Raw genomic sequence first — 144179 nt, forward strand, 5'->3', positions numbered from 1 at the left:
AGGTTTCAAACCCCTCCTGAAGAAGTGTGTTTTTCAAACAGTTTTTCAATTTTATTTTTATTTTACCCAAATTTTGTAAATCTCCAACTAGCATTGTCTGAGAGCTATGTTGCCCATTTAGTCATGCCAGAGCATTTCAGAAATTTGTGACATGAAGTGGCATGTTGGAGTGGACCAAAGTTTGGTGTGAAAGAAATCCCTTAATTTTTTAAATGATAGAGTAAGGTTGTAGAAGAAAGAGAAATGCATGGGCCAATGTCCGAGTTGACAAAAGTAAGGGGTCTATGTTTATTAAGAATGAAAATCAACTGTGATTGTTGTGGCATGTAAACAAAATGACCATAAGCATAGAGGAAGGACATCTACACTGTTTCTATGCTATAAAGGCATTTTGCAAAAAGTGTCATTGAGTGAAATGGGTGGAATAGTGGTTAAAACCATGAGTTATGAATACTTTTGACAAGTGTTCGAACCTCTCCCCCATAAAAATGTTTTTTGTATTGTTTCTCAATTTCTTTTTCATTTTAACCAAATGACAGAGGTCCCTTTGTAAATCACCTCCTAGAAGTGTCTGGGAGTTTTGTGGTTCATCTAGTAATGCCAGTGCATGTCAGAAATTTGTGACATGCACTGGCATGTGGGAGGGGAGCAAGGTTTAGTGTGAATGAAATCCCTTAATTTGTGGAATGATAAACAGAGTAACATTGTGGAATAAAGAGAAATCATGGACCAGTACCAGGGTTGAAGAGAATAGGGCTCTTTGTTTATTAAGAATGAAAAGCAACTGGGATTTTTGTGTCATGTAAAAGAAAAATAATCATATAAACAGAGGAATGACTTCCATCCTGTTTCTATGCTACAAGGGCAGTTTGCAATAACTCTATTTGAGCTGAATGAATGACATAGTGGTTAAATCTTGAGCCCCCCCCCCTTGAAGTTGTTTTTTATATTGTTTCTCTTTTGTTTATTTTAGTTTACCCAAATGACAGAGGTCTCTATGTAAATTACCCCCTAGATTTGTGGCCCATTTAGTCATGTCTGTGCATGTCAGACATTTGTGACAGGCTGCAGCATGTGTGGAGGAGGGGATCAAAGTTTAGTGTGAAACAAATCCCTTAATTTGTAGAATGAGAGATAGAGTAAGACTGTGGAAGAAATAGAAATGCATGGGGCCAGCGCAAAAGTAAATGAGGGTAAGTGTTATTTGATTATGAGCATGAAAAGCTGTAAATTGGTGGCATGTGGAAGGAAATCACCCTGGAAATAGATGAAGTACTCCTACTCCTTTTCTATGATAAAAAATAATTTAGCCAACTAACACTATCCATAAAAAAGTTAGTATACAGGTTAATATTATGTTTGATGATCTTTTAAGACAAGAGTTTGAATCCCACCTGGAAAATACTTATTTTTGTATTGTTTTTCCTTTTTTCTCTTTATTTAGTTTAGCCAAGTGAAAGAAACCATTTGGAAATCACCCACCATCACTATCTGCAATTTATCATAACAGAGCATGTTAGAAATCTATGACATACTGTGGCACATGTCACATGAGTTGTGGCACATGCCACATGCCATAGTGACACGTGTCACATGGCAGACTATGACTCCAACCCCTTCTCTTCTTGGAGTCCGCACAATGGTCACACGCCACTCTATTGTTTGAGGAGCACTCTAGTCATGCACGTTTCTCGTCTGCAATGCACAGTAAAATTATCACAAGTAAGGCTTCAGAACACAAAGTGAAAAGCCAAAATGTTCAGGGGATGAAGCGACATGGGACCTGTGATCAGTGTTCTTGTAGAAGACGGACTAAAAAATGATACAAGCCCTTTGAGGCTGGCTAAGGCTGAACAGCACGGACATCTTACAAAGGCACTGTTACCAAATCAAATCAAATCAAATCATAAACATTTATAAAGCGCACTACTCACCCATGAGGGTCTCAAGGCGCTAGGGGGATGGGATTACTGCTGCTCGAAGAGCCAGGTCTTGAGTTGCCTCCAGAATGCGAGGTGGTCCTGGGTGGTCCTGAGTTTGGCGGGGAGGGAGTTCCATGTCTTGGCCGCCAGGTAGGAGAAGGATTTCCCACCTGCTGTGGTGCGGCGGATGCGAGGGACGGCGGCGAGAGCGAGGTTGGCGGAGCAAAGTTGACGGGTGGGTGTGTAGAAACTGAGGCGGCGGTTGAGGTATTCGGGACCCTTGTTGTGGAGGGCTTTGTGTGCGTGGGTGAGGAGTCGGAAGGTGATCCTTTTGTTGATGGGAAGCCAGTGCAGGTGTCTCAGGTGGGCGGAGATGTGGCTGTTGCGGGGTATGTCGAGGACGAGGTGGGCAGAGGCGTTTTGAATTCGCTGCAGATGTTTCTGGAGTTTAGCGGTGGTTCCTGCGTATAGGGTGTTGCCGTATTCCAGGCGGCTCGTGACGAGGGCGTGGGTCACGGTCTTTCTGGTGTCGGCGGGAATCCAAAGGAAGATCTTACGGAGCATGCGGAGGGTGAGGAAGCAGGAGGATGATACGGCGTTGACTTGTTTGGTCATGGGGAGAAGTGGGTCCAGGATGAATTCGAGGTTGCGTGCGTGGTCTGAGGGGGTTGGTGCGGTGCCAAGGGCCGTGGGCCACCAGGAGTCCTCCCAGGCGGACGGGGTGTTTCCGAGGATGAGGACTTCCGTTTTGTCTGAGTTCAGTTTCAGACGGCTGAGTTTCATCCATTCTGCGACGTCTTTCATTCCATCTTGCAGGTTGGTCTTGGCGCTGGTGGGGTCCTTGGTGAGGGAAAGTATCAGCTGAGTGTCGTCGGCGTAGGAGGTTATGTTGATGTTGTGTTTGCGTACGATGTCGGCGAGGGGGCTCATGTAGACGTTGAAGAGAGTCGGGCTGAGCGAGGAGCCTTGTGGGACTCTTTGGGAGCGGTTGGAGAGGAAGGAGGTGATCCAGTCCAGGGCCTGTCCTTGGATCCCGGTGGAGCGGAGGCGGGATATTAGGGTTCGGTGGCAGACGGTGTCGAAGGCAGCCGAGAGGTCGAGGAGGATGAGGGCGACTGTTTCTCCATTGTCCATCAGAGTTCTGATGTCGTCTGTGACTGAGATGAGGGCGGTTTCTGTGCTGTGATTGGCTCGGAATCCAGACTGAGAGGGGTCGAGTAGGTTGTTGTCTTCAAGGAAGTTGGTAAGTTGCTTGTTGACGGTCTTCTCTATGACTTTGGCAGGGAAGGGGAGGAGCGAGATAGGGCGGAAGTTCTTCAGGTCGCTGGGGTCCGCCGTAGGTTTCTTCAGTAAGGCCTTGGCCCCTGCGTGTTTCCAGCTCTCGGGAAAGGTGGCAGAAGCAAATGAGCTGTTGATGATGGTCTGGAGATGCGGGGCAATGATGTCATCGGCTTTGTTGAAGATGAAGTGAGGGCAGGGATCCGAGGGGGCACCGGAGTGGATGTAGTTCATGGTGGCTTTGGTCTCTTCTGTGTTGATGTGAGTCCAGGCGTTGAGGGTGATGGCTGGGGTTGTAGGTTCAGTGGTGGTTGGCTGGGTCTGGTGTCCGAAGCTTTCGTGTAGGTCGGTGATCTTACGATGGAAGAAGGTGGCGAGGGAGTTGCAGAGGTCTTGTGAGGGCGTGATGGCGTTGGCGTGGGCGTTAGGGTTGGAGAGCTCTTTGACAATGTTGAAGTGTTCTTTGCTGTTGTGAGTGTTCTTGTCCAGTCTGTCTGTGAAGGAATTTCTTTTGGTGGCGCGGATCAGTTGGTGGTGTTCGCGGGTAGCGTTCTTGAGGGCAGCCATGTTATCTGCGGTGTGGTCCTTGCGCCAGGCTTTCTCGAGGGTGCAGCAGTTTTTTTTAGATTCCTTAAGGGTGTCTGTGAACCAGAGAGGTTTTTCGGTGTTGGTCTGTCTTGGGAGGCGTCTGAGGGGAGCGAGGTTGTCTGCGCAGTTGGTGATCCAATGCGTGAGGCTGAGGGCTGCGTCGTTGGGGTCGGTGGAGAAGGTGGGTTGGTTGTCGCTGAGGGTGGAGAGAAGCTGTTCCGCGGGGATTTTGTTCCAGTGTCGGCGTGGGATGGATTGTGTGCGGAGGTGGCAAGTCTCGCGTCGGAAGGTGAAGTGGACACATCTGTGGTCGGTCCAGTGTATTACGGAGGAGTGGCTGAAGGATACGTGGTTGCTGGCGGAGAAGATGGGGTCGAGCATGTGTCCGGCAATGTGGTTGGGGGTGTTCACCAGTTGCTTGAGACCGAGGTTGGCGAGGTTGTCGAGCAGGGCGGTGGTGTTGGGGTCGTTGTTCTGTTCCAGGTGGAAGTTGAGGTCACCGAGGAGGATGTAGTCCGGCGAGGCAAGGGCGTGCGGGGAGATGAAGTCAGTGATAGAGTCGCTGAAGAGGGCGCGTGGTCCAGGGGGTCTGTAGATGAGAGTTCCTCTGAGGGTGGTCCTGGGGTCCGTGTGGATCTGGAAGTGCAGGTGTTCGGCGGCGAGGGGGGTGTCTTCGGTGTAGGTGGTGACGTTGATGGAGTCCTTGAAGACGATGGCGATTCCTCCACCTACTTGGTTGGTGCGGTCTCTCCTGGAGATCTTGTAGCCGTCGGGGATGGCTATGGCGATGTCGGGGGCCGAAGAGGCGTTCATCCAGGTCTCAGTGATGAAGGCGACGTCCGGTGGGGTGGAGTCCAGGAGGTCCCAAAGTTCATTGGCGTGCTTGTGGACGGAGCGTGCATTGATCAGGATGCATTTGAGGTGGTTGTTGGAGCGTGGGCTTGTGGCCGGGGTGGTTTCACGTGGAAGGTGACTTTGCAGGTGTGGCATGCGAAGGGTCCGTGGGTACGTTTCGGGTTGGCTTGGAAGCAGGTGCTGGAGCGCCCCGGGTTGAGGGTGTGGAGGGTGATGGGGTCGTAGCGGTGCTGCTGGGTTTGGGAGTGCTGGGGGCCAGGGGTCGTGGCGCTGGACGCGGTCCAGGCTCGGACAGGCTCAGACGGGTTTGCCTTTGGCGCGCCTTCACCGCGCCAGTGGCGCGGATGCACAGCAGCCGCCATAAGAGGGAGGAGGGGGGAGGAGGGGTCACCTGGGGGCGGGGGATGGGAGGGGGTGACGAATGGGAGCAGGGGGGGCGGGGCCGAGCAGGAGGTGGCGGCGGGAAAGCGGAGGGTGGGGGGGTCAGGTAGAGGGGAGGGGGGAAAAGATAGGGGAAGGGGGGGTTAAAGGTGGAGGGGAGTAAGGGAGAGAGATAGGGGAGGGGGGGTTAAAGAGGTGGAGGGGAGTAAGGAAGAACAGAGAGAAGAGTCAAAAACAGAAGAACAGAAGAGAGAAGAGTCAAGAACAGAAGAACAGAAGAGAGAAGAGTCAATAACAGAAGAACAGAAGAGCCAAGAAGAAGGGTAAAGAAGAAGAGGAGAGAAGAATAAAGAACAGAAGAGAGGAGAGCCAAGAAGAAGGGTAAAGAAGAAGAGGAGAGAAGAGTCAAGAACAGAAGAACAGAAGAGAAGAGAGCCAGGAAGAAGGGTAAAGAAGAAGAGGAGAGAAGAGTCGAGGAAGAGGAGTCAGGCAGAAGAGGAGAGACCTGAGAAGCAGAGGGGAAAGAAAGAACACAGATGAAGAACACAGATGAAGAAAGAAGAAAGGACACGCAGGTCGGGGTGCAGAGGAGAAAGAAGAACACAGATGAAGAACACAGATGAAGAAAGAAGAAAGGACACGCAGGTCGGGGTGCAGAGGAGAAAGAAGAACACAGCTGAAGAACACAGATGAAGAACACAGGAGAAAGACAAAGAAGAAGAGAGAACACGGAGGACGGGGTGCAGGGAAGAAAGAAGAACACAGATGAAGAACACAGAAGAAGAAAGAAGAGAGAACACGCAGGACGGGGTGCAGGGAAGAAAGAAGAACACAGATGAAGAACACAGAAGAAGACAAAAGATGAAGAAAGAAGTAGGAAGAGAACGTGGTGAGGAAGAGGAGCGGGGCTGAGGAAGAGCAGAACACGCAGCAAGAGGGCTGCAGAAGAGGAGCAGAGAGCGAAGGGAAGAAGGACAGCAGAGGTGCGGAGAGAGGTAGGAGGAGAGAGCGGAAGGCAGAAGACAGAGGTACAGAAGAAGAGAGGTGAGTAGCGCAGGTCTGGGTGAGGGGCTGGGTGGGGGGAGTACTTACTGTTTTGTAGCAGGACTTGCTGGGAGGTGTCAGGAGCCTGGGCTGGTGGAGCTGCAGCGGCAGGGGGAGCGACCTACCCTCGGGTCAAAGGCAGTGAACTAGAAAACAAACATGCCGTATAACATCTACTTAAATTCTCATGAATGCAGTCTTTTAAAACTAATCAACTTTGCTAAAAAGTATTTTAATCCTCACAATTTTTATCAGTGTAAATAGTTTAGTTTTATTTTGGAACAAAATGAAGAAATCAAAGATGGACTTCACAAACCTAGCTAGAATTGGACCGGATTAGTCAGTGACAGTCTTACATTGTTGATGCATTTATGCAATCAGAAATTCGACAAAATCATGCACTCGTATGAAGTGGCAGTTCATTATTGCTTGAAAACAAAGTAACTGGTGAGTGAGTAGTTAGTGGAAGGATAGTGAGTAGCAACCACTGTCAGTGACTGGAAGGAGTACTTTGTATAAGCTCCACTGATGGCAAAAACCTGGAAGAGCAGGAAGTGAATGCAGAGGACGTGCTGGCCAATGAGAAGCCAGCAAATTAAAGTGACAATGGAATGGACCAATGAAAAGTTCAGCCAAGTACTAGTTTTTTTATTAAACACAAAAGACTTTGCAAGCACAGTGCATGCACTGTGCAGGCGAAACCTAAAAAAGCAAAAGGGCCAATCAGAATTTAAACTCAAACAGTTCTCATGTATGGTATGGCAGTGTTCACAAAATTACTGTATGGCACTGCACAAACATAAGTCCAAATCATCACTGCAGATCACCACAGTGATAAATTGAGTTGTTGGTTGACTGAGATGTGAGCCCTGGTCAAGCAGCAACCACAATTCATGTCAGGGTGAGGCACAAGCCAACGTGAAATTAACCTGTACTCAACCAACCGGAAGCTTGGCACAGAGCAACCGGGCTTACCTTACAGGCAATGTGTAAAGTATTTCTGCAACATTTCAAATAGGAATAAAGTGAAAACACCACACAAAAAGGATCCCACATAAAATTTGAAATAATGAACTGCCTTTAATAAATAAAACAAGACAGAAACAACAAAGATCCAATCAGTAGAACTGGAGATATTGGAACTTAAAGATTTTAGAAAAATAGGACCATAAAGCACAAAGCACTAACTATGGATATCTGGTTGCACCAGACCAGGGCAAAGTCATAAGTTCAGGTTGTCCAGGAGGGAACACAGGCCAACTCCAGGTACCCAGTTAGGTCCGCTGAAGAGTATCTTAATCCTGGTTTGCTGAGCATTGTGAGGATCTGCTTTGAAGATGCGTCGTGCAGCCGAAATGATGCGTCAGTTCCAAGACCCAGCAAGGCTGTGATGCAATGCCAGTGTTGTCATTGAGGATCCCATTGATGGGGTTTGTGGTGCAAAGTCGGGTGTTGAATATGCAGCACACAGTCAGGGTGATGCATTGGTCCTGAGAAGCTGTAATGCAGATTCCGGCACCATCATTGGGGCTGTCATCAATGTGAGATGCGAGTACATGTGCTGAGGACGTGTCATGCGGTGGCACTTCTGAAGGCTATGTGGGCTCTGTCAGCTGTGGCGGCGATGTGGGCCTATACACACTTCCATTCCCAGCAGCAGTGTAGATGCATTGGTTCTACTTGGGGTGCGACACACAGCAGTGGAGATGAGTCAGTTCCACTGGATCTACAGAGGCTGGCAGAGCACCTTAAGTCCACTTCCAAGGGTCCAGGACTGGGGTGGCACCATTTGACAGGGTAGAGTCACAGATGACAGAGTCCAGGTGCAGATGCAAGGTTGTTGGAAGCCAGCAAGTAAACTCCAAAATTAGATTAGATATGGAAAAGCTGTAACTTGGCAAAGACAAGCTGATATTGGTCATTAATATATATGTATATTTTTTTAAACCACACTGATTTACAGTCACAGGTGCCCAGAAAATATTGTATGGGTTCTTTTCTACATTTAACGCACGGATTTCAACTTGCCATATGTATAGTTTTCAGTCTCTAGCAAATGCGGATACCATGTGTGACCTTTTCAAAGGCAAATACTTTCATTCATCGGAACAAAGGTTCAGTAATTAAACCATCTGAACTGATTTGAAGATTTATCTTTACCTTATTAACAGCAGGAATGTCACCAGACACAACACAAATAGGAACTAATATACGAAAGCACCTCTCAGCCCAACTCAGCAAGGTTTACACTTTTAAAGGGTGCATTAAGGACAGAGTGGTTCACCTTAACATTCAGCCCACAAATTAAAAGTCAAATCCGCCAAAATAAAGTTTACCAATTTAGCCAGTCCTCTGCTTGGAAAGAAAGCAAGTGGATCTTTCATTTACTCCCAGACTTTACAGTCTTAAGGAAATTAATAGATGAATGGTATACATATCTGAAATCATATGTATCTGTCAGTATCGGGTTGGAAAAGTCATTCTGAATCGAGGTATTGAGGCAAAGCAACAAGCACTGAGTAAAAAGAGGTAACTGAAATTCATAAACTAGAGCAGCACATCTGTGTCTCCTGCACAACTTACAATTACAGGAAGTCAGCTGTTGCTGTTATTCAGACAATTCCCAATGGTATGCTAATGAGACACAGTTTTTAGGTGAATACCTTCGAATATTAGACTAACAAAGAAAAGGGAATTAATTTTCCTTGTTCTAGAAGTTCAACATTTCCAAAGGATGATCCAAATCAAAGCTGAAGAAAGAAATCTTCTTCTAAATTATCAGTAGATGGGAGCCGTACTTCAGCATCAAAATTCAACTATATTGGTAGCAAAATCCAGCCCTGGAAATGTGTTTCATTCTGTAAAGATCTCATCGGGGCTGAAATTAAAACACATACAAAAAGTATTTTTTTAAACAATACAATACCACCAAGTCAAATAATAACCCCAAGATAATATACACATGATACACAATGACGTCCTAAACAAAGAAAGAGAAAAAGAGAAACCTCATTCCTTAATCTCAAAGTGTCAGATAAAAGCAAGCCCAATTTCTTACACACAAATCATCAGAACATACTTTGTTCCAATTATTTTGCACATCTTCCCATAAAGAATGCAAAAACTAGTTAAAGAATGAAACAGTATAATTCACAATCATATTCCTTCAACAAAAATTAATCTAAAAATGATAAGAATATTCTTTCACAAACTGAATACAAATTGTGTAACTATCCTATTTACTTATTGAAAAAAATATCTTATAGAGAAATCATACCAAAAATTGTATATCATAAACAGTAAAAAACTCACTTCTTCTATCCATGAGCATTTCATATATGTGCATCCCCTCGAGTCATCAGTCCTGAAAGATAATATCACTTCCCATCTGAGCACAAACATATAGAGGGACCATAAATTAATTCTATATATAGCATTCCATCATAAAATCAATCAGTATCATCCCTACAACAAGAACCAAACATTTCTGATACTCAATACTTCACTACTATATCCTGGGAAATAAAAATATTAATAACTAAGCTCAACATAAATACACACTCATGAGCCACATCTAGTCCTAATCAAAAGATACAACACAAAATATTTCTGACTCACCCTTAAAAGATAGAAGCCAACCAACGCCACAGCACCAGAATAGTGAAAAGCTTTGTGAACTGAAACATCCATCTCTTCTCCATTTACCCAGGAATCTAACCAATCATCACCATCTGTACATCATAGAGTGGTATTTGAGTATTGGATAGTAGTTGGGTTAATCACAAGTCTAGTTTGAAAAGGGACACAAATGCAGCGCTACTAAGTTAAGGACCAATGGAATTCACAAGCTCTACTATCAAAGGCACCAATCCATATTTGTTAGTACTTAAATCAATCACAAAAGTAGAGTGTAAAGGGGCCACTAATTCAGCACTGTCGATTTCAAGGCAACTAGATCAACAAGGTCATTTACTCAAATGTCCAAGGCAGCAGTCCGTATTGGATAATAAATAAACCAATTAAATGACTGGTTGGAAGGAGGGACACCAATCAAGAGCTACCAATTTTAGGCCCACTGGAGCAGCAAGGTCAAGTGCTTTTTTTTGCTCAGGTATCCAAGGAACCAATCTGTATTGGATAGGGCATAACTGTCAACACCAGGACAGTGGGCGCTCTACGGGCAACCAGAATGCAAAAACCCAACACTCTCAAGATAATGTAATTTATGCATTGTGATGATATGTTATTGTTTAACCCTTTAACCCTTTGCATTGCAAAATTCAATCCTGAAGAATCATTTTTAAGGTGCTTATAAATACTGTCCATTTGCAATGTATTGCTGCAAGCTTTCAGAGTGAGTCAGGGTGTGGTCCCTTTGCAGGGCTTCTAGAAGCTTTCCCTGCAGCATGCCTGGGTGTGGTTGTGGGCTGGGCCAAGACTGTATAAAAGGGAGCCAGCCCAGCTCCAAGTGCTCACTATTCAGAGGTCCCGGTGCAGAGCAGCTACCATTTCTTGGCAGTTACATGGTGGCACTCGAATTGGCAAGACGCGAAATTCTTTTCCTTGTGTTCTAATCCATGATATTCATTGTACGCTACCATTCCTTGACAGTTACATGGTGGTTTTCGAATCGGCAAGACGCGCAGTTCTTTCCTCATGCTTAATTCATGTTGTTCATCGTACGCTCCCATTTCTTGACAGTTACATGGTGGTTTTTGAATCGGCAAAACGCGTGATTTTTTCCTTGTGCTTAATTCATGTTATTCAATGTGCACTACCATTCCTTGACAGTTACATGGTGGTTTTCGAATCGCAAGACGTGCGATTCTTTTCTCGTGCATAATTCATGTTGTTCATTGTGTGATACCATTCTGAGGCATTTACTTGGAAGTATTCGAGTTGACAAGTCACATGATTTATTCCTTGAATCTATGTGGTGTTATTCGTGGCGCTCAATCGTTCCATGGGGGTCTAAATACCTATGTGGAAATCTACAATGTGCGCAATTCATGTTTCAACATTTGGAGAGAACAAAGAAGTCCAGAGCTCTAGATGAAATGTCAGGTGTTCCTAATATGTATTCTTAAAATAAGAATTATACGAAGGTTCAGAATTTACTCAGATAATTTTCCTGATATTCATGCTAAAGAAAGTACTTGAATCTGAAAGTTATATTTAACTCCTCTTGTTTTCTCCCACAGGTATTCAGTCATCAAAAAAAGTCTAGTCTTTATAGATTCATTCTTAAGGTTATCCATGTATTCAGAATGATGATGCTTAGAGTCATAGTATAGTACTGTTTTTCTTGAGAGATTATTTTGATACTTGTGTGTATTAACCTTTGCTTCCTACAGGTCTCCTTCCCAGCTGTTCCCTTCCTAATCCCTTTTTCCCCACTTGGACTCTCTTAGACTCTCTGACACATCTAATCAGAGTATTGGAGCTGTCTTGTGGTGGAAGTGTTGGGAGCGTGCACAGACCCCGAGGATCTGGTGACTCTGACAATAACCAATCACAGAACTGGTTTGGAGGAAGAACACCAATCAGCGTTACAGATTTCATCCCACTGGAGCAGGCAGGTCAAGTGTTCCTTTTTACTCAAGTATCCAAAGTACCAATTGATATAGATAGTACATAAACCAATCACAGGTTTGACGGAGGGGCACCAATCAATGGATACCATTGGACCCACTGGAACAGTAAGGTCAACAGTTCCTACGTGATTCATCATAGTATCAGTAAACTCTGACCAATCACAATCTTAGACTTGAATGCAACCCTCATATATCAGCAAGTCAAATATTGTAATTAGGCTAAAAGTTCTTACAAGGTCCGCAGTGCCAATGTAAAGAATAACTTAGAGCAATAGCCACCCGAGTGTCTCTACTGTGTCAACAGTCCAAGGCACCAATCTGTATTGGATAGTACTTAAACCAATCACAAGCGTAGAGTGCAAAGACGGCACTAATGCAGCACTGCCAATTTCAAGGCGACTAGAGCAACAAGGTCAATTACTCAGGTATCCAAGGCACCAATCCTTACTGGATAACTTGAACCAATCACTGAACTGGTTTAGAGAAGAGGCTTCAATCAAATGCTCCCGATTTCATGACCATTAATTCTAGAACTTCAAAACATGGGTCAGGCATATCGACCCTATATTTCTTCTCATGAGATAAGTGCAACCAATGAAAATGAAATAAATATCTACAACTTATTTAATCAAAAATAAATCATAAATATCAGTACATTAATTAAATAACTAGATCTAATTTTCACACCACAAAATAAGTCAAAATGAATAATAATTACTTCCAAAAAGTCATACGTGATTATGCACAAAAAACTATAGTGGGAGAAGTATACTAAAGAAAGTACCAGTACCTCATCTACCAAAACACTTCAGCAATGCCAAACCAGCCCAAAAAAACCTTAACACCCTACCACCAGCATGCACATCTGGTAATAACTGGCAGAGGACTGGAAACATGCTCATAAATAATAATGCAACTCAGTCTCTAAATTCCATTCTTTAGACACACTTCATAATCTATTAAACCATCTTACCTCTTCCTGACTAAGGCCCTCATTACAACTTTGACGGGCGGCGGAGGCCGCCCGCCAAAGTTGCGCCGCAGGAATATCGCACCGCGGTCTGAAGACTGCGGCCGGCATTCCAAGTTTTCCCCTGGGCTGGCGGGCGGCCGCCGAAAAGCCGCCCGCCAGCCCAGGGGAAAACGACCTTCCCACCATGAAGCCGGCTCGTAATCGAGCCGGCGGAGTGGGAAGGTGCGACGGGTGCTACTGCACCCGTCGCGTATTTCACTGTCTGCTATGCAGACAGTGAAATACAAGCGGGGCCCTCTTACGGGGGCCCCTGCAGTGCCCATGCCATTGGCATGGGCACTGCAGGGGCCCCCAGGGGCCCTGCGACTCCCCCTCCCGCCATCCGGTTCCCGGCGGGAGAACCGCCAGGAACTGGATGGCGGGAGGGGGAGTCGGAATCCCCAAGCCGGCGCAGCAAGCTGCGCCGGCTTGGAGGATTCCTTGGGGGCAGCGGGAAACCGGCGGGAGACTGCCGGTTTCCCTTCTCTGACCGCGGCTAAGCCGCCGCGGTCAGAATGCCCCACGGGGCACCGCCGGCCTGTCGGCGGTGCCACCGCGTCCCGCGGCCCTGGCGGTTACAAACCGCCAGGGTCGTAATGAGGGCCTAAGTCTGTGTTCCATGTCTCTCTCCCATGGATACTTTTCTATCCTCTGTATGCCATAGAACCTAATGAATGTCTTGTCAGGATGATAGTCTTTGATGTGTTGAGCCAGGGGAGATCCTACATCACAGCTCTGAGCTGCCCTTTGGTGTTCCTGTATTCTCAATTAAAGAAGCTTTTTTGTACTTCCAATGTATACCTTAGAGTAGTTATAAACAATGGCATAGACTTCAAACATACTGTTACAATTTATATACTGTTGCACAACATTTGTCCTCTGTGTGTTGAACCTGAACTCCTTAAGTTTATTTATACCAGATATTGAGATATTACATCCTTCACAGGTATAAAACCCATTAGGTGGAGTTTGTAACCAACTAGCTTCAGGACCCTTAATAGGTTCAAGATGATTTCTCATTATTTTGTCCCTTATCTTTCTACTCCTCTTGTACTTGATAGTGGGTTTGTTCGAGATTGTATTAATCAATCCCGGCACCCCCATCAACAGAGCCCAATTCTTCTGTGACCGATTATATGTCTTTTTATGATCTTGATTGTAGGTTGTCACTAAAGCTAGTCCCATTTTCTGTTCTTGGATTTTTAAACAAGAGTGGTAGATCTATCTATTTTCCATAACCTCCTTTCAAACTTACTAAGCATATTTTCAGTATACCCATATTCTATGCCAGTGTCCTCTCAGGCTATTCTTAAGATCACCAATGCACTGCACCTGGCTGCATTTTCTATGCAATTTAATAATTTCCCCATATGGTATTCCACTAATCACTGAAGACAGATGTGCACTTTCAGCCCTCAAGATAGAATTAGTGGCCGCCTTCTTCTGGTACAGTCTACTCTGTAGAGTCTCACCTGTGACAAAAAGTTGTACATCTAGAAAATGTATTAGATTGGGGTTTTGGCACATAGTGAAAGTGACATTATACATGTTCCCATTAATATATCTTACATACTTCTTTAGACTAGCTTGAGTATACATGTTCCATCCATATGCCGAAAAGGACCAGGCATGCTCCCTTTCAACCCAATCCACAAATAGATTGGCATAAGAGGGAGCAAACCTCGACCCCATCACTGTTGCCTGGATTTGGTGATAACATTCACCGTCCAAAAAAAAAAATCATTAGTCAAAATCAGTTCCGACATTTCACTTAACATCTTTGAGTGTTCCATCAAACTGGCACTTCTGCTTGAGAAAAAGTAGTCAAGAGCACAGAGGCCAAATTCATTCTGTATACAGGTGTTAAGCTCCACCATGTCCAAAGACACAAAGACCCTACTCAATTCCCATGTCACATCATTCACTTTGTTTACCACATCCATGGTATCCCTAATGTATGTTCGCAAATTAATCGCAAATGTCTTCACAAAAATGTCCACATATTCAGATAGATGTTCAGTCAAACTTCCTTTTCCTGAAATAATTTGCCTGCCCAAAGGCAATACTTAGGCTTATGTATTTTGGGTAAAAAATAAATAACAGGATATCTTGGGTGTACAACTCTGAGATATTTAAATTCACTCTCACCCAACAGGCCTATCTCTTTCCAAGAAAATAATTTGTCCAACTAGCCTCCACAACAGGATTTCTGGGTAATTTCCTGTAAAAAAGCACATTATTCAATTGCCTCCTATTCTCCAATATTAGCCTTTTTTCAAATTCTGTAGATCAAAAACGGAGGAGGATTGAGATCAACATATTCCAAGTGGACATGCCATTGTAATGTGGTCCGATTTCCCCAGGGCAGCATTGTATTCGATAAGAACTCTCAAATAAAAACTTTGAAGAAAAACAATAATATGTAAATACCATATTTATACTTTTTGTTATCTCCCGTTCTCTAAACAAGAGTGCCTTTATTATTTAGTAGCGCAATATTTTCAACTAGCTCCTGCCACCCTAGTTTCTGATGCTTAAGGGCTCTATAATAATGAAGACTCAGACGCATCGAATAGTCCCCTAGGTTCAGGATGGATCTCACCTCCACCCACATTTTCTCTTCATTTCAGTCTCCATCCTCAAACCTTAAGCTACCTTCCATCCATCGACAGAGTCAAGTAGATTTAAAGGTGCATAGTTTGAAACTTCACCACTTACTAAGTCAGATGTGGTTTACCCACAAATGAATAACTACTGCCTCTGGTCTCATGGAAGGAGGTACACGGGGGCCCTTTTGTGGAGAAACCAAGAATTACAGGTGAACATAATAACTCATTGCAATGCTTCAAATAGCAGTGCATAGAGCAGTGTTACCAAAGATGAACTGTTGGATGTAATAAGATAGCCTGCTAAAACTATCCAAGATTGTTTGCAGCCAGAAATGACCCAATAAGCAGAATCAAACAAGGACCAAGAACCCAATGTCAAGGGTAGCATGATCAGCTCACAACTATGGTGTAAAGAATGTGGTGAGAAAGGCAGTTAAAAGCAAAGTGCAAGGGCAGGACAGTAGATGAACTATAAAACAAAGATAGAGAATACCACAGTATAAAGTGTAAAGCAGACCTCCAGAAAAACACCTTGAAAAATACTCAAACAAATGCCAAAGCACAAGTGTGAACAGAAATAAACACAGTCTAAAAAGTTAGCAAGTATGGACAGACCACTTAGGGGGATATCTACAAGGAAGTGGCACAGTGCGACACGGCACCAAAATTGGCAGTGCCTCACTGCATCACTTCTGAAATGCAGGGTTGTGCTGTATTTACAAAAATATAGCACACCCCTGTGTTTCCCTTAGCGCTGGCACTAAATTCAGCTGCGCCAACGCAAGCACCCTTGCACAACAGTGCAAGGGTGCCTAAGTTGCAGATTATGACTGTTTATGTGTTTTAAGGCCGTAAAGGATGTTCTTTTTTTATTCCTCTTATTTCCTTTTTAACTTAATTTTTACTTATCTTTTATCTTTCTACCGGTGGTTGTTTTGCTTTTAGGGTTGAAAGTAACCAATAAAGCTATGTATGTACAAATATAACTGTGGGAGAAAACAATTTTGCGAGGGCTTTGATAGTGTGCCCCCGAAGTACACCACTGATCCCAATGTTTCTTGATTTGGGGCCAAACCAAGGAGCTGATTTAATTTCCCTAGGACCTCTATTATATTGGATAAGGATTTGGACCACCCTGAATTGGATTTATACAAAGCATCATTGCTTGACCTGCTAAAGAGACCAAATGCAGCTATTATTCCTTGGATTAAATATGTGTCCAATTGGTTTTGTATCTTGGGGTTCGGAGATTATTGGGAGAATCCCCAAAAATTAGTGAAATCCCATAAAACTGCTTTGAAATCAGCTTACTGGTCCAATGTATGGAACAATTATATTTGTTGTAAATCCCATGGTCGATTAACTAATCTTTTTATTGATTTTAAGTGGTTTCCGCAGTATGAATCCTATTTAGATATTATACTAGATTTACAGGGCAAAGGTTTATGTGCTAGATTCCGTTTTGGGTCCTTACCAATGTTGTCTTTAACTTGCAACTGGGGGCCAATCTCTACTTCAGATATATGTCCGGCTTGTGGCGGTGCCCCGGAAACAGTTGAACATTTTATGTTTTTTTGCCCAACATATTTTTTCCACAGTCAAAATGGATTCGAAAAACCTGTAGGGAAATGGGGCTGAAAAATTGCAGTATAGCAATAAGGGTTTTAAAAAAAGCCATAGATCAAATTAATTAATTTTAGCAGTCAGCAAGTTTTTAGTGGCAGCATGGCATATACGTGATCACCATTTTAATCAAGGACCCATGAAGCGTGCCCAGGCAGGATTTTAGATGAATACTTTGATATCACATGTATGTATTTATTTATGTGTTTTATTTATTTTTTTTATTTTATAAAATTATTTAATAATTGTACAGATTATAAAATGAGTTGAAATTTTTCCTTTAATGTATGTGATGCTTTGATGGTTAATTGACCGAATAAAGCTTGATTTGACTGTTTATGTGAAAGAAGGTGTTCCTGCCTGCACATAAACAATCATTAATGGTGGTTTGTTACTTCTATGTGTGCTGTAGTTGCAGCACATATAGAAATAGCATATTGTCTTTATTTGATTGTCTATGTGCAGGAAGGGACAACTTCCTGCACATAAGCAGTCATTCATGATGTTTTGCTCTTTCTATGTGTGCTGCAAAATGCAGCACACATAGAAAAAGCAAACACGAGGAGAAATAATTTTTCCTCGTTGCACCATGCTAGTTGTACGCCCACAGCAACACCCATTGCACGCCCCTCTGCCGTAGAAAACTACGTTGGAAGGACCATATTTACAAGGCAACATTAAACCACAAAAAGTGTTTTTTTGTTACCTGCAGTTGCATTGTAATCCTTCTAACATAGCACAGTGAGTATACTTTGAAACCCTCTCTGTCGTATGTAACATATCCTGTACATTGATTTACAAACTGTTTTAATGATTTATTGTCAAAGAAACATGTATGTGTTAAGTAAAGCACTCTGACAGCCTGCATGGGGATAAATATCACTATAAAAAAAATAAAAAGAGTTCTTTTTTAAATTGTTATGTTGTGCAAATACTGAGACAGAGCAATATATTTGACATTCTTACAATGCATGCATATTGTATATACAGGTCGTGAACAAAGTAAAAATCGTGCCTCTGTTAAGTACCTGTGAAATGCTAATAGGCTTAATAGGCTGTGTGATTTTCTTTCCCTACAAGTGCATTTACAACTAAGTGTTAAGCTACAGAGCGCTCCCAGCCAAGCTACTTGAACAAAACGAGACCAAATGTCCCCTTAAACTCAGCCTTTTTTATGGGCCCAGCTAGAGTCTGAAAAAAGAAAGACCGCTGCTGGTGTCCACCCTGTGAAAATAGTGGGTGGACACCTCCACCGTTGTGTACCCCAACTTGTGCCTTGAGGCTTTGCGAAGATAATTTTGAGCTACCAACCATCTCCCCCATGATGGAGAGATCAGAGATACAAGGAGGGAGAACCGTATGGAAATATAGTGAGACGTGTGTGAGCCACCAAACATTCAAAACAGGTTTTAATCTGACCTAGGCTCAGTGTACTCATCCTGTGAATACTGGCAAATCTGCCTGTGCAGAAAAAACAATTGTAACCTAGCCTTTTTGTTGTGAAGCACCCTTCCAAACTTTTTCCAGGTATATGCTATGTCAATCTGTCTGTCACCCACGCTCTGATCTCATCCTTCAAGAATTAAGGACAAAGCATTAACCTTTGATATTCACTGGAAAATCTGGGATATGTTCTAGCTTTCCTGATAGACCAAATTGTGAGATCCTAGGCAAATACTTTATTTCACCAAGCCACTTTTTTGTTCTTTAGCACAATTAGGCACACCTTCAAGTACAATCATTTAGGAAATGTGCAGTTAGACAGAGACTGTACATAAACAGGGTAGCATGCACCTCAAAGAAGACAAGAAGAAGAGGCTCTTGAAATTCTAAAACCTTTCTCCTATTTCATTGTTTAATGATACTATATCTAATTCTCCATGTAGAATACAGGGACTAAAGTACACTCTACTGTAGGTTATAAGGACATTGCAAGTCACCATGGAGGCAATGACTATAAATAGAATGGCGGCCAAAGTTTGAATGGTCATGGATCTCAGAGATGACTTGCAGTATCTTTCTCAAAGGCAACAGAGTCTTAGGGCCTTAGGGTACTTAGGGCCCTAGTTAGAGCCTGGTGGAATTGCCACCAAGCTGTGTCGGGGGCGGGCCCGAAAAGACCATGAAGTCGGCAGTCTACCACCCCCGTATTTAGATGTATTTTGGATAAGCTAAAGACCAACACAACGCAGTGTACAGCATTGCACCAGCTGCATCCCTCAGCCGACGAGGTGGACTCCAGTGGTGATGAGTAGGCCCTCCATCGCCATCTTGACGGCAGCATCCGGCTAAGCCTATTTAGATCACACAGTTGTGCTGGTGGTGTTGCAGCTTCAGGCTCATGATGCTGTGAGTCTGCCGCGGGACCCATGCAGTATAGCAACATGGTTGTGGCCATTGGTTGGATGCAAGTAGGCCGCAACCGTTGTATATTTGACAATTGAGAACACCTGCAAATCACTGTATAAAACACACACCATTCAAGACCATGATCCTTTGTCATTCCACTGCAGCAGACCATTCAGGCACCCAAAATTTCCAGCCAGGAGACAGGTTTTTGCTTTGTTTTGTTTTCCTTTCCCTCTGATTTTTGTACAATTTGACTTATTTCATTACACTTTTTTTGTGCACTATAAAATATTTTTTGCTTTTAAAAATCACAATGGCAGGGAGGAGGAATCCCTGTTTCACTTGGGGAGAGCTGACTGCCATGGTGGATGAAATAATTAGAGTAGAACCACAACAGTTTCGAGCACTAGTCCAACATAGAACCATTTTCCAGAAAAGGTAAATGTGGTCCTGATCAGTGGACAGACTGAGGCCCTCATTATGACATTGGCAATAAATCCCAATTACCACCGCACTGACTGTCGCCAAAATACTGCAGTTGCCGTGGATATCCGTTCGCCATATTATGACACACATACACCAATCCGTCACTATTCAGCCACATACACAAATCCGCCACACAAAAGGTCAGTGAAAAACTGGCGGTATCAAAACGCACACTGTTATGCCAACAGAACAACGCCCACCACATTATGACCCACGAATCACCACAGTGGACATTCAACAGCGGTAAATCATTGGCCGTATATACCGCTGCGCTCAACATACACACACACAAACAAAACAACACCACATTGGACAATTCAAACAACATACACCTGACACCCATACTCACATCACACCTACCCACTCACACCACTATAAAACACATACCCACATTACCCACAACCCTTTACCATTACAAACAATTGCCACCAGAGAGACACAGCAAGACCACAGACACAACCAGAGCCACACATTACTCACACCTATATACCACTCATGCACCCCACATCACACACCCCAACACATTACCCAACACACCCTCACCTACACACCTCACACAACACCCATGGCACCACAAAGACACTCGGATTCCCAGAGGAGGAGCTAAGGGTCATGGTGGAGGAAATCATCAGGGTAGAGCCTCAGCTACTTGAAGCACAGGTGAAGCAGATATCGAGAGCTAAGAAGATGGAGTTATGGCGGAGAATCATGGACAGGGTGAGCGTCGTGGGACAGCACCCAAGAACTAGGGATGACATCAGGAAGAGGTGGAACGACCTACGGGGGAAGGTATGTTCCATTGCAGTATGACACCAACTCGCTGTACAGAGGAGTGGCGGTGGACCCCCACCTCCTCCCCCAAAACTCAAAGCATGGGAGGAGCGAGTCTTGGCAATCCTGCATCCTTAGGGCCTGGCCAGAGTAGGAGGAGGACTGGACTCTTGTAAGTCAACTCTCCACTATTATCACCCCCCCACCTGCATGCCATGACATACCCCCACTCTCCCTCCCATCACTCCACCACTACCCACACACCCCACCATCACATCTCACTCATCCCTATGCCAAGCCCTGCATGCTTTACCAATGCATGGACACCGCTCACAGCCCTGCATGGACACTCAACACTAAAGCATGCACACTATAGAGAACTAATCATCCCACCATACACCAACGTACACAAGTGAAAGCTGCCAGGGCTAAAACAACAAAGAGTGTAAGTCGCGGATGTACAATATGTCAGACACAGAAACCATAACACATAATTTACATCCCCACAGGTACCGCCGCCAATGTCACCAGAGAGGAGGTGCCAGCTATATCAAGTCCCCCAAAAGAAGAGGCCCACTGTGATGACAGCAACTCTGGTACTCAGGATCTGGATGACAAACCTGGCCCATCAGGGACCTCTGGACAGTCGGTTACCCAGGCCTCAGTCACACACCACCACAGAGCCTCCCCATCAGGAAACACCACCACAGCATCCACCCAGCGTACCCATACCTCTGTCCCCAGGACACGTCAATCAGAAGTGTGTCCACCTCTACAGGGACCCCAGGGCACACCTCAAACCCATGACAATCAGAGACCTGGGGTCAGTGGCAGCGGGCATAAGGTTCAGGAGACAGAGGAGCAGGCCAAAAGGGACACTGGGAGGACTGCTGTGCGCCAGGGGGGACAGGCCCAGGGAACCAACTCTCCAGGAGGCACTTGCAGAGATCCTGGGAGCATATCAACATTACCAGGACATGAATGGCCAGATCCTGGACAATGTGCAGGAGAACAGGTGGCTGCAGGAGGGGCAGTACCAGGGGATCAGGGAGGACTTGCAGGCCATCAACAACACCCTGATCTCCATAGCAGGAGTGCTGGCAGACATGGCCAATATTATGAGGAGATAGTCACACAACAGTGGGCCCCTGCCACTAGCCAGACATCTGAACAGCCTTCCACCTCCACTGCCGCTAGTGGACAGGAGGCCCCGCCACAGGACTCACAGGCCACCAGCACCCCTTCTCCTGCAGGAAAAGAACCACTCCGCAAATGTTCCCTGCGCTCCAGACAGAAGCCCGGGACTATAGCCAAGACCCCCACGAGGAAATGAGACTCTCCTGATTGTCACCCTTGTGTCCCACTCTTTCACCCTGTCCACCTTGAACTGCCATTGCTCCCCTTCATATGTCATCTTGGACAATGCATCTGTGCTACAAATAGACTGGAACACTACCCTGGACTTTCCCCCATGATCAACCCACCCCATTGCACTTGCCCCTCAAAATGTTAGCACTTCAATAAACAACCTTGCAAAAAAAAAAGGTTTGGAGTATGTCAAATGTTTCAAGTATGTATTCATTTAAACAGGTGCAAACATTGCAATTCAACTGTACAGAAAATGTGCATAGAATAATGACCTGTAGCTGGCTGCAGTGATCACACCAGGAGCATATGTGAGGTCATCAACATCTGCAAAATGAATTACCAAAGGGTACAGTAAGTAGGCATAGAAGTGGGAAATAGCAGCATGCCAGTGCCACAGAAATGTCACCAAATTCAAAAGAAATGTGAAGTAACACTGTCTTACCTGTGTGTCATTGGAAATACTGTCTGATCACTGATGTTCTGTTGTTCTCATCCTCATCCTCACTGTCCACAGGGTCCACTGTTGCCACACGGACATCCCCAGCCTCCTCCTTCTGCAGAAAAGGCACATGGTGTCTCAGGGCAAGGTTCTGCAACATGCAGCATGCCACTACTATCTGGCAGACCTTCCTGGGTGAGTAGCACAGGGATTCACCTGTCAGATGCAGGCATCTGCACGTGCCCTTCAGTAGGCCAAAGGCCCTTTCTATTATCCTTCTGATTCGTCTATGAGCCTCATTATAACGTTCTTCTGCCCTTGTCCTGGCATTCTTCACAGGGGTCAGCAGCCATGATAGGTTGGGGTAACCAGAGACACCTGCAAATATTGAGGGACAACATTTAGCCACACACTATCCCATATGGCCAACACTATACCCACACACCAACATATACTTGGTGTTAACCAGGGCTCACCTTTTAGCCACACCCTGTGCCGCTGTTGCATTTGGGATGCTGCTATTCCTCAGGACAAAGGCATCATGCACAGACCCAGGATACTTAGCATTGGCGTCGGAAATGCACTGGTCCACCAAGCAAACCATCTGTACATGCATGGTGTGGAAACTGTTCCGATTTCTGAACAGCTGTTCATTCTGACAGGGGGGCAAATGCAATATGTGTTCCATCAATCGCCCCAATTATGTTGGGGATATGTCCCATTGCATAGATCTCAGCCTTCACTGGGGCCAAATCTTCAACCTGGGGAAATACAATGTAGCTGCACGTGTGTTTTATCAGAACAGACAACACTCTTGTTAGCACTATTGAGAACATTGACCGTGACATTCCTGCTGCCAAGCCCACTGTCACTTGGAAAGAACCAGTTGCCAGGAAGTGGAGCACTGACAGAACTTGCACAAGAGGGGGGATCCCAGTAAAGGGTAGCAGATATCAGGTCAGGCTCCAATTGAGCACACCTCTGTGATTGTGGCCCTGTCAAGTCTATAGGTGAGGATAATGTGCCTGTCCTCCATTGTTGCCAAGTCCACCAGGGGTCTTTGAACGGGGGTATGTCTCCATCTCCTATTCATCCGAAGCGGTAGCAAGCTGTGGGGCAAAAGAGTGAGGAGCAGGTCACAAAGTGAAGAATGGGGCTACAACAGAACTTTGCATGCTGTTAACTTGTAATGGGTAAGTGTGATTTGTACAGTATGCCCAAATCACCAGTGATGCAGCAAATATCCAGGGCCTGCCCTTCCCCCCTTAAATGGCGTCCGCCTGTCCTGTATGGAGGGACTGGTGGAAGTGAGGTAATTCCGCTGACATTGTACACTGTTGCAGGAGGCAGTCGGGAACTGCTGCGCAACTCCTCATTCGATAACATTGGGCCCTTTATTTACAGTGGTCAATGGTGGTCTACGCCGGTGGTGACGGTATGCACCGCCGCGAATGTGACCGCCATTTTCTATCTGATTCCTCACTTTTTACCTGATCTTCAACAAGAGAGGACCTACACTGCATTTGCTGCTGTGGCCTGTGTCTGAAACTTACCATGGCTCGTTTGACCGGGGAAAGGGCCCCAACCTTCACTTCGGCAGAGTTGGAGAGACTGGTGGATGGGGTCCTACCCCAGTAGGGACTGCTGTATGGGCCTCCAGATGGACCAACAGGTGAGTACACTATGGGCACGATGCATGTGACATGAATGCATGGAGTGGTGTGTGTGAACGCCTTGTGTAAGGGGGGTGGGTGGATGTCCTCTGGGCGGCATATTGGTTGTGTGCTGGGCCATGTTTGTGCAAATGGTGATGTGAAGGGGTATGGTGGGCCATAAGTGTAACAGGCTGGACTGTTTGAATAATTCTATTTTCCTGTGTGTATTTCCTCTGCAGGTCAGCGCCCATCAAAAGAAGGGTATATGGCGTGCCATCACCAAGGACATGCAGACCCTGGGGGTCTACGGCAGGCGGAGCACCCACTGTCGAAAATGGTGGGAGGACCTGAGGCGCTGGGTACGGAAGATGGTGGAGGCCCAGCTGGGGATGGCCTCCCGACAAGGAATGAGTGCCCATCGAACCCTGACCCCCGATAGCCTGCATACTGGCAAGGGCCTATCCTGAGCTGGATGGGTGCTTTAGGGCATAACAGCAGCCACACAGGAGTGAGTAGAGTGCCCATCAGTACAACTTGAGCATGGTAGGGTGGTATCCAGGTGAGGAATGTGTGTCAGTGGGTGCCCCTAGGCCAGGCCTGACATTGCAGAATAGGTCCCCTGGTGGCTAGGGTTCAGAAGGGAAAATCTTGCTACCTAGCTTGTAGGCATCCACTACTGGTCAGGGCTGGGTGGGTCCCAGCTGTGCTGCATTTGGTAGTGTGTGCCCCTCCCCATGACTTGGTTGCTGACTGTTCCTCTGGTAGTGCTATGGCATATTGCATGGGGCTGTTCCCTGTGTGTGAGGGTGCTGTGTACGCCAACGGTGGTGTAGGTGCAGCCATTGACTAAGTGTATCCTTTGTATCTTCCCTCCCCTTTTTGTTTTGTTACCCTGTCCTTATGTGCATTAGCATCATCTGGCAGAGGAGCAGAGGCACTGGCGACGGATGGAGCTGTATCCCACAGGACCCAGGAGGCTAGGTCCACCGATGCTGAGGGCACCAGTGGGACAGAGGGCGAGGGGAGCAGCACAGCAGTGACTGGAGGGAACAGTTCTGACACAGATACCTCCTCTGATGAAAGCTCCATGGTGGTGGTGGACACCTCTGTGACCACCCCAGCTACAGGTACAGCTGCCACCCCGTACCAGCACCTCCCTCCCAGCAGCCCCTCAGCGTGTTGCCCATGCCCGCTCACCCAGGAGGGTGGGCATCTCCTTCGCCCCAGGCACCTCAGGCCCTGCCCCAGTGATCCCTGCTGCCCTGGGTGAGGAGGCTATTGACCTCCTGAGATCCATCTCTGTACGACAGTCAACCATTGTGAATGCCATCCAGGGGCTGGTAGCTCAGATGCAACAGACTAATACATTTCTGGAGGGCATTCACACTGAATTGGCGAGGCAACAGAGATCTTTTCAGGCTCCGTCCTCTTCTCTGATGGCAGCCATTGTCCCTGTTTCTACTCTCCCCCTCCACCTTCCTCTTCCCAGTCTCATTCTCCTCAACCCCAACCTATCTCAAGCACACAGGCAGACGAGCATGCACACAGGACAACACACAAGAGTGGTACAGGCAAACACAAGCACCACACTTCATCCCACAGGCACTCACAAGAACACCATCCAGATGCCGACACACCAACATCCACTGTTTCCACCGTCTCCCCCTTCTCCTCCTCACCTCCCTCCCAGTTCCGTCTACACTCACACCTGCATGCACTACATCATCATCCACTGCCAGCATCATCACCACACCAAGCAGAACACACACCTCACTGCAGACACCTCCACAACAGCCATGCACACATCCCCTGTGACCTTTCCCACTGTGTCTGTCCCACCCCAAGGTACACAAACCCAAGCACTCAGACACTCAACAGCCATCCACCTCAGTACAGCATTAAGGCCATGCACCTGCATCCAAAATCAGCAGAAACCTCCAACAACCACTCCCTCTTCCTCCACTCCCATTCCTTCTTCCTCTTCCCGCCCCAATTTCCCTAAAAAACTATTCCTATCCACCATTGACCTCTTCCCTACCCCTCCCCTCTCCCGCCCTGCACGTATAGCTAGGGTTAGGAAGAACCCTCCAAGCACCACAGCCACCAAGTCCAAAGGCCCAGTCGTCACCACACCCACTCGTGGTGGAAAAGGATCCAGGCCACATGTCCTGAAGGTGAAAGAGCCTGCATCAGGCAGCCTCAAGGGAAAGGAGCTAGCCACAGCTGCCAGAAAGAGCAGGGAGCCTGCTCTAGCAGGTAAGAAGGTAAAGGAGCCTGCCCCACCTGCCAGAAAGAGCAAGGATCCTGCCCCAGCAGCTGCTAAGAAGGTAAAGGAGCCTGCCTCAGCTGCCAGGAAGAACAAGGAGCCTGCACCAGCAGGCAGGAAGAGCAAGGGGCATGGGGCAGGAACTGTGGCAGAGCCCCCGCCACCAACCATGGGTGTGCAGGAATCTCCCCTCACCAGCAGCATCACCACCTCAAGTGGGCAGCCGTCCGAGGCTGCAGGGGATGGGCAGGAGCCTCCCCTCACCAGCAATAGCATCACCACTGAGCAGCCGTCACCGCTGGCGGACGGTATGTAATCCTGCTTCCATAGGCTACTGTGTGGCCTGCCCCCTGTAAATCCAGTGGGTATGACATCCACCTGAGAGACTGTGACCTTGCACTCCCCAGGATCAAGAGCACTGGGCACGAGGCCCCCTCCAGAACCAGTGGGTAAGACACCCACATAGCCAAGACACCCCAGGATCAAGAGCACATGGCACGAGGCCCCCTCCAGAACCAGTCGCCAAGTCACCCACCCAAGAGACTGTGGCCTTGCACTCCCCAGGACCAAGCACAGGGCATGTTTCCCCCTCCAGAACCAGTGGTCTTGTTCCATCTCCCGGCTGAGGTGCCCCCCGTCCCCCTTCCCCCTGAGGTGCCTGCCTTTTTACCAACTGATGCCCCTGCAGTATTCTCTTCATGTTGATACAGGTGACACCTGTGGCCTTGGACTTTGGCATGTGGCCATTTGGTCTACGAACGTTGTGGACTGGGCTGTGTCCCTTTTTATGTACATATGTATATATATATTCTCTTGCCTAAATTATTTTTCTAGATGTGTTGCTCTCTCATCACATTAACTTTTTCAAAATCCTTTTCTCCTTGCATTATTCATTGGAGTTGCATGGTAAAACATTTTAGTAATACAGCTGATTGTGTGTATGGCGTTGGGGGGGTTTGTGTTGCATGTGTATGTCACTGTCATTTTCCTCCCCCATCCCTTGTGTGCTAGGCAGCTGTACTCACTGTTGTTGTCTTCCCCAGTGTTGATGTTCGTGGTGGAGCAGCACGTAGAAGATCATGGGGAAGACATGCAGCTCGGGCTCCATGGCGGCGTGGTTGTTCCCTGTGTCTCCAATGGTGAGTCCTTTCCCTTCTGAGCTCTGTTTCCACTACGCTTTTGATGTCATTGGTACCACCCCAGAAAAGGTGGCAGATTGATGTGTCTTAATATGGTGGGCGGAACATTGGCTTCCGCCTGGCTGTAGGTGGCTACCACCGTGGTGGCTGTTGTTTACGCCCTGGCGGGCAGTGTGGTAGATTGCCTGTCTATCGGAGATCTTTCTGCCATGGTCATAATTTGGTGGTAATCACCTCTGACCTGTTGGCGGTATACCGCCACTTTAACACCAACCCCAAGGGTTGTAATGAGGGCCTGAATGTTGGTGCTAACAATCTGCACACATAGGAGGAGATTAGAAAGGGGTGGATCAACCTGTGGGGGTAGTTTCAATCCCTGGCCTCCAAGCACCACTTGATGTTGGCTCTCCCAGCCCCCCTTTACAACTATTTCCCTCAGAGTAGAAGGTCTTGCAGATCCTAAATCTTGAAGGCTTAACTGGAATTGCTGGTGGAGTGGAGTCTAATAAGTTGCACTTAGAAATGCCTTCACAATCACAAATGTAGATCTCCCCCTAAGTAAGTAACACCTTTATCAAAACAGTTTAAACTAAACCAGACTCCATAAAATATTTTGTGTCATACCAATTACTAGCATCATGGTGTGCAACATGTTAAGTCAGACTGTGTGTTGTTCACAATGGATCATCCCTTGCATTTGCTTAGTCCCTTGCTTGCTATCAATTTATGTTGTAGTTCTCCCAAAAAATCAATCAATCAATCAAAGGCATTTGTATAGCGCACTGCTCACCCGGAGAGTCTCAAGGCGCTGGGGGGGGGGGGGAACGCTACTGCTCGAACAGCCAGGTCTTGAGTTGCTTCCTGAAGGCGAGATGGTCTTGCGTTGTCCGGAGGTGGATGGGGAGGGAGTTCCATGTCTTGGCTGCCAGGTAGGAGAAGGATCTTCCTCCGGCGGTGGCTCTGCGGATGCGGGGGACGGTGGCGAGAGCGAGGCTGGCGGAGCGGAGCTGGCGGGTGGGCTTGTGGAAGGTCAGGCGGCTGTTGAGGAACTAGGGGCCCAGGTCGTGGAGGGCCTTGTGTGCGTGGGTGAGGAGTCGGAACGTGATTCTTTTGTTGACGGGGAGCCAGTGCAGGTCTCTCAGGTGTTCAGAGATGTGGCTGTGTCGGGGGATGTCCAGGATGAGTCGTGCTGAGGCGTTCTGGATCCGTTGGAGTTTCTTCTGGAGTTTGGCCGCGGTGCCGGCGTAGAGGGCGTTCCCGTAGTCCAGCCGACTGGTGACGAGGGCCTGGGTGACCATCTTCCTGGTCTCGGTGGGGATCCACCGGAAGATCTTTCGAAGCATGCGCAGGGTGTTGAAGCATGAAGATGAGACGGCGTTGACTTGTCTGGTCATCGAGAGGGAGGAGTCCAGGATGAAGCCTAGGTTGCGAGCGTGGTCCGTTGGCTTGGGGGTGGCTCCCAGGGCGGGGAGCCACCAGGAGTCGTCCCAGGCGGATGGTGATGATCCCAGGATGAGGACCTCCGTCTTGTCTGAGTTCAGTTTCAGGCGGCTGTTCTTCATCCATTCGGCGACGTCTTTCATCCCTTCGTGTAGGCTGGCTCTGGCGGCGTCCGGGTCGCTGGTGAGGGAGAGGATCAGCTGGGTGTCGTCGGCGTAGGTGATGATCTTGAGGTTGTGTTGACGTGCGATGGTTGCGAGGGGGCTCATATAGACGTTGAAGAGGGTGGGGCTGAGCGATGACCCTTGTGGAACTCCACAGATGACTTCGGTGGCCGCTGACCGGAACGGGGGGAGGCGGACTCTCTGGGTTCTTCCGGCGAGGAATGAGGTGATCCACTCCAGGGCCTTCTCCTGGATGCCGGTGTTGTTCAGGCGCTGTACCAGGGTGCGGTGGCAGACAGTGTCGAACGCTGCGGAGAGGTCCAGGAGGATGAGGGCCGCAGTTTCCCCATTGTCCATTAGGGATCTGATGTCGTCTGTGGCTGCGATGAGGGCGGTCTCCGTGCTGTGGTTGGCTCGGAAGCCGGATTGCGAGTGGTCGAGGGATCCGTTGGTCTCGAGGAAGGCGGCTAGCTGTCTGTTGACGGTCTTCTCGATGACTTTGGCAGGAAACGGGAGGAGCGAGATGGGGCGATAGTTCTTGAGGTCGGAGGGGTCTGCAGTTGGTTTCTTCAGCAGGGCACTGATCTCGGCGTGTTTCCAGCACTCCGGGAAGGTGGCGGTGTTGAAGGAGGCGTTGACGATGTCACGGAGGTGGGGTGCGATGATGTGGTCGGCCGTGTTGAAGATGTGGTGTGGGCAGGGGTCCGTAAGGGATCCGGAGTGGATGGTGTTCATTGTGCGTGTTGTGTCTTCGGTGCTGACTGGGGTCCAGGTGCGGAGGGTGGAGGTGGGGGGCATCGGTTCGGTGGTGGGGTTTGTGGTTGGTGGGCCGAAGCTGTTGTGAATGTTGGCGATCTTGTCGTGGAAGAAGGCTGCGAGGGAGTCGCAGAGGTCTTGCGAGGGAGTGATGTCATTGTTTCCGGCGTCGGGGTTGGAGAGCTCTTTGACGATGCTGAAGAGTTCCTTGCTGTTGTGGGTGTTGTTGTCCAGTCGTTCCTTGAAGGCTGTCTTCTTTGTGGCGCGGATCAGTTGGTGGTGTTTGCGGGTGGCGTGTTTGAGGGCCGTCATGTTGTCTGTGGTCTGGTTGGTGCGCCAGGTGTTCTCCAGGGAGCGGCAGTTCTTCTTGGAGGTGATGAGCTCGTCGGTGAACCAGGAGGCTTTCTTGCTGCTGCGTCTGCTGGGGGGGTTCTTCTTCAGTGGTGCGAGGGCGTCTGCGCAGTTGGTGATCCACTGTGTGAGGTTGTTGGCGGCTTCGTTGGGGTCTGTTGAGCTGGTGGGGGGGGTTCTGGCTGAGGAAGGTGGTGAGCTGGTCGCCGGTGATCTTGTTCCAGCTCCTGCGGGGGGTTTGTTGAGGGTGGTGGTGGGTCGTCGTTTTACTGAAGCTGAAGTGGATGCAGCTGTGGTCAGTCCACTGGAGATTGGTGGAGTGGCTGAAGGTGACATATTTGCTGGATGAGAAGACTGGGTCAAGCGTGTGGCCGGCGTGGTGGGTAGGGGTGGTTACCAGTTGCTTGAGTCCGAGGTTGGCCAGGTTGGCCAGTAGAGCAGTGGTGTTGCGGTCCTTGTCGTCCTCCAGGTGGAAGTTGAGGTCCCCCAGGAGGATGTAGTCGGTGGAATTGATGGTGTGGGGGCTGACGAAGTCTGTGATGTCTTCGCTGAACTGTGTGCGTGGTCCCGGTGGTCTGTAGATGAGGGTGCCTCTGAGCGTGGTCTTGGGGTTGGTGTGTATCTGGAAGTGGAGGTGTTCGGCGGAGGTGAAGGTGTCATCGGAGTTGGTCGTGATGCGGATGGTGTTCTTGTGGATGATGGCGATGCCTCCTCCTGTCTGGTTGACGCGGTCCCTCCTGGTGATTTTGTAGCCTTCTGGGACAGCGATGGCGACGTCGGGTGCTGAGGAGGCGTTCATCCAGGTTTCCGTCAGGAAGGCGATGTCTGGTGCTGTCGAGTCGAGGAGGTTCCAGAGTTCGACGGCATGCCTGTGAACGGAGCGGGTGTTGAGCAGGATGCACATCAGGTGTTTGTTGCTGGGGCTCGGTTTAGTAGGTGCAGTGTTGGGTCGTAGGCTGGTGAAGCGGCAGGTCAGGCAGGTGAAGGGTCCGTGGGTGCGTCTCGGGGTGGCTCGGTAGCAGGCGGTGTTTCGGCCGGCGTTGAGTGCGTGGAGGGTTCTGGCATCGTAGCTGTGCAGGGTGTGCTGGCGAGGGCGAGGACCAGGGGGTCTGGCGCTGGGCGCGGTCCAGGCGCGGACGGGCGCAGACGGGCTTACCTTTGGCGCACCTTCGGCGCTCAGTCGGTGCTCCCGCTGCACGCGTCCGCTGCGCGGTCGCTCTGGGGGCGTCATAAGTAAGGAGCCAGGAGGGAGGAGCAGCTGGGTGGCGGGAGCGGTCCGGCGAATGGAATCACAGGGGGGCGGGGCCGCAGGGAGGCAGCGGCGGGAAATCCCAGGAGCAGCGAGCGAAGGAATCTGCAGGCAGGAGGCGGCAAAGGCAGGCAGGAGCGGCAGCAGTGAGTGGGGCGACCAAGCCCTGTGGAGGGTCCCAACCTCCATCCATCCATTCATCCTTTTGCACAGAAAGGTATAGTGTCTGTAACAGGTATTCTCATCTATTCTTGTTATACTCATATGTGTGTTTATGTTGTAAATGTGTGTTCATCTCTGCTATATGTGCAACTCTTTTCCAAACAACTATTGTCCATGGTGTGAACAGATGACTACAACTACCATGACACCCTGTTTTTGTATCTGAAAAACTATGGTGATGTGTAATGTTGCACCACCTTCCTTAACTTCCATTTGTGCACACATCTCAACAAATTGTGCAATTCACAGTCACCATGTCAAGCGATGGTTCAAACTGTCAGTTGTTGCTGATCTCAAGCATATTGACACCTTCTCATAGCTACATTGAATTGATGGAAATGCTCACATACGTCATAGTCCACTGCATCCAAAAGTTCCTACCTTGTGATGTAAAAGTAGTATTGTCACACAATTTACATTGCACTGTCCATATGATGACCATTGACAGTTACATTGTTTAGTTGACCACATTACTTTTAATGTCTTGTAGCCTGCTAGGCCTTGGAATGGTCCAGTACTATAATCTCCTCACCACTGTATTGTGTTGAAAGACTATTATATGTAATGTCCAATGCTGAAATAACACTGTTGCATTCCAGGACATCTCTACAACATCATCCCTGGAGTTGGAATCTGTGTTAATCAGCCTGCATGTATAAACCAATAGAAATCACACCAAGGCCTAGTGAGTCTATCAGTCAGATTTTACTTTTTTAGGTTGCCTCATATGTAGATAAAGACACACAAAATTAACTAACTAGATATTAAGTACAAATTCTTGCCATCGTTCTCAGAACTAACACCCCAGACCAGTGGAACAGCAACTGCCAAACAAGACACCTCCACTCCAGACCAGGAGCAAGTGAGGAGACACCACTCCTCCAAGTCCAGATGATCATGAGAAACCTGGTCCACCTGCTCAGTGTGGCCAGGCAAATCCAGTTGTCCACAAGTCGGTCCACGCCTAAACCTCCAACCCCGACTGTAACAACACCTTAGCCAATGGGTACCTCTAATTCCTGTGTCCAAATGAACATCATACCAATCTTGTGCACCCCAGTCTTAGCTGCTGTTGAGAACACACCAACACCACTACCAGTTCTGCTAGGATCTGGTGGGGTGGAGTGGGGTGGGGCACACTGCTTCTATGGCACAGGGTAGTGGGGGTAGGGGTTGTGGGAGGTAATTTGTGGTCAGCCAAACCACTATTGACTGATTCTAGGGAGCAGTCCAAGAGTCCTAAGACGTGATGGGCCAGGTAGTAACTGTGCTCAGGGAAATCAAAGAGGTGCAGAGGGAGCTCATTTTGGAAATACATCATCATAATGCAAATATGCAGCTTCCTGACTGGGTTGCTTTATGCCATATACCACCACATGAGCAGGGCTTTTCCTATTCCATCTGCCCCTGTCTATGTACCCTCTACATCTGGCACTGTTACACTACTGCCAGTCACAGACAGGGAGGCCCTTCCACATGAGGAGCCTGCTCCGCTCATCCCAGTCCCTGCACCTCTCCCCCCTCAAACCCTGAGGGGTCGGTCATCTGGACCACCAGGAGAGGATAGCAAGACCGCTACCACCACCTCCAAGAGAGGCACATCCTAATTTCCTCCAATGTGTGTCTGGCATTCTCTCTGTGGACTATTTCCGAGACAATCTTACTTTTTCTGAGGGCAGTTGTATTTTGTACATTGGACTCCAATTGTTTTTGGCTCTATTACAATGCATTCATCTGTCAGGAGAGACGTATTTGTTTAATTTCCACTTTTTAAATTGACATTGCTGTTTTTTGTTTTATGCCAATAAACGGTGTGGACACAGACTGCAAGATTATTGTTGTATTTTTGTGGCTTCTCATTTGTCATGTCTGTCTTCCACCATCATGTATTCATGTCTTCTGAAGATTTCTTTGCTAAAGATAATTTCTATTGACGAAGAGGTAAAGTGTTATTCAGTTTATCCAAAGGAAACAAACCCAAATCATTATGTATTTGCAATATACATATGTTGGCAACAAGTCCTTGAAGAAAATAAATCTGGGTTTTAATAACTAGGCCTAACCAAAATTGTCTGTGCCATTCAGGGTTATACGCTCCACAACCTTGACACCATGGAGGAAAGGGAATATTTGAGGGGATTAAATTAAATAGGTAAAATATCACTGTTGCATGACCTCACTTGGAGCCATACACCCTGCTCTCACAATAGGAATCCTAGATCGATAACAGGAACAGTCTACATCATGGCAGTAACAACGTTAGAGGCCACATGACCAGTACAGGAAACTGTGGCAGTATCTGGTGCAATGACACATTCAACATACAGTGGTATGCAAACAAAAAGTACTATCAACTAAGAAGAGACACATCAACAGCTACCTCTACTGTCCACAAATTACAAATGCAGCCAATGTAAAGAAAGAACAGCATGCTAGGAACGGCATACACATGCGGCATGAGCAAATGAAGAGGTGTCTATAGCCTTGATGGGACCATCACACAGAAAACAGGTCTGATACAGTCTTCTGCATACTATCAGAGTGCAAGTTGTCTCTCCATGAGATTTGTCCATCCCAAGTGAGTGTCAGTCCCAGGATCAACACATGTTTACTTTGTACTTTCTAACAACAACATATCACTGCAGAATAACAAGGTAAAATCTATGATTTAACATATTCAACCTGACTCTAATGACAAGTATGAGGACACACATACTTAGCAAAAGCGAAGTTCAGCCCTGTAAATGACCACAGTGCTCGGTGTATGGAAACTCTGATCCACTAACATCTATGCCTTGGACTTTCCTAGACAAACCATTCCTACCAAATTACCATTGTAGACTGATATGTTCCCTATGTCCCAACTTGTTTTGACATTGGAGGTTACAAATTGTAGAGGTAAACTTACAGTCAAGTGAAGAAGTGGTCAATCACCTCTTGATGTATGTCAACTCGTTCTTCATCACTGTCATTTTCATTGGACATTTCAAAATCCTCACTTGGGGGTTCATCACTGTCTCCCTCCTCTGCAATTACAGGGCTCTTCCTCTGCAGGGAGACGTTATGGAGAATGCAGCAGGTAACTGTGATTTGGCACACCTTATCGGGTGAGTAGAGGAAGGCGCCACTGGTCTTGTCCAGGCACCTAAACCAGGCCTTCAGGAGCCCAAAAACCCGCTCTACTGGCCTCCGTCTTTTTCCATGGGCTTTATTGAAGCATACTTTCTCTAGCGTGGTTTGATTCCTCAGTGGTGCCAATAACCACAGTTTCACCTGCTACATAAAAGCAACACATAAACAAATTACTTACATATCCAGCTATTATCTCTTGCTAAACTAGGATTCAGGCAAAAGATCCTCACGTCATATTATTCTTGCCAACAAGTCAGGTCCTCTGTGGTCCAAGTTGTGACATCTGCAATGGTATGGTGATGTTCCGCAGTACGAATGAATCATGTGTTAACCCAGGGAAGCGGGCACACAGACTTGAGATGTATAAATCTGGTAAGAGGACAACTTGCATATTGATGAGATGGAAGTTCTTCTGATTGCGGTAGACCTGTTCCCTTGTATGTGGTGGCACCAAGGCAATATGGATGCCATCTATTGCTCCAAAGACACGTGGTAGCCCACCTAAAGCACACAAATCTCCATTCACAATGGCCAAATCCTGTGGACGTGGGAATTGGATGTTGCTCTTGATGCATCTCATTAAGGAAGCAAGACTTCGTGTAGCATACCACTGAAAGTTGGTTAGAACATACCCCCAATACTGACACAGTGAATTGAAAAGTGCCAGTGGTCACAAAATGCAGTACTACCATGAGCTTCACTATTGGTGTTATGACTGTTAGATGTATATTATGAGGCAGGAAAGGAGGCTCCCACTGATGACACATATCCAGGATAGTTTGCCTATTTAGCTGAAATTTCTTGATGATATCCCTTTCCTCCATGGTGGCAAGGTGTAGAAAGGGCCACACTACCTGAGGCTGGTGCCTCCTACACATGGCTGGGTTCAGACGTCTGTATGTATGGGAAAGAAAAGATTAGCTGAAATGGTCACACCATGGTTTTCACATTAACACACATCTTAAGTCTAGGTGACATTAGGAATATAATTGGGTAAAACATGTACACACATTGTAATCCAATTTTAGGATGTTAAAAAAACATTTTACTTTTTACATATTATTTTGCATTATGTGCAAATAATATGTTCCAAATGTATTATTTGTGCATTATTTTTTTTATTTTTTTTCAATGGATCTATTAGTTCCCCAGTGGAACTATTGATGTCACATACAGTCACGGTTCACATTTTATTGTGTCATATCTTCTCCAGAACTGTGTAGTTCATATCAGACATTTAGACATGCACTAGCCTCAAGTATGAATGCTGGTAATACAGTTACAATTGAAAATGTCCAGTTTCATTATCTAAAATGGCAGATGCCTGACCTTGCCATCAGGACATTGGCTACCCAATGGACGTTGTCAGACGTTTATTGTGTTGTAGGTGGGAATCTCCACGATGGAACCTGCCATAGGCTAACGTGTGTGACAACTGTGCATGGAAACCAATGGCTGTTTCTGTCTCCATCACGGCTCGCATCTGCTGTGTACTTGTAGGTGCCGTACTGCAAAATAAATCTCTTGCCAACTCACACTACTGCCAACCAGACCGTCTCATGTTTTCCTGCTGTTTCTGACCTCTAGGAGGCTGGATGCCAGGCAAAGCAGGTGAAAGGGCCCCAGCTGTTAGCACGGAGGAACTGGAGCTCCATGCCCAGTAGGTCTTGTCTCTGAACAGCCAGTTCTATGGGAACCCAGAAGAACAGGTACATGTCTGATTGGGGTATGCCTGAGTGAGTAACTGTTTCATTTTTTAATCCATAGTCAGATTTGTCCTTTTTGGTTAATCGAGGAATTGTTGTAATTGGGGTTATCTGAATGATGTATCTTGGACATATTGTTGTTTGCCAGAGTCAGAAATGTCTGTGCAAGGTAATGTTAAATCTCCTGAAAGTAGAAGCTGTAATGTGTGTCCATGTAACACACAAATCATATTTCGTCACACAAACTGCAGGCCACTGACTACCAGTGGCCAGTAAACAGTGTGCCATAGTATGACTGACAACATACAGCTGATGTTGAAGCGATAGTGATATTTAGGGAAAATGTAGAGTCAGGAATGGTCTGATGATGTACTGTCAAGTGGGATTCTAAGCCATTTATGTGTATTAGGCTGTTCTGTATGGTTTCAACCAGCAATGGAGCCACATATAGGTGAAGGGACTTTATGTGCAACAAGTTCAGATGACAGTGGCTCACAATCGTCCATCCCAGTCTGTCCCATTTCAACACACACTTGTTCATACATCCAGCAAATCCCTGCTCCCACTAACACATAGCAGCCCTTCAATCTTGCCCTTTGTCACTGTATGTGATGCAGACCATGGGTTCTGACTCTTTAGAGTTTTGGCAGGAATCCAATGTATCTGTGTGTGGGATTATTTGCAAGGATTGTACAGTGATTTGCCCCTTAGTAACTCACAATGATTGTGAGTATTCAGAGGTGGCTCTCACAACAGGATAGGTTGCATAGCTCTTGCCAAGATGAAGATGTAGGTCTGATTAGGTAACATGAGGAGCTAGCAAGTTTTAATGGGGCTCATGACTGCTAATCAGTATTTCCTAGTTACCTTTGATTTTTTGGGGTAAAAAATGTAGTCACTGTTATGTGAATGTACGTGTGAATATATAAAGTGTAATGTCACAGCAGTCCTGCCAAACAGAAAGACTCAAATTTCTTTTCTTTTTGTATTCTGTTATACATACAGGTCAAAGCCCATCTGAAGCGGGAGATTTAGAAGGCCATCGCACAGAAGATGTGGACCCCTGGGGATCCACAAGTGGTGCAGCCTGCACTGTAGAAAGAGGTGTGAGGACATGTGTTATGCAACACAGATGTTTGCGAAGAGCCAAGTCGGGCAGTCCTTCCACTGATCCAGGTGTGTGCTCCACACCCTGACCCCCTAATGACCCACATTCTTGCAGTGACTTACCTGGAACTTGATGGACAGTTGAGGGCCGAACAGCAGCAACTAGGGGGTGAGTCATTGTCTGTAGATTTTGTTGTGTTTTAATCTCTTTACTTTCCAGGTATGTTGTATGCCATCAACATTGAGCTTGACACACATCCAAAGCCCATGAGGATTGCTGGACATATAAGTTGATCAGACAGTGTTGGATGCTGTGTGTGGTGCAATGCTTTGTGCTGAAGGTTGCCACTAGATTCCTCCTCACAATGCAAGTTCTGTTGTGGGCAGACACATGACTGCATGCAAACATAGGGGCTTTCAGCATTTTCTCATTGAAATGAGGGACAGTTTCAGAAAACATGCCTCATGTCATGATTGGGTCAGGTGGGATGGTATGTCACAAATGTTAGTAGTGAATCTAGGGCTCATTACTGGTAATTATGGCAAAGTGCATTCATAAATTAGCTGATATACTAGGCTTGACATTTGTAAGTTGGTGCTATGACAAAATGAGAATGTGCATCTGCACCAAATGTATTGGAATTATGTGTAGAGTGGCATCAATCCTTATCTGACACATGTTTGAAAGCGGTTTGTCCAGCAACATCTAGTAAGTTCATGTGGACAGTGCAGGTTGAGCTGAGTCTTTAGTCCTTCACAAATGTGCATGAAAGCCAGTCTGTGATTACCAACATGAAATTGTCAGCCAAAATGAATTGATTGTAACAGACAAGAATGGGTCCACATTGGTGAGAGAGTTGTACGTCCCACAGACAACATTTTGGTGTCCTTAGTTCTGCCCAGAGGAGAAATTGATGATGGAGAGCAATGCAATACTAAAAGGGACATTTGCATATGGAAGGTTACATCCCATAGATATTGTGGTGTCCCATCTTGAGTGGTCAGTTTTCATCCCAACACCTTGCCCTTTGGGAAAACTGAATCAATTGTTTCTCTGTACTGCAGTGGTTCAGAGGTGTCTCCAGACCTATGTGTTTACTCATGCTGCTGAAACCCTTTGTCATGGAGGGGACTACAAGTGTATAAGGGACACGGGCATACATGATATGGGAGCTGGGATGGAGAATTACTGTACTTAGTGCAAATGTTGGGTGATGTACATTGATGTCCAATTGTATTTCACAGATACCCTAAAACTGTTATATCTGTGTTTCCAGCATCAACTGGGAAAGGCAAAGCCATGTCAGTGGAGCTGAAGCTGGCACAGAGGGTGCGGGGAGTGGACAGGAGGCCACGAGTGATTCAACATCTTCCTCAGAGATCTCCAATGAAGATCAGTCCCTAGTGATTGCGGACGCTGGAGAGACTGACACCTGCATCATCATCCCCCACATTCAAATCTCGACCTTCCCTCTTGCTCCCCCCCAGTTGGCTGTAGCTGCAGCTCTAAAAGGGGCAGAGCCACCTTTGTTGCAGATTCTCTGACCCTGTCCCAGAGTATCAGGCTGTGCTCCATCAGTAGGCTGTAGACCTGTTACGGAAACACTTCTGAATGCCAACTAGGGGCTGGCAGAACACCCAGATACTGGCTTACCTAGATGGCATTCACGATGCCCTCTCTGGCCTACAGTGGTCACTCCAGGCTGTGGCTTCCTCATTGGGTGCAGCCTCCCATCCACCCCAACCTCGCGCCCACACTCCCACCCATTCCCCACCCCAAATCCCTCAATCCAGCTCTAACAAAAGCCCACATAAACCTATGCATGCACCACTACAACAGCCACAAACAGCACATCCTCAAACTGACACAGCAAAAATCACAAACACAGACACACACATGCAGGCACCACACACCACACCACCACTCCAGCATACACACAGAAACAACACCCACCACTGCTGCCACATCCCCACATACCACCAGCACACCCCAGTCTGTGCACCCACCACTACAGAAACACTCACAGACACCACCAGCATATCCACAATCAGTGCACCCACCACTACACAAAAACCCACACACACCACAGGCACACCCCCAGTCAGTGTACCCACCACCACACATGCATGCACCAGCACCCCCACAGACACCCCAGCAACAAACACCACAACACAATACACAGAAACACACACACACTGAATCCAAATGCCCACACGCACCTACCCAACAGACAATCAGAGACAGAAATCAAAACATACAGAACATACACCAGAACCTCAAGTACCCACAACTTCAAAACGCACATGCACAAGAGACACAGACACTCCCTCTACCTTCCAACCCAAACACTCTCCAGCCCATCCTGCCCTATTTCCTAAGGAGGATATGATGTTTGCCCTGTCCCTGATCCCTTCCATCTCCCTGACTACCCCTTCCAAACATCCAACCACCCCACCCCTAGGTCTTCATTCCTCTGCCAAATCCCAATCAACCCCTTCCACATCCTACACCACACCTTTCACATCCTAACCCACCCCTTCCACAACTCACACCACCCCTTCCGAATTCACAGCCACTCCTCCCAAACCCACCAATCCCAAACCTGAATCTACCACCCCAAAAACAAATCCAACCCTCTCAAACCCAAGGACCCCCCAGTGACATCACTGAGGTGCCTCTTTGCCACATAGACGTCCCTTCCAGGGGCGGTTCCATTTTGGCAGTGGTTTCAGGAGGAGTTGAAAGCCATTATGGAAACACATGAGCAATGTGAACTTTTTTACATACTTATCAATCAATGAACATTTATTGAGGTTATTTTTCTTTGAGAGAAGTATCTCATTTTTCTATAAAAAATACTTTCATTTTGAAAATACCTCTGCCCTGGCCTTCTTTATGATTGCTACTTATTGTTTGCTGATGTTATTTCTCCAAATGTGTGAGCCATGCACTTCCTCTCATTTGTGAGAGTGACAACCACATTTTATTTTTTACTTGATTTCTAAATGCATATATAAGTATTGAACATTAGTGATGGATGTCAAATTTGGTGCAAGCATTCATCACGTTGCTGGACACTTATAGCAAACTTATGTGTCTTTCTGATATTGTGGCTAGAGACTGCATGTGTGCTCATTTTGACATGCTGTGTCAATAATATACACATATGCATTACCCAGGTCACATGAAACTTAGGGGGTTCAATGTCATGCACAATTTGACATCAATTGCAGACACCAAGGGGACATGTGAGCTTCCAAGGGATCTGACACGTTTGCAGTTTAGAGGCAAAATTGTTTCTACATTCTGTGTACGCTCCCTTGTAGCTTTTTGTTCTGCAATTGCTACAGTGCCATGGTGTAGAGTAATTCCTATAGATGATACTATTTATATTTTGGTCTATTTTTTGGGGAGATTATTGCACACACCTGTATGGTCACAATTCTCTTTGGGATTGCTGTGCCTTATGGTATAAGTGTCCAATGCCATAAAGGCAATTAGATTGGTCGGTAGTACAGACATCTTGAGGTGTGTTTTCAAAAATGTTGATAAGTGCGACACTGCAGGCATATATGTTGCACATCATTATGCTGTTGTCTGGGGTCCTTGGGGGAAGTCAAGTCCTGAGCTGTTGTACTGTTCCAAGTCCAGGGATGACAGATGATACAGTAATTCACCTCCCCTTCCATTGACGATGGTGTCAGTTTTTATCTTGGTCCAGCCGCAGGGGTATCATCACCACAATTGGGTTCATATCGGCAGGAAAGAGGAGAAATGTAAAAAAGGTGGGTTTGGTCATTTTATTGCTCCCACTCCGCCAACTCAGGTGTAGCGGTTTAGCCACCACAGTTGCATCGGTGGGACTTCACATTGTGATTGACTCGGCGGTAAAAGTGTCTGGACTCCTGCCGCCAGCCTCTATTGTCTATGGTGCTGTTGACGCGGGCGGTAAATATTGACAGTGGGGATGGGCCATCGGCAGTCTTTCACCTATAAATCCGCTGACCTCTAAATAGGGCAGGCAGACAGTCATGGAGGCAGGTGGGTTTACAGTTTGAAAACTGACAGCAAGACCTTTACTACCAACATCTAAATCAGGCCCTGAATTATTTACAGTACATTGAAACAACATTATCCCCAAAGAGCTTAAATCCTTATCCTCTTGCTCATTCATGTGAATGAATATCGTTGCAAAAATGTGAAATAAATATAGTGAGTAATTAAAACACCAATATACAGCTAGCATGTGCTGCAAATACCCATAAGCAGTTTAATAATGTGTTACTTTAAAAAAAACAACTACTGCGGATATTGTATGATAACACACAACATGCAGAAAGATTCCTGCTCTTCTGTAAAAAAATGTAACTGGCCAATAATTAAGAATGTTGCCATGAATGGCTCATTTATCCTAATGGCTGTTAATTTATGAAAAAGAGGTCAGCGGAGCTGAAAAGGTGTTTCTCACGTTAACTATTTCAAGCCCATCTTTACGCTGTTCCTTGACCTTTTCTTCTTACAGTTTGCTGGCTCTGACAGCAGGCATTGTGACTTCACAACTCAACTGTAATAACAAATTCTAGTCGAGCAGCTGCATTATTTTCTCACTATAGGCGACTGGTCACAACTATACTATATCAAGCATTGGCAAAGCTAATAGATTTTGCCTATGTTAGATCTGTTAGCTTTGTCAATGTTTTTTTTTTTAACATATTACATAGCAGCACATACCATAAAGTGTAAAAACAAACCCTGCTAAAACACAGTCAATGTTGGCCACGTTATAGAGCTTTTTTCCCTTTAACTTATGTTGTCTGTAACATTGCAAAACAAAAAAATCTTATTGTATGTCTGGGGTGCTTGTGTATACGCACACATGTGATTTGAGAGCATGCAAGTGGGTCTGGTGTGATTATGCTTTATGTCCACATGTGAGATTTGAGTGTGTTAAGAATATGTGTATATCTGGGGTGCTTGTGTTTGTATGCGCACATGTGTGGTTTCACAGTGTGTGCATCTGGGGTTCTGTGTTTGTATGTCCGCACGTGTGATTTAACAGTGTGTATGTATATCTGTGGTGCTTCTGTTTATATGTGCACACATTTGATTTTCATCTCCGGCCTGTCAGTGCAGAGGGAGGGCATGTTTCCATTTTTACAAAGTGTAAGATATTAATATCGGTAAGAAGTGTATTCTGTGGTAAAGTAAGACTTATGCTGCCGAGTGGCGTGCTCTGCAGGAGTGCAGGCCCTTTTCCACTTTCCCCAGCTCTGGGGTCTAAGCCAGGGGCATAATCATATGTATGCTGAGTGGAGCGTGTACACAGACTATCCTGTAGAGTGGATTGTCATGGTATACAGATATCAGTGGATGGCTGCAGATCCTTGTGCATTTGTGGACTGGCACATTTTCAGGGATTCTCGTAACATTGAACTGGCACCTGTATGCAGACCATCGTAGATATACACACCCATGCTGTGACTGGCCTTGGAAGGGAGCATAAAATCACACAAGGAAGAATTTATACATAATCTCGTGACAGCGGACTGCGGATTGTATACCATCAATAGTGCATGCACATGCATCCTTGTAAGGGATATGGCAGGCTGCAGGGGAGGAAATCAATGAAGGGAAAGTAGTGATGGGTTCAGATACGTAGTATCTGTAGATGCAACAGCAGATGGTGCACATAGCCAGTCTGTATACATCCAGCCGTAGTGGAGGGGAGACTCTCCGTTTTTAGCAGGAGCATCTCCCCCTCCCTCCCCAGACACTTGGGCACAGGCTGCCCAGTTCCGTCTCAGCACTGTAAATCAATAGATGGGGTGCGTAAAGAAGAACAAGGGAGCCAGAGGAGGAAAGGTTGAGGACAAATTACGATGTTGCAGATGCACAGACGGCTGGAAAGAAAGTTTTAAAAAAAGTACCTAAGAAATGCACGGCCCGTGGAAGGTCAAAGGCCGCCAGCCACTGATCGCCAACCGGAAAGAGTACTTCGTCCAAGCTACAGAGAACAACCCAAGAGGAAGGAAAAGACAAGAAAAACAACCTGATGACATGAGCACAAGTGATGTGATGTGCAGGCGAAACCTAAAAAAAATAGAGCCTAAGGGCTTCACCTGGACGAGCAAGATGGCGGGTGTACTTGTGTGATCTCCCACTGGCTGCCACTGCGATACTGCTGTCCTGGGTGCTGGTCGGTGGGAGCCATTGTGGTTCCCCGATGTGAAGTGGGAGTGGCGGGATGCATCCCGAAGTCACAGCGGTCCACCAGACGTGGCCAATACTGTGACCTCTGCTGAGCTGCACTACCTCCCAAAATGGCGACCAATAAATGTGGGCCGCTCTCTGGCCCACCTAAAGTGCGGCAGCAGCAGGGCCTTGCGCCATGAAGGGGCAGTGGTGGGATTCATCCTGAAGTCATAACGGGCTGCCAGATGCAGCCAAGACAGTAGTTTCTGCCGAGCCACACTACCTTCTTGAATGGCAGGCAGAGGTGAGGATCATTCCCTGGCCCACCTGAAGTGCTGCAACCGTGGTCTTCAAGCCTGTAACAACAGATTGACCCAGAAGGACAGACAGGACTCAACATGCCACACACACACCTATGGCCCAGAGGAAGTGCAGTGTGGCCACGACTTGAAACAACTCCCCTTCCCTCCTCCCCCCCAGGGGGCCCCTTGCTTCAAGTGCCCTGGAATGCAGCTTGGGCTGTGACTGCATGGAGGACCGCACTGGTGATTGCGAGGCAGCTTGAGCCTGTGGGTCCGTAATGTCGTGATGAGGGGCAGGCTGGGGCATTGCTCCCTGGTAGACTATGTTGGAGGGCCAGGAAGGGCCTTTGTAGACTTGATGGGGGGTCCAGAGGGGCAAAGGGAGCTGGGCCCCAGGATTTGGAGGCATTGTCAACACAGTGTTTGTTTCCCCTAGCATTGACTGCTCCCCTCAGTGGCTAACTTGACAGCGAGCTGGCTGGGTTGCTGGGCTTCCACGCTGGAGCCTGTGGCCCCGGAAAACTTAGAGGCCACATGAAGGAATGTCCACTGCTGGATTCCCCCATGACCAGGATTTGGGTCCAACTGCTTGTGCTGCCCAGATAAATATCTCTGGTGCAAGCGGGTTGGCATCCCCCTAGAGCAGTGGTTCCCAAACATTTTCGACCCACGGCTCCCTTGATCTATTGGCCACTGGCTGCGGCTCCCCATTATGTTACTTTTTGTTGGCGGGTGGGGGATGTAAGCCTGGCCTAGGGAGTACATCCATTTTTCTCCCTGAAAAGAATTGGGATGACGCCAATGAAGGTATTGTAATTCTATATATAACTGTAAAAAATAAAAATGTAACAGTTGTTTAATTACAGCATGCATAGGGTTTTTTAGTAAGGGGAAAATATTGGTTGACGGTAACCCTAGTAAAATGGGCAGGTCTCATTTTTATGTAGTTATAACATAACTGTTTAAATATTGTGAAATGTTGAATCCCTTTAGTTGTGTTTAACCACCAGAGGGCGCTCAAGGACAAAATTAAAAAAGAGCTGCTACAACTGAGTAGTTTTATTTTGTACGAACTGGCCCAAGGGCTATAAATAGCTCAGTGGTTCCCAAACTGTGTGAGGCGCCCCTGGCTAGTTTTGATGGCGCACCAGCGAGCCGCGGCGCACAGATTGGGAACCACTGCCCTAGAGTAAGATTCCACATTTGCCACCTGACTGCATTGTTCCCTCAGAGGCACCTGCTTGGTGATTTTACCTCCCCTCTACGTCTCATAATCACAAGACTTGGCTGGTGGTGGCATTATGGGTCGCAACAACGCCCCATTAGGTCAGGCTAAGATGGACAAATTTACAGCACCACTGTCCAGAGCCAAGAGGACCCTGAGGGAGGAAATGGGGCTGGGGCACCAATGAATGAAGACAGTACCGCTGTCATTCTAAAAGCTGTCTCAGACTCCAAGCCAGCACTGGAGACAAAAATAGGGGAGGTCGTGGGTCTGCTGTGCCAAGACCTCCACCAAACAGTGGACAGGGTGACAGAGGCAGAGGGCAGGGTATCAGAATTGAAAGACACCATTCAGAACTTCTCCTCGGCGGGGACCCTCCCTTCACAAGACCTCAAGGCTGTCCATGATCGCACAGAAGATGCTGAAAACTGGGCCTGTTTAATTAACCTCAGCTTCATTGGTTTCCTGGGGAGGGCTAAACGCCTGACCCCGGACACTTTTCTTGAGCAATGGATCCGGTCATGGCTGGATCCAATTTGCCTGTCCCCCAGTCTGTCCTAGAACTTACTCACTGCTCCCTCACCCAGAAGCCCCCACCTGGGGCCCCGCCCAGGACCCGATAGCACGCTGTTAGCACACTTCTTAAACTACGAAGATCGAGATGCAGTTCTGAGGGGTGCGCGACTGAAAGGAGACTTGATGTTTCAATCTGGGCTCATAATGATTTGTCCTGACTACTCCCGCCTAGTCCAAACACAGCACAAATCCTTTGACCAGATAAAGTTAAAGTTACGAGCAATGCAGATACCCTATGTGCTTTTTTACCCTACCAAACTGCAAGTTAATTATGACTCCAAGACTGTATTTTGTAAATCTCCAAAGTTAGCCTACACATGCCTCACTGAAAATCGTCCACTTGTCACTAACCCGTCACCTCCCTGGCACACTACTGCCCCATCATAGATATGAGCTGTGGACTCAAAAAGGTGAAAGGCATGCATCAGAGGAAGAGATCACCAAGGAGGCACAACGGGCGCCCCAGAGGCAGAGGCTTCCACAGATTCAGATGGAGAGAGGAGGCACCAATCAGGGGAAGCTGATACTGCATCTCAATCATGTCCCGTCCAGATACAGACTCGAACTTTAGATGAATCCCCATTGCTACATGAAAGATCCTATAAACACACCAGCACCCCTGTCTCCTAAGATGGTATTATTGTAAGAAATGGGATCTTTGGTTGGCAGTCAGGTTACCCCCTGTCCAAGCAAGGACCCTCACTCTAGTCAGGGTAAAGGAGAATCACCCTCAGCTAACCCGCTCACCCCCTTGGTAGCTTGGCACAAAGCAATGTGTAAAGTACCAAAACAAACAGTAACTCAGTGAAAACACTACAAAATGACAACACAGGTTTAGAAAAATAGGTAATATTTATCTAAACAAAACAAGACCAAAATGACAAACATCCAACATCCAAAGGTCTTAAATCCTTTAGAAAACAGTGAGAATACTGTTAGCAGACAAAAGGACCTGGGTAGAGTCAAAATAACACCACACGGGCGAGTGTGTTGGAAAAGGCCAGTGATGCATAGATTTCTCACTCGCAAGCAAGAACATGCAATGTTCCTTCTCCGGTCGGGTTGGCGTGAGTTGTTTCTTCTCTCCCACAAGAGAGCAATGCATTGATCTGGACGGGCACCTTGGGTCCAGACAGGCTTTGCGTTGATTTTCCACGCCCAGCGATGTTGCGTCGAAATCCGGTCGCACGTTGTAGGAAAACCACGCTGTGTTGGGTTTGTGTTGATATCAGCCTCCGGTAGCGGGTGTTGCGAGTTGTTTTCCAGCTTCATTGCGTCGATCTTCCAGCTACGATGCAAGTGGAGTGGCGATTTCAGCCGCGAAGCCGGCGAAGCTTCATTTATCAGCCGCAACACGGAAGGTACATCCAAAATGTCCCTGCATGGTGGTCTATGTGTGGATTTTCAGTCCTTGTCTGCCAGCGTCACCTTTCAAGGGCCCAGGAACTGGCTAGAGTACCACTTGGAAGGGCAGAAGTCTCAGCAAAGAGTCCAGGTGCTGGCAGGGGAAGTCTTTGATGGCCCTGAGACTTCAACAACAGGAGGCAAGCTCAGTTCAAGCCCTTGGAGATTCTTCTTCAAGAAGGAATGCACAGCAGAGTCCAGTCTTTACCCCCTTTCACAGACAGAAGACGCAACTGCAGGATAGCCTAACAAAGCACAGTCACAGGCAGGGGCAGCACTTCTCCTCAGCTCTTCGGCTCTTCTCCTTGGCAGAGGTACCTCTTGAATCCAGAAGTGATAAAATGTTCAGGGGGTTTGGGGGCTCTTCTTATACCCCGTTCTGCCTTTGAAGTAGTCAAACTTCAAAGAAAAGTCTCTCTTGTTTGTCAGATCCTGCCTTCCCCAGGTCAGGCCCCAGACACACACCAGGGGGTTGGAGGCTGCACTGTGTGAGGGCAGGCATAGCCCTTTGAGGTCTAATTCACCACTCCTTCCCTCCCTCCCAGCACAGATGGCTCATAAGGATATGCAGGCTATACTCCAGCTCCCTTTGTGTCACTGTCTAGAGAAAGGTGCAAACAGCCCAACTGTCGAACTGACCCAAAAGGGAATCCACAAACAAGCAGAGTCACAGAATGGTTTAAGCAAGAAAATGCCTACTTTCTTAAAGTGGCTTTTTCAAACACACAATCTAAAAACCAACTCCACTAAAAGATGTATTTTTAAATTGTGAGTTCAGAGACCCCAAACTCCACATGTCGACCTGCTCCCAAAGGTAATCTGTGCTTTAATAACATTTAAAGGCAGCCACCATGTTAACCTGTGAGAGAGATAGGCCTTGCAACAATGAAAACCGAATTTGGCAGTATTTCACTATCAGGACATGTAAAGCACATTTAACATACAATGCACCCTGCCCATAGGTCTACCAAGGGCCTATCTTAGGGGTGCCTTACATATAAGAAAAGGAAGGTTTAGGCCTGGCAAGTGGGTACACTTGCCAAGTCGAATTGGCAGTGCAAGACTGCACACACAGACACCGCGGTGGCAGGTCTGAGACATGGTTACAGGGCTACTAATGTGGGTGGCACACCCAGTGCTGCAGGCCCACTAGTGGCATTTGATTTACAGGCCCTGGGCACCTCCAGTGCACAGTAATAGGGATTTACTAGTAAATCAAATATGCCAATCATGGAAAGCCAACTACACATACATTTTACATAGGAGCACTTGCACTTCAGCACTGGATAGCAGTGGTAAAGTGCCCAGAGTAACAAAAACAGCAAAAACAGAGTCTAGCACACATCAACAACCTGGGAATCTGTCACGGTTTTCACAGGGCTTACCGTTGAAGTTGATGAGAGTTGGGGAACGACCCCGGTTCCGGCAGGTTCTGCTCTGGCCGAGGTAGGGGCGACCCCTTCCGGTAGCCACGGTGCTGTTTGACAATAGCAAGCCACTACAGTCCGTGCCCTCCAGAAGGAGTCCCAGAGGAAAAACCCCAATAGGGTAAAAAACCTCCAACAGGAACTCCCTGAAACAGAAGGAGGGCACAAGGGCGTTAGAACTGAGGATCAGAGAGTACAGGAAGACTGGAGACGAAGACAGGTCAGGAAATACTGGATTCACAAGAAGAAACTAGCCGGAGCGTGACTACCACCAAAGGAGTATTGCAATGCAATTAACAAGCAGCTGAATTCCCCTTATATACCCCTAGACCGGAAGTAGGAAACAGGAAGTAGAAACACCACCATCTTGGATTGACAAAAAGAGTATAACATTGAATAAAGAACATGCGTCCAACAAAAAGAAACAATGCATGCTGGGAAGAGAGGAAGTGGGTAGCATGCTGGGAAAGGGAAAAGGCCTGCATAAAAGCACCATCATGTGCAGGTATCTGGCTTTTGCCTGTGCATACTGGTAAGTGCAGAAGTACATAATGTCCAAATGTAAAGCGCACTAAATGCACTATGCGCGGCAGGATCTAGACCCAACTCGGGTCTTATCTCCTGCCGCGTTTGTCTTTACTGTAAAGACAAAAGAAGGGGGCGCGGCGAGTGCCGCAACCCCTGGCCGGACTCGCGGTTTCCCCCGCGGCCTGCACGCAAGCCATGGCTTCCCCTGCGGCCTGCATGCAAGCCGCAGCTTCCCCCGCGGTCCGCATGCAGGCCACGGCTTTCCCCGCGGCCCGCACGCAGGTCGCGGTAAAATGCAGCGCCATGGTTGCCTGAGCCTGCGGCTATGGCCGCCGCGCCCTCAGCGGCGCGACAGTAGGTCCCCCCCTGAGGCCCCAGGTTTGTGAGGGAAGAGTCGGAAAAAGCGACGGACCAAAAGAGGGGCATGGACTGAAGGGGCGTCCTCCCAGGAACACTGACTCATAGGGTAACCTTTCCAATGAATAAGATATTGGAGATGCCCATGGAAAAACCGAGAGTCACAGAATTCCTGGACCTCGTACTCGGGCACATTATCAACCAACAGAGGGGGAGGACAGGAGAATTGTCTGTGAAAAGGATCAGGAAGGTAAGGTTTAAGTTGAGAGACATGGAATACAAGGTGTATCTTTCACGTCCGGGGCAGGCGAAGAAGCACAGACACTGGGTTAATCTTTTGGAGAATCAGGCAGGGACCATAAAAAACGGGGTCTGAATTTGTTCTGAGTGAGTCGGAGAGGTAGGAATCTAGAGGAGAGCCAAACTGTATCATGGACCTGATAGTGAGGAGCCTCACAACGTCTCTTATCAGCTATCCTCTTCATGCAAGACTTAGTGGCCACAAGGTTGGAATGGAGAACACGTTGGACACCCCGTAGTTGTCGGACATAGGAGGAGATGGCAGGAAGATTGGAAGTATCTTTCAGGGGAGTCGGAAAGGCCTTTGGATGGAAACCATAGGAGCCATAGAAAGGGGAGACCTTCGAGGCGCTGTGTATGGAGTTGTTGTAGGAGAATTCTGCAAGCGGTAAATAGGTAGGCCAATTACTCTGTGTAGCATTGTAGAAGCTACGTAAATATTGCTTGAGGCCTTGATTGAGTCATTCCGTCTGTCCATTAGTTTGAGGATGGAACCCTGATGATAAGGCCACTTCGATTCCTAAGGTCTTACAGAATTGTTTCCAGAATCGGGAGATAAATTGAGGACCCCTATCTGATATAATGACCCGAGGTAATCCATGAAGTCGAAAGATTTCTTGTGTAAAGATTTGACCTAAGTCTTTTGCCGTTGGCAACTTTCTTAAGGCCGTGAAGTGAGCCATCTTAGTGAAGGAGTCCACAGTTACCATTATTACGTGATTTCCATTTGAAGAGGGTAATGAGCACATGAAAGCTGTGGACATGGTGTGCCATGGTCCTGGGGGAACTGGTAGTGGGTGAAGTAAACCTACTGGTTTAGTACGGGGTGTCTTGGATTGAGCACATATAGGACAGGATGATACATATTCTTCCGCATCTGTCTTGAGAGTTGGCCACCAGAAGGAGCGAAGCAGAAGTTCTTGAGTAGCTTTCATTCCTCGATAACCTGCGATGGGGGAATCATGGCACATACATAAGGCTTCGGTCTGTACTAGTTTAGTGGGTTAGAACATGGCCTTATCATGATAGTAATACCCTTGATCTCTATGAAGTTGCGGCCGCAACTTATTCAACTCTGTGTCTTCTAGACGGGCATATTCGGATCTGACTTGGTCTAAAAAAGTCTGTACTAAACCAATGATTTTGTTATTGTCAAATAGGTTCTGAACAGGAGAATCACTGCACTCAGGGTAACGTCAGGACAAGGCATCCGCCAGGATGTTCTGCGAACCAGGGATGTATGTGATATAAAAGTCATATTGGCTGAAAAAGAAAGCCCATCGAGCCTGCCGGCTATTCTGACACTGAAAGTTTATTAAGCACTGTAGATTTCTGTGGTCTGTCCGGGCTTCAAAGGGTTCTTTCGAGCCCATCAGAAAGTGTCTCCATTCTGTGCATGCGGTCTTTAAGGCGAGTAATTCACGTTCTAGCACGGAATAGTTCCATTCTGAGTCGGATAAGATATGGAAAAGGTAGAATACCGGGTGCTCTAGATCATCATCGTCTTGTCTTTGCAGTAAGGCAGCCCCGATGGCTCTTTCAAATGCGTCTGCGACCACAATGAATTGTTTGCTGGTGTCTGGGTGTCATAAAATGGGGGCTTGAATAAAGGCTTTCTTTAAGTCTTGAAAGGCTAACTCTGCGTCTTGTGTCCAACAAAAGCCCTTTTTTAGATGGTCTTTTTTAAGGGTTTGAGTAATATAGCTGGTTCTCTGTGCAAAGTCTGCTATAAATTGTCGATAGAAGTTGGCTAATCCCAAAAAACACTGAGGGGGTCATTCCAACCCTGGCGGTCGGTGTTAAAGCGGCGGTCAACCCGCCAACAGGCAGGCAGTTAAATAAATTGAATTCTGACCCTGGCGGGAACCGCCAACACAGCCCGCCACTTTAACACTCCGACCGCCACGCCGGGACAAACAAACAGCGCGGCGGTCACTGCCAACAGACAGGCGGCAGACAATGTACCACCCACACTATCACGACCCACCAATCCGCCACCTTTTCCGGGGCGGGAGCCCCGCCGATAAAAACACGGCGGAAACAGACTACGAATGGGAAAACGCTCACCTCTATACACTCCACGAGGAATCTGGACAGCATGGAACCCGAATTAAACATCCTACCAGCTATTGTCTACCTGCTCCTCTACCAGGAGCACGAACGCCGGCGCAGACGACAACGGTGAGTACTGCACCTACGACACAGGGGAGGGGGGAGGAGAAAAGGTTACAGGCACATACGCGACACACCCAACCCCCCCCCCCAAATCCCTACACACCAATGCAGAGCAACAAGTCAGAGTGACACCCCCCAGACCCCCTGGAATAATGCAAAGACAAAATAAATTGATCATTAAAATTGAAGTATATTATAGCATATTTGAAGTTAAGTCAAATATGAAATATCTAAATAAAAAATATTACCACATGAACAATATATACATAGGCCAAAAGTCCGGCACATATTGGCTTTCTTTCCATTGTCCGTGGGCCAATGTGCATAAACACATGGGCAAAGCCCACACACGAGACCCGATTCCATTGGAGAGAACACTGCTGGGGCATCAGATAATAAAACTACAGGCATCTCAGGGGGAAGGGAAGGGGGGGCACCTCAGCCACATGAGTCCACGACGCCAGATCCACGAGGGGCCTCCATGCCCACTGTACCATCCTGGGGAGTGCAAAGCCACAGTCTCTCAAGTCTCTACAGTGGGTGGATTGCCCACTGTACAATCCTGGGGAGTGCAAAGCCACAGTCTCTCAAGTCTCTACAGTGGGTGGATTGCCCACTGTACCATCCTGGGGAGTGCAAAGCCACAGTCTCTCAAGTCTCTACAGTGGGTGGATTGCCCACTATACCATCCTGGGGAGTGCAAAGCCACAGTCTCTCAAGTCTCTACAGTGGGTGGGTTGACCACTGTCACATCCTGGGAAGTGCAAAGCCACAGTCCATCAGGTGGATTATAGACTCCACTGGTTATGGAGGAGGCATGTTGGCCAGAGTGCTTCGTGAAGGCCTGCCCGACACAGATCCGGCCCTGCCAATGGGCCAGCGGTGCTTGAGATGAAGGGCCCAGCGGAGCAGTTTAGAGACGGCGGTGCCCAGCGGAGCGGTGCTTGACAGGAAGGGCCCAGCGGAGCAGTTCAGAGACGGCGGTGCCCAGCGGAGCGGTGCTTGACAGGAAGGGCCCAGCCGAGCAGTTCAGAGACGGCGGTGCCCAGCGGAGCGGTGCTTGAGATGAAGGGCCCAGCGGAGCGATGCTTGGGATGAAGGGCCCAGCGGAGCAGTTCAGAGACGGCGGTGCCCAGCGGAGCGGTGCTTGAGATGAAGGGCCCAGCGGAGCAGTTCAGAGACGGTGGTGCCCAGCGGAGCGGTGCCTGACAGGAAGGGCCCAGCGGAGCAGTTCAGAGACGGCGGTGCCCAGCGGAGCGGTGCTTGACAGGAAGGGCCCAGCGGAGCAGTTCAGAGACGGCGGTGCCCAGCGGAGCGGTGCTTGACAGGAAGGGCCCAGCGGAGCAGTTCAGAGACGGCGGTGCCCAGCGGAGCGGTGCTTGACAGGAAGGGCCCAGCGGAGCGGTGCTTGAGATGAAGGGCCCAGCGGAGCGGTGCTTGAGATGAAGGGCCCAGAGGAGCAGTTCAGAGACGGCGGTGCCCAGCAGAGCGGTGCTTGAGATGAAGGGCCCAGCGGAGCGGTGCTTGAGATGAAGGCCCAGCGGAGCGGTGCTTGACAGGAAGGGCCCAGCGGAGCGGTGCTTGGCAGGAAGGGCCCAGCGGAGCAGTTCAGAGACGGCGGTGCCCAGCGGAGCGGTGCTTGAGATGAAGGGCCCAGCGGAGCGGTGCTTGAGATGAAGGGCCCAGCGGAGCGGTGCTTGACAGGAAGGGCCCAGCGGAGGGGTGCTTGACAGGAAGGGCCCAGCAGAGCGGTGCTTGTCACGGCGGGGCCCTGTTCAGCGGTGCTCTTCACGGCGGGGCCCTGTTCAGCGGTGCTTGTCACGGCGGGGCCCTGTTCAGCGGTGCTTGTCACGGCGGGGCCCTGTTCAGCTGTGTTTGTCACGGCGGGGCCCTGTTCAGCGGTGCTCTTCACGGCGGGGCCCTGTTCAGCGGTGCTGTTCACGGCGGGGCCCTGTTCAGCGGTGCTTGTCTTGTGTTCCTAGGGAACCAGATCTGGCCAATAATTCCCGCTCAGTCGCCATCCGACTTTTCGCTAGCGGGGCCCTCCTGTGCTGGAGTCCTGGGCCCGTGGGTGTCCTCCATCACACCCGAAATGGGGCTGTTGGGGCCCTCCTGGGCAGCTCGCCTGCTGCCGGACTTGTCCGCCCTGCTGCCCTTGCCCTCCTTCGCCGAATCTCTGGGGCCCTTGCCTCCCTTTGTGGATGTGCCAGGTGACGGTGCAAGGGTAGTGTCCTTGGGGGCAGCCGTCTCAGGCCTGTCGCACCGGCCCTTCCCTTTTTTTGTTCTTTTCCCAGGGGGTGGGCTGGCTGTCCCCTTGCTGCTGGCCGATGTTCCTGCCCTAGGAGCTGGTGGACTCCAATAGCCCTGAACTATGGTCCTAGTAGGTGCAGGGCTTGTGGTGGCTGAGGTGCTGTTTGGACTCTTACGAGATGGAGGGGGTGGGTCAGGTGATGCAAAGAGGTTAATTTTGGAGAGGAATAACTTTTTAGGAGCAATGGGAAGGGTAGGTGCAGTGGGTATGGGAGTGGAGGAAGAGGATGTGGTTGTAGGAGAGTCAAGTGTGCTGTCTTTGGGTGCAGGTGCTTGTGACGGAGGCTGTCGTGAGGTGGATGGCTGTTGGGTGGGTGGCTGCCTGCGTTTGTGTGGTTTGGAAGAGGGGGTGACAGACACAGTGGGAGAGGACACAGGGGACGTGTAAATGGCAGTGGGGGTGGTGACTGCACGTGTGCGGAGTGCTCTGGTGGGTGTGCTGGTGATGGACGTTCTGGCTGATGGTGGTGTGCATGCAGGTGTGAGTGGAGACGTCACAGGGAGGGAGGAGGGAGACGAGGAGGAGGGGGACACAGAGGAGGCAGTGGCTGTTGGCATGTCTGCATGTGGATGTTGCTTGTGTGAATGCCTGTGTGATCTGTGGTGCTTATGTCTGGATGAGCTGCCCTTGGGTGTTGATGTGTGTGCAGGCTGGTCTGTAGGTGTGTCTGGGATAGGCAGAGGAACAGGGGAGTGGGACTGGGTGGAGGGAGTTGGAGGAGGGAGGCTGGAGACAGGGACAATGGCTGCTGTCAGTGCTGAGGCCAGAGCGTTGAACGATCCCTGATGGGCAGCCTGACCCGAATGAATGCCCTCCAGGTATGCATTGCTCCAATGCACCTCCCTTTCTACCCCCTGGATAGCATTCAAAAGGGTAGACTGCCCAACAATGAGCGTCTGGAGGAGGTCAATGATCTCCGCACTGAGGGCAGCAGGGGTAACAGGGGCAGGGCCTGAGGTGCCTGGGGCGAAGGAGATGCCCGGCTTCCTGGCCGAGCGGGCACGTGGCGAACGCTGAGGGGCTGCTGGGAGGGCGGAGCTGGTGCGCTGGGTGGCGGCTGTACCTGTTGTTGCGGTGGGCACCACAAGGGAGCTCCCTTCCGAGGACGTGTCGGTGTCGCTGACGTCTCCACGGGTCCCCGTTGTGGAGCTCCCCTCGCCCTCCGTATCACTGGTGTACTCGGAGTCCGTTGCAGGGCCCTCCGGGGTCATGTGAGATGCAGCTCCCTCGTGCGCCGATGCCACTTCTCCTCCGCCTGATGATGCTAATGCACACATGACCAGGAAAACCAAAAAAAAGGGGGGAGAAGAAAGAAAGACATGTTGAGTGCATGCATTGGCGGCACCATTGGCGGAGAGGACAGACACAGAAGCCCCCTGCACTACGCCGCGCACTCGGGGTACACTACTCAATTATTGTGACTTGACCTAGAAGTCTATGGAGGACAACTGCACACATAGGTGAGCCAGGGCCATGGATAGCTGTACTTAGCATCCTACAGAGGTGGGGGGTGGGGGCACAGGGCCATGCCTAACCGAGGGGCCTAGCCTACAGAAACCGCCCTGGCCTAGAGATAGCCACAGCCCTCCTCCCCCACCCAGACACCTCCACTGTGCGCTAATATAGCAGAATGTGCTGATACTCACCCCTTTGTGTCTGCTGTGATGTCCTCACGCGCCCATCCAAATCGGGGTAGCCCACCGCCAGGATCCGGGACATCAGGGGGGTCAATTGCTGTGTGGCACCCCTCCTAGGTTGGGAGGCCATCCCCAGCAGAGCCTCGGCGGTCTTTCTGCTCCCGCGGCGGATGTCCTCCCACCTCTTGCGGCAGTGGGTGCCCCGTCTGTTGTGGACCCCCAGGGCCCGGACGTCCTTGCCGATGACACGCCAAATGTCGATCTTCTGATGGGCGCTGACCTATGTGACATGTATAGGGTGGGAAAAGACATATCATCACTTTTCTGCATGGTCGATGTGAGTGGCCCCCCCTCCCCAACCTTGCCATGTGGCACATGCTCTCATCTGTCGTGCGTTGCATTCCTCATTCGCTCCCCTCCCCACCATCTTACATCCACCCCACTCAACACAGGCATAGCCCATACAACGTGCTCCCTGTGTACTTACCTGTTGGTCTGGAGGACCGTAGAGTAGCGCATACTGGGGGAGGACCCCATCAACAAGTTTCTCCAATTCCTCAGATGTGAAGGCAGGGGCCCTTTCCCCAGTCGCAGCAGCCATTGTCTCTTCCAGACCGAGGTCACAGCAGCACTTGCAGTATAGGTCCTCTCCTGTGGATGATCAGGTCTCGAGTGATTAAGCAGATAGAAAATGGCGGTCACGCCCGCGGCGGTGCGTACCGCGGCGGTGCGTACCGCGACCGCCGGTGCACATCGTCATTGGCTCATGAGACCCATAGGGTTCAATGTTAACCAATGCTGCTTTGTGCCGCGGTTTTCGACCGCCTACCGCCACGGTGTGCCACGCCAGCGCATTGACCTCACATCCCATTGTCACACTTCACAGGTCAGGCAGCCGCCATTTCAAGGGCCCACATGGCTTAATTTCTACTGCGTCACACAGGCCTAGGCTTGCATTGCCAATCATACAAGCCATTCAATGCATAGCGAATCGTGTACTGTGCAAGCTGTGGTTACGTACCTGTGGGTTGCTTGACTCTGTGCTCCATGTTGTCCTTCCTAGGCACCGTCCGCTGGGACTTGCGAGGAGATGGAGGAATCCTCCCATGTAAAGACCACTGGTGGACCTGTCGACAATGGAAGAAAGACATGTCATACTGACATACAGACTTGACCAAGCCACTATACAGGAACTGTCTGCCCAGCTGGAGCCAGACCTGATGTCCCCCATTCGCCAACCCACAGGGATTCCCCCTCTGGTGCAGGTTCTGTCAGTACTCCATTTTTTGGCAAGTGGATCATTCCAAACAACAGTGGCCATATCATCAGGGATGTCTCAGCCTATGTTTTCTAAGGTTTTGTCCAGAGTGTTGTCTGCCCTGATGAAATACATGCGGAGCTACATTGTTTTCCCTGAGGTGGGCGATTTGGCTACAGTGAAGGGTGATTTCTATGCCCTTGGACATATCCCCAACATCATTGGTGCCATTGAGGGGACTCATGTGGCTTTGGTTCCCCCCAGTGAAAGTGAGCAGGTGTACAGGAACAGAAAAAGTTATCATTCGATGAATGTCCAGGTGGTCTGTTTGGCTGACCAGTACATCTCCCATGTAAATGCCAAGTTCCCTGGGTCAGTGCATGACGCCTACATCATGCGAAATAGCAGCATCCCTTATGTGATGGAACAGCTACAGAGACACCGTGTGTGGCTAATTGGTGACTCTGGTTACCCCAACCTGTCGTGGCTACTGACCCCAGTGAGGAATCCCAGGACAAGGGCAGAGGAACGGTACAATGAGGCCCATGGGCGAACTAGGAGGATTATAGAAAGAACCTTCGGCCTCCTGAAGGCCAGGTTTAGGTGCCTGCATATGACAGGTGGATCCCTAATGTACTCACCAAAGAAGGTGTGCCATATCATCGTGGCCTGCTGTATGCTTCACAACCTGGCTTTGCGACGCCAGGTGCCTTTCCTGCAGGAGGATGGTCCAGATGGTGGTGTTGTAGCACCTGTGGAGCCTGTGGAGAGTGAAGAGGAGGAAGACGACGGGGACGACACAGACAACAGGGACACAGTGATACAACAGTATTTTCAGTAGCACACAGGTACGAATCAACCACGGCATTTTACATTTACTTAAAGTCTCCTGCCTCTCTACTGTCTGAGTTCCCCCCCAGTTCCTGTTAACTGAGTTGTGGCTTTCCCTTCCGTTTTCAGAGCTGTGGGCCCCACTGCGTGACCACTGCTTTGTTTGCCCATGTACTACAGCTGTGTGACAGTGGTATGTTGTAATCACAATGTAACTGAACATTTTTGCACGGTTATGTCTAATACATTTGTTCAAAATACAAGCAGACTCCAGATTTTTTGTGTGCAATAAGTGATTTTATTAAAGTGCTAAATTTAGGAACATAATTGTAAAACGGTGATGGGTGATGGTGGAGTAATGTCCATGGCAGAGTCCAGTTTTCAGTCTCACAGGTGCATTGTCCATACGCCTGTGGAAGGATGGAGCAGGGGCAGTTCAAGGTTGGACAGGGTGACAATGTGGGACAGTGGGATGACATCAGGGGGTATCCTTTGCTGGCGGGGGTCTTGGCATCCTACTCTGTCTTCTTGTGAGATCTCAGGGACCGCTTGCAGGGTGGTTCTTCTTCTGCAGGAGGTGAGGTTCTGGTGGCCTGTCGTTGTGTGGGGGCCTCCTGTCCACTAGCGCCGGCGGAGGTGGTAGGCTGTTCCTGGTCCATGCTAGTGACAGGGGCCCTTTGTGGTGCCACATGGTCCCGCAATGTGGTGACTATCTGATTAAGGGCCACGACGATGGTCCGCATTGCGGAACTAATGTTACTCAGTTCCTCTCTGAACCCCATGTACTGTTCCTCCTGCAGGACCTGGATCTCCTGGAACCTGGCCAGTACCGTCGCCATCGTCTCCTGGGAGTGGTGGTGTGCTCCCATGATGGAGGAGAGGGCCTCTTGGAGAGTCGGTTCCCTGGGCCTGTCCCCCCCCTGTCGCACAGCAGCCCTCCCAGTTCCCCTGTTTCCCTGGGCCTCTGTCCCCTGGACGGTGTGCCCACTACCACTGCCCCCAGGTCCCTGTTTTTGTTGGGGTGGTGGGTCAACCTGGGTGCCCTGTAGTGGTGGACACACCACTGATTGACGTGTCCTGGAGACAGAGGCATGGGCCCGCTGGGTGGGAGCTGTGCTGGTGTTCCCAGAGGGGGTTAGGTCTGGTGTAGCCAGTGGCTGTCTGTGGGGAACCGACTGTCCCGAGGTCCCCGATGGGCCGGGCTGGTCATCTGGGTCCAGGGAGACAGAGCTGCTGTCATCACTGGGGGCCTCTTCTGGGGGTGGGATGGACATCTCTGGACCCTCCGTGGCGGTGTGGTGGCGTTCGGGTCCTGCAGGGGTATAAGAGTATGGTTATTGCTTCTGTGTCTGGCAATTCGTGTAATGGGTGGGTGGCCGTGTACCCCAGTGCTGGCATTCCCTTGTGGGGGATTTTGTGACGGTGGCTTGTGGGGGTGATGGGTGTGTGCAGTGGGCATGCTTTTGTGATGGGTGTCCATGCTTTGTGGACGCATGAAGGGCTAGGTTTTGGGATGGGTGGGTTGTGATGGTGAGCCATTTGCAAGGAGTTGGTGTGATGGGGGTGGGGGTGAGGGTATGATTTGGCATGCAGGTGGGGTGGGGGGAATGAAGTAGTGGATATTTGACTTACCAGAGCCCATTCCTCTGCCTACTCCTGCGAGGCCCTCAGGACGCAGGATGTGCAAGACTTCCTCCTCCCATGCTGTTAATTCTGGGGGAGTAGGTGGGGGTCCGCCGCCAGTCTTCTGCACCGCGATGTTGTGCCTTGATACCATGGAACACACCTTCCCCCATAGGTCGTTCCACCGCTTCCTGATGTCGTCCCGATTGCGTGGATGCTGTCCCACAGCGTTGACCCTGTCCACTATTCTTTGCCATAGCTCCATCTTCCTGGCAATGGTGGTGTGCTGCACCTGTGCCCCGAAGAGCTGGGGCTCTACAAGAACTATTTCCTCCACCATGACCCTGAGTTCTGCGTCAGAGAACCTGGGGTGTCTTTGGGGTGCCATGGGGTGGTGTGGATGAGGTGAGGGGTGGTGTATGTGTTGTAGAGTGTGGTGAGTGTGGTGGTGTATGGTGTTTTGTGCGTGGAAATTGTGTGGGTGATGTTGTGATTTGCCTCTGTGTGACGGTCTACTCTATGCTGTGCTGTCTCTCTCTGTCCTTCAGTCGCAATTGTGGTCGTAAGGGTTTGTGGGTGATGTGGGTGTGTGTTTTATATTTAATTGGGTGTGTGGGAGTGGTGTGTGTATGTGTCTCAGGTGTGTGTATTTTGATTTGTCCAATGTGGCTGTGTTTTGTAAAGGTGTGTGTATTTTGAGCGTGGCGGTGTGTACCGCCAATGGAATACCGCGGTTGAAAGACCGCTGCGGGGATTTGTGGGTCGGAACGGCATGGGCGTATTTCTGTTGGCGTGACGGTGGAGGTTTGGTCATCGCCAGTTTCCCGCTGACCTTTGGTGTGGCGGACTTTTGTTGATGTCGGGTTTTTGGCGGTTTGCCAGTTGCGGGTCAGAATGACCGTGGCGGTTTAGCGCGACCGCGGCGGTGTTATGGCGGTCTTCTGTCCGGCGGTAAGCGCCTTTTACCGCCGAGGTCAGAATGACCCCCTGAGTCTCCTTGATGGAAGAAGGAGATGGCCAATTCAATATAGCTTGCACTTTGTCTGAATCCATGGCGACTCCGGTTTGGTTAATGCAATACCCCAAGTACTTTACTTCCGTCTGGTCAAACTCGCACTTTTCCGGTTTGCAGAATAAATGGTGTTGTCGGAGTCGCTCTAGAACTTGGCGAACATGCTTAGAGTGTTCCTCTGGGTGAACAGAAAAAATTAAAATATCGTCGAGATAAACCACTACTGTTTGTTGCAAAAGATCGGAAAAGATAGAATCCATGAACCTTTGAAAAATGGAAGGGGCATTGGTGAGTCCGAATGGCATTACTCGATATTCGTAGTGACCAAAAGGTGTTCTAAAAGCGGTCTTCCACTCATCACCTTCTTTAATTCTTAAAAGATGGTAAGCTCCTCTGAGATCCAGCTTGGTGAATCTTTTTGCCCCTCTGACTGCTTCTAGCATGTCCTTAATGAGGGGTAACGGGTACCGATCCTTAATAGTGATCTTGTTTAATCTTCTAAAATCAATACAGGGACGCAAATCTTTAGTCTTCTTAGGAACAAAGAAGAGAGGAGCCCCTGCCGGTAAAGAGGAGGGAGCAATCAACCCGCTCTGTAGGTTCTTATCAAGGTATTCCTTAAGAATCTGCTTCTCAGGTTCTGTGAGAGAATACATTCGCCCGAAAGGAACCACTGTATTTGGTTCTAAAGGGATGGCGCAATCATATTCTCTATGGGGTGGCAGTTCAGGTTTTTCTGGCTTCTGGAATACGTCGGCATATTCCTGATATTGCCTGGGAACTCCCTGTAGGACGTTAATAGAGCATCCCACCTTAGGGGGTGCGGTTAGAAGACCTTTTGGGGACCAATAATCCCCTGCTAGGTAGCAGTGGTGCTGGCAAAAATGAGAGGATAAAGAAATAGTTCTTGTTTCCCAATTGATGTAGGGGTTGTGTCGTGTGAGCCATGGAATTCCCAGAATCATGACGTGGTGTGGTGATGAAATTAAATCAAACAAAAGGTTTTCTTGGTGTTTCCTAAACTGTAGGCAGAAAGTAGGGGTGGTATATTGTACGGGTCCTGAGGCCTAGAGTGACCCATCCACCGTGTGTACTTGTTCTGGTACTTCCTTAGGTAGTTGTGCTATCTGTCGTTCCTTGGCCCATGCTTCATCTAAATAGATGCCACTGGCTCCGCAGTCCAATAAAGCCAGGGTTCTTTCTTCTCGGCCATCAGTCAAGTGAAGGATAACTGGTAAAAGAAAAAGAGCAGTTCCTTCCTCCCTGGAAGAACAAATGGAAGGTATTTCACGATATCCCGTCCTCACCCTTCTCACTGAGGACGGGAGTTGGCATTTCCCAAAGGCTTGGTTGGACAAACGGGACAGGCGCGAATTAGGTGACCAGCTGCACCGCAATATAGACAAAGTCCCTTCCTTCGTCTGTATTCTCTTTCACTAGCTGATAAAGGTCCTCGAGCCGTATCAATCTGCATTGGCTCTTCCTCGGTAGCCCCCTTAGTTTCAGGACGGACTTCCTCGGTACGATGAGAGAAGGTGCGAGATGTCACTGAGTGGGATGGCAGACGACTCTTCCTTTTCTCCATTCTTCCTTCATTCAAGCGATATTCTATAGTCAGAGTCTGATCCATCAATCCTTTAAGGTTCTCTATCCTAGCAGAGTGCACCAGTTCGTCCTTAATATCCTCTCTGAGACCTCTGCGGAACAGTGTCACCAAGGTACGTTCCACCCAGGATGTTTCTGCTGCTAATTGTCTGAAACGGGTGATGGATTGTAATACATCTTGATTCCCTTGTTGGATATCGCAAAGAGCTTCTTCTGCTGAAGCCTCGAGTCCGGGGCGCTCAAACATCTGTTTGAAGGTAGTGACAAAGGTGGAATAATTAGACAGGCAGGGATCATTTCTTGTCACTAAAGGAGTGGCCCAAGCCAAGGTTGGCCCGGATAAGGCGCTAATCAAATACTCCACCTTGGTCTTGTCTTGCACAAATTGCGAGGGGCGAAAGGCAAAGTAAACCGTCAAGGCATCCAGGAATTCTCTCAACTTGTTGGGCTCCCCGGAGGAACGAGGTGTAGTGGCAGATACTGAGGGGACATCAGTGGTCCTGGATGCAAAGGCTTGTCGGTAGACGGTATTTTCAGTTCGTAGCTGTTGGAGTTCTTGAGCTTGTTGTTGTATTGTCATGAGCAGGGTCTGACTAGTGGGTTCCGTATTTGCCACTGGATTATCCATGTTTCCGAACTGCAACTGGATTTGTGGGCGTTGCAATCTGTCACGGTTTTCACGGGGCTTACCGTCGAAGTTGATGAGAGTTGGGGAACGACCCCGGTTCCAGCAGGTTCTGCTCTGGCCGAGGTAGGGGCGACCCCTTCCGGTAGCCACGGTGCTGTTTGACAATAGCAAGCCACTACAGTCCGTGCACTCCAGAAGGAGTCCCAGAGGAAAAACCCCAATAGAGTAAAAAACCTCCAACAGGAACTCCCTGAAACAGAAGGAGGGCACAAGGGCATTAGAACTGAGGATCCGAGAGTACAGGAAGACTGGAGACGAAGACAGGTCAGGAAATTCTGGATTCACAAGAAGAAACCAGACGGAGCGTGATTACCACCAAAGGAGTGTTGCAACGCAATGAACAAGCAGCTGAATTCCCCTAGACAGGAAGTAGGAAACAGGAAGTAGAAACACCACCATCTTGGATTGGGGAAAAGAGTATAACATTGAATAAAGAACATGCGTCCAACAAAAAGAAACAATGCATGCTGGGAAGAGAGGAAGTGGGTAGCATGCTGGGAAAGGAAAAAGGCCTGCATAAAAGCACCATCATGTGCAGGTATCCGGCTTTTGCCTGTGCATACTGGTAAGTGCAGAAGTACCTAATGTCCAAATGTAAAGCGCACTAAATGCGCTATGCGTGGCCGGATCTAGACCCAACTTGGGGTCTTATCTCCTGCCGCGTTTGTCTTTACTGTAAAGACAAAAGAAGGGGGTGCGGCGAGTGCCGCGACCCCTGGCCGGACTCGCGGTTTCCCCCGCGGCCTGCACGCAAGCCGCGGCTTCCCCCACGGCCTGCATGCAAGCCGCGGCTTCCCCCGCGGTCTGCATACAGGCCACGGCTTTCCCCGCAGGCAGGCCGCAGTAAAATGCAGCGCCGCGGCTGCCTGAGCCTGCGGCTGCGGCCGCCGTGGCAGCCGCAGCGCAACAGAAACAGAGGCAAAAAGTTAGGGGAGACCACGCCACAGATGCCAAGTCTAATAATTATCAATCAGGTTTTTTTTGTGGGGCGGCCGGTGGGTGGCCTATCCGGCCCGCCTGGGTACATCACCCCCTCACAGTTAGTAAGTTAGTTCTAAGTCTAAGTTGGGGATAGCTGACGGATGCTTCTACATGGTGGGAAGTATAGGGAAAGCGGAGTTTGGGGACAGGGTGCTGTTTTGTTTCAACACAAGTTTGATTTGCTCTGTCTTTTTTTATGTTCGCTACCACTGGGTTTGCCACACACTATCATTCCCATCGGACACCCGGACAGGTGGGCCCACTGGAAGGGACCAGACAATGGAAGGGACCAGACCCAGTGGAAGGGACCTGCCAGACACACCTTGAGAAAGGTGGAGGGGAGACCCACAGAGTGCTTCATTTGGCTTTTTCCACCATTATGACAGGGCCCCACTCAGTAATCACTTGGAATGTAAACATTCTACTGGACCCTATCGAAAGGGAGGAGGTTTTCCAATTCTTGAAGAAGTGTAGTCCAGAGATGCTGTTGCCCCCAAAAATTCATGTGCAAGGACGTAACTGCCACTTTCTACCCTGCAAATGATACAATAGAATATACCATGCTAGATAAACTCGAGGGACCTGTGGGGTGGCAATCCTTCAACATAAATCACTGACACTATTCATAACCAATATTATATGAGGCAACCAGGGCTACTACATAATCCTGGAGGGAACACTAGAAGGCACCACATACAATATCCTGAGCGTGTATGTCTCATCAGCCATGCACCAATCCACGCTAGGGGTTCCCAGAGCTTTAGTGGCCGCTTTGCTTCCTTGCATGACCTTTGTGGGGGTGACTTTAATGACATCATGGGGCGGATAGACTAGTATGGGACATGAATGTGCCCCCCACAATGGGCTAGAGGTCTGGAGAAATTGGCTAAGGGGCTCATTCTTGGCTACGCTTGGCAAGTTTGGAACACTGACAAACTAGAATACACAAACGCATCGGCCGCACATGGATTGCTGTCCCGCATAGAACATTTGTTTCTCCAAGCTGCCTCCACTGCAAAAGATCACAAATTCTCCCCCACGGGTTATCGGATCATGCTCCAGTCCTGCTTTACTTCAACAGTGTACAGACAGGGAAACACCCTATATGGCGGCTTAACCCCTTAGCTGCTGGGCCTTTTCCCCCCCAGTGCTGAGCCCTTTTTTGGCTATTTGGGGTAGTTCGCGCTTAGGGCTTCATAACTTTTTGTCCACATAAGCTAACCACGCCAAATTTGCGTCCTTTTTTTCCAACATCCTAGGGATTCTAATGGTACCCAGAGTTTGTGGTTTACCCTGGAGGAGACCAAGAAAATAGCCAAAATACAGTGAAAATTTAGTTTTTTCCAAAAAAATGGGAAAAAAGGGCCGCCGAAGAAGGCTTGTGGTTTTTTCCCTGAAAATGCCATCAACAAAGGGTTTCTGGTGCTGAAATCACTATCTTCCCACCTTTCAGGAACGGGCAGACTTGAATCAGAAAACTACATTTTCCAACACAAATTTGGCATTTTACTGGGACATACCCCATTTTTACTATTTTTGGTGCTTTCAACCTCCTTCCAGTTAGTGACAGGAATGGGTGTGAAACCAATGCTGGATCCCGGAAAGCTAAACATTTCTGAAAACTAGACAAAATTCTGAATTCAGCAAGGGGTCATTTGTGTAGATCCTATAAGGTTTTCCTACAGAAAATAACAGCTGAAATAAAAAAATATTGAAATTGAGCTGAAAACAACAGCCATTTTTCTTTATGTTTTACTCTGTAACTTTTTCCTGCGATGTCAGATTTCTGAAAGTAATATACCGTTTTGTCTGCTGGACTCTTCTGGTTGCGGGGATATAAAGGGCTTATAGGTTCCTCAAGAACCCTAGGTACCCAGAGCCAATAAATGAGGTGCACCCTGCAGTTGGTTTTCATTCTATACTGGGTATACAGCAATTCATTTGCTGAAATATGAGGAGTGAAAAAGAGGTATCAAGAAAACCTTTGCATTTCCAAAATGGGATCAAGATAAGGTTTTGAGGAGCAGTGGTTATTTGCACATCTTTGAATTCCGAGGTGCCCATACTAGCATGTGAATTGCAGGGCATTTCTCAAATAGACGTCTTTTTTACACACTCTCTTATATTTGGAAGGAAAAAATGTAGAGAAAGATAAGGGGCAATAAAACTTGTTTTGCTATTCTATGTTCCCCCAAGTCTCCCGATAAAAATGATACCTCACTTGTGTGGGTAGGCCTAGCGCCCGCGACAGGAAATGCCCCAAAACACAACGTGGACACATCCCATTTTTTCACAAAATACAGAGCTGTTTTTTTGCAAAGTGCCTACCTGTAGATTATGGCCTCTAGCTCAGCCGGCACATAGGGAAACCTACCAAACCTGTACATTTTTGAAAACTAGAGACCTAGGGGAATCCAAGATGGGGTGACTCGCGGGGCTCTGACCAGGTTCTGTTACCCAGAATCCTTTGCAAACCTCAAAAAGTGGCTAAAAAAACAAGTTTTCCTCACATTTCGGTGACAGAAAGTTCTGGAATCTGAGAGGAGCATCAAATTTCCTTCCACCCAGCGTCCCCCCAAGTCTCCCGATAAAAATGATACCTCACTTGTGTGGGTAGGCCTAGCGCCCGCGACAGGAAATGCCCCAAAACACAACGTGGACACATCACAGAAAACAGAGCTGTTTTTTGCAAAGTGCCAACCTGTGGATTTTGGCCTCTAGCTCAGCCGGAACCTAGGGAAACCTACCAAACCTGTACATTTTTTAAAACTAGAGACCTAGGGGAATCCAAGATGGGGTGACTCGCGGGGCTCTGACCAGGTTCTGTTACCCAGAATCCTTTGCAAACCTCAAAAAGTGGCTAAAAAAACAAGTTTTCCTCACATTTCGGTGACAGAAAGTTCTGGAATCGGAGAGGAGCCTCAAATTTCCTTCCACCCAGCGTCCCCCCAAGTCTCCCGATAAAAATGATACCTCACTTGTGTGGGTAGGCCTAGCGCCCGCGACAGGAAATGCCCCAAAACACAACGTGGACACATCACAGAAAACAGAGCTGTTTTTTGCAAAGTGCCTACCTGTAGATTTTGGCCTCTAGCTCAGCCGGCACCTAGGGAAACCTACCAAACCTGTACATTTTTGAAAACTAGAGACCTAGGGGAATCCAAGATGGGGTGACTCGCGGGGCTCTGACCAGGTTCTGTTACCCAGAATCCTTTGCAAACCTCAAAAAGTGGCTAAAAAAACAAGTTTTCCTCACATTTCGGTGACAGAAAGTTCTGGAATCGGAGAGGAGCCTCAAATTTCCTTCCACCCAGCGTCCCCCCAAGTCTCCCGATAAAAATGATACCTCACTTGTGTGGGTAGGCCTAGCGCCCGCGACAGGAAATGCCCCAAAACACAACGTGGACACATCACAGAAAACAGAGCTGTTTTTTGCAAAGTGCCTACCTGTAGATTTTGGCCTCTAGCTCAGCCGGCACCTAGGGAAACCTACCAAACCTGTACATTTTTGAAAACTAGAGACCTAGGGGAATCCAAGATGGGGTGACTCGCGGGGCTCTGACCAGGTTCTGTTACCCAGAATCCTTTGCAAACCTCAAAAAGTGGCTAAAAAAACAAGTTTTCCTCACATTTCGGTGACAGAAAGTTCTGGAATCGGAGAGGAGCCTCAAATTTCCTTCCACCCAGCGTCCCCCCAAGTCTCCTGATAAAAATGATACCTCACTTGTGTGGGTAGGCCTAGCGCCCGCGACAGGAAATGCCCCAAAACACAACGTGGACATATCACAGAAAACAGAGCTGTTTTTTGCAAAGTGCCTACCTGTAGATTTTGGCCTCTAGCTCAGCCGGCACCTAGGGAAACCTACCAAACCTGTACATTTTTGAAAACTAGAGACCTAGGGGAATCCAAGATGGGGTGACTCGCGGGGCTCTGACCAGGTTCTGTTACCCAGAATCCTTTGCAAACCTCTAAAAGTGGCTAAAAAAACAAGTTTTCCTCACATTTCGGTGACAGAAAGTTCTGGAATCGGAGAGGAGCCTCAAATTTCCTTCCACCCAGCGTCCCCCCAAGTCTCCCGATAAAAATGATACCTCACTTGTGTGGGTAGGCCTAGCGCCCGCGACAGGAAATGCCCCAAAACACAACGTGGACACATCACAGAAAACAGAGCTGTTTTTTGCAAAGTGCCTACCTGTAGATTTTGGCCTCTAGCTCAGCCGGCACCTAGGGAAACCTACCAAACCTGTACATTTTTGAAAACTAGAGACCTAGGGGAATCCAAGATGGGGTGACTCGCGGGGCTCTGACCAGGTTCTGTTACCCAGAATCCTTTGCAAACCTCAAAAAGTGGCTAAAAAAACAAGTTTTCCTCACATTTCGGTGACAGAAAGTTCTGGAATCGGAGAGGAGCCTCAAATTTCCTTCCACCCAGCGTCCCCCCAAGTCTCCCGATAAAAATGATACCTCACTTGTGTGGGTAGGCCTACCGCCCGCGACAGGAAATGCCCCAAAACACAACGTGGACACATCACAGAAAACAGAGCTGTTTTTTGCAAAGTGCCTACCTGTAGATTTGGGCCTCTAGCTCAGCCGGCACCTAGGGAAACCTACCAAACCTGTACATTTTTGAAAACTAGAGACCTAGGGGAATCCAAGATGGGGTGACTCGCGGGGCTCTGACCAGGTTCTGTTACCCAGAATCCTTTGCAAACTTCAAAATGTGGCTAAAAAAACAAGTTTTCCTCACATTTCGGTGACAGAAAGTTCTGGAATCTGAGAGGAGCCTCAAATTTCCTTCCACCCAGCGTCCCCCCAAGTCTCCCGATAAAAATGATACCTCACTTGTGTGGGTAGGCCTAGCGCCCGCGACAGGAAATGCCTCAAAACACAACGTGGACTCATCACAGAAAACAGAGCTGTTTTTTGCAAAGTGCCTACCTGTAGATTTTGGCCTCTAGCTCAGCCGGCACCTAGGGAAACCTACCAAACCTGTGCATTTCTGAAAACTAGAGACCTAGGGGAATCCAAGGAGGGGTGACTTGCGGGGCTCGGACCAGGTTCTGTTACCCAGAATCCTTTGCAAACCTCAAAAAGTGGCTAAAAAAACAAGTTTTCCTCACATTTCGGTGACAGAAAGTTCTGGAATCTGAGAGGAGCCACAAATTTCCTTCCACCCAGCGTTCCCCCAAGCCTCCCGATAAAAATGATACCTCACTTGTGTGGTTAGGCCTGGTGCCTGCGACAGGAATAGATCACACAACGGTCAATGTTGGTCCTTACGTGAGGCAGCTGTTGACCCTGGGGTGATCCATTCCTGACACAGACACTAGGTGTAGGCACTCAAGTGGGGTAGTGTTTTTATCAGGACAGGTGAGGAGTCACTGGGTGGTAGGAATATTGTGGATCCCAGCATATTCCTGTAGTTTGTGTGACAGAAATGCGAGAAAAATTGAGTTTTTTTTCAACATTTCAGCTTTGCAGGGTATTCTGGGTAAGAAAACTTTGGGGAAGCCACACAAGTCACACCTCTGTGGACTCCCCCGAATGTCTAGTTTCCAGAAATGTTTGGGTTTAGTGTGTTTCTCTATATGGCCGCCGAATCCAGGACCAAAAACACAGGTGCCTGCCTTACAAAACCAGTTTGTTTTGCCATGGATAATTTTGATGTCTCCACAATATGATTTGGGTGGTGGAATTTGGGGCTGAACTAAATTGGGGAGCTCCCAAGAGAGCACTCTCTCTCTGCTTGCCGCCGCATTTACCTGCTCTCTGGGTTGGCCTAACCCACTATTACCCAGTTGCACAAACAGCTTGCGAAGGGACAGCAGGACTGTCCTCATCACCTCCCTCATAATGTACTGGAAGAGGAGTTATCGAATGGGACTCCTCTGACTGAAAAATCACTCCCAGAGTCTGCGCCATTGTCCTATCCCTCAGATGCTGTCTCAGTATCTGATGTCTCAGTCTCTGATCCTATGTCAGAGCGGTCCTCTATAACCCGAGTGTAGGCAGCAGTCATCCATCAAGATGCCATCTCTGCTATTGGCTAAACTGTTGCTCTAAAACACTAGCCTACGTAGACAGTCACAAAATCGATGGTGTGTGAGATACGTGCAACAGTAGAGGCCACCTTACCTGCGCTTCTTCCCTCAATCAGCACGTACTTCCAAAACACTCAAAAAACACCTTGTCACATACCATTCGTCACAGTCTTTAGCACCTCCTGCGCCCAGTCCAACAATCATTATTGGTGCTCCCACTCCCTCCTCCTCGGATTCCCTCATTACCACCCAGCAAAAGTGCCCTTCATCTCTCCATAGACTTTGCTAATGTACTCAGCTATTTACATAAAATACAGATTTGCTCTTTGCAGTAGGCATATAAACCTTCTGCGCTTCTTTATGGCACTAAAACTGCCACTAGACAAGTCGGACCCTTTTCCCCCCAGGGAAACCACACACATATTGACAAAAGTGATATATATATGACAGCCAATCACCTGAAACTCAACTCAAGCAAAACCGAAATAATCCTCTTTGGCCCACACAAAAACACCTGGGACCCCTCATGGTGGCCCACCACGCTAGGCCCTGCACCCACCCCCGCCAACCACGCACGCAACCTCAGCATCATCCTAGACTCCTCCCTCTCGATGACCCAACAAATCAACGCTCTCACCTCCTCATGCTTCAACACACTCCGTATACTGAAAAACATTCAAATGGATCCCCACAGAGACCAGAAAAACTGTCACTCACGCACACATCAGCAGCAGGCTTGATTACGGAAACGCCCTCTACGCCGGCACCACTCTAAAACTCAAGCGCAAACTACACGCATCTAGAACTCAGCAGCACGACTCATCCTCGTCCTCCGCCGACACGAACACATCTCTCCACACCTCAAATCCCTCCACTGGCTCCCCATTGACAAAAGGATCACCTTCAAGATCCTCATCCTCGCACACAAATCACTCCACAACACAGGCCCTGCCTACCTCAACGAGAGTCACCTTCCACACCCCCACACGAAACGTCCGCTCAGCTGACCTCTCTCTCGCCTCTGTCCCCCGCATCAAACACACCACCACCGGGGGCAGATCCTTCTCCTACCTTGCACCCAAAACCTGGAACGCCCTCACAACCCACCTTCGCAAGACCCAAAACCTACTTCTTTTCAGGAAGGGCCTCAAAACCTGGCTTTTCGAACAGTGAACCTCCCAGCCCCTTTCCCTCCCCCCGCCCCCCCCCAAGCGCCTTGAGACCCTCACAGGTGAGTAGCACACTTTATAAATCTCTTTGGTATATATAGATCTACCTCTATATATATATATATATCTATGTACATAGATATATCTATAGATATATCCATGTACATAGATATATCTATCTACATAGATATATAAATATAGATCTATATATAGATCTATTTTTTTTAGTTCTTGTATGGTTTCCTTGGGGGCCAAAATGGCCCCCAGGGAAACCCTACAACATCTAAAAAAAAAATTGCCCCCACAGGGGGTCACCCTGCCCACGGGCGACCCCCTGTCATTTTTTTTTTTTTTTTTTTTTTTTAAAACAATCCCGGGGGGGGGGGGGGGGGCGCGATCGCGCCCCCCCCCCCAGGGGGCACCTACCTTTTTTTTTTAATTAACTATGCAGCTGCGATCGGGGGCCAGGAAACACTTTCAGGAAGGCCTCGTAAGAAAGGGGAGACACTCCCCTTTCTTACGAGGCCTTCCCGAACGTGAGAAAGGCCGTTTTCCCCATCAAAGCAGGAAGCGGCCGCAAGGCTGCTTCCTGCTTTGATGGGGAAAACACCTTTGCAACGTCAGCGCGCCGCGAGGCGCGCTGACGTCACAAAGGGGCGGGTGGGGGGGCGGGGGGAGACACGGAAGCTTCCGTGTCTCCCGGGGGGGGTTTAAAAAAAATAATAAATCCTCGGGTGCGACGCACCCGAGGATTTATTGATACCCTTCCTGGTGTCGGCCACTGGTCGTGACCTGCACCAGGGAGGGTGTGTGGGTGTCGGCCAGTGGCCGACGCCCGCACCTAAGCGGTTAATGCTTGGTTCCTCATGGACAACCAATTTGCTGACTACCTGCTCGAGGAGCAGAAAGCCTTTCTAGACCTGAATAGGGGTACAGTGAATTCAGAAGGGACCATATGAGAGGCTTGTAAGACCTCCATGAGGGGCATTGTCAACTCCTACATTCAGGGGGCTGACCATGAAGAATGTAGCAGCAGCACCAACCTGGAAATCTTTATAATGACCAGAGAGCAAGAAAGCATGGATATGTTCAGCAACTCAGTGATAAGTAAGTTAGAGCTTGACAGAGTGACATTGCACCAACTTTGGTTGGATGAAGCACATGGTGTCCACTCGTCCGGGTTTATGGGGGGGGATAAGTCAAGTAAGCTCTTACACTAGCTGGCCACATGAGATTTGGTAACTAGGGTAATACTTGCATACTGGATGAGTTTGGATGGTGGGTTGAGGACTCATAGGGAATTGCAGGTGCGTTTGCTCAGTATTATGAGAACCTGTATGGGGTAAGGGCATGACTGGACTATGAATCAATTGACTTTTTGGTGGCGGAGCTCCCACTGCCTCAAATTTACAACTTGGACAGAACAGCACTGGAACAAGACATCATGGTGGAAGAGGTAATAGATGCCTGAGCAGATCTGGACTCGTTAAAGACACCGGGACTTGACTTCTACCCTGTGGAGTTTTACCACAGGCTTTGACATGATGTTCTCCCCCTCGGGCAGGATGTATATGTCAAACCTATTCCCTGGGATCACTTACCCCCTGACTTTGACCTACCCAAGCTGGGCTGCCCCCAATGTGTATGTGCATCATTCTGGCCCATTTCCCTCATTAACACAGAAGTTAAGTTGTATGTGAAACTTCTGGCCAACCGTCTACTGAACTTCATCCCCCACCAGGTCCACCCAGGCCAATGTGTCTTTATTAGTCGCCGCAGCACTAGGCACTGCATCTGCAGAGTGCACCTAGCACTGGCCAGCATACAGGGTCTTGGCGGCACAGCAGCCCTTCTTTTGATTGATTTTCAGCAGGCGTTTGACATTGTCAACTGGTCCTTCTTGGACAAAACTCTTCTTGAGAAGGGACTCAGGCCTACGTTTTGGGTATATGTGAAGGACCTCTTTGCCAGTCTGCAGGCCTGCGTATGTGTTAACAGGGTTTTTGTCTTGCAGGTTTTCCATCAGGAGGAGTACCAGGAAGTCTGTCCCCTCTCTACTCTTTTGTTTACACTGGCCAGAGAGCACCTAGCAGTTTGGATCCAGTGCAACACCCAGTTATGGGTTTTTGACTTGGGCCTGGTGACAGAGGACCAAATAGCACTCCATGTGGACGATGTCTTGCTGTTTGTGTTACACCCAGCTAAGACGGGACCTAAACTCCTCCACATTTTAGATGTTTTTGTGGTCACCTCTGGGTTCAAGGATCAATGGGACAAGTCCCTCTTGGTCCCCTTGAAGGACAACTGCCAAGACAAAACCCAGCAAACCCAAATCCCAATATGCCATATTAGCTTCCAATATCTTGGAATATATATTTCCTGGGAACTGGGCCTGACATGGAGCCTGAGATAGGTGATGTCTGTGAACAAAACCATATGTGGGCATTCCTAGACCTGAGACCAGCCTTTCAAAGGCGAGCCTCCCAATTCTTTCAATACCTTCACCTCGGCCATGCCCTCTCTGCTTATTAGGAGTAATTGGGGGATGTCCCAGAATATAGCCCACTAGATGGTAGATTACTCATGGGCCACTAGGGGAGGGGCTGGGTCTCCAAGATTTATAGAGCCCTTGTGGTGCACTTGCTCGAGTTACTGGGCCGCCAGATGGAGAATTGGGGGGATGGGGTGACACACTGGATAAAGCAGACTGGAGGGATGCATGTATGGTACCCCGAGTAGTGGAAATTTCTGAAAGACTCCGTCTAGTGCAATTTAAATATCTTCACTAGGCTTGCCTAACACCCCTCCACCTGTGGAAAGCTGAAATCATGACTCCCCATCCTACAATCGGGGCCAGGATCCCAGGGGAGACTTCTATCATATGGTGTGGAAGGGCCCAGTGATATATGCTTATTGGACCTCAATCTTGACCATCCTTTCTGATGGAGTTTTGCATTGAGGCTCAGCAGTGCAGTAGAAGATTCTGTTATGGCAGTCAGTCCAAGGGTGATGGTGAAGCAGCAGTGGAGACAGATGAAGGGTCCCACTGTGGAGCGAGGCTATGCAAGGCAGCAGTGGTTGTTGCATCATGGGTCAAGGGCACATAGATCAGTGGCAGATTACCTGTAGGAGTCTGGAGGGCCAGGGTTCCTGACTCTGGGCACAGTCCAGGTGCAGACATGCTGCCTCCAACCTCAACCTCATGTCACGGTTTCGGGCGGGTCTGATCAGGACTTTGGTTGGGGCACCTCTTGAGGTCACCGAATATCCTAAAGAGGTAGTACACTGGGGCAGAGGAGCAGCTAAAGGCATACACGGAAAGGACAGCTATGGATAGGCACAGGAAACAGGAAAGTAAAAGCAGAGCAACCCTTGTGTGAACAAACAGGAAACGGATTACCAGTGGACAAACACGCTGGGGTTGTACACAGAGTAAGGCGCAGAACCTCCCACAGTGACAGGGAATCTCAATGCCTCTGTGCAGCTTGCTCTTACAGATAGTCACCCTGCCAGCCCCATAGAAAGGAGGCAGCAGAAGTGATTCTGTCTCTGGACCCTAGAGCACAAACAAGGATAGTACTTACATACACAAGACACGCTCTTGAGGGTCCAGCTGGAAACACAGTGGCGATTCCTGAGAAAACAGCAATAGCACACTGTCACTGTTAGGCATGAAATACAACATATAGCACTGGACAAGGATGGGGGCTGGAATTGCCTCCTGGAAACCAGGAGCCAACCCCAGTACACAGGAGGACACGTATACACTGGTGAAGACTGATAGAACACTTACCAGACACAAAGAACCATGAAGAAACAGAAACAGAAGGGAACAAACAAAGAGGCAGAGGCAAGAACTAGGAACAGGCTCAGGCTGAAGCAAAGGCGGGACTAGGACTTGAAAACAGGGCGCAAACTTCTGGCTGGGACAAACAGAGACAGGACTGGGAAACTGAGAACAGGCTCTGGCTGGAACAGGCAAGGACAGGACTGGAATACAGGGAGTAGGAAATGAGCAGTAAACAGGACTGGGAAAAACAGAGAGAAGGTTCAGGCTGAAACAAGGCAGGAGCAGGGCAGAGAAACAGGGACCAGGCTTTGGAAGAAACAAACAGATACAAGGCTAAGAGATAGGGAGCAGACGGTGGCTGGAACAATCAGGAGCAGGGCAGAGAAACAGGAAACAGGATCAAGCTGGAACAGAACAGGAGCAGGAACAAAACTGGAACACCATCCGACAAAGGGTCTGTAACACAAAGGAATCGAAGTCCGATGCACGACGGGGAGCTTGAGGAAATGGCTGCTTATAAGCAGTTCCAAGCTGGGCTGCACAGGAGAGGTTTCAGGTGTGTGTGGTTTCGGACACTTGCAAGTCCTGGAGGAGAGGATCCAGTGAAAAGGAGCAACTGGACTTCTCCCATAGAAGACAATGGGAAACAGAATCCGGGTTTTCCTGACTACCAAGCTGTGCATTATGGGATTTGCAGTCCCAAGAAGCAAATGTAGTCCTGTACAAGTGTACCATGGAGAAAAGAGAAACAAACAGGGGTCAGCAAGGGACTCTAGATAGGTGTTCAAGGTGATTCCCAGGCTTCTGACAGTCCCCTTACAGCGCCCCCTGGAAATGGGACGACCGAGTCGTAACACCTCAGCCTTGAGAATGTTGTTGCTTTTTTTCTCATTAAATGTTTTGCTTCAATATCAACTATACCACGTGAACATGCAAATGCATTTATTCTGTCTTGTTCACATTTTAGTTAGTCATTGCTAATATAAGCCTCATTTTAAGATGGCTAAAGTCTGGTTACCATTTATTCCATGTTGTGTATTTCACTTTATTTCAGGAGGAGCCAAATCAGCAATTTCAATGATGTATATATTGTTATCTTTTCCTATGTGAATGTTTAATTTTATGCAGTCTTTGTAACATTCAGTCACTAGCACCTGTAGAGAACAGCGTCGGCTAAATGTATCACATCATGTTGTAGATAAGTCTGAAGTACATTGTGCCTTGGCTTGAGAAAAAATGGATTTGCTTTTTCAGTTTGTACCCTTAAACAGATTGGGTCACCCTCTGGGACTCATGTGCAGGTGTAACAAAATGTTCAATTGTGTGATTTACTACCCCTTCTGTTGGAAGAAATAAGGGAGTATTTGGCTGCAATGAAAGATGTAAGATACCTGGCCTTACAGTTTCCCCATCGAATACTGTAGAAAACTTTGTCCTTCCTGTGAGCCAAATGAGCTCTACTTTATTGAAATGTATTGCAATTTGATGTCAGCTTCAGTTTGAATTAAAGATTCTTCAGAGGGCATTGCCTGAACCTGAATTTGTACCAGAATCTGCATGGAGAAAAGCACCCTAACAACAATAAAATATTACATACCATATTATGAAATGTTGAGGACAATTCTATAAAGATCATGGGAGGCATATTGGTATCAGTACAGTGTTGATATCTACATTCTGTCATGACTGCTCTCCTTAGAATGATTGGAATCTTGCATGTTAAAAGGTGGTGATTTATTAGTGGGTAGGGCAATGACTTATGATGCAAGCCATATATTTAATAATCACTCCTTTAAGCATCAGTGTCATATTCTTGACAGGTGGGCTTTGCGTTTTGGGAAGAGTGCTTCGTAACCTCTTTCATCCCCTTTAAGAAACCGTGAAAATAGATTCAGTAGTCAAAGTATGTCTTCTATTACAATGTAATTGAACCAATCTGTCCCTGCATGAGTCACCCCTAGTTGTTTGCATAATTATTGCTTGATGGATATTTCGATTTTTAAAATGTGGAATTAAAGGACTGCTTTCTCAGAGGTTACAGTATGGTGAAGCAGCAATTGCGACTGGTGACAGATTGTATAACCTGAGAATTCTAGCTGGGTTTCTCAACTCAATATTTAAGCTGCTGTTCCTTCTGTTCAAATATTTTTATATGTCTGCAGCTCTTTTTTAAGGTTCAAATAATCCATTGATTCTTTGGTTTCCTTCATTTTCCTCCACAACCTATGCATCTATGCTTCATGTATGACCAAGCATGTATAAAATTTGACAGGCGCCAGTTTGTTACAGGTATTGGGAATAGAAATGTCAAAATTAGTAAATATAGATGAGAAGTCGCTGTAACATATTTGTTTGAGATTTCTACACTAACTGTCGAAAGTTCAGCTTCCACAGTTTGCAACATTAAAGCTATTCTTTGGTAGTATTCAGACTTTTTTCTTTGATCTTCATCATTATGACACAGTGTAACAAATGTTCCTAAAACTAGTATAAAGTTATTTGACCTCCTTACAGACCTGCCAACTTCAGCAAAAAGCTCAGTGTGAGGAAGGGGCAGGACCTTGGAGGGGGCATGCCTTGTGCCAAGAAGCACCTAAGAGGTGCTTTTGTCCCCACCCTGGCTCAAACCCCCTCCTCTAAAAAATAAAACTTGCTGAGGCTGCTGCCGATGTCCTGGGGTGTTTTCATGCCCATTAATGGACATTGGCAGTGGAAAGCCTCTGTATATGAGCTGAAAACCACTGTTCACAGCAACAGTGGTTTTCAGCTTGTTTTCCCTGCCACCATGTGATATTGGATCCTTACTGGTAGACCATGTGAGGGGAGCCAGTATTGTGTGTCACAGTGGCAGGTCTGACCTTACCTGGTGGTAGTTGCTCATTGTCACTCTTGTCTCCCTAATCATCATGTATCTGTTCATTACCATTTTCTGAAATCAAGAGTTGCTGAACTGCCGGAATATATGTGGTTGAACATGTCAAACAGTATTGTTAATATTCTTGAAATATCTGACCGCGCTATGAATGTAAAGATTTCACAGATGTTTTATTGTCAATGGTCCAAAAAAGGCTCTGGTCTTCAGCAGTGCTCAATTTTTGGTTTAAAACAAATTCTATTATTCCTATGTTTGATTTAAATACAACTGCCACCTCAACCGGCTTTTTTAGCAGTCCAACATATGTCAGAGTTCTCATTCTGCTGGGGACCATCACATGTATGCTGAAGCAGACTCTTTCTGCAACCAAGATGAGTTTGAAATAGGCAGTCTTAATCACCTTTTTGCAAAACAGCAAACAAATAGCTTTTGAACTCATTTTCAGAAGAACATGATCTAACTGCTTTACACTAGAAGATTCTAATCATGATGTAATAGATGAGATCCTGTAATCCCCATCCAAAGAACTGGCTCTATTGTTTTTTTATCTAAATATATATATTTTTGAATGTATGATCAATACCCAAATCAATTGCTCTATAAATCTGTTACACAATATTCCACAACACCTATGGGCGCACTTCGCCACTGCACACTGCAGCCCGCCCAGTGATTGAATGTGTTGGTCCATCCCAATTTTATCCTTTGAATCCATGATATGACCACTATTTCCTCTAGATTTTTTCTTATTTGTGGTGGGCGGCTCCTAGTTTAAAAAATAGTTTCTTCCATCTTGACATACCAATCCATGCCTCTTGACCAGGCTGATACTTAAGGAGCAATAGGGGAGGTTTACTTGCAAGCTAAATCTCTATTGGCGGTCACTGTTCCCACGCCCATCAACATCCTTACCCACTGAGCCCTCCCACACCGTGTAGTATACCCAACAGTGTAATCCGTCTTCTGCATCTGGAGGAGGGTCACCCAGTACCAATGGACCGATGCCCCAGCCTCTCCCAGCCTGCCACCTCCACCAACCTGAACCAGGCAGTGGAGAACTTCAACGCTTGGATCACCTGCACCACCAACTGAGTCGCCCCCAACCAAACCAGTCAGAACGCAGGTACACACAAAATGAGTCAGCTGGTACACCCCAGAACTCATCGTGGTGAAGGGCAGATGCAAACAACTGGAAAGAAAATGGTGCTCCAGCACAGTGATCGAGCCATCTTCAAATCCACCCTCCACAACTACCACCATGTACTCAAACCAATGAAAAAGAATGCCCTGACACACTGCATCAAGGCCAGCATCAACCAGACCAAAGAACTCTTCACCATTGTCAGAGTGTTCACCTGCCCATCAGCCACAGAAAACTCAACTCTGCCCTCACAGTAACTCTGGCGGACCACTTCCACAACAAGATAGCCGACATTTATAGAAACTTCAAGCCCCAAGCCATCAACCTCCTCAACATCCCTACCCCCAAAGGTTAGCACCCGACCTCCCACTCACTGCATGGGAACAACTCAGCACAACAAATACTAAAGCCTTAATGAACTCCATCCACTCACGAACACCCACCAACCCATGGCCCCATTGACCCTTCAACCTTGGAAGCAACGATATCAGCCAGCAGCTCACCACCATCCTAAACTCCTCCATCTGCACAACCAACTTCCCCAATGCCTGGAAACACTCAGAGGTCTGGCCTCTCCTTAAGATACCCTTTGCAGACCCCCAACAACCTCTAAAACTTTGCCCCTTTTTGCTGCTCTTGTTCCCTGCAAAAGTCCTGGAGAAGGCAATCAACCTCCAACTTACCGAAGACCTGGAGAGAAATAACCTTTTCGACTTTCCCAGTATGGATTCAGACCCAACCACACCGCCAAATCGGCCCTGATTGCTGAGAAAGATGACATCCATACCAATTTTCAAGTGGCTACCCACCACCACCAGGAAAGTAGCTTGCCCCCATCACCAGCCATCTGGACAACGGCAATGCACTCTGTGCAGGCACCTCTGGGGAACTCATCAGAAGACTCTATGTGGTCCAAAACCCAGCAACCATACTGATCCTTAACCTGCCCAAAGGGATCCACATCTCCCAGGAACTGAGAGACCTCCACTGGCTCCCCATCCAAAAGAGATACGATTTCAAGCTCCTGACCCATGCCTATAAAGCCCTCCATGAAGAAGGACCGACATCCATGAACCCCCGCCTCAACTTCTACCAACTGTCCAGGAACCTCTGCTCCCTTCACCTCACCCTCGCACAGACACCACGCATCTGCCACTGCCTCAATGGAGGTCAATCTTTCTCCCAACTTGCCACCAAATACTGGAAGGCCCTTCCCATCCACCTTGAACAGCCACACTTCATAAGCATAGTTTGATTGAGTGATTGATTGATGGAAAGCACAAAGGTTGAAGAGTGGAGTGCTAAATTTAAAAAAACATCAAACTTGGGCTGCTTCTTTGCATACTAAGTGAATGTCATGAGATGGTTCAAAGGGACATGGCCAACCCTTAGCAAGTTTCCTTTCCAAGATGTGGTATGATTAGAAAATTGCATCTGAGATCCCCAATCCAAAATGAAGTTTAATCTATTCCTGCGATCTCAGCTGCTGTTTGAATGATGCATAAGGTTTTAACAAACGTTGGAAGCATTACATCTCATCTGTTTCCTTTTTGATACATTAATTCTCCACTTGCTACTGTTCATAATTCTGCTTTTTTCTCCTTTGCAGATGACTTTCTGTTAGGATTTTCTTTTGGATTTTTGCTTTGCTCTTTTCTCTACCCAGATGTAAGGGATTGCTTGGTGCTAGTTTCTCTCTTTCTGACTTATTCTTCACCTTCAATCAAGAACTGTAAGATGCCAAGGAGGTTTCTGTTTGAATTTTTGATTTTTTCTTGCTAACTGGGACCGTCTTAACAAGCTACACCTTAAATAAGTATATCTCAGTGCAGCGTGGCACCATGGCTATGCGTAGGAGTCTTCCTTTCCTTGCCATTCAACAAGCATTCTTAAAATAACATCCAGTCCTTGACATGGACATGGGTATTCCCTACCACTTCACTTTACAAAACAGGGAAACCATCAATGTCACACTATCACTTAGATGTTATGTCAAAGTGGATGGTATGATATGTTAGAAAGCCAAGATTTAGAATCAATGCCTGGACCACGTATGAACATCACCCAGAGCTCTAATATTGAAAGAAAGTACTAGGTCTTTCACAATCTAATACCACATGTGCCTTAAAGGGCAATCTGTATTATGCAGCAATAGAGGACAAGACTACATGTCACCTTCTATCTAGTAGTGAGAAATACAGTGTGTAGGAGGCTGGACTGGCTTGTAGTGAGTACCAAGGGGTACTTACACCTTGCACCAGGCCCAGGTATCCCTTATTAGTGTAGAGGGGTGTCTAGCAGCTTAGGCTGATAGAAAAGGTAGCTTAGCAGAGCAGCTTAGGCTGAACTACGAGGTGTGTAAAGCTCCTACTATACCACTGGTGTCACATGCACAATATCATAAGAAAACACAATACACAGATATACTAAAAATAAAGGTACTTTATTTTTATGACAATATGCCAAAGTATCTCAGTGAGTACCCTCAGTATGAGGATAGCAAATATACACAAGATATATGTACACAATACCAAAATATGCAGTAATAGCAATAGAATACAGTGCAAACAATGTATAGTCACAATAGAATGCAATGGGAACACATAGGTACAGGGGCAACACAAACCATATACTCTAGAAGTGGAATGCAAACCACGAATGGACCCCAAACCTATGTGACCTTGTAGAGGGTCACTGGTACTGTAAGAAAACAGTGAGGGTTAGAAAAATAGCCCACCCCAAGACCCTTAAAAGTGGGTGCAAAGTGCACCTACGTTCCCCAGAGAGCACAGAAGTCGTGATAGGGGAATTCTGCAAGGAAGACCAACACCAGCAATGCAACAACAATGGATTTCCTGACGAGAGTACCTGTGGAACAAAAGGACCAAATCCAAGAGTCACGATCAAGTCGGGAGCGGGCAGATGCCCAGGAAATGCCAGCTGTGGGTGCAAAGACGCTGCCACTGGATGGTAGAAGCTGTGGATTCTGCAAGAAGACAAGGGCTAGAAACTTTCCCTTTGGAGGATGGATGTCTCACGTCGTGAAAAAGCTTGCAGAGGTGTTTCTGTGCAGAAAGACCACAAACAAGCCTTGCTAGCTGCAAGGTCACGGTTAGGGTTTTTGGATGCTGCTGTGGCCCAGGAGGAACCAGGATGTCGCCAATTGTGTGAGGAGACAGAGGAGGAATCCAGCAAGACAAAGAGCCCACTCAGAAGGAAGCAGCACCCGCAGAAGTGCCGGAACAGGCACTACAAAGTGGAGTGAACCGGAGCTCACCCGAAGTCACAAAGGAAGGTCCCACGACGCCGGAGGACAACTCAGGAGGTCGTGCACTGCAGGTTAAAGTGCCGGGACCCAGGCTTGGCTGTGCACAAAGGAAATCCTGGAAGAGTGCACAGGAGCCGGAGCAGCTGCAAATCACGCGGTACCCAGCAATGCCGTCTAGCGTGGGGAGGCAAGGACTTACCTCCACCAAACTTGGACTGAAGAGTCACCGGACTGTGGGAGTCACTTGGACAGAGTTGCTGAGTTCAAGGGACCTCGCTCGTCGTGCTGAGAGGAGACCCAGAGGACCGGTGATGCAGTCTTTTGGTGCCTGCGGTTTGCAGGGGGAAGATTCCATCGACCCACAGGAGATTTCATCGGAGCTTCTAGTGCAGAGAGGAGGCAAACTACCCCCACAGCATGCACCACCAGGAAAAGAGTCGAGAAGGCGGCCGGATCAGCGTTACAAGGTCGCAGTAGTAGTCTTTGCTACTTTGTTGCAGTTTTGCAGGCTTCCAGAGCAGTCAGCGGTCGATTCCTTGGCAGAAGGTGAAGAGAGAGATGCAGAGGAACTCTGATGAGCTCTTGCATTCGTTATCTAAAGAATTCCCCAAAGCAGAGACCCTAAATAGCCAGAAAAGGAGGTTTGGCTACTTAGGAGAGAGGATAGGCTAGCAACACCTGGAGGAGCCTATCAGAAGGAGTCTCTGACGGCACCTGCTGGCATTGGCCACTCAGAGCAGTCCAGTGTGCCAGCAGCACCTCTGTTTCCAAGATGGCAGAGGTCTGGAGCACATTGGAGGAGCTCTGGGCACCTCCCAGGGGAGGTGCAGGTCAGGGGAGTGGTCACTCCCCTTTCCTTTGTCCAGTTTCGCGCCAGAGCAGGGCTGGGGGATCCCTGAACCGGTGTAGACTGGCTTATGCAGAAATGGGCACCATCTGTGCCCATGAAAGCATTTCCAGAGGCTGGGGGAGGCTACTCCTCCCCAGCCCTAACACCTTTTTCCCAAGGGAGAGGGTGTAACACCTTCTCTCTGAGGAAGTCCTTTGTTCTGCCTTCCTAGGCCAAGCCTGGCTGGACCCCAGGAGGGCAGAAACCTGTCTGAGGGGTTGGCAGCAGCTGCAGTGAAACCCCGGGAAAGGTAGTTTGGCAGTACCCGAGTCTGTGCTAGAGACTCAGGGGATCATGGAAACAATTCCATGATCTTAGACATGTTACATGGCCATGTTCGGAGTTACCATTGTGACGCTATACATATGTTGTGACATATGTATAGTGCACGCGTGTAATGGTGTCCCCGCACTCACAAAGTCCGGGGAATTTGCCCTGAACAATGTGGGAGCACCTTGGCTAGTGCCAGGGTGCCCACACACTAAGTAACTTAGCACCCAACCTTTACCAGGTAAAGGTTCGACATATAGGTGACTTATAAGTTACTTAGGTGCAGTGGTAAATGGCTGTGAAATAACGTGGACGTTATTTCACCCAGGCTGCAAGGGCAGGCCTGTGTAAGAATTGTCAGAGCTCCCTATGGGTGGCAAAAGAAATGCTGCAGCCCATAGGGATCTCCTGGAACCCCAATACCCTGGGTACCTCAGTACCATAAACTAGGGAATTATAAGGGTGTTCCAGTGTGCTAATGTAAATTGGTGAAATTGGTCACTAGCCTGTTAGTGACAATTTGGAAAGAAATGAGAGAGCATAACCACTGAGGTTCTGGATAGCAGAGCCTCAGTGAGACAGTTAGTCATAACACAGGTAACACATACAGGGCACACTTAGGAGCACTGGGGCCCTGGCTGGCAGGGTCCCAGTGACACATACAACTAAAACAACATATATACAGTGAAATATGGGGGTAACATGTCAGGCAAGATGGTACTTTCCTACACAGTGTGAGAAATCATCTTGTTGCTAAAGTATGAAAAGATGCACAATCTGTCACCACAAGCTTCCAATGTATGAAAAAGCTGGAGAATGATTTGGATCACCTATATATTAAAGACGTCTTAGGGCCTAATTTCGATTTCGGAGGTCCTGGGACCACCATGGAAGTGGCAATGGTCCTACCATTGCTGTGTTGGCAGTCTGACCTCCAAATTACGATGTTGGTGGGTTGTTGAATTAGAGGCCGCCAGAGGCCTGCCGACACCACCAGCCAAGTGCTGACTGCCATGTTAGTGGGTGGGGAAAAGGCGCTGTCAGAGTGTGGTCTAGACAGGGGCACCACTGTGCATATTACGATGTGCTTGACCGTCGAGCTACTATGGCGGGAAGAAAGCCTGCTTTGAGGTGGTGGAATCAATCGAAATCAGATGCTAGCTCCCCATTTCCTTTCTTTCCCTTCAGTTCCCGATGTGGACCCCTTCATCCAGCCCCCCTCTTCAAAGCAGCCACTTACCTCCCCAAGAAAAGTATATATAATGCAGGTAAGTATCTTTTGCACATATCCCCATTGACTGGACTGGGCAGATGTGACCCAGAATCCAGCAATGGCACAGTACATGCACATACATATTTTTATACATGTGTCATGCATATGTGTATATAATGGACAAAATGTACACATCTGCATCAACAGAAATGTAAAAAATACTTTGTATTGTTCCCTGTAGCCCTCACCGGTCCACTGCCGTGAGGATTACTGCCGCAGTCACATCGGTTACATTGTAATACGACAGACAGGAGACTGTGAGTGCAGTTTAAACTGCCATGTCAACCTGGCAAGTGTGCACACTTGCCAGGTCCAAACCTTCCCTTTTACTACATGTAAGTCACCCCTATGGTAGGCCCAAGGTAGCCCCATGGGGAGGGTGCAGTGTGTTCCAAAGGTAGGACATGTACTGGTGTGTTTTACATGGCATGTCCTGATAGTGAAACACTGCTAAATTCGGTTTTCACTACTGCAAGACCGATTTCTCCCATAGATTAACATGGGGACTGACATTAAATACCTTTTGGGTTCAGATTTCCACTGGGAACAGATAGATATGTAGAGTTTGGGGTCTCTGAACTCACAATTTAAAAATACATCTTTTGGTGAAGTTGTTTTTTAGGTTGTCAGTTTGAAAATGCCACTTTTGGAATGTGGACATTTTCTTGCTTAACCATTCTGTGCCTCTGCCTGGCTGCTGAATACACATCTGGGTCGGATTGACATTTGGGCTGTTTGTGAATTCACTCTAGACAGTGGCACAAAGGGAGCTGTGTTGCGTCCTGCATATCCTGATGAGTCTTCCTGGGGTAGAGTGGGAGGGAGGAGCTGACACCTGCGCCTGGAAGGGCTGTGCCTGCCCTCACACAATACAGTTTGCAACCTCCTAGAGTATGTCCAGGGCCAGGACACGGAGAGGCAGGGTCTTGTGCACTACAAAGACTTTTCTTTGAAGTTTGCCTACTTAAAAGGCAGAAATTAGTATAAGTATTGGACAGCCAACCCCATAACTTTAGAATACTTCTTGATCAAGAGGAACCTCTGCCAAGGAGAAAAGCTGAAGAGCTAGAGGAGGAGCACTGCCCCTTTGCTGTGTGTGCTTTGCTGGGTTGGCATGCAATTGCTGTTTTTGCCTTAGACTGGACAAAGACTGGACTTTGCTGTGTGTCCTACTTGTGAAGTTTCTCCAAGCACTTGGACTGAGCAAAGACTTCATCTACCAGACTCTAAGTTTGATTACTGTCAACCTGGACTCACAGGTGGTGCCAACTCCAGTTTCTAATGATTTGTAGAACTAGGAGCTTCCCCCTTGTTTTCCTAGATTTCTAATCAGTTGTTTAGAATTAAGAGGGCTGTGTTCCAGTGGTTCCAATATCTTACCTTGGTGGTATGTGAGTGTGTGTCTCAACTACAAGTATTTATGGATCTGAGTGGTGGAAAGGGCGAATTGTGACTGTAACTCTCAGAATGATTTCAGGGCGGATCCCTGCCAGACATCCCCCAGGTACGTAATACCTATTCTAACCCATTCAGCAAATCCATCCAATTGTGATACATGACAAAAGCACTGCCCCTTCAGCAGTGGGGTATGCTGCCCTGTCCCAGTCAGTCATGCGCACCACATCATGCCATGTTAAGAATACCACCCTGGTGGGCTTGGGAAAGCTACAAGGGATAGACTCCACCATAGAGTATGTATTGAATGTTATCAAAGCCCAAGAAGATCAGCTCTAGTCTATATGCTAAGTCTCACCATCTCCCACACTGCCATTTATTGATCACCATATAACCGGACGTTGGCCCTGCCCATTCCTTTATCATACTTTCATTGGCAGAATTTGTCTAGGGCAATGCCGAGAGGATGCCTAGCCCAAAGGAAGTTGTGAATCATGGCCATGATGTTTCAAAACCAGGACTTTGGGATCATCATTGCCAAATTCAGCAAAACATGAGGAAATTGGGAGACAGCTTTCATTTTAAAGAGTGCTACTTTACCACGAATCTGGTGTAAGAGTTAGGTCCAGCTTTGAAAGCCTTGTTTCATGTGAGATATAAGGGGAAAAAGATTGAGGCTCCAGGTTAGACCCAGTTCCAGAAAGATATGTATGCCTAGATACTGGAAGCTGAGCCTTTGTATGGGATCGATGTATGCCAGGTAGTCGTGTCTCCCTTGAGAGAGATCAATAACAATTTGGTCAAATTTGTATGTAGACCTGATGCTTCTTGATAAAGAGCAGGGACATGCAGCATGCGTGGTCCAGACTCATGGGGGTTAGTCAGATAAAAGAGAAGGTAATCAGCTTAGTGCTTGACCCTACTCTTCTTGCGGTCTCCCCAACACCAGAACCACATCTCTGTGTCACGTCTAATCAATTGAGATAAGGGCTGTATGGCTAGAGCAAAGAGGGAACTTGACAGGGGCAGCCCAGTTGTGTAGCTCTGCTGATTGAAAAGAGGTCAGAGATTATTTGGTTGATATACACTTGTGCAGATGGGGCAGAGTGTAGGAGCTCTAATAAGCAATGAAATTGTGGACCAAAGCCCATGAACCCCAATACTGTGTCTAGGAAGGACCAATCAATTGAATCAAGTGCCTTCTCAAAGTCGAAAAGTAGGAGCGCACAAGGGTCTTGGACATCCTGGAGGTGAGCCAACACCAATTCTAGGCAACTGATACAGTGCTTCATGATGTGGGCTAGCATAAAACCTCATTGGTCAGGATGGACCAGAGCTGGGCAAACCTGAAGGAATACCATTGGTGAGGGTTTTAGCAAAGATGTTAATTTCCATGTTAATCAGTGATATAGGCCTATAAGAGGAACAGCTCTCAAGTTGGTGGCCCGGTTTATCAATGACTACTATGGTGGTGAGGTTAAGGCCTGTGGGGAATGACCTTTTTGTCCCAGGCTCCAAGTATAGATCAAGTGGACAGGGTGAGTATCTCCCAGAACTTGCTATAGCATTCGATGGGGAAAATGTTTGGCCCAGGTGTCTTATCAGTTTTCAACTCAAGCACAGACTCCCCTATTTCCTCCATTGGTAAGGGGTATTAAATCACTCATTTTAACATTTTGTTAGACCTACATATGATTCCCATGGGGAGACCGAATAAGAATAAGGGTACACACAGATAAAGCAAATCCATTCTTTTCTCAAGCAAGCCAAGGCACAATTAAGTCTCTCTAAATATACTTCAAAGTTCCAGTTATCTGCAACATAATACAATACATACAGTCCAAGCTCTTCTCTACAGGTGTGTGTTACTTTACGCTACAGGTACTACGTAAAAGTAAACATTCACATATTAACAGAAAACAACAGATACGTCAATGAAATTGCTGGTTTGGCTTCTCCTGAAATAAAGAGAAATACACAACCTGGAAGATATGGTAACAAAACGTTACCCATCTTAAAATGAGGCCGATGTTAGTCTTGATTAACTAAAGTGTGAATAACACACAGGAAATACATTTGCATCTTCACATGTTGTAATTGATATTGAAGCAAAATATTTAATTATAAAATCAACACCACTTTCTAGGTTGAGGTTGAGGTTGGAGGCAGCCTGGCATGGCCTTCAATTTGGTTTAGGTCCTTTTTGTCAGACAGGGCACCAAGGACTACCCCTTCTCAATCATCCAAACAATAGAGGGGGAAAAGGGTGAAGCTTCACAAAAAATTGATCAGGCAAGTAATCAAAAGGCTTGCTGATCAGCAGTAGGATGGGCAGATGCACGATTCAATAAAGATTTAAAAGCTGTAAAGAACATCCTGCAGAATGCCTTTAGCGGGAGTCAAAAAGTTTACATAAAACAATGTAGACTAACATAAAAATGTATTATTTGGAAAAAAATCATAAATTCTTTCAAGATCAGTGGTAAGCCTTTGAGGATACCAAAAAAAAGATTAAAAAACCTTGGGGTCCATGGTTAAAAAATATCACCACAGGCCATAACATCTTCTTTAACCAATCATACAAACCACATCAAGCAACAAATCACACTTCAAAAAAACACCATTCATCTAACTATCTAAACAAGAGCCCTTGATCAACCATGAAAAACATCTCACATGCAGATAGGAAACAAAATACTCAAGATATGGTTTTAAAAAGAAAAAGTAAATTAAGGCATCCTCTTCCTGAAGGACCATATGGGTAACAGCCCAAACACGATTATATATGAAAGCTTATAACAATTCAGCAATGTGTGTACATCAATTTGCAATGATGTTTTCAGTATTCACAGGCTTCATGCATATTTGAAAACAACCTTAATTGTGCCTCTATATGAAGATGGCAACTTTCAGCTCTGACATTAGTTCAGGCTTTTAAATTGTAATCTTATTGACATTAAAAGCAAACTCTTTACGAAGATTATCCTCCACCACATTACAAAAGGGTCATATGAAATTAACTTATTTTTATCCATCCAGGGAGGTTTCAAGAATAATTCATCAACCATTGACCAACTTTTAACCATTTGATTATCTAAACACCTTCAAATGTTTGGGTGTAACTGTCTCCAGCACCCTTAGGTGAAATTTTCATATAGAGTAGATATCCATCTAAGTAGAGGTTATGGCCTGTCACATCCATGCCAAGAGCTTTCCAGAGACTGTGATGGATGAGATGAAGATATTGAGTTTAAGGTGCGGTCAGGTACTATGGGGGTCATTACAACATTGGCGGTAAAAGCCGCTTACCGCCGTGCAGAAGACTGCCAACACACCGCCGTGGCCGCGGAATTCCGCCACAGCCATTATGACCCTCAACTCGGAATCTTCCAAAATCTAGACACCCACACAAGTGCGCCACACCAAAGGTCAGTGATAAAGTGGCGATAACAAAACCTCCACCGTCACACCAACAGGAATACGCCCACACTATCACGACCCGCGAATCCACACGGCGGTCTTTCAACTGCGGTATTCCATTGCCGATACACACCGCCACGCTCAAAAGACAAATCGAAATACACACACCTGATACACATACACACACCACTCCCACACACCCAATACACTATAAAACACACACTCACATCACCCAAAAACCCTTACGACAACAATTGCGACAGAAGGCCAGAGAGAGACACCATCAGAAAGAACAATAGCATCCACAGGCACTCAACACCATCACTCACACAACATCCACGCACCTCACACAACACACCTCTAAATATCACCCAACACATCACAACACACACCACCACACACTTCACTTCACACTTCACCCACATGGCCACTGCACATACCCACACACACCCTAAACCATTATCACAGAAGGTCCTACACAAGAATGGAAGCACTGGGGCACAGGGTGACCCACCCATTGCACACCATGGCACACACAGATGCAATAATCATGCCTTTACACCCCTGCAGGACCCCTACCCAACGTCACTGGACAGGAGGGTCCAGACATGTCCACTCCACCCCCAGAAGAGGCCCACAGTGATGGCAGCAGCTCTGTTCAACTGGATCTAGATGACCAGCCCGGCCCATCTGGGACCTCGGGACAGTCGGTTCCCCTCACACTGGCACATGCCACTACAGAGCTTCCCCCCTCTGGAAACACCAGCACAGCACCCCCCCAGAGGGTCCATACCTCTGTCCCCAGGACACGTCAAGCAGCAGTGTGTCCACCACTACAGGGAACCCAGGCTAACCCACCAACACAACAACACCAGGGACCTGGGGGCAGTGGTAGTGGGCACACGGTTCAGGGGACAGAGGAACAGGAAATCAGGGGAACTGGGAGTACTGCTGTGCGACAGGGGGAGGACAGGTCCAGGGAACCCACTCTCCACAAGGCCCTGTCCAACATCATGGGAGCGTACCATCATTCCCAGGAGACGATGGCAACGGTACTGGCCAAGTTTCAGGAGACCCAGCGGCTGCAGGAGGAGCAGTATTTGGGGATCAGGGAGGAACTCAAGTCCATCAACACCACCCTGGTCACCACTGTAGAGGTGCTGAAGGACCTTGTGAACACCAGGAGGGACACTGTGGCACAACATGGGGCCCCTGACACTAGCCTGGATGATGAACTGCCCACCACCTCCACCAGCGCTAATGGACAGGAGGCACCGCCACAGGACCACGACACCAGCACCCCACCCCCTGCAGATGGAGAACCACCCCGCAAGCGGTCCCTGAGATCCAGGACAAAGACAGAGAACAATGCCAAGAGCCCCGCCAAGAAATGAGACCACCCTGATTGTCATCCTTCTGTCCCACTTTGTCACCCTGTCCATACTCAAACTGCCCTAGCTCCACTTCCTATGCCCCTTTGGACAATGCACCTGTGAGACTAATAGACTGGACTCTGCCATGGACATTCCTCCACCATCACCCCTGACCATTTTACAACCACCTCCACTATTTAGCACTTGAATAAACACCCTTTAATCATAAAACAATCTGGAGTCAGTCTGTGCTTTCGAAAATGTGTATTAGCAATAACTGTGGCAAAATGCTATATCCAATGTAATGTCAACATACCTATGTCACACAGCTCTAGTCCATGCGTAAACAAAGCAGAGGTCACACAGTGGGACCTACATCTGTGAATTTGAAAGGGAAAGTGACAACTGAGTGTCCATACACTGGGTGAAAATGACAGACAGATGAGAGGTAGAAGAATTAAATCAGATGTAGCAGGCAGTGTTGTCTTCTTACCTGTGTCTCACTATACGTTTTGCTGGATCACCGTGTTTCTGTTGTCTATGTCCTCTTCTTCTGCTTCCTCGTCTTCACTGTCCACAGGCTCCACAGCTGCCACAACACCTCCATCTGGACCATCCTCCTGCAGAAAAGGCACCTGTTTTCACAAAGCCAAGTTGTGAAGCATTCAGCAGGCCACGATGATCTGGCACACTTTCTTTGGTGAGTAGAATAGGGAACCTCCTGTCATATGGAGGCACCGGAACCTGGCCTTCAGGAGGTCGAAGGTCATCTCTATAATCCTCCTAGTCCGCCCATGGGCCTCATTGTAGCGTTCCTCTTCCCTTGTCCTGGGATTCCTCACTGGGGTCAGTAGCCATGACAGGTTGGGGTTACCAAAGTCACCTGCAAATGGCGAGGGACAACTGTTAGACACACACTAACTCTTAGGGACATCCCCATACCCAGACACCTAGTCACACTGTATTGGGTCCATGTCCTCACCTAATAGCCACACACGGTGTCTCTGGAGTTGCCCCATCACATAAGGAATGCTGCTATTCCGCATAATGTAAGCGTCATGCAGTGAGCCAGGAAATTTGGCATTTACAGGGGAGATGTAGTGGTCTGCCAAACACACCATCTGCACATTCATAGAATGGTAATTCTTCCCGTTTCTGTACACCTGTTCACTCCTGCGTGGGGCTACCAAAGACACATGTGTCCCATCAATGGCACCTATGATGTTGGGGATATGTCCCAGGGCATAGAAGTCACCTTTCACTGTAGGCAAATCCTCCACCTGAGGGGAAACGATGTAGCTGCGCATGTGTTTCAGCAGGGCAGACAACACTCTGGACAACTCGTTTGAGAACATAGGCTGGGACATCCCTGATGCTATGGCCACTGTTGTTTGAAAAGACCCACTTGCTAGGAAATGGAGTACTGACAGCACCTGCACTAGAGGGGGGATTCCTGTGGGATGGCGGATAGCTGACATCAGGTCTGGCTCCAACTGGGCACACAGTTCCAGGATTGTGGTACGATCAAGTCTGTAGGTGACAATTACATGTCGCTACTCCATTGTCGACAGGTCCACCAGCGGTCTGTACACCGGAGGATGCCGCCATCTCCTCACCTGCCCCAGCGGACGTGCTCTATGGAGGAGAAAAGCGAGCAGAGAGTCAACCAACACTGAGGTACGTAAACACAACTTTATCGGAAAATGTTTGAATATCGACATATGGCTGTATCAGTGTTTAAGCAAGGCCTAGATACGTGTGACGCAGTCAAATTTAATGCCATGTGGCCCCCTGAAATGGTGGCTGCCTGACCTGTAATGTGGGACAAGGGGATATGAGGTAATTGCGCTGGCATTGTACACCGTCAGGGTAGGCGGTCGAATACCGTGGCGCAATCCTGCATTGGTTAACATTGAACCCTATGGGTCCCAGGAGCCAATGACGATGTACGCCGGCGGTGACGGTATGTACTGCCGCGGACGTCACCGCCATTTTCTCTCTGTTCAATCACTTGATACCTGATCTTCGACAGGAGAGGACCTACACTGCAAGTGCTGCTGTGACTTCAGTCTGGAAGAGACAATGGCTCGTGAGAATGCCCGATTGCTGCACACATGGAAGTCACAGGAGCCTGACTAGGTGTAGTTGGCTCTGAACACAGGTGGGGTGGGGTGCCACAGGGTCTGCCTTAAGAAGGGATCTTGCCTACTAAACTCGCCCTGGCCTAGGGGAACCCACAGCCCACCTCCTCCACCCAGACACCTGCAATGCGCGCTGAATCAGCAGAATAAGAGTGTACTCAACCCCTTGTGGCTGCTGTGATGCCCTCAAGCGCCCATCAAGCTCTGGATAGGCCACTGCCAAGATGCGGACCATCAGGGGGATCAGGGTTCGTCGGGCACCCCTTCCTCGTTGGGAGGCCATCCCCAGCTGTGCCTCTACGGTCTTCTGTGGCCAGCATCTCAGGTCCTCCCACCGTTTGCAACATTGGGTGCTCCACCTGCCATAGACCCCCAGTGTCCACACCTCCTTGGCGATGGCACACCATATACCCTTCTTTTGATGGGCGTTGACCTGCAGATGCAAGACAGACAGGAGAACACCATTAGACAAACAGTCCAGCCTGTCACACACATGGCCCACCATACCCCTTTCGATCACCATTAGCACATACATAGGCCAGCTCACAACATGTACACTGACAACAGATAATTCCCCCCTTAAACAATGCCTTCACACGTATCTCCATGCATCCATGTCACATGCATCGTGCCCACAGTGTACTCACCTGTTGGTCTGGAGGCCCATACAGCAGTCCATGCTGCGGTATGACCCACCAGTTGCTCCAACTCCTCTGAAGTGAAGTCTGGTGCCCTTTCCCTGGTCACACGGACCATGGTAGGTTCCAGATGCAGGTCACAGCAGCACGTGCAGTGTAGGTCCTCCCCTTTGGCATATGGAAGGTCAGGTAACAAGTGAGGAATATGATGGAAAATGGCGGTCATGTCGCGGCGGCGCATACCGTCACCGCAGGCATAGATCACCACTGTAACCCATAGGGCCTAATATTAACCAATGAGGATTTGCATGGCGGTTCCCCACTGCCTCCCGCCACAGTGCACAACGTCAGCGGAATTACCTTATTTCCACCTGTCCCTCCATACAGGACTGGCGGATGCCATTTCAGGGGGGAGCCCTATGGAATAATGCTGCGTCACAGGAGATATAGGCACATACTGGACAAATCACACTGACCCATTACACGATCACAGAATTCAAACTACTGTTGTGGCTCAATTGTTCAGTTTGTGACAGGCTCCTCACTCTTTTGTCCCATAGATTCCTACCGCTGAGGATGAATAGGAGATGGAGACATACTCCTGTGTACAACCCATTTTGTACTTGGCTACACTGAAGGACAGGCACATAATACTCACCAATAGACTGGACAGGGCCACAATCACAGAGCTGTGTGCCCAACTGGAGCCTGACCTGACATCTGCTATCCGTCGCCCTACTGGGATTCCCCCCTCTTGTGCAAGTGCTATCAGTACTCCATTTCATGGCAACTGGTTGTTTTCAAGTTACGGGGGCGATTGATGGAACACATTTTGCATTTTTCCCCCCCACCAGAAGGAACAGGTGTTCAGGAATCGTAAGAGTTTCCACTCTATGAATGTGCAGATGCTGTGCTTGGCGGACAAGTACATCTCCCACGTCAATGCTAAGTATCCTAGGTCGGTGCATGATGCCTTTGTCCTAAGGAATAGCAGCATCCCAAATGTGATGGCCCAACTACAGAGGCACAGAGTATGGCTTATAGGTGAGCCCTGATTCCCACCCAGTATATGTTGGTGTATGGTGTGGGCCATATAGGAAAGAGTGTGGCTAAATGGTGTCCCTCAATAATTGCATTTGACTCTGGTTACCCAAACCTTTCATGGCTGCTGACCCCTGTGAGGAATGCCAGGACAAGGGCAGAAGAACGTTATAATGAGGCACATGGGTGAACCATAAGGATAACTGAGAAAACCTTTGGCCTCCTGAAGGCTAGGTTTCGGTGCCCCCATCTAACAGGTGGATCCCTGTGCTACTCACCCAAAAAGGACTGCCAGGTAGTGGTGGCATGCTGCATGTTGCATAACCTGGCCCTCAGACGCCATGTCCCTTTTCTGCAGGAGGGTGAGACTGGAGATGCCCCTGTGGCAGCAGTGGACCCTGAGGACAGTGAGGATGAGGAGGCAGAGGATGAAGATGAGGACAACAGAACATCTGTGATCCGTCAGTACTTCCAATGACACACAGGTAAGACAGTGTAACTTTACATTTCAGTGACTTTGGTTGTAATCTGTGTGGCATTGACATGCTGGTAATTCCAATTCAATGCCCAATTACTGTTCCCTCTAGCTATTCATTTTGCAGATGTTGGTGATTTGACAAATACTCCTGGTGTGATCACTACAGCCAGCTACTGGTCATTAAATCTATGCTCATTCAATGTACAGATCATTTACAATGGTTGTACCTGTTTCAAACAATACATATTTGATATACATGACATACTCGAAATCGATTTCTGTCAAAGAGTGTTTATTGAAGTGCCAACATGTAGGGGTAAAGTGCAATGGGATCGGGTGGGGTGATGATGGAGGAAAGTCCAGGGTATTGTTCCAGTCTGTTTTTAGCACAGGTGCATTGTCCAAGCGGACATAGGAAGGGGAGCAATGGCAGCTCAAGGTGGACAGGGTGACTGAGTGGAACACAAGGAGGGCCATCAGTAGAGTCTTATTTCCTGGCAGGGGTCTTGGCAAGTTTCTCTGGCTTCTGTCTGGATCGCAGGGAACGTTTGCAGGGTGGTTCACCTTCTGCAGGGGGAGGGGTGCTGGTGGCCTGTGAGTCCTGCGGTGGGGCCTCCTGGCCACTAGCAGCAGCGGAAGTGGATGGCTGTTCAGATGACTGGCTAGTGGCAGAGGCCCACTGATGTGAGACTGTCTCCCTCATAATGGTGGCCATGTCTGCCAGCACCCCTGCTATGGAGATCAGGGTGTTGTTGATGGCCTGCAAGTCCTCCCAGATCCCCTGGTACTGTCACTCCTGCAGCTGCCTGTTCTGCTGCACGTTGTCTAGGATCTGGCCCATCGTGTCCTGGGAATATTGATAGGCTCCCAGGATCTCGGAGAGTTCCTCCTGGAGAGTCGGGTCCTGGGACTGTCCTCCCCCTGGTGCACAGCAGTCCTCCCAGTTTCCCTGTTGATCTGTGTCTCTGTCCCCTGAACTGTGTGCCCACTGCCACCGACCCCATGTCCCTGATAGTCTTGTGTGTGAGGTGTGGCCTGGGGTCCCTGCAGAGGTGGACACACTGTTGATTGACGTGTCCTGGGGACAGAAGTGTGGGTATGGTAGGTGGGTGCTGTGGTAGTGTTTCCTGAAGGGGGAGGCCCTGTGGTGGTGTGTGACTGGGCTTGAGTAACCGGCTGTCCAGTGGTCCCTGATGGGCCAGGTATGTCGTCCCGATCCTGAAGTCCAGAGTTACTGTCATCACTGTGGGCCTCTTCAGTTGGGGGACTGGATAGTGCTGGCACCTCCTCTCCGGTGACATTGGCTGGGGTACCTATGGGGATGTTTATGATGTTTTATGGGTGATGTGTATGACATATTGAACATCCCTGGATTCCACTCTATGGTTGGTTTTACCCTGCCAGCTTTCACTTTTGTATGTTAGTGCATGGTAGGAGAGTTAGTTCTCTATGCTGTGCATGCTTTAGTGATGGGTGTCCATGCAGGGCTGTGAGGGGTGTCCATGCATTGGTACAGCATGAAGGGCTTGGCATTAGGATTAGTGAGATGTGATGATGGAGTGTGTGGGATGTAGTAGAGGGATGGGAGTGAGGGTGAGGGTATGTGATAGCATGCAGGTAAGGGGGTGATAAGAGTAGAGAGTTGACTTACCAGTGTCCGGTCCTCCTCCAACTCCGGCCAGGCCCCCAGGATGCAGTATTGCCAAGACTTGCTCCTCCCATGCTGTGAGTTGTGGGTGAGGAGGTGTGGGTCCACCTCCAGTCCGCTGGATAGCGAGCTGGTGTCTTGCTGCTATGGAACATACCATCCCCCGTAGGTCGTTCCACCTCTTCCTGATGTCGTTCCTTGTTTTGGGGTGCTGTCCCACGGCGTTGACCTTGTCCACGATTCTCTGCCATAGCTCCATCTTCCTTGCAATGGATATTTGCTGCACCTGTGCTCCAAATAGCTGTGGCTCTGACAATTTCCTCCACCATGACCCTTAGCTCCTCTTCTGTGAAACGGGGGTGTCTTTGTGGTGCCATGGGTGTTATGTCAGGTGTGTTGGCGAGGGTGTGTTGGGTAATGTGTTGGGGTGTGTGATGTGGAGTGCGTGAGTGGTGTATGGGTGTGAGTAGTTTGTGCCTCTAGTTGTCTCAGTGGTCTTGGTGTCTCTCTGGTGGCAATGATTTGTAATCGTAAAGGGTTGTGGGTAATGTGTGTGTGTTTTATAGTGGTGTGGGTGTGGTGTGTGTATGGTTGTCAGGTGTGTGTCGTTTGAATTGGCTGATGTGGAGTTCTTTTTTCTGTGGGTGTCCATTGTGAGCGCGGCGGTTTGTACCGCCAATGGTTTACCGTTGTTGAATGTGCGCCGTGGTGAGCCGTGGGTCATAATGTGGTGGGTGTTCTGTTGGCGTAACCGTGTGGGTTTTGATACCGCCACTTTAGCACGGACCTTTGGACTGGCGGATATGGGTATCTGGCTGAATTCTGTCAGATTGGTGTGTGTGTGCCATAATATGGTGAACGGATATCCGCTGCCGCGGCGGTAAATTGGCAGGCGTCATCATGGCGGTAAGTGCCATTTACCGCCAATGTCACAATGAGGTCCTTAGTCTTTTTTGTGAAGATTTTTCTCAGCAGGATGAAGTCATACGTTGCATCTGACCTCCCTAGATCCCTCTACGGATAAGCATCACAGGAGACCTCCGTGAAGAATTCTACGTTCGAATTAGACGATTTCTCATGACCGAAATCTTCATCCGAGACAAATTTGAAATTGAAGTTGACCTCCTGGAAGCCCTCTTCAGATACGCTGCATGGGAAGCCTTGGTCAACTTTTTACATTCAGACTTGGAATCTATTTTGGAGCTTTTTCTCTCCGATGTCGGTCGACCCTCCACAGGAAGCCGATTTCAAGTCAAAGTCGTTTGATTGACTTTCCATGAGCCCCTGGTGGAATCTTGGATGCCCGGGGCTCCAGAGCTTTTCAGTGGGACGAACCAGTAAGTCAAGCTGGGTCACTTTCGACGTAAGCCGGCTTGACTAACGACGTCAGGTCAGTCCACTTATGGAGCTTTTTTTCAAAGTTGTCCCAAACGTCTCCAAACTTCTGGATCTTCTTCCACTAGGTCTTTGGAGGTCCTTTAGGAGTCCATAACTCACCTCAAGGGTCCAGAAGCTCTGGGTTTGCCACTGGAGGGTTAGGATTCCAACTCCCAGAATGCACCTGGCTCAAATCCAAAAATGACCACTGGTCAGCTGATCCGTTTCTTGAGGGCTTAATGCAGGGGACTCTGGTCAGCTATTTTCTACTTGTAACAAACAAGGAGTCCCTTCTTGAAGCAGAAAGGCAAAAATATTTTAGTGGTGAAGTCCAAGTGTGCAGTTGGTGCAATCCTTCAGAGTGAAGTGTCTAGCTGCAGGTCAGGAGTCAAGCAGGGCAGTACTTCAGCTTTGTCTTTTTCCTTGTAGGGATGTGAGGTGGGGTGCAGCTCTGCCAGTTTTATCCTTGTTCCTGAGGGTGGAAAGCAAGGGGGGGTCTCTGTCCAATCACATGCAGGCCACCACCCTCTTGAGTAACCACTTCCTGGAAAGTGTGGCAAAAACCAAACCCAGGGAGCCACATTCTCCAAAAATCCAAGATGACTAAAATTCAAACTCAGTGGCTGGGTGTGGCTGAATCCCACCCACTTCTGTGACTATGTTCCCCTCAACACCCCTTTCCAGTCCTCTCCTAATCTAATCAGAGGGCACCTGGTCATCTGGTTTTGCTGGAAATGGGGGAGGTCCACTTGCTGGCCCAAATGTCCTTCCCTCCTTTGAAATATGGTTTGCCTGCTCTCCCCCATCCTGTTCCACCATCTGATGAGGCAGTTCTCTTCCCCTAGGCATTTCCTTTGTGTTCAGCCCAGGCCACTTCACACCTCATCAAGTCAGTCTGACCAGGCTGCAAGAGGCTGGCCAATCAGAGAAGGGCATAACAGAGCTGAAATTGGTAACTTTTAGAAATAGTTTTAAACCTCTTTTTAGGTGCAAGTTATATTAAATTCAACAGTGACAAGTTGTTGCATTTATTATAACTTTTAATTTGATACTAGACATGCGACATTCTGCTCCTTCCTATGGAAAATAAGACTTTGTTATTTTAAAATAAAGCCTCCCTATGTTAGCCTAAGGAGCCCATTTACTACAATGAGGGAACATGATTTTAGCTATTTATCCCTCACCAGAGTTTATAACACATTTTATATAAGGTTCCTGCTTATTGATACAGTGCATCTAACACAGGCTGCAGGTACTTTGAATTCCAAAGACGAATTTGGGGTTAACTTTAACTTAAAAGTAGCCAGCTAAGCACACCTACCTTTAAAATGTCACCGGGCACCTCAGCAGTGCACCTATGGGTGTTCTACCTATGCTGGGCTCCCTAAACCTACATTTCCTAACATATATTAGGGACTTATAGGTAGGTTGATACAGCCAATTATAAGTAGCCTAAATTGCATGATCCATTTTACACAGAGCACTGGCCCTGGAACTTGTTTGCAGTACACAGGGCACAGTCAAGCGTCAGTAACCACCAATATTTGTCCAAAAGGTTCGGGGTGATCAGGGCAAAAAGGAGGACTTTTTTATAATCATGTTATATTTGCCTATTGGAAATAACTGTTATTTCTGGCACGTTGCATAATTTAGCAGTAAATAAGACTCTCATGGAATTAGGTTTCTTGACCATACAAATCTGTCCTTGCTGCTGCTTTAGCGCTGAGACTTTGTCCCCCTTCTTAGGTTTATCTACAACCTACATGTCAATCAGAACAACAATATAGGCAACAATCATGGATGTAATTTAGAGGTTGTCAGGTTGCCGTTGCCGTTGCCTTGCTCCTTTCGACCCCTGGCACTGCCTTTGCGAACCTTGACCTCAGAGGTGGTAAAATCAGTGCCACTTTCCATATTATCTGCCTGGTTTTCATTAAAGTAATAGTGAATAATGTGTGTCTGAGTGAAAAAGAGTGAGAGTTAAATGACAGGTAGTGAGTGCGACTGTGTGAGATTAAGACACAAGTTTACTATTCTTTGATGCACGACAGTGCTATACCAAATGTGCTGCTCTGCCATGTGCCAATGGGGGAGAGAAAAAAATGTGTCATATTTAAAAAGATATGGTGCATTTTTTCTCTCCCTGTGCACTGGCACATTTTCAGCAGCCAAGCGCAAACACACATACCCTTGTGCCAGAGTGCAAAGTTTGTGCAAATTTTGAAGCATATGTTTTGTATTGAAAGGGGTCCCTTCCACTATAAAAATGTAGCTTTACGCATTTTTCCCACTTTATGTATGTGCTATACGATGCAGCACACATACAAAGATGAAAAAACAAGAAATATTTTTTTTTAAATGACACCTGCCTCGAAAAGGCAGATTTTGGCACAAATTCCTATCTACCAACTTTTTTACATAGGGATTTCCATCAAAACCCATGGATGCGTGCATGGAAAAGTTCATGCAACATTCATGGAACTACCTCTTGATTCAAAATAATGCATAGCAGCACAAAGCGCAACTTTGCATTGCTTTCAGATACTATTCAACACAAATTATCAATTGTGGGGATGTTAGAGTCATGTGACATGCCTTGCTGGAAAACACTATGGCCAGATAACCTATGCTGTAACTTCCTGTGATGTAATTAAGGCCAACGGGTATGTGATGTCACTTCCGCTACACCTGATATTTTGGTGAATTGACACCCATGGCCACAATCTGAAAATGGATCATCAGAATCACTGTGAATGTGATGGTATATCCAATTGGAAGACAGCACGCTGAGACAATGGAAGGAACAGACCATTTTCTGGGTAAAGCATATTTGTAGCTGAGACTTAAAAAGTAGGGGTCAAGAAGTGTATTAAGAGCAGCCGCGGCCCGTCATTTAGGATGGAGGTGCCACGCCCTGCCACCTCATGAAGAGTTCCTGTCAGGCTGAGCAAAGGTCAGCCTGTCAGACACTCTTCATGTTCAGCTCAGGCAGCCTGGAGTGAAACGTGTGCAATTTGCACAGACTCCTGGCTGCCTGAGCTCAACTTTGCTGGGCTGAAGAGGTCACAGCTCCTATGGGCGTGACCTCCTCAGCTCAGCAAAGGTGCCTCGAGGACTTCCCCCTCGGTGAGGAGGGGAAGCGTCACACATTGACTTCTACCTGGGTGCTTCAGGTTTAAGCCCTGAAGCGCCCAGGGCCAGTGTCAATCAGTGACACCTCATCACAGAGTGGGGTGGGGTCAGCAGTCGACGAAGTTGGGACTGCTCCCTTCTCTCACTGGCTGACCTAAGGTCAGCCAGTGAGGGAAGGCAGCAGTCCCAACCCTCCTGGGACCTCCGAGCTGAAGGTAAGTGTGTGTGTGTTTTTTAAATGAATGTTTGGTGCATGAGTGTATGTTTGAATGTTGATGAGTGTTGTGAATGGATGTGCGTGCGTGTGTGAATGAATAAGTGTGAGTGTGCTTCTTGCCCGCCCCCTCCCTCCTAAAATTACCAGCCGCCACTGAGTAAGAGACCATTGGAACATTTCTGCTACCGCACAAAGCTACCTGGCTCATCCCCCGGCAGCCGCTCATCATCTCCTCTGGTGACGCCTCATATATTCAATTTTCTGTTGTTGAACGTCTCACGCAGGCAAGCAGAAAAGGGCCATATTTACGAGAAAGTGGCACATCAGCTTTGATGGGCCACTTGTCTTGCACCCCCACTGCGACCCCTAACAACATCATGTGTGTGCCATATTTACAATATGGTGCACCATAGCGCATGTTAGAACAATAGTTAGAACAATAGTGTCAAAACATTTTGAAGCAATTGTGGTAATTTGCAGCACTAATGCCACAAATTATGGAGCTAATCCTGCAAAATAAAAGGTGGAACCCATTGAAAGTATTGGGCAAACCATTTTCACGCCTGCCTTAGGCAGACATTAAAAATTATGCTCAAATGGTGCAGTGAAATGTTGTAAATTTGACTGCACCATTTTCATGGGCCTCCCTGCGTGGGGCGACATAATGTGGCACAGGCATAATGTGGCACAAGGTATTACAAAGTGGCACAATGCATGCATTGCACCACTTTGTAAATATAATGAAGGAGAATGGCCTCCTTAAAGCCACATTAGCGTAAACAAATAACACTACTGTGGCGCTAAAAGGCGCCAGGGCCTTGTAAATCTGGCCCTAAGTTCTGTGACTGGCGTGCAACAGCTTTTGTGTAGGTCAGGCCTGTATGATGTCAAGAAAAATATTTTTTTTCGCAGCCTGAAGTACCAATTATGTTAGATGGGACATCTGACTGCAGGTAGTACTTTAGATGAAACAAAACTTTGGCTGGGGATATATTTATTTACTTTGCCCTTATTCATTAAGGGGAAATTTCACAAGATTCGGTCAACTCAATGAGCAAAAGATTTCACCCTGCATAAACTTAATTAGAAACCTATCTCCAAATTCGTCAACCAAGCCTCTCCTCAGCCTTTAACTAAATATAAACAGGAAGAGGAGCAGCGGTTTGCACACAAGGCTCCTCACTACACATAAATACGGACGTCAGTGCTCACGAGCGCACTTTGGATTGTGAACAGCTGTAATTTCGCAAAACAGAAATGATTATCGGTCTGAATTATTTGTTTGATTTTAAAAACTGTCTTGATATACATTAGGAGTTATCCAGAAAAAATTGCCGAGTCCTTTTCTATATTCAAGATACTGTATTTCGACATAGAAATTGCATACCTTTTAATGTCTTGCCTACCTTGTCACTGTGTGTGACCTTTGATAACGCTTCCCACCTTTGATAGTTTACTTACAAGGGGACTCGTTTTAGGCCAATGAACCTTTTGACCCTGATTGGAAACTCCTCAGGACGAGATATCTATCTAACATCTCAATCCCTAGACCGATAATCAAATCGATATTCACAATAATTAATCAATCAAACTAATCAATAACATTTAATGAGAAAGAAACACACCATGACCTTTTGGCCATCAAATAACCACACAAGTCTATTAAGATTTTGGATATTTATTCCCTATTAGTTACAACCTACTAGCATATTCATTAGCCTCAATACCAATAAGCACATCATCAAAACTACAATATGGCAACTCAAATAAGATTTTATCAATGCAAAGATCATGAATCAACCTTTAGCAAAATATTATTAGTACATTATTCAACAAAGCAAAGATTCAGTCATCTGTCTATTTGCACCCGATTTTGATGAACTCCTTAACTAAAGTCTAATTAGCATCAGCATGTTGGACTTCATGCAAAACAATTTAGTAACATGAATTTGGAAAACATCTAACTATGGCCTCTGTCAAAAGAGCAGTTGGTACCTAGAAAGGAAAGGCAAACAGACAATTACAATTTATCATCAGATAGTTACCTATCCAAATGGGGTGGCATACAGTGACAGTCTTCATCCTCAGGACAGCAATCGATTCTCCATCAGCCAGGAAAAGCAAGGTAAGGCTCAGCAAGGTATAGCAAAAGGGCTCTTCCCTCCTAAGAAGGAGAAGTGCATCTCGGACAAGGGGTAAGGTAAGGATGGATTAGGGTATCAAACAGCTAAAGACAAAGGGGGTCATTCCAACCCTGGCGGTCGGTGTTAAAGCGGAGGCTAACCTGCCAACAGGCTGGCGGTTAAAAAAATTGAATTCCGACCCTGGCAGAAACCTCCAACAGAGACCGTCACTTCAACAATCCGACCACCATGGCGGGACAAACAAACAGCGCGGCGGTCACCGCCAACAGACAGGCGGGAGACAATGTACCGCCCACCCTATCACAACCCACCAATCCACCACCTTTTCCGGGGCGGTAGCCCCGCCGATAAAAACACGGCGGAAACAGCCATTTCGAACGGAAAACGCTCACCTCCATACACCCCACGTGGAATCTAGACAGCATGGAACCCGAACTCCACATCCTCCCAGCTATTGTCTTCCTGCTCCTCTACCAGGAGCACGAACGCTGGCGCAGAAGACAACGGTGAGTACTGCACCTACGACACAGGGGAGGGGGGAGGGAAAATATTACGGGGACACACATACGCGACACACCCACCCCCACCCTCACCCACTACAACACACACATCAATGCATAAAAATACGTCACAGTTTCCCCCCCCCAAACACCCCGGAAGAATGCAAAGACAAAAGGAAATGCTCATAAATACTCGAATATATATTGTATGAATGGCTTATAAATATATCACACATCCAAAATAATTATATACATAAATATTAAAAGTCCGATAATTTTTGCAGTCATTGTCTGTGGACCACTGGGCCCAAATCACATGGGCAAAGCCAACACAGGATACCTGACACCAACGGAGAGAACACTGCAGGGGCATCAGATAGCAAAACTACAGACACCTCAGGGGGAAGGGAAGGGGGGCACCTCAGCCAGATGAGTCCACGACGCCAGATCCACAAGGGGCCTCCATGGCCACTGTTCAATCCTGGGGAGTGCAAAGCCACAGTCTCTCAAGTCTCTACAGTGGGTGGGTTGCCCACTGTGCCATCCTGGGGAGTGCAAAGCCACAGTCTCTCAAGTCACTACAGTGGCTGGGTTGCCCACTGTGCCATCCTGGGGAGTGCAAAGCCACAGTCTCTCAAGTCTCTACAGTGGCTGGGTTGCCCACTGTGCCATCCTGGGGAGTGCAAAGCCACAGTCTCTCAAGTGGATGTATCTCTCCACTGGTTCTGGAGGGGGCATGGTGCCCAGAGTGCTTCGTACAGCCCTGCCCAACACAGATGAGGGCCTGCCCCTTCTGCCATTGGGCCAGCAGTGCTTGAGATGAAGGGCCCAGTTCAGCGGTGCTTGAGACGGCGGTGCTCTGTTCAGCGGTGCTTGAGATGAAGGGCCCAGTTCAGCGGTGCTTGAGACGGCGGTGACCTGTTCTGCGGTGCTTGAGACGGCGGTGCTCTGTTCAGCAGTGCTTGAGATGGCGGTGCCCTGTGGCGGTGCTTGAGATGAAGGGCCCAGTTCAGCAGTGCTTGAGACGGCGGTGCCCTGTTCAGCGGTGCTTGAGATGAAGGGCCCTGTTCAGCGTTGCTTGAGATGGCGGTGCCCTGTTCAGCGGTGCTTGAGATGGCGGTGCCCTGTTCAGCGGTGCTTGAGATGAGTGTCCAGGTCAGCTGATCCGGCCATGGCATGGATGTCACTTGCCACCTGATATGTGGCTGGCGGGGCCTTCCTGCCCATCTGTCGGGTGGCTTGCGGGGCCCTCCTGGGCTGCAGTCCCGGGCCTGTGGGTGTCCTCCTGCACACCTGTGATGGGGCTGGTGGGGCCCTCCTGGCCAGCTGGCCTGCTGCCGGACTTGTCGGGTGTGCTGCCCTTCCCACCCTTCCCTGGTCGCCTGTGGCCCTTTCCCACCTTTGGCGGTGTGGCAGGTGGCACCCCACTTCCTGCCAGAGCCAGGGTAGGGATTTTGGTCCCTGGTGTCTTTGGCCGCTCGCGCCGGGCACTGGCAATCTTCGGATGCTTTTCCGGGGGTAGGCTGGCCGTGCCTTGGCTCCTAGCTGAACTGGCTGCCCTTGAGGGTGGGGGACTCCACAGTCCATGGCAAACAGTCTTTATAGGTCCCGGTTTTGTGGTGGCTGAGGTGCTGATTGGAGTCTTATGAGATGGACGGGGTGGGGGAGTTGTTGGAAAGAGGTCAAGTTTGGAAAGGAAAATCAATTTCGAAAGAGAGGGACGGGTAGGTGTAGTGGGTATGGGAGTGGAGGAAGAGGATGTGGTTGTAGGAATGTGAAGTCTGGTGTCTTTGGGTGCAGGTGCTTGGGCTAAAGGCTGTCGTGAGGTGGATGGCTGTTGGGTGGGTGGCTGCCTGCGTTTGTGTAGTTTGGAAGAGGGGGTGACAGACACACTGGGAGAGGACACAGGGGACGTGTAAATGGTAGTGGGGGTGGTGACTGCACGTGTGCGGAGTGTTCTGGTGGGTGTGCTGGTGATGGACGTAGTGGCTGAAGATGTTGTGCATGCAAGTGTGAGTGGAGACGTCACAGGGAGGGAGGAGGGAGACGAGGAGGAGGGGGACACAGTGGAGGCAGTGGGTGTTGGTATGTCTGCATATGGATGTTGCTTGTGTGAATGCTTGTGTGATGTGTGGTGCTTATGTTTACCTGAGCTTCCCTTGGGTGTTGAGGTGTGTGCAAGCTGGTCTGATGGTGTGTCTGGGATAGGCAGAGGTACAGGGGATTGGGTCTGGGTGGAGGAAGTTGGAGGGGGGAGGCTAGAGACAGGCACAATGGCTGCCGTCAATGCTGAGGCTAGAGCGTTGAACGATCGCTGATGGGCAGCCTGACCAGAATGAATGCCCTCCAGGTATGCATTACTCTGGTGCACCTCCCTTTCTACACCCTGGATGGCATTCAAAAGGGTAGACTGCCCAACAATGATGGTCCTCAGGAGGTCAATGACCTCCTCACTGAGGGCAGCAGGGGTGACAGGGGCAGGGCCTGAGGTGCCTGGGGCGAAGGAGATGCCCACCTTCCTGGGTGAGCGGGCACGGGGCAAACGCTGAGGGGCAGCTGGGAAGGCGGTGCTGGTGCGCTGGGTGGCGGCTGTACCTGTTGTTGCGGGGGGCACGGATGTTGCCGCCACCACAAGGGAGCTCCCTTCAGAGGACGAGTCGCTGTCACTAACATCAGCATGAGTCCCCGCTGTGGAGCTCCCCTCGCCCTCCGTCCCACTGGTGTATTCGGACTCCGTAGTCTCGCCCTCCAGGGCCATGTGGGATGCAGCTCCCTCGTGCTCCGATGCCACTTCTCCTCCGCCTGATGATGCTAATGCACACATGAACAGGAAGACCACAAAAAAGGGTGGGGGGAGAAATAAAGACATGTTGAGTGCATGCATTGGCGACACCGTTGGCGGAGAGGACAGACACAGAAGCCCCCTGCACTACGCCCCGCACTTGGGGTCCACTACGCAATCCGTGGGACATGGCCTACAAGCCTATGGACGACAACTGCACACATAGATGACACAGGGCCATGGATACTTGTACCTGGCACCCTACAGAGGTGGGGGGCAGGGGCACAGGGCCATGCCTTACGGAGGGGCCTAGCCTACAGAAATCGCCCTGGCCTAGGGGTACCCACAGCCCTCCTCCCCCACCCAGACACCTCCACTGTGCGCTAATATAGCAGAATGTGCTGATACTCACCCCCTTGTGTCTGCTGTGATGTCCTCACGCGCCCATCCAAATCGGGGTAGGCCACCGCCAGGATCCGGGACATCAGGGGGGTCAAAGTACGACTGGCACCCCTCCCACGTTGGGAGGCCATCCCCAGCTGAGCCTCCGCCGTCTTCCTGCTCCAGCGTCGGATGTCCTCCCACCTCTTCCGGCAGAGGGTGCCCCGTCTGTTGTGGACCCCAGGGTCCGTACATCCTTGGCGATGGCACGCCAAATAGCGACTTTCTGGTGTGCGCTGACCTATGTGACATGTACAGGGAGAGAAACATAGGCATCACCTTCTGCATGCTCGATGTGAGTGGCCCCCCATCCCCAGCCTTGCCATGTGGCACATGCTCTCATCTGTTGTTTGATGCATGCCTCAATCGATCCCCTCCCCACCATCTTACATCCACCTGACTCAACACAGGCATTGCCCACTAAGCATGGTCCCAGTGTACTTACCTGTTGGTCTGGAGGACCGTAGAGTAGCGCATACTGGGGGAGGACCCCATCCACAAGTTCCTCCAACTCCTCTGCAGTGAAGGCAGGGGCCCTTTCCCCAGTCACATGAGCCATTGTCTTTTCCAGACCGAGGTCACAGCAGCAATTGCAGTGTAGGTCCTCTCCTGTGGAAGTTCAGGTATCGAGTGATTAAGCAGATAGAAAATGGCGGTCACGCCCGTGGCGGTGCGTACCGCGACCGCCGACGCACATCGTCATTGGCTCCTGAAACCCATAGGTTTCAATGTTAACCAATGCGGCTTTGCGCCGTGGTCTTCGACCGCCTACCGCCACGGTGTGCCACGCCAGCGCATTGACCTCACATCCCACTGTCGCACTTCACAGGTCAGGCAGCCGCCATTTCAAGGGCTCACATGGCTTAATTTCTACTGCGTCACACATACCTAGGCCTTGCATCGACACTCATAAAAACCTTTCAATGCATTGGGAATTGTGTTATGTGCAAGCTGTGGTTACGTACCTGTGGGTTGATTGACTCTGTGCTCGCTGTTGTCCTTCATAGGCACCGTCAGCTGGGACATGCGAGGAGATGGAGGAATCTTCCCGTGTACAGACCGCTGGTGGACCTGTCGACAATGGAGGAACGACATGTCATACTGACATACAGGCTTGACCGAGCCACTATACAGGAACTGTGTGCCCAGCTGGAGCCAGACCTGATGTCACCCATCCGCCAACCCACAGGGATCCCCCCTCTAGTGCAGGTGCTGTCTGTACTCCATTTCTTAGCAAGTGGGTCATTCCAAACAACAGTGGCCATATCATCAGGGATGTCTCAGCCCATGTTTTCCAAGGTGTTGTCCAGAGTGTTGTCTGCCCTGCTCAAACACATGCGGAGCTACATCATGTTCCCTGAGGTGGGGGATTTGCCTACAGTGAAGGGTGATTTCTATGGCCTTGGACATATTCCCAACATCATTGGTGCCATTGATGGGACACATGTTGCTTTGGTCCCCCCCACCAGGAGTGAACAGGTGTACAGGAACCGGAAGAGTTATCATTCGATGAATGTACAGATGGTATGTTTGGCAAACCAGTACATCTCCCATGTTAATGCCAAGTTCCCTGGGTCAGTGCATGACGCCTACATCCTGCGGAATAGCAGCATCCCGTATGTGATGGGTCAACTCCAGAGGCACCGGGTGTGGCTATTAGGGGACTCTGGTTACCCCAACCTGTCATGGCTACTGACCCCAGTGAGGAAACCCAGGACAAGGGCAGAGGAACGCTACAATGAGGCCCATGGGCGGACTAGGAGGGTGATCGAGCGAACCTTTGGCCTCCTGAAGGCCAGGTTCAGGTGCCTCCATATGACAGGTGGATCCCTAATGTACTCACCAAAGAAGGTGTGCCAGATCATCGTGGCCTGCTGTATGCTTCACAACCTGGCTTTGCGACGCCAGGTGCCTTTTCTGCAGGACGATGGTCCAGATGGTGGTGTTGTAGCAGCTGTGGAGCCTGTGGAGAGTGAAGAGGAGGAAGCCGAAGAGGACGACATAGAGAACAGGAACACAGTAATACAGCAGTATTTTCAATGACACACAGGTAAGAGTACACACCAGCATATTACATTTACTTAAAGACTCCTACCTCTCTACTGTCTGACTTTTTCCCCCAGTGTATGGTAACTGTGTTGTGACTTTCCCTTCCGTTTTCAGAGATGTGGGCCCCACTGCGTGACATCTGCTTTGCTTCCCCTTGGACTACAGCTGTGTGACAGCGGTTTGTTGGCATCACAATGTGAATGAACATTTTGGCACGGTCATGTCTAATACATTTGTTCCAAATCACAGCCAGACTCCAGATTGTTTATGTGCAATAAGTGTGTTTATTCAAGTGCTCTAAATTGGATGGGTGGTTGCAAATCGGTGCGGGGTGATGGTGGAGGATTGTCCATGGCAGAGTCCAGACTATCAGTATCACAGGTGCATTGTCCAAATGCCTGTGGAAAGTGGAGCAGGGGCAGTTTAAGGTTGGACAGGGTGACAATGTGGGACAGTGGGATGACAATCAGGGCGGTATCCTTTGCTGGCGGGGGTCTTGACATCTTTCTCTGTCTTCTTCCTGGATCTCAGGGCCCGCTTGCGGGGTGGTTCTCCTTCTGCAGGGGGTGGGGTTCTGGTGGCCTGTTGGTCTTGTGTCTGGGCCTCCTGTCCACTAGCACCGGCGGAGGTGGTAGGCAGTTCTTGGTCCATGCTAGTGTCAGGGGCCCTTTGAGGTGCCACAGTGTCCCGCAATGTGGTGACTACCTGATTCAGGGCCACTACGATGGTACCGATTGCGGAACTGATGTTTCTTAGTTCCTCCCTGAACCCCATATACTGTTGCTCCTGCAGAAGCTGGATCTCCTGAAACCTGGCCAGGACCGTCGCCATCGTCTCCTGGGAGTGGTGGTATGCTCCCATGATGGAGGTGAGGGCCTCGTGGAGAGTGGGTTCCCTGGGCCTGTCCCCCCCCTGTCGCACAGCAGCCCTCCCAATTCCCCTGTTTCCCTGGGCCTCTATCCCCTGGACCGTGTGCCCACTACCACTGCCCCCAGGTCCCTGTTGTTGTTGGGGTGGTGGGTTAGCCTGGGTTCCCTGTAGTGGTGGACACACCGCTGATTGACGTGTCCTGGGGACAGAGGTATGGGCCCGCTGGGTGGGTGCTGTGCTGGTGTTCCTAGAGGGAGGAAGGTCTGCTGTGGCCTGTGGCTGTCTGAGGGGAACGACTGTCCCGAGGTCCCCGATGGACAGGGCTGGTCATCTAGATCCAGGGAGACAGAGCTGCTGTCCTCACTGTGGGCCTCTTCGGGGGCGGGGGGAGCTGACATTTGTGGACCCTCCTGCGCAGTGACCTGGCGTTCGGGTCCTGCAGGGGTACAAAAGTATGGTTATTGTATCTGTGTGTGCCATAGCGTGCAATGGGTGGGTGCCCGTGTACCCCAGTGCTGGCATTCCTTTGTGGGGGCTGTTGTGACGGTGGTTGGGGGGGGGTTGTATGTGTATGTGCAGTGGGCATGCTTTGGTGATGGGTGTCCATGCTTTGTGGACGCATGCAGGGCTAGGTGTTGGGATGGGTGGGTTGTGATACTAAGACATTTGCAAGGAGTAGGTGTGATGGGGTGGGGGTGAGGGTGGGGGTATGAGTTGGCATGCAGGTGGGGTGGGGAGGATGAAGTAGTGAAGATTTGACTTACCAGAGTCCATTCCTCCAGCTACTCCTGCGAGGCCCTCAGGATGCAGGATGTTCAAGACCTGCTCCTCCCATGTTGTAAATTCTGGGGGAGGAGGTGGGGGTCCGCCGCCAGTCCGCTGCACCGCGATGTTGTGCCTGGATACCATGGAACGCACCTTCCCCCGTAGGTCGTTCCACCGCTTCCTGATGTCGTCCCGATTTCCTGGGTGCTGTCCCACAGCGTTGACCCTGTCCACTATTCTGCTCCATAGCTCCATCTTCCTGGCAATGGTGGTGTGCTGCACCTGTGTCCCGAACAGCTGTGGCTCTACTCGTACAATTTCCTCCACCATGACCCTGAGTTCATCATCAGAGAACCTGGGGTGTCTTTGGGGTGCCATGGGGTGGTGTGGGTTATGTGTAGGGTGGATTGTGTGGTGCTAAGTGTGGTGATGTGTATCGTTGTGTTGTGTGAAGTGCGTGCAAATATTGCTGGGTGACAGAGAATTGGGCATCTGGGTGCTCGGATGTCTTTTCCCGGTACGTGTTCACGAATCTCTAGGAGTGGAGGTTTGTGGGTGATGTGGGTGTGTATTTTATATAGTATTGGGTGTGTGGGAGTGGTGTGTGTATGTGTATCAGGTGTGTGTATTTTGAATTGTCCAATGTGGTAGTGTTTTGTACAAGTGTGTATATTTTGAGCGCAGCGGTGTGTACCGCCAATGGAATACCGCGGTTGAAAGACCGCCACGAGGATTCGTGTGTCGTGATAGTGTGGGCGTATTTCTGTTGGCGTGACGGTGGAGGTTTGGTCATTGCCAGTTTCTCGCTGCCCTTTGGTGTGGCGGACTTTTGTGGATGTCTGTATTTTGGCGGTTTGCCTGTTCTGGGTCAGAATGACCGTGGCGGTTTACCGCGGCGGTGTTATGGCGGTCTTCTGAACGTCAGTAAGCGCCTTTTACCGCCGAGGTTGGAATGACCCCCAAAGTCTCTTCAGGAGTAAGGATAAGTAACAGCATCAAAGTGGCCGGGAGGACGGCTAAGAATGGCTGGCTTCTCCTTGTGTCACGCCGTTATACTAAACTTGTCGAACAAGTCTCTAATTTCCAATTGGGCAATATTTGGTGTATCATTATCTCTGTCCAATAATCCATTGCTCACCTTACTAGAATTTTCACCTAAGACAGTTCTCATGCAGTTTATTGGCTCCTGTGATTGACGTCTTCAACGGGTAGAATGTCAGGTAGGAAAAGTTACACTAGTCACTTCAGTCAGTGGTTCCATTGTCCTCCCTTGGTTTACCTTGTACCTGCTGCGAATTACACTGTTGCATTCAGCAAGAATGTCTCCTTGAGCAAGTCGGGTCTCATGAGAAAGAATTTACTATGGCTACACACACATCTCTAGCTTCTGGAAAAATACAGCTGCATGTCCTTCAGGAAAGCAGCACATTGCATGTTAGAAAACACGGTTAATAGGAGAACAGGCAGCTAGGCCCAAACCCTTGCTAACTAAGGCCTAGTGATTAATTTAGCAAAACCTTAATACATAACTCTTAGTGCTAATACAAAATCATATATGAGTACATCATTACTTCATTATTAGTCAGTTTCAGTAGTCATCGTATACATTGGTGGACACACCCCGTGGGCACATTTCAAACATGTGCATTTGTATTACATTTATGCGGTTTCACTAGACATTACATTGCAATCTTTTCATGTTAATATTAATTATAAAAGTCACACTCCAACACCTTTCACAGGCATTACCTGTTTCTGGGTTTGATGTACTAACAACAGGACACATTGTAGGCACTGTTGCACCCGGGACAATTTTTTGCTGCAATGGACGTACTAAGCAGTCACACTTCAAAATGTACTTTCTGTCGGATTCCCAGTATTCCCGGCCTGTATTATTAAGGAGGTGGGATGTTCGCTGTAAATCCATTTGAATGTTTGCATAGGCCTGAATGGGACCTGAACGGACACGAATGCAAATGGGTATCGATAGGACATGCCGATAAAGGCTGCGGAAATTCACAAAGTGGGCTCTTTCCCTTAGGGACACTTTCCGTTTTGTAAATGCTTTACCACGTTTCAGGTGTCAGTATTTCAGCAGTGGATTGTGGTCTCATTAGGGCCACAAATCATTGACAAATCAATGACAGTGACTTGCATACTCACATTTTTGCAGAGGGAGTGTGTTTGAGTAGCCACAAAATTTGCATTTCTTCACACTGCTGGCTTTGCGTTTGCAAATACTTTCATTCATCTGATTATAGGTTCTGAAATTAAACCATCCCAACTGATTTGCATTTTTTTTTTATCTCTACTGTACTATAAACATGAATGGTACCAGACAGTAAAAATATAAGAACTAATATAAGAAAGCAGCTTTCAGCCCAACTCAGGCAAGTTTACACTTGTATGGGGTGCATTAAGGACCTTAACATTCAGGGGCATATTTATGGAAAAGTGGTGCATTATTCATGATGCCCCACTTTTCGAGTGCCCCATTGTGTCCCCCTGACGACACCATGTTAGTGCCGTATTTACAATACGGTGCACCATGGCAGTCGTGTCCACATTATCATCATAATTTATGGCGCTAATGTGGCGCTTTGCTGAATTAGCACCATAAATTATGGCACTAATGCAGCAAAGTGCCAGGAGGCCCATTGTTTTCGATGGGAGCGTCGTCTTAATGCCTGCCTTAGGCTAGGGTTAATAAAGATGCCAAAAATGGTGCAGTGAAATCTTACAAATTTCACTGCGCCATTTTTCTCGGCCTTCCTATGTGGGAACGCCCCCTCCCCTTGGATACACTATGCCTGACGGAGGCATAATGTGGAGCAAGGCTTTACAAAGTTTACTTTATAAATATGGCGCATGTGAAAAGCCACCTTAATGGCACAGTTGCGTCAAAAAAGTGGCACAAATGTGCTGCAAGGTGGCGCTAGGGGTATTATAAATATGCCCCTCAGTCCACAAAGTAAATATCAAGACTGCTAAAATACAGTTTACCAAATTAGCAAGCCCTCTGTTTGAAAAGCTTAAAAAGCAGCATAAAGTCAATTTTCTTTTACTCCCAAACTCATGAGCTTTTAGGAGATTATTCGAGGTACAATATAATTGCCTGACATCAGATGAATCTGTCAATATCAGATTGGAAAAGTCATTTTGAACTGAGGTATTGAGGCAAAGCAACAAACGAGTAAGAGGCAACTCAAATGCGTAAACGAGAGCAGCACATATGTGCCCCAAGAGCTAATGAGCTACAATTGTGAGTTTAATATTCTCCAATATTAGACCTTTTCAGATTCTGTAGATCAGAGGAGGATTGAGGTAAACACGTTTCATGGGGACATGCCATTCTAATGTGGTCCGTTTTCCCAGGGTGGGGTTGTACGTTGATAAAAAAAACTCTCAAATAAAGTGCTGAAACAAAAATACCTATATGTAAACACAGTGTTTGTGGTTTTTGTTATCCTCTGTTCCCTAAAAATATTTTCAACAAGCGCTTAACACCGTTCTTTCTGATGCTTCAGTGCACTCTAATATTAATGACCCAGACGCAGTGAATAGTCCTCTAGGTTCAGGACGGATCTCACCCCCACCCACATTTCGTCTCATTTCGGTCTACAGCCTCCAACCTTAAGCTATCTTCCATTCCACTGCCAGTCGATTAGAGTTAAAGATGCATAGTTTGGAAACATCGTTTTATTCCCACTTACCAAGTCAGACGTGATTTTACCACAAAATAAACAAGCATTTTCAATTCAACGGGTCTCGAGTTAGAGCTATTAGTGTTGTAAAGAAAAAAAAACGCAGAGCGATTGCACTATGTAAAATGCAGCGCAATCGAGCTGCGTGGAAATTAAACAGATAAAGTAGTCCGGACCCCAGGCTGAAAACATCTAGCCTCGTATATTTTTTGTAGTTTACCAGTGCTGTGTAGGTGGGCTAAACACCGGCAAAGACATGTCCTATGCATGCCTTTCACAAATGAAAACAAGCGGAATTTAGAAGGCAAGCACACAAACCAATGTAAGTGACTGAGGTGACATGGGTGTGGCTGGAAGCCCAAAGAGAGATTACAGAATGGATGGAGTGCTTTGCGCTCACCCATAAAAAACTATTGCCCCTTGTCTCATGCCGGTAGTTACAACAGTGCCTGTTTGTGACTAAATCGAGAACTACAAGCGAACATAATAACTCACTGCAAAGCTTCAAATGATTGCTTTGAGCAGTGTTACCAAAGATTAGCTGTTGAATGCAATAAGATGGTCTGCTAAAAATATCCAAGATTGCGTGCAACCTGAAACAAACCAATAAGCAGGATCAAATGACATTCAAACAAGGAGGCAATGTCAAGGGTACAATGATCAGCTCACACACTGTGGCATAAAGATTGTAGGGAGAAAGGCAGTCAAAAGCACCGAGCAAGGGCAGGACCGTAAGTGAACTAAACAAGCATTTTCACTGCAACGTGTCTCACATTTGCTCGAGTGAAAGCTATTAGCATTGTAAACTCCTAACTGGACTTTTCTTGCCACACAAATTAAAAGAAAAGAAAACGCAGCGCGATCTCACTATGTAAAATGCAGGGCGATCGTGCTGAAATTGAAAACAGAAAAACTGAGCGCGATCGCGCTATGTAAACATCAGCTTGATCGCGCTGCGTGGAAAATAAACAGATAAAGTAGTCCGGAAACCATGCTGAAAACATCGAGCATCGTGTTTTTAGTAGTTTACTGGTGCTGTGTAGGTGGGTTAAACACCGGAAAAGGAATGACGCATGCATTCCTTTCACAAATGAAAGCAAGCAGATTTTAAAAGGCAAGCCCACGAACCAATGAAAGTGACTGACGAGACATGGGCATGGTTGGAAGCCCAAAGAGAGATTACTACAGGGGACGGAGCACTTTGCGCTCACCCCTAAGAAGGTAGAGAATACCCCGGTGTTAAAGTGTAAAGAAGACCTCCAGGAAAACACCAACACCTTGTAAAATACGCAAAGATAAGCCAAAGCACAAGTGTGAACACAAATAAACACAGCCTAAAAAGATAGCAAGTATCTACAGAACCACTTACTCCTTCCAGCATAGGAGCAGACATCCATCGGAATGAATAGGTTCACAGTTAAATATGCGGGCACAGCTCATTTGAAAAGCTCCTCAAAAGTATAAGACAACAGCATAAGGAAAAGTGTCCCAGGAATCTTTTATGTACCTTTCATGGTCTTCAGATGTGAAAACCTTTGGCTGGTCTCATTTATTATTAATCTGAATTTAAGGCTTGCAACGATAATATGGATCTGCCAACCATCACCTCCCCATGATGGAGAGGTCAGAAAAACAAAGAGAGAGCTATACTGAAATAAAATTAGAAGTGTGAGAGTTTTTGAACGCTTGAAACAGGTTTGAATCTGATCTGGATTCAGCAGTCTGTGAATCCCAGCAAATCTACTGTGCAGAAAAAACATGTAATCTAGTCTCTGTGTTGTAGAGCACTTTTATGGCCTTTTTCAAGGCTCGTGCTATGTAAATCTGCCAGTAAAACACGCTCTAATGTCATCCTCCTAGAACTGCAGACAAAGCATTAACCTTTGATGTCCATTGGAAAATCTGGGATATATTCCAGCTTCCCTGATACACTAAATTGTGAGATCCTAGACAAATACTTTATTTCACCGAGCCTGTTTTTGTCCCTTATCACAAATAAGAGCACCTTCAAATACATGAGTTCAGGGATTGTGCAGTTAGACTTAAGGATGTTAATAACTACACCCTATAATACCAATATCCTTTAGAGGCTGTGCAATAAAGAGGGTAACGTGTACCTCCAAGAAGACAGGCAACAAAGTCCTTCAAAATTCTAAAGGCTTCCTCCCCTTCCATTGTTAAAGATACTGTGCCTAGTACTCCATTCAGAAGGATATTGCAAGTAAGTATGGAGGACATAACCATGTATAGAATGGAGGCCATAGTTTGAATGGTCATGGATCTCAGAGGTGACTTGCAATATCTTTCTGACCAATGACAGAGGGTACTTAATTACTTACAGTACATGGACACATACAACATTATCTTGTCTCCAAAATTCCTACATTCTTAGCCTCTTGCTCATTTATGTGAATGAAATAGTTGCAAAAATCTGAAAATTTGTAGTGAGTAATGAAACGCCAATATACAGCAAACATGGGCTTCCAAAACTCAATAGATGCAGTTCAATATGTCACTTAAAAAAAAAAACTAAAGTTGAAAATGCATGTGCTGCAAAAACTAATTATATGGAGTTTAACATGCCATAAAAACAACTATAGTTGATAAGGTATGATAACACACAACATACAGGAAAATTCCTGCTTCCAATGATAAAATTATAGCTGCCCAGTAATTAAAATGTTGTCATAAATGTCTCCTTTCTCCTTATGACTGTTAATTTACGAAAATATATTCTTTAGGCATTTCTGAAGGCTAGAACCTTTTTTGATATTTGATAAGCAAACCTCTGAGAAAACTCTACAATTCATAGACCAGTCAAATATTTCCCGAATTTTAACAATACTGTTTGAGATGTTCGGCCGCAAAGATTCTTGATTTCAGGAAATGTCAATGAATGATTAGGGAGACAATGTTGACTATAACCTACTACTACCCAGTACAGTGGTCAGATAACTTTATAGTAATGTTATCTACATCTGTTACACTCAATTTTAACTATTTCATAATTATCAAAATCAAAGATAAAAGGATGACTGCTGACAAAGAAAAGTTCTAATTGTGCAAGCTGTAGAGTCTGAACTTGCAACAGCCTATGTAGAAATATAAACAAAATGTATATTTACTCATTTTGACATTCCTGTTTTCAATACCTGTAACAAACTGGTGCCACTCAAAACAAGGACAATAAAAATGTCACCACCATACTTTATACACACTTGGTTATACATGAAAAAAGACGCAGAAGGCTTGGAACAAAATGAAGGAAACTGAAAAAGCAATTGTAGGGACAGATTTGTTCAACTGCATTTTAAAAGATGACACACTTTGACTACTGACTCTTCTGTCAGGATTTCTTTAAGGAGGTGGAACAGCTCACCAAGTAATCCCCCACATAAAATAAAACTAAACTGTCAAGAATATGACCCTGATGCTTCATGGAGTGATTATTAAATATATGGCTTGCATCATAAGTCAATGTTCTACCCACTAACAAATCACTGCTTTTCAACATAACGATTCCAAACAGTCTAAGGAAGTCAGTCCCAATATCAGAACAGAGAAAGAAACATTTGCTGGCTACGCACTTGTTAGAAATGGGGTTTCTGGTTGGCTAGGGTATGCACCTCAGCCAGGCAGAACTTACCCATTCTAGTCAGGGCTAGGGCGTTAAACGTCCAAGATAACCCCTGCTCACCCCCTTGGTGGCTTGGCACTAGCAGTCAGGCTTAACCTGGAGGCAATGTGTAAAGCATTTGCACAACACACAAAACACACGTGATGCAAAATGTACACCACAAAGTAAACACAACACTGAGCTATGTAAAAATAATCTGTATTGCACAAAACATAATTAGACCAACATTACACGTAAGTAATACCCTGCTACCTTTAGCAGTTGTCAGAATGTTACACAAGTTACTAATACTCTGCAGGAATATGCAATTGTCATATTAGAACACGTAAGTACTCAGGATTCTGCAACAGAAGCACTAGTCAGGAATTACAGTAAAAGATATATGCACTTCTCATGAACAATCCCTAAATAAAAGAACCATTAGAGAATATATCACAAGTCATATAATTACATATCAGCTAGACATGCCCATGAAAGGAACAAGGAACATAAGTACATATATGTAGAATCAGTAACCAGGTAGGACATAGAAAACATCCACAAGTCTGTATTAGGCTCCTAGAGCCTAGATTTCCTAAAGAGTACCTGGTTTCTGGTAGAGAGGCACTCCCAGTGCCTAGAAGTGGAGCAAGGGGCCCTTGGCGCTCCTATGTGCAAAACGGGGGTTCCCGATAGAGAGGGGCAGTCTGCACCCCCTCTACAATAAAGACCGGGCCCCTCTGGGGACCCGTGATACTTGGGGGCCCCCGGGGCCCTTTAATGGCCCTCTCTGAGGGGGGGGGGGCCCAAAGCCAAAAGGTTTAGAGTAGTCGGGGCGATCGCGCCCCTACCGCAGTGACTGGGGGAAAGGGAATTCCCTTTCTCCCCCGCGTCCTGCTGTCAGAGAGGCAGCCGCCCTTGTCTGCGGTGCGGCTGCCTAATGGGGAAGCGGGGGAAGCAGGGGCCTCTGATGAGGCTCCTCACCTGTTTCCCCTGACGGCCGCACCCGGTCCGGTGTGCGAACCGCGTGTCTGCCTTCCCTTGTCCGCGAGGGAAGCAGCTTTCAAGAAGGGGAGCCGAGGTGTGCCCCGGGGGTGCTCTGAAAAGAGCGCATCACCCGGGGACACCGTAGGAGCGGCTCGCTCCTTCTTTTACCTTCGGTCAGTGCACTGGTAGCATTTCATTTACAGGCCCTGGGTATAGGGATACCACTTTACAAGGGACTTATAGGTAAATTAAATATGCCAATTAGGTATAATCCACTCATACCAAATTTGTAAGAGAGAGCACATGCACTTTAGCACTGGTTAGCAGTGAAAAAGTGCTCAGAGTTAAAACGTCAGCCAACAAAGGTCAGAAAAATAAGGAGGCAAAAGCAAAAAGTCTGGGGAATGACCCTGTAAAAGGGCCAGGTCCAACAACACCTAACAGAATTATTGTCCCATAGACATTTTTTCTTCACTATCAAAAGTCACTGAAAAGGTACTTTTTAAAATCTGTATTTATTTTTGGATTCCCGGGGCTGGTTAGTAATTCTTTAGTCAGAATTCAGGCATCAAGACTACTGATGCCAATATGTTACCCATGATTTTTCTAGAGTTGTGCTCAACATTTGACAAAGTGGATTTTAATCTTTTGTTCTTGTTAGGGTGCTTTGCTCAGGGCGAATGTGCATACAAATTAAGGTTCAAACAGCGCCCCCTGATGAATCTTTAGTTCCGACTAAGGGCCTCATTATGAAGCTGGTGGGACGACCACCAGATCACCAGCTGCATGGGGAGGAGACCGCAGTGGAGCTAGCGGTCTCTCCCCCAGCCCTATTACGATGTTTTCACTGGGCTGACCGGTGGAAACCTCCATATTTGGGTGTTTCCACCGGTCAGCCCAGTGGAAACAGTATGGCGGCATTGGCCGAGCTAATGCCGTCGCACAGAGGGGGTCCCCAGCACCCTCAGAATGTGCACCGTAGCAGACAGTGCACATTCTGAGGGTGCTGGACATGGTGGTGGGCAGAGCAGGGGTCCCCCTGTGGCCCCCAGCACTTCCTTTCCGCCAGCCTTTTCATGGCTGTAAACCTGCCATGAAAAGGCTGGAGGAAATTTGACTAGTGATCCGCACAGCGGCACTGAACTCAGCGTCCCCATGGTTGACCACATCTATGACTATCAACACCCTGTCGGGAACCATGTTCCTGGCAGTGGCAGCGGTCCCCTGGTGGTCTGACTGCCAGGATCGTAATCTGGCAGCCGGACCACCAGAAATGCGATGGTCCAACCACCACCATGAGTATAGCAGTCTTAAGACCACCAGACTCATAATGAGGCCCCATGTTTGACATCAAATTTCACTATATTTCAATAATGTGGATCTTATTTGGCTCACAGAGAAGACAAACTGGTTACGTTTCAAAACCATGAAGGTGTAATAAAAGATTTTCAGAGTTACATACTAAAAATCATCAGCATTAACTGTAATTCAGTAGCCAATACATAAATGCATTAGTCACCCTATTCAAAGCAATCCAAAAGTATAAGAGCAAAGACATACTGTTATAATATTGTCCTTGATAGAATAGAACAAATCACCCATAAACAGAGCACACTAAACTGGTAAGCTAAAGAACAGTTGAGGAAATATAGAAAGAAGTAAGGATAAAGGTTTCAGCCAGAATCCCTCTACAAGGCAATAGCAAACATCGTCTCACAAGCGATGGAAAAGAAAGTTCTAATTCTCGTGTCTTCTGCATTAGCTTAAATCACATTCATTTTTTAATATAGCAAATTTTTATTTTGAACTTACGTCTTAAAATAACAATATTGCCCCAACTGTTCATTGGCATACAACAGCCCAGTCATATGGAAGATATCAAGACCAATGAATACATCAAACAATGCAATGTGTATTGACCAGCATAAAGTAGTTCCACCTACGCCCCCATATTTTGGAATGTGTAAGTGAGCAGCCTCAGGCTTAGTAAATGGGTTGTTTAAACTCACTGCATCACTTAATTACAGCTTACTATTCCGAAGCATTGGGTGGCTGTTCAGCGTTCTATTTGAAAGCAATGTCTCTCTTGGTTAGAAGAATACCTAGACCCATTGGTGTGTGCTAGCCACTGGGTCCTCCCAGATTCTCTAGGTTTCCCAAAAGTGCAATTCTAGAGGACAGCTCTAGCAATCGAGACAAAATTTCAATAGCTTTCCAGTATTTGCTGATAACAGGGCATGTCCAGACTACATAGTAAATGTCTGCATCCGGCTCGGAGGACTGGAAACAGTCAGGAAAATCCAATTCGCAAGCCTATCATGGATGCCAAGGTGTGAGGTATGCAGTGTGTAGGTAGTTTTGTTGAGCGAGTTTCAGCCAGGAAGAAATGGCCAAGGTCCAGGGGGGGCATTCATCACATTTGTTCAATTGGCTTCATCCAAAGACCCCACCCAGACTTCCCATTTCTGCTTGAGGGATTCAAATTTGTTTGGTGAGTTGATCAGTAATAACTTGTACAACTGGGAGATCCCCTGTTTTTCCCAGATATTCCATTTGTAGTTTGCTTAAAGGGGGCTGTATTCTGGGGGTTAATTTCATGGAGGATCCCTGCCAGACACCTCTTAGGTGCTTAATACCTGTTCTATCCCATTCTGTGAATCCTTCCAATTGACAGTGGGGTATGCTTTGTTGGTCTCCTGTTCTAGCCAGTCATGTGCATCACAGTGCACCATATTAAGAATATCACCCTGGTGGGCTAAGGAAGGATATAAGGAGTAGACCCACTATAGAGTATGTGCAAAATATTACAAAGGCCCAAGAGGGACAGCTCTGGTCTGAATGCCCCACCTCCCATGCAGCCAGTCATTGATCACCAGGTGCTGTGACAATATAATACTATTACCTGGCTGAAAGGAAGTGGTGAATCATGGTCATGAGTTTCAAAACAAAGATGTTGGGATCATCAGTGGCAAATTTAGCAAAACATAAAGAAATCTGGAGAGGACCATCATTTCAAAGAGGGCTACTGTACCATGAATCTGAAGTAAGAGTTGGGCCCAGATTGGAAATTGTTGCTTCATGTGAGATTTGAGGGGAGAAAGACTGATTTTAGACCCTTCCAGCAAGATATTTATAAGTAAATGCTGCAAACTGAGACTTTGAATGAGATCACTGTCTGCCTGGAAGTAGTTTCTCCCTCTAAAAGAATCAATAATGATTTCATCAAATTTGTATGTAGACCTGATGCTTCCTAATAATGAGCAAGGATCCCCAGTATGTGTGGTCCTGACTCATAGGGGTTATTCAGATATAAGAGAATGTCTTCAGTACAGAGCTCAATTCTATCCTACTTGTCATCTCTCCAACACCAGCCCCATGCCTCACATCTAATCAATCAGGATAGAGGCTCCATGGCTACAATAAAGAGGAGAGGTGACAGGGGCAACCAAGCTGATTACCACTGTACAATGGAAAGGGTCAGAAAGCATTTGGTTGCTATGCACTTGTGCAGATGGGGCAGAGCCCCAAATAGCAACAGAATCATGGCCCAAAGCCCATACACATTTTCAGACCCAACAAGACAGCATGGAATGACTCATGGTGGCCTGCAACTCTAGGACCACCCCGACACCCACCACCCATGCAATCTCGGCATCAAACTAGACTCGTATCTCTCCATGACTCAACAAATCAACGCCATATCATCCTCCTGCTTTAACACCCTCCGCATGCTACGCAAGACCTTCAAGTGGATCCCAATAGAAACCAGAAGAACACAGCCAAGCTTCAGAGAAAACTCCAGCGCATCCAGAACGCCACCGCACGTCTCATCCTCAACCTCCCTCGCCATGAGCACATCTCAGCCCACATCAGATCCCTACACTGGCTGCCCATTAACAAAAGGGTCAACTTCAAAATCCAAATTCATGCTCACAAAGCCCTCCACGACACTGGACCGACCTACCTCAATGAACTAATCAACTTCCACATCCTGACCCGGCAGCTCCGCTTCGCCGACCCCGCCCTCGCAACAGCCCCCTACATCCAACGCACCACCTCCGGCGGCAGATCCTTCTCCCACCTCGCCACCAAAACCTGGAACTCTCTCCCAACCAACCTATGCAAGACCCAGGACCTCCTAACTTTCAGAAAGCTCCTCAAAACCTGGCTCTTCGAGCATTAACACCCCACTCCCAGTGCCTTGAGACCCTATGGGTGAGTAGCGTGCTTAAGAAATCTGATTGATTGAGTGATTGATTGACACACCTCAATACCTTGCCTAGAAAGGACCAATCAAAGGAATCAAATGCCTTCTCAAAGTAGGCAAGGAGAAGAGCACAGGGGTCCAGTATATCCTGGACACGAACAAATGGCAATTGTAGGCATCTTATTTAGTGCTTCATGCGTCCCGGTTTATGAATAATCCCAAGGTGATGAGGTCAAGGTCTGCAGAGAACAACTTTGCCTCAGCCGCCATGTATAGATTGAGTAAATAGGTTGAGTATCTCCTGGAATTTGCAATAATATTCAATGGGGAAACAGTTGGGCCAGGTGTTTTACTAGCTTTCATATCAGACAAAGTTTCCCCTATTTCTTCCGTCATAAAATGTATCAGATCACATATTTTAACACTCTGTTACACCTACACATGATTCTCAAGGGGATACCCAATCCGATTAAGAGTAAAAACTGATAAATCAAATCCATCATTTCCTCACTCCAAGGCACAATGAAGTCTCTCTAAATGTACTTCAGATTTCCAGTTATCTGCTAGATAATGTGATACATTCAGTCCAAGCTGTTCTCTACAGGTGCTTATTACTGCATGCTACAAGGGCTGCATAAAACTAAACATTCACATAAGAACAGAAAACAATCATCTAATTTGCTCGTTCGGCCTCTACTGAAATCAAAAGATACGCAACGTGAAAGAAATGACAACCAGATATTAGCCATCTTAAAATGAGGCCTACATTAGCTATTGTTAAATAAAATGTCAATAAACCACAGTAAACATATTGGCATGTTCACACATTATAGCTGACATTGAAGCAAAACATTTAATTATTAAAGAAATATTACACCACTCTCGCGGCTGAGATTGGAGGCAGTATGTCAGATTTGGCCTTCAATTGGATTTAATCCTTTTTGTCAGGCAGGACACCAAGGACTGCTCCTTCTTAATCATCCAAACTAACAGAAGGTAGTGGAGTTACATAACAAATGGATCAGGCAGGAATTTAATGGCTTTGCTGATCTACAGCAGGATAGACCGATGCATGGCTCAATTAAGACTGGAACTCTGTAAAGAACATCCTGCAGAAGGCTTTCAAGGGAAGTCCAAAAGATTGCATGAAACAACATAGACAAACAAATCTATTATTAGGAAAAAAGGGAACAAATTCCATCATCTTCAGGAGGACTGAAGCCAGAAAAAAGATCCAAAAACTTTGTGACCCATTGTTGCAAAATGTACAGAATAATCATCAACAGAACATTGATACTAATATCAACAAAGAACATAAAATTGTCTTTAATTAACCATACAAACCACATCAAACAACAAATCAAACGTCAAACAAATCACCATTCATCAAAGTACTTGAACAAGAGCTCTTGATTAGCCACAAAATAACATCTCACATGCAAATAGGGAAGCAAAAACTTGAAGTCTAGTTTCAAAAGGAGATAATAAACTAATCCATACTCTTCCTAAAGGAATGTAAGGTGACCAGCCCAAGCACTATACTCATAAAAGCTTCAAACAAGTCAGAAGCTTGGAGGCATCAATATGCAGTGATGTTCTCAGTGTTCGCAGACTTCATACATATTTGAATATAAGCTTCACTGTGCTTCTATATGAAAACGGCACCTTTCAGATCTGACACTTCAAGATTTCTAATCTTAACCTTATTGACACTGAAAGCAAACGTTTCCCCAAGATTATCCTCAACCATATTCTAAATGGGTTCTATAAAATGACATACTCTGGGGAGTTTCAAGGAAAATCCATCAACCTCTGACCGCATTTTCAATATATGTCTGTGGTTAACAAATGTTCCTGTGAGAGAAAGATAGCGTTTCTTCAGTCTACTTAGGTTGCTCCCGGCCCATTGATTTGTTGGAAAAGAACCTCCTGGAGGAAAAATTTAACAATCTTCTGATGTATGTTAATGTTAAGTTTATATTTTGTAGCGCACGAGAATGCCAATTGGGGTCTTGGTGTTGGTGTCCAAACAGGGTCCTAAGGAGAAAAGGTTGACTAAATGTCTAATTAGCAGTGGGGGGAACCATATTTTTAGTGGTTTTATGAATTTTAGGAGATTTGTCTGGGTCCTGAGATGGTCAGGCAGTACATTCCACCATTTAAATGCATGTGGTATGGGAGAAATGTCTTCCCTCCAGGGAGCCTTTGTTAATCTGGGTATAACTACCATTACTGCCACTGTAGACCACAGGCTGCAAGTAGGTACATACCATTCAAACATATTTTGGAAAAAGAGAGGGCCAACCTTCTGTAGGGCCCTATGTTCCCAGCACAAGGCTTTGAACTTGATCCAATCTCTAATTGGTAGCCAATGCAGATCAACAATGGTTTGTGAGATCGAGCTAGATTTGGGAAGGTTCATCAACACTCGAGCTGCTGCATTTTGGAGAGTCTGTAGTTTTTTTGTAGGTACTGCTGGTTACCTATATACAAAGCATTACAGTAATCTATTTTTTAAATTACCAGAGCTAATATAACTGTTTTCTGCAGCTCAGTGTAAAAAAAGGAAGGATCTTCTTTAGAATTTCATACGTGAGGAAGAAGGACGATGTTACTTGATTGATGTCACCAGCGAATGCTAGTTTGATCAAAAATGACAACTGAATTCTTTGATTTTTGGACCGGAGGCAAAAGCTTCCTTAGATTGGGGGGCCACTAGGCAGTATTCCAAAAAGAGATTTCACTGCCCGAAATCAATGCCTCGGTCTTCTCAGAATTTATTTCCAAACAATTTTTCTGCATCCACTCAATGTTACCCATGCAGTTGTTACATTGTTTGGTTATTTTTTCTGGGTTTGATGAGACTAACACCATTATCTGGATGTTGTCGGTGTAAGAAAAGATTGAGAATCCACACTATTGAATGAGTCAGACTAGAGGGGTGATGTGCACATTAAAAAGAGTGGGACTTTCTGCGTATCCCCAGGGCAACCCACAGGTGTATGTGAAGGGGTCTGAGGTAAAGACCTCCAGAGTGACAACTTGCTCTCTGTTGAACAAAAAGGAGCTGAGCAACTCTAGTGCCAGACCCTTGATGCTGATGCATTCAAGCCGGATATTCAGAAGAGAGTGATTGGCAGTCTCCATTGTGGCCGAAAGGTCATATAGGGTCAAGGCCGCCTTACAACCATTGTCTACAATGGCTGTAATTTCTTCTGTGGCTTCCACAAGTGATGATTCCGTGAAGTGGTTGGTTCTAAACCCGTGCTGTGATGGATGAAGGCAGTTAGTGGTTTCAAGAAAGGCCATCATTTCTTGATTTGATGTAGAATCTTAGCCATAAGGGAAAGGTGGGAAATCAGCCTGTAGTTTTTTACCTCGTGGGGATCTAGCAAGGGATTCTTTAAGAGTGGCAGTATAGGAGCCTTCTTCCAAACTGATGGGAAGCACCTGGAGATTAGTATTTTATTCAGGGGTATAGTGAGATAGACTGAAATCTTCTTTGATAAAGGGTGGAAGACCTGCGTATTAGTAACTATTAAAACACTTTGAGGAACCTCTACTCCAATTCAGAAGACCAAGACAGAGTCTGAATAAGTGACAAAGGACAAATCCATTTTCAGCCAACTGTAGGACAGACATGCCTACCTATTAGTCCAAGTCCAAAACAGTTTTCAAGCTCCCCTGAAAATTGTAGAACTATACAATGGAAATAACTACCTGAAAATCAAGCCACACAAATCAAGAATTACAATATGAGGTCCACACAAAAAGGACACTTAACACAGCCACTCCTCCTTGGAGAGTAACCGATTATCTAACCACCTTTAAATGTTTGGGTGCAATTATCCTCAACACCTTCAGCTGAAACTTGCATGTGGAGTAGGTGTCCAGCTTAGCAGAGGTTATAGCCTGTCACATCAATGCTGAGAGCTTTCCAGAGGTTGTGATGGATGAGAGGAAGATATTGAGTTTAAGGTGCAATCAGGCAGTATGTAGCAGGAAGGTGTGATCAGTACATGGTGTTTTATCCATGAGGCCTGTAATACAATGGCACTTCAGTGCATGCTATTGCCAGAGAAGTGCTCAGTCATTGACAGTCTGCACCTGATGGAAAGGGCAAAGGTTGAACAGTAGAGTGCTGAATTTAGAAAAGATCAAACTTGGGCTGCTTCTGTGCATACTAAGCGAATGTCATGAGTTAATACAAAGGGACATGGCCAACACTTATCAATTTCCCGTTCCAAGATGTGGTATGATTAGAGAATTTTGTCTTAGTTCCACAAGCCAAAAAAACTCCACTCTATTTGGCATTTATGGACCTTTCCAAAGCCTTTGACTGTGTTAACAGATCTAAGCTGTGGCACTTGCTCATTTCACGGAGGATGGACGTTCCCTTCGTACGTTTATTGGCCTATTTGCACACTAATATGAAGGCGAGAATTAGGGTTAGCCGTCAAGGGAAGCTTTCGGGGGAAGTAAGTGTGGCCTGTGGATTTTGACAAGGTTACACGTTAGCTCCTTTACATGTTGTGTTGTATATCAATGAGCTTTACCCCTTTTTATGCAGTGCCACGCAGGATGTACCCAAAATCAGAGGAGCTCTCATACCTACTCTTCTGTATGTGGATGATGCCATGCTTATGGCGCGGACTCCTCGAGCACTGCATCTCCAGGTCCATGCTTTTGTAGGTTTTATGGCCATCTTAGACCAGCTCACCAACTTTTTTAAATCTTACATTATGGCTCGTGGTCTTAAAAGCATACAGCTTACTGGTCTTTCTATTGGTACTACCCAGTTAAATTGGGTACCACCCATTGGTATTTAGAGGTTACCTTTTCTTCCTCTGGGTCTTGGGCTCCTAATTTTGAGCAGTATAGAGCGAAATTGTCAAGTGTAATGGCTTGCTGTGTAGTTTTCCCCAACCCAAAGGTGAAGGCTTGCTTGGCCCTTTGTCACAAATTTATAGCTCTGAGTTTACATCTGTTGGACTCTATGGGACAGAAATTTAGGGAAAAGCTGATTGCATGGCCGTACACCAGGAAGAAAACCGTTTTTGTAGACAACTTCATGTAGCTCCTATCTCTTCTTCCAGCTTTATTTTTCATAAAGAGCTTGGCATGAATTTTTTGGGAAGATCTTATAGGTGTCTGACCAGCACTTTTATGGTTGGCCGATGGGAAAAATGACCAGGCAAGCTTGACTGGAGTTATTATTGTGGACTACTTTTCGTGTCATGTGCATTCCTTGGATAGCATCTGTTAAATCCGCCTATTGCAAGATTGGGTTGGCGCGCGTTTTTATGGAACGCGAGCTTTGTAATACCCTTAGTAAGAAGCAGGTTAGTCATGCCTTACTTAACCAGGCATCCCACCTGCGCACTTCCCAGGATGTAAAGAAGCCTAGCGTGACTGGGTATCTTAACTGAATTTTTCAAAATTGTACTTTTAACTAATTACAGCATGTGCAAAGACGATTGGAGCGTTCATTATTATTTCGTTTTAGGGCAGACACTGTTAAGTACTTGTTGTGTTTTCCACTATGCTTTTCGTGTCATTTAGACAATCTTCCCTGTCCTTGCTATGGCACTTCAGGCCAAACAATGTTTCATTTTGCTACCTTTATGCAAAATTTAGCAAAGATACACTAAGACTTTTTTAATGCTGTTTAAGGAAGAGATGTTGTAATTTTAAACAGGTGAAACTTGCCTTTTTGTTTTTGTTGCAGTTATCTGATGGTGAAACTGCTTTTTATGTGGACTCGTTTTTAAAAACTGTAGTGAAAGTGTGTAGTGCTATGTCTACTTAATTTTGTGTTGACATGTTTGCCTTTCATTTAAATTATTTTTACCCTGGTTTATGTTTTGTTATTACTGAGCTGTTTCCTTTGCTGATATGTATATTATGCACTCTAAATGTTTATTTTTCATTTTTATGTATGCTTGCTGTATCCGAATAACGTCATCTTGACGTGACCTGACCCAAAAGGTGTGACAGCATTTGTAGTTAATCCTGTTGATACATTTTAACAGTATTTCTCTACCAAGGATTATGTTGAAGATTGGTTTCATACAAGCTTTTGCATCACAGTGGGAAAGCAGCAACCCAGAGCACTCTGAAAAAGCCCTGTTAAATGAAAAACATAAAATATTTTCTCCGTAATATTAACAGTGCTTATTTTTCCATATATTATGTCATCATTAATTACACGTTCCAAAGACCGACAGCGCTAATCCGTCATCATAGCGTTCTAAAACTGGTAGAGCTTGATCTTATGTTCAATGTTAACACTGCCAAGGCTATTGTCCACCCATACACTTTGAAGGTACTGAAAAATAGCAAATGAATTCATTGTCAAATACCAAACAAAATACTCTTTTCTGTTCCACAGAGTACACTGAAATTCAACCTGACTGCACGGCAATTCATCACAGTTGACATGTATCTTCACCAAACACTGTCAGTGTCTGTAAGTGATCCATGGACCACAAATGGAGGAAAAGGCACACTCAGAGATATCTAGTCAAAGAGTGACACAAGGAAATAGAGCATGCCACCTTTTACCCAGAATTAGGGCAGAGTCAAAAGTTTTTTATTGTAAAGGCAACCTTACCTCACCGGCCAAAGGCACTCAGAGTCTGGTACTCTGCATGCTGAATTACTGGAATAATCTGCAAGGCATCAATAGCGGAAATGCAGTTTACAGCCTCGCATGCCCTGACATTACCATTAGGCCTGGTCGGAGTTCATGGAGTTCTGCTATGTGGAACTCTGCAAAGTGGCAAAAAATCTCTGCTGAATTACGCAAGCGGTAGAGCTTGGGTAAGTTGCAATGTTCGTGCTGATTTTCAGTGCCTAGATTTTCTCCTGTGTTGTAAAATCAGTGAGTACAGCATCACGCAGAGTGCCTGAGGATGGTAACTTCTTTCTGCTGCTTGAGTAGATTTTCTACTCGAGCAACAGCTTCCTCAACGCGAGCGGGAGCTTTCTCAAAGTGAGTGGTCATGGCCTACCGCTCGCGTTCAGAAATCTCGCTCGCGCTCAGCAATTTAGCAATTTCTCTCGCTCACGCCCTGACATTGGCGAGCGCGAGCGACAGAAAAAACTCCACTCCACATCACTTTGCAGAGTTTTTCAGACTTCCACACACCATGCATAGCACAGAGTAGAGAAAACGCCACAAACACCGCCAGCAGAGTGGTATTCTTCGGCCACCCCTAATTACCATGTGAAGTCAAATCTGCATTATGGGACATGTAGTTTACTACTTCTTCTTTATGTACCGTGTTTTGAAGCAAGCAACATTCACTCCCTGCCGTCACGTGTGCCACAATTCAGATAATGATCAGGAGATCATCACATACCACTCCAGACTTCGAGATGTGTTAATATTAATTCCTGACAGAGCCACTTGCGGAATACTGGCAGCGTTTACTGTGCTAACCTCGGTTCTCATTTGCTCTATATGACAGCTTCTAAAGCAGTGCTTGGATGGAAGGGACATCTTCAAAATGAATTTAGATTTGGAAGCAGGAATATAAATCTGAGGAAAGAATCCTGCTCTATAGCATGTTATGTTTGCCCATTAGAAATAACTTTTATTTCTAGCACATTGCGTAACTGAGCAAAAAATAGGATTCTCATGGAACTAGGTTATTTTACCATACAACTTTGTCCTTCGCTGCAGCATTGACACTGAGATCTTGAGCCCCTTCATAGGTTTATCTACAATCTCCATGTCAATCATAACAACAATATGGGTCACAATCACGGACGTCATTTAGGTGTCGCAAGAGGCTGCAGCTAGAACTCTGGCTTGTCCCTTGTTGCCCCTGGCACTGCCTTTGCGACCTCTGGCTTCAGAGGTGACAGAATGAGTGCAAAGAATACAGCAGCTCCCCATTCCTTATGGTCTGCCTGGTTTTCAGTGTACTGAAAATGAATAATATTGGGGGTTATTACAACTTTGGAGGAGGTGTTAATCCGTCCCAAAAGTGACTGTAAAGTGACGGATATACCACCAGCCGTATTACGAGTTCCATAGGATATATGAGTTATATGTGCGACTTGTAAACTCACATTTATTGCAGTGGGAGTGTGGTTTTTGTACTCACAAAATTAACTTTTCTCCACACTGCAGACTTTGCACCTGCCAAATACTTTCATTCTTTGGAACAAAGGTTCTGTAAATGAAAACTCTGAACTGGTTTGCACTTGTTATGTTTACAGTATTAAAACAGGAAAGGTGCAGGCACTAAAAAGATAAGAACTAAATTAAACAAGCATTTGCAAACCAGTTTTACATAAGCGAGCCGATTTAAAGCGTCATGCCATGAGCATGAAGGAATATACAAGAGGGAACAGAAGTTTGCTCGCTGACAAACGTATATGAAAATGTGCAATTATCCATGTAACAGTGTCGATGTCAGTCAAAGCGCTCGACTACTGCCCAGAGAGATTGCGCTGCATAGGAAATTTAAAAAAAAGTAGTCCAGAAGCCATACGGAAAACACAGAGCCTCGTATGTTTTCAGTAGTTGGTCGGTGTGCTCGAGGTGGGCTAAACACCAGAAAAGGCATGACGTATGCATGCCTTTCACAAATAAAAGCAAGCAATGTTTAAAAGGCAAGCCCACGAACCAACAAAACTGATGGGCGTGCGGTGGGCATGGTTAAAAGCCCACAGAGAGATTACAGCAGGCTAGAGTGCTTGCGTGCCCAACCCTAAAAAACAGCTTTCAGCCCAGCTCAGATAAGGTTACACTTTTAAAGGGTGCATTAAGGACAGAGTTGTTCACCTTAACATTCAGTCCACAAATTAAAAATAAATTCCGCCAAAATACTGTTTACCAAATTTGCCAGTGCACTGCTTGGACAGCAAGCAAGCGGATTTTTAATTTACCCCCAGGTTTGATATAATTGCCTGAAACCAAATGTATCTGTCAATATCAGATTGGAAAAGCCACTTTGAACTGAGAAATTGAGGCAAAGTAGCAAACGAGTCGAAGAGGTGCCTGGAATTCGTGCACTAGAGCAGCACATCTCTGTCCCAAGGATATGCTAAAGAGCTGCAGTTTTGAGTTGAATATCCTCCAATATGAGCCTATTTTCATATTTTGTAGATCAGAAATGGAGGTCAACACATTCCACGGGGAAATGCCATTATAATGTGGTCCGATTTCCCAAGAGTAGCATTGTATTCTGATAATAACTTTAAAATAAAAAGTTGAAACAAAAATTCTAATTGGTAAATACCATATTTGTGATTTTTATTATCCCCGGTCTCTAAACAAGAGTGCCCTGTCTTGTTTAGCAATAAAACATATTTACAATTAGCTCTTAACACCATAGTATTTGATGCTTTATGGAACTCTAATGTTAATGTCCCAGACGCAGTGAATAGTCCTCTAGGTTCAGAATAGATCTCACCTCCACCCACATTTACTCTCATTGGGGCATCTATCCTCCATCCTTAAGCTACCTTTCCTCCACTGCCAGTGTCGAGTATAGATAAAGGTGCCTATTTTGTAGCATCGATTTATTCCCACTTACCAAGTCAGAAATTATTTGTAGGCCTGGGCGGAATTTGTGGAGTTCCTCTATGCGGAACTCCGCAAAGTGACCAAAAAACTCCTCCACACTACGCAGAGTTCCGCAATCGGCAGAATGCCTGACGTCATGCTGTTCGTGCTGATTTTTAGCTCTTGGTTCCTGTCCTACGCTGGAAAATCAGTGCAGACCGCACCACACGCAGCGCAAGAGGGCACAGCTTCTTTTCTGCCACTCGAGTAGATTTTCTACTCGGCTGGCAGCTTCCTCAAAGCAGTTGGAAGGTTTCTCAATGCAAGCAGTGGCGGCCATTTGCAACCGCCCGCATTGCGAAATCTTGCTGGGAGGTGGTCTGGAGTATGATTTTCCATGCTCATCATCGGCAACTTAACGTTGGTGAGCACGAACAAGGAAAAACCTACGCTCTGCTCTGTGGAGATTTTTGGAATTCTGTGCTCTAAGCAGAGTGCAGAGTGGGAAAAACTTTGCAAACTCTGCAAGTGGAGCAGAGTTCACCACCCACCTCTAACGATTTGGCCACAAATAAATAACTATTGCCTCTGGCCTCGTGTAAGGAGTTACAGCAGTGGCCCTTTGTGGATAAACTGAGAAATACAAGTGAACATAATAACTCACTGCAAAGCGTCAAATAAGATTGCTTTGAACAGCGCAACCAACGGTTAGAAGTTGGATGCAATAAGATGGTCTGCTAAAAATATCTAAGACTGTGTGCACCCTGAAATGAACCAATAAGCTGTATCAAACAACATTCAACCAAGAAGGCGATGTCAAGGGTAGCATGTTCACAGACTATGGAGTAAAAAAGGTGTGGAGAAAGGAAGTCAAAAGCAAAGAGCAAGAGCAGGATGTACGTGAACTATAAAGGGGAGACCACAGTAATAATGTGTAAAGCAGACCTAACATGAAAACACCAACACCTTGTAAAATGCTAAAGGATAAGCCAAAGCACAAGTGTGAACAGAAATAAACACAGGCTAAAAGGATAGTAAGTATCGACAGAACCAGTTACTCTTTCAGCATAGGAGGAGACAGCCATAGGAAGTAAATAGGTTCACAGTTAAATATACGGGTGCAACTTCTTTAAAAAGCATAAACGTATTACAACAACAGCGGGAGGAAAAGTGTAACAGGAGCCTTGTTAGTACTTTTCAGTCTTCAGATGTGCAAAACGTTGTCTGATTTCCTTTATTATTTATTATATTTTAAGCAGGGCACAAGTCCTACGAAGAGAAGTAGGTGGATGAACAAAGTTAGGCAGTATATAAGTGACATCCCGGTGTGTGCCATCATGGTGCATGACAACACACGTGGCATCACAGAAATGGGGCATCAAAGGAAGTGGCATCACAAGCCATGACTTTATAGGAAGTGACCTCACACATATGTTTAGCAGGTCACTCATAAAAACATGTGAGCGCATTACGAGTACACACACAAACACTCCTAATTTAGGTGGAAGACTAGCTTTTGTAAGATACACATAAAACAATGATGCCTTTTGTCAGCTTAAAGCTTTCTTTACTCAAGGATTGAATAAACTCTCTTGCTAGCATACTCCACCAGGCATATTATTCCATATGCAGCACACTTCCATGCAGTTGTGATTGCTTTAGCTACATGTGCTCTCCAGGGATGAGAAAGCTCTTCTATGCAAAGTATGCTTACTCAGCCCTACCCACCCCTTAATGAGTCTATAGTGGCCGCCACCTGCACTCATTTTAGGAGACTGTGGCTCATTTTCCACTAACATACAATGACACAAAGCAAGATAGAAAAGTCAAGAATCCAGAAGACAGGAGAAAGAGTGATAAAAAAACAAATCTGAATACAGAAAAGAATATGAAAAAGAACCATCAAGAATAAGCATGTGTAGAGTACTTAAAGAAAAAGGTTAAGGCAACATTGGCATTCAGCAATAGGACTCTAAGAAATAGTTTGGAGCTCTGCATTTATGTTTTCTTCAAATTACACGCTACCCCCCAAAAGGCCGCCTCCACATTTAGCAGCAGACATCTCTCATGTTCTTATAGTTGGCATTACTAAACCTAAACCACCTTCACATTCACCAGTGCAACCTGAGCGTTCACCCTGACATCAGTACAACCAGAATACCTACACAACGTATGGTATCCGCTTTGTATTAAAATTTCAGTAAGCAACCTAATATCTAAACGTGAGAAGGAAATGGTGACAAAGGCAACTCACAAGATAAAGGCTCATGAAACTCCCAACTAGCACTTTCGAGAAAATATTGGCCTTCAGAGGGAAATATTGTTAGTTTTCATGGAAAAAGTGCCCATGTGTGGAGATGTAGGAACAGCGAGAGACACCCCAAATTATGGCCAGTAATCAGAATCTACATTAGACTACTGTCGCTAATAAGACCTTGGCATATCCTCAACCTGTTACACTGCCAACTTGGTGCACTGGACAGGAAAAGGCTTATTTGACCTACTTGTTTACAGTAACACTGACATGTGGGATCACCTATTCACTGTAAACTCATCCTGCATGAGCCAGTCCTCTGTAAACACACATGATCTTTCATTTCATAGAAATAACAGATGCCCATTTAGTGGATGAGTTGCAAAAAGTGAATGAAGAAAACCTCTGCTCCCCTTGACCTCCATACACCAGGCGGGGGCCACTGTGCTGATTGAGGGCTGTCGTCCTGGCACATTGATCTATTGAGAAGATGGCTGTCGCCCTGTCCAATGCTGTGAGCTGAGGGGCATTTTCCTTTGTGTGCAATTACAAACCCCATATACCAGGAGGGGACTCTGGTGAAGTGAGAGGGCTATCACCCTTGGACAGCGTGCAGCTGTGAAGGAGAAGTGAACTATTATCCATGGAAGAAGAACAATGATTCAACTACCCAGCAATCCTGGAGGACACAAGACCTGCCCCAGCTTCATGCAGGCTTACTGCATAGACAGAAAAGGACCTCTACCTTAGCAGCTAGACTTTCGCTCACTGCCGGGCTGCAGATGTGTGTCAGGGCACTATGAACTTCCATTCCAATAAGAGCAGGTAAGACTGAATATTGGTCCCCCAGGCCCGAGGGACACCTTGCTCTGACTGACCAACTATGGTGTAGAGGCACTTTCACTATCGGAGATTTCAACTTTCTGGAATGATACTTCACACAAATGGGAAATTACCACAATCCTTTGACAGGGAAGTGGGGCTCGAGAGCTGACCTAGGGAAAGCAAGTGCACCTGCCTTAAGAAGATTGTGTATATTATTTGTACACAAAATACATTGGTGGATGTACGGGAATGCCCGCGAATGCTCATGCTCCACCCACGTAATGCCTTCCTGACACACAGTAATGAAAGGCATTGTAGTGTGCTGCCTTGTGCTAGTTTTTTGTTTTTGTGTCACAAAGCTAAGCAAAAACTATTGTATAAGGTTATTTCCTCTTTGCCTGTGTGCTGCAGAATTGACCATAAATGGCAAGAGGAAATAAGGAGTAGAAATGAAGATTTAACCTTGTTACCCCAGCATCAGGTAGACTTACCATTTTGGTGCAAACCTATAAGTCTTTGTAAATATGGGTTTGCGTCAAAATACATGAGTGGATGCACAGGAATGCCCAAGCACCACATATTCAATTCCTACCTAATGCAAGGTAAAGCAAGGCAAGTCAATGTGCTATTTTTTTTTTTTTACAAAGCCACATAAATAGGATTTATGTAGCACTGTAGACCCCAAATAGATTTTGCGTCAGGGTTGTGCCAGAAAGGTGATGCAATCTGGGCCCCAATTTATACATTTATTTTTTTAAATCTCGCGTCACAAAGAAATTTGCAACAAGCAGGAATGTGACAGAGAATCTGTTCTGTTTACTTAGTTGCAAGATCTGGATTTTAATATATGCTATGGGGTTAAGACTCCTACTGCAGAGATCTTTATTTTCCCAGTAAATCTTAGGTAATAGTATTAATGGTCTGATAATTCTGGTGGTTAACGTATTTGCTGGAAATATCTGTATTTTGTCTAGTCCCAGTATTGACTCAAAGTAGCATACAGGGTTAATGCATCCCTTGCAAATGACATCATGTAGCAAACAGATAACAGATTTTTATTTTATGTATATAAGTAAGCGGGTTCCTACTTTTAACAAAAATCCTTTTGTTACTTACAGTTGCATAATAATTAATTTCTATTGTGTATAAATACTGGGACAAAGCAACTCATCTAACATTCTTTAAGTGCATGCATATCTCATGTACAGGGTCTAAACAAAATGAAAACGTTCCTCCTTTAGGTACCTGTGAAGTGCTAAACGGCTGGGTGCTTTTGCTTTCCTTCTACTGCATTCACATCTAGGTGTTAGGCTATAGACAGCTCCCAGCCAGGCTACTCAAACAAAAGGAGGCCAACTGGCCCTCAAATCCATTCTTTGTTAGGGGCCCAGCTGGAATCTGAAATCAGAAAAACCACTACTACCTGAACTTTGTTGCTCGGACCGAAAGCAGACAACATGCAGGTGCAGCTGAATGACTGGGACAAGTTCAGCATATTTTACAGAGGTGCCTAACTTCTTGGCAGGGTGGACAGCATTGATGGAGAGGCCAGAGATACAAAGGGAGAAACAAACTGAAATACAATTGTAAGTGTGCAAGCTCATAGCGCTCAAAACAGGTTTGAATCTGACCTGGGCTCTATATCCTCATCCTGCGACTGTGCAGAGAGAAAACCTGTAACCTAGACTTTTTGTTGTAAAGCACCCTTAGGGCCTTTCTAAGGGATCATGCTATGTAAAACTGCATGTGACCCACACTCTAATCTCATCCTCCAAGAAAGAAGGACAAAGCATTAACCTTTGATGTCCACTGGAAAACCTGGGATACATTCCATCTTCCCTGACTGACAAACTTGTGAGATCCTAGGAAAATACTTTATTTCACCAAGCCTCTTATTTATTCGTTTTTACAATTAAGAGCATCTTCAAATACATGAGTTGAGGAATGGGCAGTTAGAACTAAGGATGGTAATAGTTGCACCCTACAATACTGTTAGAAATGGGGTCTTTGGTTGGTAGTCACGTTACCCCTTGTCCAAGCAAGGACCCTTACTCTAGTCAGGGCAAATAAGAAAAACACAGGGTTAACCCCCGCTTACCCCTTTGGTAGCTTGGCACGAGCAGAAAGGCTTAACCCAGAGGCAAAGTGTAAAGTATTTGTACCAACACACAAGTAATACAGTAAAAACACTACAAAATGACTCAACACCAGGTTAGGAAAATAGCCAATATTTATCTGAGCAAAACAAGACCAAAAACAACAAAAATCCAACATTCACAAGCAAAGTTATGAATTTTTAAAGATTAAATACAAAAATAGCACTTAGAAACACAAATGCTTTAATTAGGTGATATCACAGCATCGTCACCGAGTAGTTCCCAACAATCCAATGCCAATGGCACAGGTCACGGAGTCACAAGGACGCCCAGGTAGAGTACCTTATGAAAATGAGGAAACAAGCCACTGCACGGAGTTGGTGATCACAGCATCTCTGGATCCGAGGCAGCGTTGGTTCCGGTGCTGCAAAGTGAAGTAGTGGAGGCATCATGAATAAGCGTTGGATCCTTGCTGAGGAGCGTTGGAAGTGAGGCGGCGTTGGGGCGAAGTATTGGATCTGCGCACTTCTGGCAGAGTCAATATCTGACATTCATGACATAGTGCGGCGACTTCAATGGAGTCGCGGGCTTCAGCGAGGCTGCAGCGGCATCGGGTGACTCCCATGGCATCATCGCACTCCAGCAGGGACCACGGCTTCAGCTGCAAGCGACGTCACGGGATTCGGCAGCGGCATCGGTCCGGAGTCATCTAAAGTTGGTTTACTTTTTTTTTTTGGTTTTTCACCAGTTTCTCCGGTCAAGGGCCCAGGGACTGGATTAGGCACCATTTGGCAGGGAGGGGAGGAGTCTCAGCAGTGCTCCAGGTGCTAGCAGAGGAAGTCTTTGATGACCCTGAGACTTCAGAATAGGGGGCAAACTCAGTCCAAGCCCATGGAGATTTTTCTCAAGCAGGAATATACCACAAAGTCTAGTCTTTGTCCCCATTCTCAGGCAGGAACAGCAACTGCAGGATAGCCCAATAATGCACAGTCACAGGCAGGGGCAGCACTTCTCCTCAGCTTTTCAGCTCTTCTGCTTGGCAGAGGTTCCCCTTGGTTCCAGAAGCAAATCTTGAAGAAATCTAAAGCCTGGGTTTTTAGGTCCAATGCTTATACCCCTTTCTGCCTTTGAAGTTGCCCTACTTCAAAGAAAAGTCTATGTTGTTTACAGGATTGTGCCTTGCCCAGGCCAGGCCCAAGACACACACAGGGGGTTGGAGACTGCATTGTGTGACGGCAGGCATAGCCCATTCAGGTGTAAGTGACCATTCCTCCCTCCACTCTAGCCCAGATGGCTCATCAGCATATACAGGCTACACCCCAGCTCCCTTTGTGTCACTGTCTAGAGGAGATTCTCAAACAGCCCAATAGTCAGTCTGACCTAGACAGGGAATCCACAAACAGGCAGAGTCACAGAATGGTTTAAGCAAGAAAATGCCTACTTTCTAAAAGTACAGGATTACTGTACCTCAAATATTATTATTAGATAATTTATGTTTTCAAAATCCAATTTTATAAGTGTTGGATATGGTTACATTAGAAATTATGACACTGGTGCTGGTTGATTTAGATTTAAAAAAGTATCAGGTTTTTGTATTTGTATTTTTAGAATACATATATCTATATGGATAAGGAGCAAAGAAGAGAGGCTAAGATATATCTCTGTCTAAACGATGTTCATAAGTAGTGTAAATAATATACAGCATTTTTTTTAATGCCTTGGGTGGTTTGACAAATATAGAAGGTTCTGTAAACATTGCCAGGAAGTGCTAATGTGACTAAGTTTTATATGAGGAAGTAAAGAATCCCTGGAGGCAATATAATATACAAAGGCGTTGGTTTGTTTTCAGGTTGTCGGGGGACTGAGAAATGTGAAGAGGTTCCAAAGGAAAAACATCACCTGATGGCGTTTGTTTTCTGCTTGTGGGACGCTCTGATTAATTTACTTCCCAATTGGATTAAGGAGACACTGGTTCTCCGTTAATTACGAAGCGCGCGCAATTAACAACGCATGCGTCAAGGTTTGGTAATTTATTTAAACTCCGTAGTATGCGCCGCTCGGGGCTGATACACGGATGGCTCCTATCATTTCAGACAGACTGGAGAAAACATTTAGAAGTAAGAGTTTATAAGTATTGCTATAGCAACTTTCCATTGCGGGGATTATGGCCCTCATTCTGACCTTGGCGGGCGGCGGAGGCCGCCCGCCAAAGTCCCGCCGCCAGGTTACCGTTCCGCGGTCGAAAGACCGCGGCGGTAATTCTGACTTTCCCGCTGGGCTGGCGGGCGGTCGCCTTCAGGCCGCCCGCCAGCCCAGCGGGAAAGAGGCTTCCACGATGAAGCCGGCTCGGAATCGAGCCGGCGGAGTGGAAGCTGTGCGACGGGTGCAGTTGCACCCGTCGCGTATTTCACTGTCTGCACAGCAGACAGTGAAATACATTTAGGGGCCCTCTTACGGGGGCCCCTGCAATGCCCATGCCAGTGGCATGGGCACTGCAGGGGACCCCAGGGGCCCCGCGACCCCCCCTACCGCCATCCGGATCCCGGCGGTCGGACCGCCGGGATCTGGATGGCGGTAGGGGGGGTCGGAATCCCCTCGGCGGCGCAGCTAGCTGCGCCGCCTTGGAGGATTCAATGGGGCGGCGGTACACTGGCGGGAGCCCGCCAGTGTTGCCGGTCCGACCGCGGCTTTACCGCCGCGGTCGGAATCCCCATTGGAGCACCGCCGGCCTGTCGGCGGTGCTCCCGCGGTCCTCCTTTTGTCTTTGACCGCCAGGGTCAGAATGACCGCCTATATCTTTTAAGAAAACGAGGATTCATCTCTTTGTTATTTTATGAAGGTTGCTTGAGGGCTTTTCATAATAAACGCAGTACAGGCTTTTTGCTGTTTTTCTGTTCTTTCCACTACTGGGGGGAGGCAGGATGGTGTTTTACATTAGGATAACATGCTATAACGTGCACAGAATACTCCTTTGACAAAACATAAGAGGTTTTATAAACTGAATAAAAGATACTAGAATAATAATCTAGCTAACCCAAGTTCCCCTAGTATTATTTTTATATATAAAAAAAGATGAAAGAAGATTCATTCTTTTTTTACATTTTAGGGAAAAATAAAGAAATGTCTTCAGCGATAAAAAAAACATTAAAAGGTTTGCCCAGTCAAGGAGGCTGTAGGGTACCAATACCAGGAATTATGTAAGTAATAAAAAACCGTTTATGAAACATTGAGATAATAAATGAAAGATACTTTACCAGAGGGAATAAACAATAATAAATGAAGAATTTTTAAAAGATTATTTTTTAAATAGTGATATAAAAATAAAAAAATAAAAAATTCTAAGATAATTTATTCATTACAGAAAAAGGGAAGATACGTATTCTATTAATCGCTGATAAAAATAATTTTGACAAAAATAATAGGTGAGTCAGATTTAGTTTCTGTAGACTCTTCTACTCATGAGAATATTCTTAATAATAGTATTAAGAAAATGTTTCATTCATTTTATTTTGCTTGGGTATTTCCGGCTAGAAGAATTATTCAGTCCTGAGGATGACCCACCAATGATTTATGTCTTGATATAGGGTTGAAACGTTGACTACATTTTATGTGGATTATCTATGAACAACTTCAAGACACCTGGAATGAAGGGGTCCTATTGAAGTTTGCACTTTTTCTATATGTTTTAACCACATTTGTACATATTGTATATAACACTTTGGCACGCATATCACTTTATCACTTTCACTGCGTCGCATAATATTCGGAACACCTACTCTAACTTAAAGTTCTTATGATTAAAAGAGATATTTTTTATCGGATTGAATAATAAAAGGCAACAAAATTAATTTGGGGTCATCGTTTAAAATTAAAGGTTTTTATTATCTTTAGTATATGTTTGTAATTGCCATGGGGGTTTAGGCACATGCTTCCCCCAAGTTGACCTAATTTGTGTTGATTAATATTAAAATTACCCAGGTCTAAGGGTTATATGGGTTTGCCTCATTTGTTATAGCAAATACTTTCTAAAAGTGGCATTTTCAAACTGACAATATTAAATCCAACTTAACTAAGAGATGTATTTTTTAATTGTGAGTTCAGAGACCCCAAACTCCAAATTTCTATCTGCCCTCAAAGGGAAACTATACTTTCTGAACATTTAAAGGAAGACCTCGTGTTGACCTATGAGAGAGATAGGCCTTGCAACAAAGAAAAGCGAATCTGCCAGTATTTCAATGTTAGAACATGTAAAACACATCAGTACATGTCCACCTTTAACATACACTGCACCCTGCCCATGGGGCTACCTAGGGCAAGGGCCGCTCCCCAGGGGGGCAATTTATTTTTAGGCTATTTCTGTCCCCCCGGGGGCAGACCGGCCTATCATAATTAGGCTGATGTGTCCCATGGGGGGGAGGGCAGAAACCGCAGGGCAAATTTCTTTTTGTTTTTTTTTATTTTATTTATATGTGGGGACCGACTCCTTTAGCAAAATTACTTTCAGGCCATTTCTGCCCCCTTGGTGGCAGATCGGCCTATTTTTTCATTAGGGCAATCTGCCCCTAAGGGGGGCAGAAACCACTAGACACCAGGGAATTATGTATTTATTTATATTTATACATAAGTGGGGCGGACCCCTGAGGCAAGGGCTGCTCCCCAGAGGGGCAAAATATTTTTAGGGCTTTTCTGTCCCCGGGGGGGCAGAAACTCATAGACACCAGGAATATTTTTTTTTTGTTTACTTTATTTTTTTATATATGGGGAGATACCCCTTAGACAAGGGTCACTCCCCTGGAGGGCAAATTATATTTAGGCATTTTTTATTTTTCATAGGCAGATCCCACTAGACACCAGGGATTTTTTTTTTGCACCAATTTCATGCAGGGGGACAGACCCCTTAGGCAAGGGTCGTTCCCCTGGGGGACAAATTTATTTTAGGCCATTTCTGCCCCCCTTTGCAGGCAGAAACCACTTAGGTACCAGAGATTTGTGTGTGTGTGTTTTGTTTGGGGGGCAGCCCTTTGGGCAAGGGTCGCTCCCCATAGTGGCACGTTACTGTTGGCCATATCTGCCCCCTTTGGGGTGCAGATCAGCCTATTTTGGAAGGCCCATCTGCCTCCAAGGGGGGCAAAGGCCCACAAGAGACCAGGGAAGATTTTTTTTTTTTCAAAATAAGAGGGTGGGGGTATGGCCATACCCCCACCCCAAATAAATGGGGCAAAAGTTGTTCTGCCCACCAGTGGGCGGATGGGGCAATCACACCCAGGGGGGCAGAAACTCTACCAAATGCCAGGGAATTAAAAAAAAAATAGTGTGGTGGTGGCTACCAACCAGTATGGGCATGGTTATGCCCCCACCAAATTAAAAGGGGTAGCAGTCTTTCAGCTCTCCCCCCATACTAAAACATCTTATCCCATGGCAAGCAAGAGGACATTTGATTATTTTGGGTTTTGGTTTTACATTTGGACCATGAGAGCTTGGCTAACTGTCAAAATTATCCCACTTGGAATGGTGAGGGCTGCACTTTTTGGACTTTAAGACGCTGCCATGTATAAAAATCCATAAGGCCTAGACACATCTGAAAACTAAATATCTGGGTGATTCAAGGTTGGTGTGCTTCACATGCACCCGCACCATTTTCCTACCCACAATGTCCTGCAAACCTCCAACTTTGCTGGAAATCACACACTTTTTCGACATTTTGTGATGGAACCTTATGGAAACTGCAGGAATCAACAAAATTCCTAGCACCCAGCATTGTCTCATCTATACTGATAAAAATTCTGCCCCATTTGTCATCCTAAAAATGTTTTTTTTTCTAACTGCCATTTTGGACCCACTTTGGTTCCCCCTCAATTTCAACATGTTTTTGTCTCTTCCCTGTCACAGGCACTTGGCTCACC

This window comes from Pleurodeles waltl, chromosome 6 (genome assembly GCF_031143425.1).
Source record: "Pleurodeles waltl isolate 20211129_DDA chromosome 6, aPleWal1.hap1.20221129, whole genome shotgun sequence".
In the NCBI taxonomy this organism is placed as follows: Eukaryota; Metazoa; Chordata; class Amphibia; order Caudata; family Salamandridae; genus Pleurodeles; species Pleurodeles waltl.